The sequence below is a fragment of the Lycium barbarum genome, chromosome 1 (assembly GCF_019175385.1).
Source record: "Lycium barbarum isolate Lr01 chromosome 1, ASM1917538v2, whole genome shotgun sequence".
Classification (NCBI taxonomy): Eukaryota; Viridiplantae; Streptophyta; class Magnoliopsida; order Solanales; family Solanaceae; genus Lycium; species Lycium barbarum.
In genome coordinates this window covers 159,761,890-159,902,049 of record NC_083337.1, presented here as the reverse complement: position 1 = coordinate 159,902,049, position 140,160 = coordinate 159,761,890, and the positions used below count along the sequence as shown (strand labels likewise).

The following is a 140,160-nucleotide window of genomic DNA, read 5'->3' as shown; positions in this document are numbered from 1 at the left end:
ATATAAACCAGCCCAAGAACTGAAACTGATGTATGTTAATGACTCCAAACAGCACATCAATTTTACCTTATGCTAATTTTAAACCAGATTTATTCATCTTATCCACAAATTATCATTCTTATCATAGTACGAACTGGATATGCGCTTTCTCTCTGTTACAATTTCAACCCTCCATATTACTATGTCATTACTAAATTACATTAAACAATCTTGTGTTATAATTAGAAGCAAACAGAAATCCATCACAGACCTAACCATTAGTCATGCCTGACCTAACAACAAACATTCAAACAAGCTCAAAATATCCTACTAACTAATTGTCCAGGTTTATACAACGATATGCAACTTAAACCAACTAGCACGATTAACTCATGCATTTGAATTTACTGAAGCCAATCTATCACACATAATATATGTAATTACACAAGCAGAGCTAAACTCGATGCTTCAAATATCACACAAAAACTAATTAGGTCCGGATTAACATCAACATACATGCGGGGCTTATCAGGCTAATCCAACTAATCAGCATATTTAAAACCTAACAAAGATTAAGAAAGCATAGATTAAGCATAAAATAAAAGAAAAAAGGAAAATTACCTTCTTCAGGTGTAGCGAAGTGAGGCTTCGAATTCTTCGATCTACCTCAAAAACACCACGAATCCCGAATTCGTATACACTCGAACTAAATAAATACCAAGGGCAAAAACAACAGAAAAAATAGTTTAATTTTTTGACTCGATATCCAGAAATATTGCAACTATTGAGGATTAATATATTTTAGGGAATTTTGGGGTTCAAGATCTTGTTTTTCTTTTTATTTCGAGTTTTTGATCTGATTTAAGTAAGAGATCCTTGATTTCCAAATCTCGTTTTAGCAAGGCAATTTTTGGGGGTTCTAAAACCTCTCTAATTTCGGATTCAACGCCGACCATTTATAGGGTTTTGGCTCTTTTGAGTTGAAGAAAAAGGAGAGAGGAGCGGGGGGACAAGACGAAGGTGGGGAACAGAGGGGAGTGGGAGCGGGGTGCAGGCGACGTTGGTGGGGACGAAGAGATGATGGAGAGAAGAGGAGAGAGCGGCGAAAAAGGGGAGAAGAGAGAGAAAGGAGAGAAAGAGGAAGGGTGCGGCGGAGAAGGAGTGAGAAAATGAAAGGGGAAACCCTAAGGTTTCCCTTATTTTGAAATGGAATGGGTCGGATTCGGTAATTTGTGGGCTGGATCAATTTCTTTTGGATTGAGTATTAAATGAATGGGCTAACTTTTATTTTAAGTGATAATGGGCTAATTCGAAAATAATGTTGTTGATTAGGCTTTGACTTGGGTTGGGATGAATTAAAATGGGCTGGTAAATTAAAATGTGGACTGGTTTTGTGAATTGATCCGAAAATAGTATGAGTTGGTTGGGCTACTACATTTTAAATAAAAGACCTATTTAAATAACTTGTTTTAAAATATTACTCGATATAAAATATGCAATTATTAATGCTCAGATAGTAAAAAATGGCATTGTAATAGCCGTGCAATAATATTTCGAAAATCCACAGTAAATAAACACTATTATTTAATTGTGCAAAGATAAATGCGAAACGTGTGCGTAAGCTGGTAAAATGCCGAAATGATAAAAATTGTGAATAATAATAATAATAATAATAATACTAATAATAATGATGGCTAGTAACTGTAATGGATTAATGAAACGCCGGTATTGATAAGAGGCTAATTATAGAAAAAATATAAATATATATTTTTTAATTTTCCAAAAATATTAGAAGCATAAATAGGTATTTCGGAGGAGAGGCGGGACAAAATTGGGTGTCAACATTGAGCCTATTTTATTAATTGTACAAATATAACTAGAGTTCTATATAAAATATTGAAGTTTCGGAGTCTTAAAGCATGATTAATATACGGCTAAACTACGTAAAAAAGATAAAATTACGTAATAAGGGAAGAATGGAAAGGGGGACTTGTGATTTTATGGTCTCCTATAACGCAGTAAAATCATGCGTTATACGTTGGACCGTATTCCGTATAGCGCATTATTTTACTGCGTTATAGGAGTTAACGGGACCGTCTCTGTTAGTGCTATAGCGCATTATTTTACTGCGCTATAGGTACTTTAGTAACTTTTTTTTTTGTTGGGGCATTTTGGTTCAAAATGTTTTTTTTTGAGCCATTTTGGTTTCGGACCCGACGAATTCCCCCTACTGGATTCCTGCCACGGCTAGAATCATAGGACTAGTACTCTCTCCGTTTTAATTTATATGAACTCATTTGACTGGACACGATATTTAAGAAAGAGTGAAGACTTTTGAAACTTGTGATTCAAAATAAGTTTTAAATATTTATGTGGTTGTAAATCATTTCATAAAGTGAATTTGTTTACAAATTAGAAAGAGGTCATTCATTTTGACACGGATTAAAAAGGAAATAGGTTCACATAAATTGAAACAGAGGGAATATTTCTTTTCATGAATTCAGTGCATTTACTCCTAGTTAACAATTAACATTACTTCCTCCGTTTCATTTTATCTAAAGATGTTTGATTTAGCACAAAGTTTAAAAATAAAGAAAAAAAATTAAAATTTGTGATCTAAAACAAAATAGCAAATTGTGTGGCTAAAAATCATTTTATTAAGGGTAAAAAGTTAAATTTAAAGTTAAATTATTACTAGATATAGAAAACTGTTATTTTTTTTAAATTGACTAAAAGGAAAAGAGTGTCATATAAATTGGGAAGAAGGAAGTTTTTAAATATACCCCTATCTTAACAGAAATCCCCAAATCCCCTAAAATAACCCGATTTCATTTTTAAACTGACTCAACTACACAAAACCCATATGCGACCAACTTGTTCCCGAATCTTACATCTGGAGTCACTAGGCACAGGAATGGGTAACCCATTTTTTTTTTTTGCGTGGATTGCCCTTCTTTTGGGGTGGTCTTTAATTTTTGTCCTTCGTCTAGACTACGCTAAGATTTTGGATTCAAACCCCAGCTCAAGCATAAAAATAAAATAAAAAATCGCAAGGCAAGGCTTTTGGAAAGTTTTGCCTTATGCGGCATAGGTTGCCTCAAAGCATAACTAAAGTTCTATCGAATCCGGCATAGGTTGCCTTATAAGGCAGACTTTTAGTTATGCCTTAAGGCAACCTATGCCGGATTCGGTAGAACTTTAGTTATGCTTTGAGGCAACCTATGCCGCATAAGGCAGACTTTTCCAAAAGCCTTGCCTTGCGATTTTTATTTTTATTTTTATGCATGAGCTGGGGTTCGAATCCAAAACCTCAGCGTAGTCTAGACGAAGGACAAAAATTAAAGACCAGCAATTTGAGGGACAAAAATTAAAGACAACCCCGAAAAGGGTCATTCCTGTGAATTGCCCTGGGTAACCTATATGGATTTTTATTTAGTTGAATCGGATTTAAATAGAGCGGGTTTAAAAATGAAAACGAGTTATATTAGAAATTTTGGTTAAGACAGGGGTATATTTGAAAAAACTTTAATGATGAGAGGTATATTTTTAATCTAAATTTGTCATGAAAAATATTTTTAGCCTTTTTTTCAAAATAGAAGACATTTTTGACCCTTTTGAGTATATGAATCCACCTGCTTTATTGGGCCACTTCCAAACATAAATGGGATAAGTGCACAGATAACTGATTGTGGGATTACTATTTAAACCATAGCCTTAATATATGGGAATTTGCAAGTTTAACCATTTCGGGATCAACTTCAGAAATACGCTCTTGAAGTTGCAAAAAGTCGCGGGCAATTAGCAGAATTGCCCTTCTTTTGGGGTGGTCTTTAAATTTTGCCTCTTATATTTGAAATCTTTAAATTTTGCCCTTCACTAAATTTCATGGGTTTCAGGTTCGAACCCCCACACAGTCAAAATTTTAAAAAAGATTCGCAAGACAGAGTTTAAATTTCGCTATGCCCCATCGGCATACACTTGTGAAGGAATTAGCAAAGTTATGTCGGACCCGGCATACTTATGCCTTATGGGCAGACTTGACATAAGTATGCCGGTTCCGGCATAACTTTGATAATTCCTTCACAAGTTTATGCCGGATCCAGCATAAAAGTTTGCCCATTAAAAGTATGCCCCCATCGGCATAAACTTGTTAAGGAATTACCAAACTTATGCCGATGGGGGCATACTTATGCCTTATGGGCAAACTTTGCCTTGAAGCATATATATGTATTTTTTTTTTTAACTTTTCAAGGTAAACCTTTAGTAATGCCTTAACTAAAAGTGTGTCCATAAAACATAACTAAAAGTATGTCCCATAAGGCGTAAGTTTTCCTTAAGGCATAACTAAAAGTTTGCCTTATAAGGCAAAGTTTAAATTTTGTATGCCCCCTCCGGCAGACTTTTAGTTATGTTTAACTAAAAGTCTGCCGGAGGGGGCAGACTTTGCCTTGAGGGGCAGACTTTTAGTTATGCCGGATCCGGCATAACTTTAACTTTTTCTTAAAGATTGTATGTTGGATCCGGCATACATTTCCCCAGTCCTGTCTTGCGAAATTATTTTTTTATTTTATGCTTGAGCGGGGATTCGAACCCAGAACGTCATGTATTCGCCCATCTTTCCAAGCAAAGGGCAAAATTTAAAGACCACAGATATGAAGAGCAAAATTTAAAGACCACCCCAATCGAAGGGCAATCCGCGCAAAAAAATGAAAAGTCGCGGATGAAGTTTGTCAGCAAATTATTGAGATTTTAGCCTGAAGTTTGGCTTGACTTCAAATATGTATGAAGTTTCAGGTATATATGTCTGAAATTCAAAGTAGCTTTCTGAATGGTATAATACATAAATAGGTTGTCAAATTTGATCTTAGCCTGTAAGTATACTATCCAATTTTGAGTGTACATAGTTAAGCACCTTAACTTTTATAAAGTTGAACATGTAAACATAAATAATGACGTGATACTGGCGCAACACATAAATTTTGGATGGATAGATGGTTATTTTGTTAGTTGGAATGTTCAACTGATAAAGTGGAAATAAGTTGAGATGCCTAGTTATGCATATCTAATGTTGAAGGATATACTTGACAGCTGAGTCCAAATTTAAGGGTCTATTTATCTATTATGACTTTTTGAAATTTGAACTAACAATTTTTATTTATGTCAATATTTTCGAACTTTTTCAACGACATCCACTTAATTTTTTTATCCAAAATTCAAGATCAACTCTTCAACCTTACAACAATTACGATTTTAATGTTGAAATCCTTAACCGACTACGAACCTAATTTTTTTTTTTTTTTTTTTAAAAGAAGGTAATTGCGCCTTAAATGAAATTATACAATTAGGCTAGGGGATGAAAATACAAAATTACTCCTGAAAGAGAAACAAAAGATTACAAGAGGATCAAAACGGCGGCAATTAGCCGAACCTACACATTCTCTCTGATAAAAAAAATTGAGTTTAAGGTACACTTATCTTGCTGTTTTTGGTGTTTCTTCTTGCATAATTGTGATTAATACTTCCATAAATGGCCTTAAATCTTACTGAAAGAGGAACCCATGAATCTGAAAACCCAATTGAATTGTCTCTTAGAGAAGCTTTTGAGTTTCTTAAACCCCAATTAAACCCCCCATTTACCTTAAAAGTCCTAACACAAGAGGAATATTCAAACCTGAATAAAGCTATAATCTTTGGCATTTTAACCCAACCCCATTTGGCTAAAGTTCATATTAAGCACCTACATGCAATTAATACTGATGGGTATTGTTTCTTTACTTGTATGCTTATCAAGATTGTTGATGAAATTTATGTAAAGTTGGTTGATTCAGTGAAAATTCAGCTTATGTGGGTTACTAAAGAGATGTTGAATGTATTGGCTATAGGGTTTGATAAATTGCTAGTGGCTCTTTTAAGGCAAATTATTAGTGGGGATTTTAGTGAGGGTAATTTGTGGTTGTGTTTAGAGATGGTTACAATTTTTTTAGCCAATTGGGATTGTTTATTAGAGGAAGAACCATCGGTTTTGAATAAGGGTTTATATGTGTTCCTTCGGTTATTGACCGATCATTATAGAGTACAAAGTAATCCAATGATGGATGCATTGAAGAGAATGGAGGTTCAGTTTTGTGTTCGACTTTTGAGGGAACAATTTTCATTGTGTTTGAAGATAGGGAGGGACTTAATTAGGCTTTTGCAAGACTTGGTTCATATACCTGAGTTTAAAATGATATGGAAAGAGTTGTTATTGCATCCAGGACAGTTTAGAGCGGAGGGATTTGAAGATATTTCACAAATTTACCGCACAAAAACTCCAAGTTCGTACTTTTTGCTTCGAATAACTCCTGAAATGGAAACCAAATTGAGGTTTTTGCTTACACACGTCAAGTTTGGTAGTCAAAAGAGGTACCAGGTTTGGTTCGCGAAGAAGTTCCTTGGAGTACCTGAGAGAGAAACTGTCTTAATTGACATTGTTAGGTTTATATGCTGTTCAGTTCATGCATCCAGTGAAATTACGCAACCAGACATCTTACCTAGATGGGCTGTGATTGGTTGGCTGTTGAAGTCGTGCAGGAAGAGTTATGTCGAAGCAAACTTAAAGCTTGCATTGTTTTATGATTGGCTTTTCTTTGATGAAACGACTGATAATGTTATGAACATTGAACCTGCAATTCTTTTGATGGTGAACTCTATACCCAAGTATATTGACGTGACCCATACTCTTCTCGAGTTCCTACTAATTGTGGTTGACAACTATGATATTGAGAGGAAGGAGATGATCTCCAAAGGGGTGTCAACAGCTCTTTCTACACTTGTTAAAAAAGGAATTGTTGGTTCACTTGATGTTTTGACTCGATGCGACTTGATAGCAACAGTCCTTAGGGAAATGCTTGGCAAATTGGTATTGGTCATGCAAGGTACCCATTCCAAAAATTTAGGACCATCCAGTATCATCCATGATATGTCACCACCACCTTTCCATTTTCTCTCGTCAAGCTCAGGATCCCAACACCCTAAGAGGGTAAACTGAAATTAACTGTGTGTCATCGCAGGCATATTTAGGGCAGATTTAATGCATCTCTTTCGCCTCCCGGAGAATTGCTTGTGGTCTTTTTTTTCCAATTAGGCTATAAAGTTTCACTCAAGTGGATGAAAGTTTCAAGGAGAAGTTTGAAATCAAGGTGATAGGGAAAACTTCTTTTTCTCTCCCTGAAGAATTGCTTATGAGCTTTTTGCTCCAACAGGCTGAAGTTGCACTCAAGTGGATGAAAGTTTATAAGGAAAAGTTTAAAATCAAGGTGATAGGAAGTTTCTCAAGGTAATACTTGAATACCTGAAGATAAATGTTCACCGTCATGTTGCTATAAGTTTCTTTAGGTCTTGAGTAATGCACATTCCTCTCGTTGTTATGCTTTTATCAGGTATTCTCTATTCCCAGAGTAGCCCGGTTTTGTTAATAGTTCTGCATTCTGCAGTTCTCGAATTGCTTAAACGGGGATACACATGATACATCTTCAACAACGCTTCGTTCATATACAATTTTAAGTTAAGCGATTTGGTTATCTCATCCGTGTGAGAGTTGATCACGAATATTAAGTTGCAAAATCTATGCCTTTGTACCCTTACTATATAACCCTTATATGTACTCTCCACAAACTCTTTTTCCCCATTTTTTTCAGGGAAGTCCTTCTAATCCTGTCGACACTCTATTTTTACCTGCATCAGCAGTGGAGAACTTGAGTTAAGAAAGCTACATTTCTTGGCTTATTCTTTCTTTGCAAGCAAAGGGGCCATGAAACAGGGATGAAAGTGACACCTCCTTAGATGAACATGTTCTCTCAAGCCTCTACCTCGTCTATAGTTAGTGATGTTTTGCAGAATGGGAAGTGGAGATGGCAATTGGCACATAGAAGAATAAAATAGAAGTTATACTACTTTGTGAAATTCGCTTGTTAACATGTGCCTAAAGCTAGTTGTATGGATTCAGTAAGATGGAAGTTTGAAGGAGAAGGTTGTTCTACTATCTGAAGTGTGTGTAACATTTTCAGGCATAATGAATTAGCAGGTGTATTGACAATCCCTAGGCAAGTGGTCGGTGGAAATCTTGCTGCTGACCAGCAAGAGGTACTTCTTTCTACTAGTAAGCTTCTTCAAGCAATACTTGATGTAATATCAAGTAATGGATGGCTGAATCTAGCACTTCTAGCAATGGAAACGAGCCAGATGATCACTCAAGGAGTGTGGGAGCGTGATTCTAGGCTTCTCCAACTCCCACACTTCACAAAAGAATTGGCTAAGAGGTGCCAAGGGAATCCAGGAAAGAGTATAGAGACTGTGTTCGATTTAGTGGAGATGGAAGAAAACGAGAGGCGTGAGCTCTTGCAAATGTCAGAATCACTGCTTATGGACATTTATGGTTTCTGTAACCAGTATCCAGACATTGATTTGACATATGATGTGCTGGATGGTGGTAAGGTGAGAGCAGGAGATGATGTGACTTTACAGGTAACTCTTGAACGAAATCTTGAGGGTAGAACTGAGGTTGGACCTGTGTTTGCGCCTAGATATCCTAAAGACAAGGAAGAAGGATGGTGGCTTGTTGTTGGCGATCCTAAAAGCAACCAATTATTAGCTATTAAGAGGGTTACTCTCCAGAGAAAGTCAAGGATCAAGCTTAATTTCACCACCCCTGCTGAAGCTGGAACGAGGGAGTACACTCTCTATTTCATGTGTGATTCTTATCTGGGTTGTGATGAGGAACATACTTTTGCACTTGATGTGAAAGAGGCAATGGCTGAAGACAACAGTTGAAGAGCGTGAGTTAGCTTTTACTTTTCGGTAATTTGCCCAGCTGCTTGATGTATTGCTTATAGACAATCTACTGAGACTAAGTGCTGTTTTATCCTATTTTAAATTGTTTCATTAACTAGTTTTTTCACGATATTATGCAGTTTATTTTTAGCTTTAATAATGTGATCTGAAATGCTGCTTGGTAGGGTCTGGTAATTACTTGTTTATTTGGGATTATTGGTGATCACTTGCCTCATATGCTATAGTTTTCTGTCTTTTCTTCTACTCATCTGAAGGCATTATATTTGTTTCAATGACTAAAAGCTACTCATGTTATTATGCTTACATTAGGATTCGCCTGTTTACGTTATGCCTACAGCCAGTTGTAGGATTCACATTCAGTATAGCTGTATAGGTATTACCTTTTCTTTTTCTTGTCCCCCCCTTTACACAATTCTGTAGAGATAAGGAATCAACATAGATAGTTCTTTGAGCAGTTAACACTATGGACGATCTTTCCACCATAGTTGACCCTAACTCGTTAATTCCTGCTACATAAAATAGGAGAAATTGTATAATATGCCCTGAATATGATCATTGAAATAATATTTGAATAACAGTTTGTGCTTATAGCAATAGAACCATTTTCTACCAAAAATCGAGATAAACTTATACATACACTGCATATTTCACACATCTTAACACCAAGAATTTTTCACAAATCGAATCAGCTATTATGTACGCCAACCTTTTCATGCATATTTCATCTGTTCGTTAGTTTATCAAGCACTTGTTTCTGCTGTAACATTTTGCATTATTCAGACAACCTAATTCCAGTTCCTGTATCACTTGGTTCATCAGTCAGAGGAGATGAAGTTGGCACTACTTGAGCCACTATGTTGGTTTTTGGAAGCAGTGTCTTTTTCTTTTGACTTCTCGGGAACCAGAGAGGAGAGAACTGATTCATTTTCATTGCTGAGGAGGTGGTGTAAGGGGATAGAGATCCACCACAAGGATGTGTACCGCCGTTACTTGTGAGCCAATGTGGCGTTCTGTCAGGGAACTCCATGAATGGCCTAACTGAGAAATGGGGTTTTGTTTGTCGGCTGAAGACCACAGAGGAATGTCGCATCTGATAGCCACCATCCATTTTTTCAAGGTTCACAAACCTGAGATCTGTTTCTGTTATTTCCTGTCTGTCTTTTTCATGCTGCACGGTGCCCTGAACCTGCACAAATAAGATCATTCACATTTCTTCTCTACTCTTGGAAAATTCACGTAGACCCCTTAGATTGAGAAATGAGCCTCATTTTAGAGCCATGAGTCAATTGTCAATCTAAGTAAAAGACAGTTTAAACTGCCAATCATGTTTTTAGTGACAAATTAACTACCTTATGGAAAATATAATGACAACAGATCCTTCTACCTTTAGTTTCTACTTCCCTTCCCCGATCAACTAAAAGGAGCTTCTAACCTGCTAGCTCACATAACAAAGCTACAATGTTGCCTTTGGATAAGTTCCAAAAGCAAAAGTAGTAGAATAAAATCTTGACGATATTTAGCTACTTGGTCATGTTGGAATGAACATAATAACATAGAAATGTACAAAAGATACGTCTTGCAGAACATTTTCCGGTTGCTCAGCTTTCATCTGTTTTCCCGTGATTGTATTCAGTGGAGACCCTTAAACCACTTTAGACTCCTTTTTTTTTAAGAGAAAATAATGTAGAGCAGGCAGCAGCCAAACTGTCTGAATAACTAAAAGGAATGAGAACATCGCTGATCCATTAATAACGAGACTTACTAAATGCAGCATTTGAAACAACTTATGGGAAAAATATGGGAAAAACTGCTCCAACATAGCAAAAGAATTTCCAAGCTTGCATTTCCCAGTTAACACCTATATAACTTGTCTTTTATTTGATTATGACAATCCAATCTCATGGGAAAAATAAACAGTTATATACTGTTTAACGACCTGAAAATGTTAGCGCTGAAGTAGCTTTGGGCTAAATGGTCCTTGCTCAGTCACTCTCTAAATTACTTGCTATAGTTCTATTGTTAAGGATCCTTATGATGTTAGGGTTGATGAGTTTAGTGTTCTTCTTGCTAAATCGTACACGGTCTCTTGTTTCTCTCCCTCCAATGCTATTGTCGTTGGTTGAAAATGGGTATGTCAGGTTAAGCGGAAAGTTGATGGCCTTCTTGATTGATGCAAGGCTCATATGGTAGCTAAGGGTTATACATAGTCATTATTTTGGATAAGGAAGGGTTAAACATACTCTTATGGTGTGTGTTATACCCTATTTTAACCTAAGTCAAAATAGTTTACAACATCAGGGTAATTCCGGGGTTAATTAAAGTTAAGAGTCGCCACCTAATTATTTACGGTGAATTAGGACACCTAAGATTAATTAAAGTAATTATCTAAAGTCAACTCTATTTTAAAGTCTACGAAACCAAAAGGTTTTAGGCACGGGTTCAACTAACCTAGAGGGAAGGTATTAGGCATCCTCTAAATTCCATTAATAATGGTTAATCCGACCGAACTCAAATTTAATTAGGCTAAGTGTAAGTTGCAAAAAATTAAGGCGTAAAATTAATTCCACAAACACTCAACTGATTTTGGGATATTTAAAGTGAATTAGAGAGTGAAACCAAACACGTAAATTAACTAAAGTTCTAAAAGGGGAAGTTAGTAGATTGCTGTGAATCAAAATATAAAGAATGAAGTAGTTTTCCTCTTGAAAACAGAAGAGTGGCCAAAGCTAAATTTATTCAACTCTTTTGAGCCAAGTCATGCGTTGTTCCTTCTTTTAGATAGAAAGTATAGGACTTAGGAGATTTGATAATAATTCTTTATAGCTCACGACTCTGATCCTTAATTAAGCCTTTCTGAAATTACTTCTTCTCAAAGCTCAGCTAACTTAAAATGTGTCTTAACTCATGAAACTTCCAATAGTTTAATATGATTTCCAATGTTCTAGTTGCTGCTATATACTACCATCTATGATAAAAAAAAGTCACTCTTTAATTACTAGTTATAGATGAAACTCGTTATGACTAAATAAACCGATTGTTAGTCCTATGGTTCACCGAATACCACAAGCAAACAGAGGCAAACAAACCAAATAAGATACTAGTTGCACAATACAAATTAAGATGCACAAAATAAAATAAAGAAAATAAATAGATTGAATGGGCTCAGCCCATTTTATGAGACTGCTGCGACTATTTGCTGTTGGGTTTCGGCCCGACGAAATTGTTTAGCAGACTGCTGCGGATGGGCTGATGAGCTGTTTGGAGCATGGGCTGGACGTTTGGGCCATTAATTGGCTCAATTTGTTCCGAATTGCCTGCCCTTTTTCTTCCCTTAATTTAATTCTTTTTTGGGCTTCTCAGTAGTTAACTTCTACAACTTCTACGTGATTAAATTATATATTATGTGATGACAATTAGTGATTAGTACGTAGAAAATAACGATTTAATAAAATGTTGACTTATAATTAATTTAACGAGTATAAAAATCTGAAAATAATGATGGCGGACCATTTTGAAATTTGTAATAAAGTAATGCTAGTAATGTCGATATTAAGAATAGTTGCAATAAAAATAATAGTGAAAATAAAGTGTTTAACTCGTTAATAAATTTAGAAGCCCGCAGAAATAAAAATAGAAATAAAGGAGAGACGAAATTGAGTGTGTCTAACAGTGTGGACTGTGGGGAGACATTCGTCAAGTGATTCGTCCTACAGTCTTGTATTTTCCATTATTATCTTGTCCCGTGGATGGCTTATTCGTTGGTTTGACGTTAAAAATGTTTTTGTTGATGGTTTATTGACTGAGACTGTTTATATGGAGCAACCACAAGGCTTTCAGGAATCTCACTATCCCCATTAAAATATCAGAAGAAGATGTAGATATCGATTTCCATATTTATAAACAAATAAGGAGCTATCAGCGCTATTATGAACTTCATGAGAGATGAGAAAGGAAAGCAGCAAAAGGCGCCTGATTACATTATGCTTATACGTTTGTACAGAGGATAACTTATAAATACAAAACTCATTCATCTAAATCTTACCTTGTTTAGGGGTAAGCACAAGGTTTACCCAATTTTGCAGAACTCTATGAATTTATTGGTTAAAAATCCTATATCCGCATATTGTTAACCTTTGTCAGCAATTGTGTCTTTGGAAGTTTTATTCATTTCATCGATTACGGCAGTAATTGCATGACTTACCGCTCCTCGTGGAGTATATTCTGCACCCAACCAAGTCTTTGACCAGGAAACTGGAGAATTCCCATTAACACTAGCAGGACAGTTGGGCAACAGGCTTCCCAAGAAGCCAGGTTGGGCAGGGGTCAGCATAGAATGAAGGGGACGGCCCTAATCTTGTATTGGCTTTGCCAACTTATTGGGTTGTGGGTGAAGAAAAACCAACAAGGGACCTAGGTTGGAGCACAGCGTAACTTCCGTTCCATTTAGGGGGAGACAAAATGGGCGAGCACGGATGATTTGGTGTCCAAGCCGATTGGTTAGACTATTACTACTATCAACTTGATGCATTTTGTTGGAGTAATGAGTGTAGGACCTAGTTAGAGGTGGTCAGCACCTATATACCCATTTGAAACGCTCTTTATTTGGTTTCTCACCATTCTTAAATTTTTCTTTTTGAAATTTGTCACTTCCCGTTTTTCTTCACATCTTGGGAAAATTTTATTTTCATACTATGGAACTTCAGGAAGTCTCCTTTTCTTTGATTGAAGAACTCAAAAAGAATAGTGGTAATTCTCCACTAGCTAAATTGACTTTAAAGCATGGTCGAGCGTGTTTCATTGTCAAATCACCAAAAGAAAAATGATAAAAGTAGTTTAGGGTAATACATATCGATTAGTATTAAAAGTGTCTGAAGGAGATTGGAAAAAGAATGATTGGGTTTTGAAATTTAATAAGGGAAATGTACATCAATGACTACATTTTGAGGGTTAAAACTTTGGCGTAGCTACAAAATGTAGCTACACTTTAGCTATTTACATTTTGTAAAATTCAGCTGAGTCAGATTTCGCTGTATTCAATTAAGTTGTATTCAAGTCAAATGTATTCAACTCAACTGTATTCATTTGTAGCTATTTTTTTACTGTATTCATGAAATGACTATCTGTATTCATAAACGGGCTCACTGTATTCATGAATAAAAGGAGTAAAAACTGAAGACATAAAAACATAGATACACCAAAAATTAACAAATACGCCCTAAAAAATAATACAATCTAAAAATTTAAACAAAAAAAAGCTCAAAAAAGTGAATACAATCGTTGTATTCGTGAATACAACAACACCAAACACTAGTTCCGGCCAGATCTGCCGACGATTTCCGGCTACATCTGCCGACGATTTCCGGCTACATCTGCCGGAAATTTCACAAAAACAACAACAACCCTTATGCTAACAAAATACACTCTAAAAAAATGAATACAATCTAAAAATCAGCTACGAGATTTTTTCAAGAGGCAACGCCAGAAAATGACCGGATCTTGGGAGGAGACGCCTGAAAACGACCGGATCTAGATATCGGAGTTGATGGCGGAGTTGTAGGGTTTGACCAGAGGGTAACGACGGCGTCAACGGAGCTTCGGTGGCGATTCCGAAGGTGATTATGTGGTGGTCAGCAACGGCGGAGAGAGAAAAAGCATCTCAAAGCTATCCTAAAATTTTCAGTGAAAATATAAAATAATAAAAATAAAGTATTCTACTTATAAATATACATGTAGTTATTAATTGTATTTAATATATTACTCTTAGCTATAAGATGTAATTAATCTAAACTATAGCTACTAAATGTAAATATGTACCAGAGTTAATTATGCCATGTAGTTATCCCATTTAATAATGTGAATGATTTCCACTAACTTTACATTTGATCATACATACTTGTTTTTTCCTCCACCAACGAGCATTTTAATCCAAATTGAAGGAATCATTAAGTCTACAGCTTACAGAGTACTTAATAATTTTGGGATGGCACTTCCCATACCTTTCCTTACTTTTGCTCATTATTTTTCTTTGTTCGTTTTTTTTTTTTTTTTTAATTTTCATCCGGTATTCGATAGCTGTATTAGGCTCCAACTAATCCGAATTCATGCCGTGTGAGACCCATTTAAGGGAAACGCTTCTTGACAAGATTGTTTCCATATGCAAAGCTCGATATTTTATTCGTTCATTACCTTCACATGAATCAAGTTATTACCTCAAAGCATTTCAAAACCGTTTTAGAAGAGTGGTTTGCTTTTGATATGTTTACTTGAATACTGAAAATATGATTTGTAGTTCCAAAGAATAATTAGTTAATTAGGTTTCATTATGAGTACATATAATTCGCCTTTTGTGCCCAATTAATAATGCCTGTCAAATCAAACATATAAGCACTTTGGTAACTAATCCTAAATTCCTACCTTTTACCCTTTATTTTCCATCTTTATGGACATGTCATAAACTGAAATAGAAGATCAGGACCACCCAAGAATGGGGTTAACTACACATATGATCTTTCAATTTTTATCTTATTGAATTAAAGGTTTTAAATTTTTATTATTTTTTGTAATGCAAAAGTCATTCAACTTTATGTAAGTAACATAGAAGTAAATATTTATTTTTTAACAAAAAAAAGTCACTCAAGTATTTCTAAATATCATAGAAGTCACTAAACTATATGAGAGATTTTCCGGTTTTTAGGTATAGGCATTGTGGGTTTAATGATATAGTGACTTTATGTGAGTAAAGTTGAATGACTTTTAGTACAACAATTAGCTTAGTGATTAAATGTGATACCGCAAAGTAGAATGATTCTTTCGTAGTAAAAAATAATTTATTGGCTTTGGTGCCATAAAAAAACAAAAAAGTTGAATGACTATCGTGAAATTTACCCTAAGGAATATGATGGGATGAATGAGATCTCTCCACCCTTATTTAGAGATTTCGAGTTCGAATTTTGGGAATGAAAAGAAAATTTGATAGAGCTTAGATGGATTCCAAGTTGCGTGAATCGGACTAGCCAACATAGTGAGTTTTAGATGCATATGATTAAATAAAAAAGAGAAAGCAATGAAAGAAGAGGGAAGATCACATGTGAAAATTACAAAGATCAGTGTCTCCAAAACTTGAAGCAGTATGAGAGCTGTTTACCAATTAGGGTGCTCATGGGACCAAAGTGCATAGCCAGTTCACAACTCCATTTTAGAGGAGTCAACCTCAATGTTCTTTTCTAGTCTTTCAATTCTACAGCATTTGCCATCATTCCTCATACTGAAGGATGAATGAAACTAAGTAAATTTGCAAAACAAGAAAAACAAAAATGGGGCCTCTTAACGATAAAAGATTATTTGTGAATGGCACGCTTTGCACTTTTGTCCCAGAAGTTGAAATTTTCCATATTTTTTTGTCTTCTACTATTTCTCATCATCAGTATTTGTTTTTTTTTTCTTTTTTTCTTACTTCCCCCCCCCCCCCCCCCCCCCCCCACACACACACACACACACACAAATTGTAATTATTTTGTTCATAATATTTCTTGGTTCGTCGGGCAATCAGTTATCTCTAGTTTATCTAATGTTCACGTGTGAGATGCACTGTGAATCTACTTGATAACAAACCCCATTTCCTAAGTTTTTTCTCATGTTAGGGACAAACTTATTTGAGTACATTTATGGTGTTAATGTATATCTAGATTTTACTTGAATTAGTAAGATGTTTAATCAGAATGTAATTAGGAAATTATCATATTTACTTCATTCTTAATGTTCTTAATTCACAAGATATTTAAAAGGAAGAGCTATACGATAATTCCAACAACTAATGAAAAACATCTCCATAGACACGACGCATTCACTACAATATGCCTAATTAATTGGATTTGGGCTAATCAATGAATGGTAGACATTAAGCTGAAATAGACCTGACAAAATTGTGCGACATTTATTTGAAACTTGTTTCCATGACCAAGATGTCAATTTCTTGTCAATGCTGTGACCATCGAAGGTTCTAACAAATGAAAAAAAAATGTCAAAATATAAGCGAGATGCTATTAATTCTTTACCTTTTCTTGCCTTTTCCCCTTTCTTTTCTGGGGTTTACTCCCTCCTGTCAATTTACTTATCATATTTGCATCTTGCAACTATCTTAAGAAAATATTAACTAAAATAATACTAAATTAACCTTATTTATTTCTTTGATCTCAATTTAGTATTACTCTTCCCTTCACCACATTTAATGGACTTTGGTATTACTTTAATGAAAAAAATGTCAAAATATAAGCGGTATTACCAATTGTCAGGGGTTGAGTTAGAAGCTGGTTTGGCCGAACCCAGTAACTTTAGTTTAAACTTTGAATTTGTATTAAAAAAATTCGCTACATAAGCACAAAAATTAAATTTAGAACCCAATTACTAACAGGTAATGTTGCTAGCATAGACTTTAGAATCCATAAAGCTCAAATTCTGGTCTTGCCTCTACAATGATAGTAAAAAGTTATATAATGGACCGGTCATTTTTATATATTATAGCCGATAATCATCCTTATTTTCAAGAATACAAATCTCATAGTTTTAGAAGATTCACCTGTAAATATCATTTATGTAGCGTAATAGTGTAAAAAAAAATTTACATTGATAGTAAATACTGTATCTTAAACTCGACAAAAAGAAAAGAGAAAAGGGTAAAAAATGTACCTCAACTATTGAAAATAGATTAAATTTACCCTGCGTTTGCAAATGGACTCAAATATACTCCAGCCATTAATGAAATGGGTCATGTATACCCTTTAAAACTAACAGACCTCCATGCCATAATTTTATCCATTTTTAATCCTGCCACTTTGTAATAAAAATACCCCACCCTGTTTCTAAACTTAATTTTTTTTTCTTCATCTTTGAAGAATTTTTTGCTGGGTCCTTTAATCTATTCTCACTCTGCTTCTGTCCTTTCTTGTCAAGGAAGTAATGAGCATTTCTTTAATTGGAATTTCACCTTCAAATTTTCTTACTTCCAGTATTTATTCCTGGATTCATCGACATTACTCCAACTTGACGAAACATATTATCAAACTGAACTCCTTTTTTAAAAAAAAAAAAAAAAAAAAAACCGAGAACGCAATTCAAGCATTCCAAATTTTCATCTCATTCAAAGAAAAAACATAAAAAGCAAACATAAAACTATAAACAAATTTAATGAAATTGCCACAACAGGAATTATCCATTTTCAACAAAAATGCAGTCTTAGTAGGCGTTTGGCCATGAAAACCAAATATTTTTCATTTTATTGGTATTCTGGAGTTGGAGTTAAAGTTGAAGTTGAAGATGGAGTTGTGTTTAGTTATAGTTTTTTGTAAAGAATATTTGGTTGTTTGAATGTATTGAAAGTGAAAACAAGTTTTTTGGCGTTTTTCAAATTCCAAATACAACTTTCATGGCCAAACGTTGATTTTCAGATAAAGTAAAAACATTTTTCTGAAAAAAGTGGAAAAAAAAATTCATGGTCAAACGGGCCCTTAGACTCCAAGCTCATCTGGGTCAAGTTGACAACTTTCTCTCTCTAGTATACTATATTGCTTTGCTTTACTCCTTATGTCAGTCATCCTCAATTCCTTTCTAATCGAATGTATGTATGCATTTCAATTTGAATACCGAAGCAAATGATCCTAAAATAATTTTTCCATCAAAATCAACATTTTCACACATCAATATGAAATTGTTTCCTTGAATTTCTCTCTCGCTCTCATCCCGGTATTCCGTTCATTGTATACAATATTCAGAGAAATTTTGCTTCCGAAGGTAACAACAGAACTACAATATTGTTGTGGTGCACGGACGTTTCCCAGTAAAGCTGAAATTCAGCCATTGAAAGATAAGAAGTCTCCAAAGATAAAGAAAAAGAATTAAGTTTAGAAAAAAGTTGGGGTATGTTTTATTATACACAGTGGCAGCCCATGTCAGCAAATAAATAAATAAATAATGGGTAAAATTATGACATGGAGGTCTGTTATTTTTTAAAATATATATGACCCATTTCATTAACGGCAGGGGTATATTCGAGCCCATTTATAAATGGAGGGTAAAATTGCTCCATTTCCAATAGTTGAGGGGCAATTTTGACCCTTTTCCCCAAAGAAAAACACCAAAGAAGAGAAAAACATTGTTGGAAGCAGCAGAAAAAGTATGTGCCCTGAGACAACAAAAATTTTAACCTTTTTCCCAAGGACGAAGAAACATGGTAGGAAAAAGAAAAAGTAAGGTAAGACTAATGAGGTAGACAGCATTATTCAAAGCAAGAAAGAAAATTTTCACATAATTGCGTGCGTGTGCTATATGACATATCATCAGCCAATAGTCAAACTAAAACACCACAACTTTTTATGCCTCAGCCGAAATATTCTAGCATTATACACTACAATATTATAGGGATCGGTTCTAATTAGAGTATTTTTCTTGCATGGAGCTCTATAAGGTTTACAGGGCTTTTATATATACGGGGATTTCAACAATAGGTGCAATCTTGCAGTTCAAAATTCCAAGTTGTGACCTCATGAAGGCTACTCTTAAGTATTTGGTAGGCATTGCTGGTCCAAGTGGTTATGGTTCTAAAACAACTGCAGAACAAGTTACTCAAAATTGCTCTACCTCCCTTGCTTCTCAGCTTACCGCAATTATCACTGGTTAGTCATCTTCAAAATCTCTATCTTAAAATTAAAATTGTCTCTTCATCCTTTCCCCTTGATCTCGTTACTATAATGCCATTTATCATGAAAAATTGTGGAAATAAACCATTTTCTTTTTTCATCCGATACTAATATATGGAGCCAAAATTTTCACTAGGAGGACTCAAAATAAAATATAAAGAAATAAACACATAAAGAAGTCAAAGAATAATTTTGACCTCATATATCTACGGGATAATTTCCGGACAAAAGGGGTTCAGGTGAACCCCTTGAGCCCCCTATATCCACCCTTGCATGCCATAGTTGCTACTCTGTAAAGCCTGACATATTGTGTTCATTTTGTTTTCTGAAATCTGATATTGAGAAACCGTTATCCTAACTGAATTCTCTCTTTCTATATCTGTAGAAGAATTTGAGTTCTACAAGATGGAACAAGAAGTCTTCTCTATCTATTCCCTTTTACTGAGTATTTTCAGCTGTTCTTTCTTTTTGGTACGCATGACAATACAACCTCTGAAAAACTGGCTCCATTGATCTTTGGTTGGATCATTTGGAAGAAATTATATTGGAGTATTATACATGGATTTTTTTCATTATACATAGGAGTATATGTTTTATTTCTCTAACAAATTTTTTTAGTAGCCATGGCCCGTGTTTTCAATGGTATTCCTCAGGTCTTCACTCATCATTTTGTCTCCTGAGACTTGATAATAGTTATACTCTGTACTCTCTAGCACATTTCAAGAAAACCATTCAAATAATAGCTCTCTTACTGTCCGTCTTCCAACTAGTGGCGTACTTAAAATTTTCCACATAGTGTAATGTCGACCTATTGTGTATATACATAGTACTCCATATACTATTATTTGCAGAAATATATTATAACCAAAAAAAAAAAAAAAAAAACAGTTAAGCAGTATTGAATGACACTACTTGATTCAGTGTGCCTCCAAGAAAAGAGGAAAACAGGGTCTAAGTGGCTTTTTTGTTTAAGGTATAGTTTTGTCTCTACTGAGTAGTACTCCCTCATTGATTAATGTTTAAATATATATATATATATATATATTGTATATAGTTTCCATCTGAACAGTACTGAGAACTAATCATGCTATATGTATCTTTAACAACAAAAAGTTCAATATCTACATATTTAAGTCACAATCCACCCTTTCATAGATTACAATTAATTTTAATCACCATGCATTAGTGCTCTATCCAATAGAGTCAATTTGTCATGTAAAGTTTAGACAAAGCATGATATAGATTTCTTCCTTTTTTTGTAATTTGATTTAAGTTATACAACATAAAAGAACTTTAAACAACTAAAATATTTTAACATGTGATAGTAGGTTAGTTAGAGATTTTACCAATATGTAAAGTTTAGACAAAGCATGATATAGATTTCTTCCCTTTTTTTATTTAAGTTATATACACAAGCAACATAAAAGAACTTTAAACAACTAAAATATTTTAACATGTGATAGTAGGTGAGATTTTACCGGTTTACAAATAATACTTACTACCTTACAAGTGACTAGATTGTGTAAATAGTTTTCATAGACAGTGCATAGAACAAAAAAAAGATCGTTCCAATTTCCTTTTTGGATTTTGATGACTGAAAAATGACAGGTGCAACATCTGGAATCGGAGTAGAAACAGCAAGGGTGCTGGCAAAGAGGGGTGTAAGATTAATAATTCCAGCAAGGGACTTGAAGAAGGCAGCCATGTTAAAGGAAGCCATTCAAAAACAGAGTCCCTGGGCTGACATTATTTTATTGGAGATAGACTTGAGTTCATTTGCTTCCATTCAAAAATTTTGTGCACACTTCTTGTCTTTAGGACTGCCTCTTCACATTCTCATGTATGTCTGATGTCTCTGGTTTGTATTTTCTTCTATATGACTGCCTTTTGCAACTGTCTCCCTGTTGGACTAACTGATGGTATCATGCAGAAATAATGCAGGGAAATTTTCACAGAAGTTGAAGTTTTCTGAAGACAAATTTGAGCTCTCATTTGCCACAAACTACTTAGGTAATTACTGTTCTAGAGTCTTCAGGACCACCTTGGCGCGATGATTATGATAACAATCTTTTATTAATTAAAATTGGATTCTTATCTACTCTGAATTAATAAAGAATTTTCACACTATAGGTTAAAAATATTTTACAGTGTACTTAACCTGTTATGACATGTAACATGACATATTTTTCAGGTTACGAATTCCACTTTTTACGTACCTGTAATTATCTTCCAGTATGTAGATATTAAACTCCCAAATACTAAATACTTTAACTTTGTATAGGATTGAACTTAAATTGGGTATATATGGTGTTGTACAGGTCATTTCCTGCTGACAGAAATGCTATTAGATAAGATGGTAGAGACAGCAGAGCAGACAGGGATTGAAGGAAGGATTGTAAATGTTAGTTCCGTGGTTCACAACTGGGTCAAAAGAGATCATTTTTGCTTCAGCCAAATGCTCAATCCTAAGAAGTATATCTATTACACTCCTAACTCGTTAGTAATACACTAACAGCAGTATATCACAGATTCCATTACTTAGTTTTACTAGTACAAATCTAATTTATTTTGAATTGCTTGCATACAGTTATAATGGCACTCGTGCATATGCTCAGTCAAAATTGGCCAACATTTTACATGCCAAGGAATTGTCAAGACAGCTAAAGGTGAATATTATGTCCTTAATTCCTTTTACACTAGGGGTCGCTTTGAACAAGTTCCAACGAGATTTGGGCCATGAAAAGTCTATTGTGGTGACATTTTAGCATTCTGTGATAATCACCACGAAAAGTCTCATTTCTCGTAGTCTCAAAAAATACACAAATATATTGGCAAATTATAGTGCCGATTCTCTAGTTGTTTTGCCCAACAGCAGCTATGTGGCTTTGTATATTTGGACTGTTTGGATACTGAAAATTTATTTGTTGGAATGTGATCAGGCAAGAAATGCAAATGTAGCTATCAATGCTGTCCATCCAGGTATTGTGAAAACAGGAATAACAAGGGATCATAAAGGCTTTATCACAGGCATGCATTCCCCTTTTTACATTTTCGAGCTTATCTTTTTCTTGTTTCCTTTGCTTTTCACGAAAATTTTGCTGCAGAAAGAAGTAAAGAAACTAACTTTTCTCATAAATTTACGCAGATTCTCTCTATTTTATGGCATCAAAACTTCTAAAGTCAACATCACAGGTTCGTCCAATATATGCCTGTCTTTTTCTACTCAATGGAATATCCTGTCACATCTCATACAATTCTTGTTCTTTTGTTAACACTTGCTATATTTTAAAAGAGAGTAAGACATTTGAGGTTAATTTTTGGTATGGCAGGGTTCGGCAAGTACATGCTATTTAGCACTGAACGAACAAACAAGGGGAGTAAGTGGAAAATACTATGCAGATTGCAATGAATGTCATTGCTCAGCTTTAGCTAATGATCAAATTGAAGCTCATAAACTTTGGAAGCACACTCGTGCTCTAATTCATCGAAGTTGCTTTCACCTGTGAAATGATAATCCTTTTTTAAAAACAAATTTAAAAAATTGGGAGTGGTAGACCTGTAAATATATAGATATACACTTTGTACATCCATGAAGTCAGAAAAGAAGATCACACTATAAAATCATATGAGTGAAAAAATTTCATTGGAATACATAAAGACTTTATATCTTTTCGGTGGTCCTAAACAATTATTATGTACTATATCACGCTTCCCCTTTTCTTTTTGCACTTTGAATATTCAAACAAGCAATTTGCTACGTTCAAAAAACACCATTAATACACCTTTACCACCTATGTTTCCACGTAGAAATTAACTTTCGGATTATACAAATACCTGTAAAATGGATGCCTATGAGCTTTTTCAGGCATTACATAACTGATTTTGTTACTGCTTTCTTTTGTAATTGCCTTCGTATCAACATTACAAGTAACTTTAATCCCAAAAGAAACAATATTGTAATCAATTGACATGAAAAGCACAATGGAAAAAAAAGTTTGGTTGTGCTCCTAATATCAACTGCTGCATTGTAATCAATCAATAAACCAAGCCTCAAACACGAACAAATAGGGGCAGCTATAAGACCAATTGTTACTCATATGTGTGGTCTTCTCTTTCTTGTTATTAAAGTGTTAAACCGATATGCTGGAACCCAGAAATGAGATAAAGATTAGAAGCAGAACAGAAAAAATAACTCCAGCAGTCACTGTTCTACAATAAATACAAGATTGAAATGTCCAGAAGTAAAAACGATAAGTCCTTGCGGAGACCACAAACCAAATATACTATAAGGAGAATGGAATGGATAATTTGAAAACTATGGCAATATATGTTAGCAAAATCAACAAGTTTTTTGACCTAGGAAACAAAGCCAGCTAAGTCAAACCCCTAGGAAGAGGCAGCTAGGCTCCAGCATCCGCTTAGGTATTCACTGGCTCGTTAATTTCCACTCTTTAGGTACAAGAAAATCAGAATGTAAAGAAGACTTAAATCTTACTGTCTTAAACAAAGTTAGCTAAGTTAAACCTTAATTTGACTGATTCTGAAGAATGTAAAGAAGACTTAAATCTTATGGTCTTAAACTAAAGTTGTATATACATCACACTGAAAGTATCCTTGAATCTTGTGGTCAGTCATCCTATAAGGGAGTGTCATTAAGGGTAAAACAAGAATGTTGGAATTAAAAATTTACAAAATATAGAAAGGTGATATTTTTTTCTAAATAGATTAACAAGGAAAGTAATACACATAAAATTAAAGAGGGAGTATTTGCTAGTCAATGCTAGCCAACTGAGTATATGATGGCTGATCAAATTCAGATGAAAAAAAATGGCTGATTATTATCATTTCTTGACCTGCCAAAGAAGAAAATTTGTTCATTAGAGTCTCATGTTATATGAAGTGCTTATTCAAATTCAATCTAATTGACTTTATTGACATTAAGAGATGATTCTTTAAGCAACGTTGTTGCTCAGTAGATATTTCTGGTCAAAAACTATTCACGACAAGGCGTAATGAATAAGATTGTTTGATATTAAATCACTTCTTTAATCATTCATCTAATGCTGTAAAATTAGTTATTCGTTATTACAGTTATCATTCAGATAATGTTATCAAATTACTGAATCTTTCTTATTTGGTAAAATGTTGATGAATGTCAATGGGGAACATGGTCAATGAGGATTCATATAGCCATACATGGTCTCTTTTTTCAGATCAGTTTTCCAGTCATATGTGATCTCTTTTTCCAGATCAGTTTTCTAGCCATAGGTGGTTTCACATCATAGTGTTAATGAACACAAACAACAATAAATGGATGACTTATTTGGTATCTATTCAACATTATCCAAGGAAAAATAGAAACAAACACTGAAATTGATTTGAGTGAATTGTCAAAATATGTTCGAAGTTAACAGAAAGATACCTTAAAACGAGGAGAACGGCGAAAAGATGATGCAGATATAGGGGAGAGAACGTCTGACCTAACCCTTTTACCACGGGCAAGCTTCATGGAACTTCTCTTATATTCATCAGGTTGAGGCTCCGCTTTTTGGGGTGAAGATTCATCTCTACTATTAGTTGAAATGGACGAAATCAGGGGAGGTATAGAGATCATAGAAGTATCTTGATCTTGAGACGTTAATCCTGGAAGGAACCACATAAAAACATTCCCTTAATAGTAGCTTATCAAATATATCCAAATTCAGAAACAATAACAGCATTTGCATGAAAGGTGAAAACACTCCTACCATACTTGTGAGTCTGCAAACTATACCAATTACTCTTGAATGTCTAGCAAAAAATACTCATAATGGGGAGAAGAACAAAGAAACAGGCAAGACACAGGTCATACCACGTGCTACAGCTTCTACAAATTTCTCTCTCATAGTCCTGACGAACTTGAATAGTCCATTGCTTTTGTTTAACTCAATGAGCAGTTCTTTTGCGTCAGTCAGCTGTGGATCACAATCAATCACTAACAATCCAAGCAAAGGAAAGAATTATAATTCAGAACTACCTTCAATTTATTAAAGTTGATTAAGATTCCAGACTTACAAGTATGTACATCATTCTCACGACGGACAGTAAAAGAGTACTTGTCATCTGGATTGTTGACATCTATATTGGTAAAGATGAATTTCACTCCTGCAGTGAATATAGGCCATCAATGTCAAATAATTGTATCTGTATTAGAGTTAACTGAATAGAAATCTGTCCTTTAGTATAAAACATGTTCAGCAAGAAAAGATTTGCTCTTCTAGTATGCTAAAATGTGTCTAGCAGAGAAGATTCGACATACCTTGGTCACATTCAATACGTAAACCAAGCACCTTATTGTACCACACAGTAGCCTCCTCTATTGCATCTCTATGCTCAGTGTTCTGGTTAAGCTCTTCTTCAAGTGCTTGCAGAGCTTTCACCCCAACAGAAAAGAAATGCACAGCTCAATTACCATGTAATATCAAGCACTTAATGGAAACAGCGTAAATTGATAAGAAATATGTGCACAAAAGCAGCACCGACATGATCAATGCTAACTTCAATAAAAGGAGCATTGTCGAAGGACAGATAAAAAGGACGAAATTGTACATTTTGATGTCCAATATTATTTTAAAGCTTGAGATATCACAGAGGAACAAGAGACAGCTATTGTAATTTCTTCATACTCCTTCCCACCGAGTCATACACCTTTATTTGACCAGGCATAAGCATTTAGAGAAAAGTTAAGACTTCTTTTTAACCAGAAGCTGATTTAGAAGCAAAGGCAAAAATTAACTTTTTGACGAACTATATATTAAAGAGAGTCTCTTTTAACTTCTGATGGTATAACATACCAAATGCTTTTGAATGCTCTAAGGAAGTATCATTTTAGGATAGGTGGCATGAGTTTGTGACAGCACTTGAGACAGAGATCAAGTGATAGGATGACATATGCAACATTGGATGATAATCAACTTGCACAACGAATATACCAGAAAACTAGATCCTTCTTTACCTAAGCAGTACTAGTAAAAATAATACAGAAAATTCTGAAACTAGGACTTAGGAGGTCTCAATTGAACTAGTTATGCCTAACAGAACAAATTAAGAAAGTATACAATACAACAACATACAACATACCCAGTTGAATCCCACAATGTGGGGTCTGGGGAGGGTAAAGTGTACGCAGACCATACCCCCACCTTGGAAGGGAGGGAGGTTGTTTCCGAAAGACCCTCGGCTCAAAAGAAAACAAGGAAAAACAAGGGAAAAGAGTCAGATACGGACATCTAAATCATAGCAATGCAAAAATGAGAAATAACAAGACCAAAGAAGTCATGATAAAACAGCATGGATAGACAAGACCCAATACATAAAAGCAGGATAATAATACTCCTAATACGGGAAAGAAATCCTCGCACCCCCCACTAGCCCTCTACCCTGATACTCGACCTCCACCCCCTCCTATCCCCGGTCATGTCCTCGGTAAGCTGAAGAAGCGCCATATCCTACTGAATCACCTCTCCTCAGGCCTTTTTTGGCCTACCCCTCCCTCTCTTCAAGCCCACCACTGCCAGCCTCTCACACCTCCTCACTGCACATCAACGCATCTTCGCTACAGATGGCCGAACCATCTCAATCTTCCTTCCCGCATCTTATCCACCACAGGGGCCACACCAACCTTGTCCCGAACCACTTAATTCTGAATCCTATCTCTCCTGGTATGCCCGCACATCCGCATCTCTACTACCTTCATCTTCTGGACATGAGCTTTCTTAACTGGCCAGCATTCCGTCCCATACAACATAATCGGTCTAACCACCGCTTTGTAGAACTTTTCCTGGTATAGGCGGCACCTTTTTATCACACAACACCCCCGATGCGAGCTTCCATTTCATTCATCCCGCTCCAATATGATGTGTAACATCGTCATCAATCTCGCCATTCCCTGGGATGATCGACCCCAGGTACTTGAAACTTTATTTCTTCGGGATGACCTGAATATCCAGCTGCACGTCCTCGTCCTCTACCTGACTCACATCACTGAACTTGCACTCTAAGTACTCTGTCCTAATCCTGCTCAACTTGGAACCCTTCGACTCCAGAGTCTGTCGCCAAACCTCCAGTTTCGCGTTAACAGCACTCCGCGACTCGTCAATAAGCACAATATCATCTGCAAACAACATGCACCAAGGCACCTCTCCTTGAATGTGGCTTGTCAGTGCGTCCATTGCCAAAGCAAACAAAAACGGGCTAAGAGCGGACCCCTGGTGTAGGCCCATCGTGACTGGGAAGTGTTCTGAGTCACCTCCAAGGCTCCAACCGTCCTCACCCAGGTCTTGGCTCCATCATACATGTCCTTAATCGCTCTAATGCATGCTACAGAAACACCTCTAGCTTCCAAACATCTCCACAGCACCTACCTAGGGACTTTGTCGTAAGCCTTCTCTAGGTCAACAAACACCATGTGCAAGTCAGTCTTCTTATCCCTATACTGCTCCACCAGCCTCCTCACAAGGTGAATGGCTTCTGTAGTCGAACGCCCCGGCATGAATCCGAACTGGTTCTCTGAAATAGACATTATCTTCCTCATCCTCACTTCCACCACTCTTCCAAACTTTCATCATATGGCTCAACAGCTTGATACCCCTATAGTTGTTGCAGTTCTGGATATTCCCCTTGTTTTTATATAACGGAATCATGGTGCTCCATCTCCACTCTTCGGGCATCTTCGCCGTCCTAAAAATAACATTCAACAACCTCGTAATCCACTCCAAGCCTCCCCTAACCGCAGCCTTCCAAAATTCTACCGGTATTTCATCTGGCCCGGTCGCTCTCCCCTTGCTCATCTTCCGCATAACCCCCTCGACCTCTTCAACCTTGACCCGCCTACAGTACCCAAAATCGGCGACTTTGTGCGAGGTCCAATTCGCCTAATACGATGTTCTGGTCCCCCTCTTCGTTCAAGAGTTTATGAAAGTAAGTCTGCCATCTTCGTCTAATATGGGCATCCTCCACCAAAATTTCCCCTCCCTCGTCTTTGATACACTTCACTTGATCCAGGTCCCGAGCCTTCCTCTCCCTCGCTTTGGCTAGCCTGTACAACTTCTTGTCCCCGCCTTTTTCCCCCAATTCTTCATACAAGCGTCCAAATGCAGCCGTCTTAGCCGCCGTAACTGCTAACTTCGCCTCCTTCCTCGCCTTCTTATACTGCTCCCTGTTAGTCATCTTCTCCTCCTCGCTTGTGCTCTCTACTAGCTTTAAATACGCTGTTTTCTTAGCTTCCACTTTACCTTGTACCTCTCTGTTCCACCACTAGTCCCCTTTGTGTCTGCCAGAGTAATCCTTCGAGACCCCTAGCATCTCTCTTGCCGCTTCCCTGATGTTAGCAACCGTCGTAGTCCACATACTACTCGCATCCCGCTACTCCTCCAGGCTCCCAACGCCCTCAACCGCTCCCCCAGCTCCTAGGCATTGTCCTTGTTCAAAGCGTCCCACCTAATCTTTGGCTGACCAGATACAACCCTCTTTCTCCTCTTCCTTTTTATCTCCAGATCCATAACTAAGAGCCTATGTTGGGTCGTGAGGTTCTCGCTCGGGATAACCTTGCAATCCGTTCATAAACATCTATCGCACTTTCGGGAGAGTAGGTAATCAATTTGTGTCTTGGCCCTCGTACTCCGAAAGGTGACTAAGTGCTCTTCCCTCTTCTGAAAACTAGAGTTTGCTATCACCAAATCGAAAGCTCTCGCGAAATCCAACAGCGACGTACCCCTCTCATTCCTATCCCCAAACCCGAAGCCTCCACGCACATCATCTTAACCCCTAGCCAATGTCCCGATGTGGCCATTGAAATCACCACCAAGAAAAAGCTTCTCTGAGTGCGAAATACCCCGCACAACCTCGTCCAAATCCTCCCAGAATCACCTTTTGATACCTATCCTAAAATGATACTTCCTTAGAGCATTCAAAAGCATTTGAAATGTTATACCATAAGAAGTTAAAAGAGACTCTCTTTAATATATAGTTCGCCAAATAATTAATGGGTTGGAGAAGAGAGCACTAATTAACTTACTAGGACAATGCTAAAAGATCTCCTCAATCCGAGGTAAATTAACCAACTAATAGGCAATTACATTCAGGAACAGGGAAAGAAGAGGAAATAAACCTATAAATGTACAACAACGATGTGTGCAATACTGTTATTTAGGCTTTATTTTTATAACATGGTGTTTGGACCAGCTTGTGCAAAGTTCAACAAATCTATTGGTACCTAATACCTCCTATTAACACAAGTTAAGGGTAATTCAAAGTATCGGAAAAAAAAAAATTAATTGTCAAAGAAAATATCTTTACTCTCCAAATAGTAACTAAGACACATCAATTGAAACAGAGGGAGTATTTTATTTCAAGGGAAATTCTTTGTCAAATTTTTTTTTTATTCACCAACAGCTCACAGAACCCATGGACACTGCAATGGGATTAATGACGTTGAAGTAGGTATTTGATATGGAAAGAAAGCATTCATATTGTCAACTTGTGTTATCATAATTAGTACCAAAAAAACATAATTGACCAGATACTTCTCGAAACATTGCCACTTCCTATTTGTTTAACTAAAAGACTCGAAACATGACTCCTTTTTCCGAATGGAATGAGAGAATAATAACTTTTTTTGAAGAAGAAGAAGAATGTAACATATGAGAGAAGAATGACTTTTACAAAAAATGAAATTTACCATCAGCTTGTTGAGATAGTAGGGTGGAATATTCATGTTTCCTCGCCCTTTGATCTTCCACCGCGCCTCTAAGTTCTTCCACTCTAACATTGGTAGCAGATATTAAGTCTGCCATTTCTGTCCTCTTTGCCTCTTTTCGGGTCTTTACTGAAAATAAGATAACTTGATAAAGCTATTAACAGAAAAAAAGGAATGAAAAGAAGACGATGTGAGAATATAAAATGAACAGTGAGTATCCAATTTTCCTGCTAAAGAATACATATATGTGACGATTAATTCATTAACCTCTTAAACTATTCACTATGAAGAGTTGATTAACTTGAGAGCAAAAACAATAGCATATGGTAACATCGTGAATGAGAAGTAATAGAAAAAGAAAAGAATCCCAAGAATTCACCCTGTCATAGCTACTTTTAATGTGAATCTTCATACTCTTCTTGTTTACATCAAATACAAACGGAATTCAATATAACTCCAAAAGATTAGAATCCTTGTTTCACATACTCTCTAAGCCTTGAAGGTATTGTTACTTTGAGGTTTCAACTTCCAACAGTCAATCATTCTCATCCTTTCTACAATGAGAATGCGAAAGGATAATGTATTATCATACTTTTTTGGTGTTTACAAATTTAATTATTTAAGTATATGTATTATCATACTTGTCACCTTAAGTCATTTGCAGAAATGCTGGTTTATCAATCAAACCAAAAGTACTAATGAGAATTCCACCAACAGCATCCTCAAACTTAAGAATTAACATAAATTCAGATACAGTTCATCTAACCTAATAATTTGTAATGTGAGAGTAAGTTCCATGGCTACATAGAAGGGAACGAGATCATTCGATATTTTCAGCTTATTGAGTTCAGGTATTCCTCTTTTAATATCATTAATCTAAATGAACCATCAGTTTGGGTAATGCCAAATAGGATTACTCATCTACTCCATAGCTGGGAGGAGGCAGGAACAGGAGCCTCAGACAGAGATAGATGGAGGATTGTCCCAGCTTGCATTTGGTGGACAATATGAAAAGAGAGAAATTCAAGGTGCTTGAAGACAGTAGCAGTGAAGTACTGAAGAACAAGCTGAATTGCATTAAACTTTTTTGTTTTTGGTGCAAGCAGATTTACCTACAGGAGACTGAATCCATAATAGAAATCCTAGGTTCTTGTTAGATTATCAGAATTTTGGACCAGTTTTCTCCCTTTTGCTGTAAATATGGTTTCAGTGCAATCTATGCACTGACTTAGTCAAATACATATAATTGTCACCTTCCCAAAAAAAATGAACCATCAGATCTTGTTCTTTTATAAAACAATTTCCTCAAATTTCCTTATCATGTCTCCGAAACACTAGTCTTTATAAAAGAAGCATATTATTTTCTTCATTTATGTCTCCCTCCACTAAAACATCCACTTAATTGCACTTTGCGGTTAAAGCCCCATAAGTTACTCTATGTTTTTCGCCTTTGTCAACATTGACTAGTATGAAGAAGTGAAAACAAAAGATTAACTCAACTGATTTCCATCTTCTGATGTGGAAAGCATTCACATAAATAGTCAAATTTGGACAAGTACTAGGACAGCACTGTCAATAGGGTGAGTAATACAAAATTTAAAACCCTCCTCAACCTAGACGCCCCATTTTCTTCATAATTTGATCCAGAGATCAAATCCAAATAGAAATGCACATAAAGATTAAACACTAATATACCTTATCGACAGAAAAGATTAAACACTCCTATAATACAGAACGAAAAAGATAGATAGCGGGAGATTGATATACCTGCAAGTGCTTTTACTAAATTAACTTCTGCCTCTCTAAGCTCAGTTTTCAATTTCCCAAGTTTTTCTGCCGAGACAAAAATATCAAAGCAACAAGATAATTGGTCAACTAACAGTGAGAAAGTTTAAAACTGTATATATTTTGACTTAACTGAAAATGCACACCCAAAAACATTGATTTGTTTTTTTACAACGACCCGAAAAGATGGAATTTAATGCAATCCCAGGTAACAAATACCTTTCCAAGACTGATACTTTTGGAGTGAACTTAAACCAAAAAGTTTGACAAACTAAAGCAAAGGCAAATCCATCATATAGACAATGGGTGCAAGTCTACTGGTGTCTATTATCAGTAACTATAGATGTGGCTGCTAATAAAACCCAGACAAAATCATTAGAAAAAGAGAACCCTGAGGGTATTAGACAAAATTGGTGTCCATTAAAAATATTTTTTCCTAAAAAATTTGTGCTGCTAGAGAAATCATTTCGTGTATCATAAAAAGTACTACTCCATCCGTCTCACGTCTCACGTGACACTCTTTCCTTTTTAATCAGTCTAACAAGAATGCATATTTTTATATATCCACGCGATTATCTATGACTCTTTCTGGACCATAATTTCAAAAGTATTTCTTTTATTTTTTTAAACTTTGTGCTCAGTCTAACACCTTCACATAAATTGGAATGGAACGGGGAAGTATGTGAGATAGGTCATAGGAAATCGTAAATGTAGCATTTTAAAGGAGGGGAAAGTTTACCCTGGAATTGAAGGGTTTCTTGAGTTTGGGTGTTGATTGAATCCAATGATTCAGAAAAGGAGATAACACCAGCATCAATATTCTGTTGTTGAATGAGTAAATCTCTGTCACATGTTAATCTAAGTTGCTCCATTTTTGTTCTTATAGTTGCCGCTACTCCTTCTTGCATCTCTTCTCAAACCCTTTTTTGGTCTCTCCACTGTGACAGAAATATTACACTCTTCTTTTTGAATAGTGGTGGGAGATAAAGCTTTGCAAAAGCCCGCGATTTTTTCCTTTCTTGAAAAATGGAGGGGGGCAATTTGCGTTTCCTTAAAAAAAGAAAAACGGTAAAAGGATGATGGCTGACAATGGTTGAAAACTAGAAAGTTAATAAATTAAACGTGGTTAGTACAAGGTGGTTCAATGGTTTCACAAGTTGATTTTGACGACGAAAATAACATAAAAGGTCCCTTCTGTTTGCGCCTACGTTCAAAGTGATTCCTTAAATATATTCATGACCAGTTTTTATCCTTTAAATATTTTAAAATAAAGGGTAAAGGGTCAAAAATGCCCCTCTACTTTGAAAAAATGACTAAAAATATCTTCCATTAAAAATTTGGATAAAAAATACCCCTCCCATCATCAAAGTTTTCAAATATACCTCTGTCTGAGCGGAAATCCCCAACATAATCTGATTTCAGTTTTTAAACCCGACCCAATTACGTAAAAAAATCATATGTGACCAACTTGTTCTCAAATACTACATCTGGAGCCACTAGGCACAGGAACGGATAACGCATATGCATTTTTTATTTAGTTGGATTGTGTTTAAATGGAGTGGGTTTAAAAATGAAATCAGGCTATGTTGGGAATTTCCGTTAAGACAGTGATATATTTAAAAACTTTAATGATGGGAGGGGTATTTTTAAGCCAAATTTGTAATGGAATATATTTTTAGCTTTTTTTCCAAAATAGATGGGTATTTTTGACTCCGTAGTATTTCTTTTGTCTCCTTTAAATATTTAACAAACTTTGTCATATAAGGTTGACAGGAACTGTGAAAAGAAACTACGCAATAATTTTGTCTTGCTAACAGTTTTGTCTTTGACTTTTGTAATTAATACTTAACTAAATTTATTTCTTGATAAAAGTCATGTTCTTGATTAAGACCATGCATGTGTGTGTTCAATTATTGGATTATTTTTTTTTAAGTCGTAGGGGCCTTGATAGCTTCTCCAATCATAACAATCGGAGTTTTATTAGTTTAGAGACTTTATTAATACTGATATATGTGAATCTATCAAAAGTATAAATATACATTAGTCTTGCCGATTCGAGCAATAAGGCCCTTGATGTGCCGTAAAATTACGGCAAGCAAGTTTGTGTTGTTTTTATGTATTTGTGTTGTGTTTCAGGTAAGTAGGACCAAAAAGCCAAAAACAAGCAAAAATGTCAAAGTGCAGCTGAACAAGGGATAAAATGCGTCGTAGATGGGGTGTGCGAACGCAGTGGCAAACGCAGATAAAAAAACAGAAACATCATAAAATTTGGCAGTTGAAATGTGAAAGAGAATGCGACGCATACGAGGAAATGTGTCGCATATGTGCTCACCAAGACCCGTATTCTAACTGCAATCTACGTCGGGAAAAGGGTGAAACACGTCGCATATCACCAAATGCGGTGGCATATGCGACGTAGACATGCCGCGGGGGTATTTTTGTCCAGTTTTTGTGCACGACTTTTGGAGGCTTTAAATACACCTTTTAGGGTTTTTATTTCATTATTATTGATTGTCAGACTTTATTCCTTGACTTCATAACATTGAATATTCTATTTTGTGGAAGCTTTTGGAGAACAAGACAACCACTTTTCATCTTCTTTATTCAATCGTAAGCATTAACGATTTCTTCAATACTCCGTTTTGCATTAAATACTGTGAGTAGCTAAATTTCATACTAAGGTTGTGAACGCAATGATGGGTGTTATGTGATTGGGTGTTTGTGATTGATATATGCATAATGGGTTGTTAGGGTTTACTTCTTCTTTATTCTTCAATGTTAGTTGATGGTTGCAAACATTAATTTAAGCCATAAAACCTTACTTTACTTGGGAAAGTGAGTTAGGGTTTGGTAAGGATAAGTATGTTACACCCCGTACTTTCTTTAAGCTTCTTCATGAGTTGGTTGTTATAGATTCGGCAAGCGGAATTTACTTTCGAGGATACGTGAGATTCGACGTGTTCATATTGAGTAAATGAAGGTTTACGTTCATGTTTGGCAAGTGTTGGAAGGATTAGAGGATGAACGAATCAAAGAGAATACGTTTCGTCGAAAGTTGATATTGGCAAGAAAAATATGGACCGTATATGGGAAATAATGTCCATACTTCCTTATACAGAGTAGATGATTTTCATGTTGATAATTACGGCCAAGAAATACAGTATGTACTTTTGGCCTTATTTTTATATCAGCTGCAGTTTATAATTTTTATATATTTCGTGTATCCCTTCATTTTATATCATTTTCTCCACTTCCCCTAATCTCTAAACCTCTAGCAAGGTCTCCCCAACATATCTATTAAACCCCTAAGTAAAATCAAAGATCAAAAGCGAATATCAAATGTTTAAAGGTTCTAAAATGATTATGGAAGTTTGTTTCTCCTCTTAGTAGTGGTTTTGAAGGATACTTCAAGGTGAAGCATTCTTGGAATTGATGTGTCCTTGAGTTTTGAGTTAAGATTCTATCTTAACTCCATATTTATGAGTTTATATAATGGTTATGTTAGGTTTGGAGGGAGAGGAGTTGGAGGAAAGGTTCAAATGTAATCTAACTTGAGTTATGTTGTAAATATGTTTTAAGTTAAAACCTTGTTGTAAGGATAGTAGTTAGTGTTGAGATTGTATTGAGGATGTTATACTTGGTATAATTGGAAGAAGAAAGTGTATAAGTGTCGTATACAAAACATATATTGGACTGTTTTGATGTAAATCTTGGGTTGAGTAGTGATGTAGAGTTAAAGAGACTTATATGAGGTTGTTGTTATGTTGTTGGCTGCTAGGTGTACTGTAGTGACTAAGTAGATTTGAATACTAGCTGACAGTTTCATTGTGGGATCTTTGTTGACGATTTGAGGTATGTTAAGGCTAACTTTCCTTCTTTTGGCATGATCCTTACGAACGAAACGTAAACGTAACGTTACTCCATAATGATTCTACTCTTAGTAGCTAGGAATTTCCATGTTGATTCATGTTCTAGAATGTTGTTTTCAGTAAGTCTTTCTTTAGATTAAGTATGATTCATAGAGTCACTTGTTGATGAAAATGTTATCTCATAACGATGTTCGGAGGTGTAACGACCTTATGCCACTCCGACAGATTCAGGATGTACTCTTATCATATTCACACACACACACACACACACACACACACATATATATATATATATAACCCCTCGGGCGTTATATACACGTATATTATGTATTTATATATATGGGGTATGGGGAAGGTGACGACGTTATATACGCACTACCACCTTATTAGCTAGTCACATGATAATAATGATGATGATGATGCCCACGGAGGCTTGACAGGCGTTATATACACATATATATGTATGACCCCACAGGCGTTACATATGCATATATGCATGCATGCACAGTATTTATGCATATCATTAGCCCTCGGAGGCAGTTCAGACATACAAGTTGCATTCACTTCATCCTATGTACTTTTATGTCTCTTTCATGTTACTTTCATGCCTTACATACTCAGTACTTTGTCCGTACTGACGTCCCTATTCTGGAGGCGCTGCGTTTCATGTCCGCAGGTTCAGGTAGACAGGTTGACAATCCACCCCTGTAGGTTGTTGTTCAGCTGATGTTGGAGCACTCCTCTTGTTTCAGAGTTGTTGTTGTGTTTTTTGTACGTTATACTTTTGTGTACATATGGTTATGGCAGGGCCCTGTCCGACCTTGTTACGTCATATACTCCAGTAGAGGTTTGTAGACAGTTATGGTATAGTTAGACGTTGTATGGCCCCCTCGGCCTATATTTTTGTTGTATAGTATTTCATGATGGCCTTGTCGGCTTGCACAGTTTTTGTCCAGCATAGTTATATAGTATGTCTCTTTGGGCTCATCCCTTTTTCAGCATATTTCTCTTATGATCTAGCAGATTTCCACTGATGATCCTTGAGGTCCACTCTTGTTTATGATTATGATATGAAAGTATGTTTAGCGGTGCTCGGCAGGTAGGGTCCCGGTGCCCGTTATGGCCCTCTGATTTGGGTCGTGACAAAGTAACAAGAACTCAAGACGTTAACTCTCGTTTAATAAATTCACTTAGAAATAAGAGAAATTTACTTGGCACATATTAACCGTTCTTCACATCAACTCTTTTATATTTGGGAAAATCATAAAGAGAAATACTTTCTAATTATTGGGAAATATTAGAGGTTAAGTGCGTTCGTACAACAATCCATTAGAAGTATATCATATCAACACCTATAGCATTACACTTCATCTAAAGGGGTCACAACCTTGGTTTCTTTATTCCAATTAATTACAACCAAAACAAAATAGCTAGTAAACAAAACACTCTTTTACCAACTCACCGAAATATGAAATTAGACCACAAGTACTCCACTACATTAGTAACCTTTTCACACCCTATTCCTTGTGAGATTAGATCCCAACCTAGTTGGGTTACTATATTTGACAATGTCCGCTTTACGCTAGTTAGTAGGTGTAATTTGAGCATATCGGCCCTGGATAAGCTCGGGTTAGCCAGTCAGGGTGAATTAAAGAAACCATTTTATTTTGTATACTATCAACTTGTTACAAAGAATTACATGGTTATAGATATATTAATACTGAGTGAACTAATTATGAGCAAAGCCAAAGACATGAAGCAGAAATAATATAGGATATATACTTTGCAAGGCCAAGAACATGTAATGGTATTGTTTTTATGGACAATTTGAATTCCTTCCAGGACCACCATAGTAAAAATAATCACCCCAAACATTATTTTTTCCAGCTTTAATGTCATAGCAATTGGGCTTGTCAGCTAAAAGATGAAGGTTTGCTAAAGGGATCAAGTTATTGTCCCAGTCAACTACTTGCAAATTTCTGAAATAGGATGCCTTGCCATAGCCTTCATCTGCAAAATGACCACTTCCCATTTGTGTTGAAGTGTGAAATCCCTCCATCGATGATCTTGAATTGACTATTTCTCCTCCAAATTGGATCATGCTTGCATGTTCTTGCAAATGGCTGAACAAGAATGATGGCCAGTAGCCTACTAATTGCCCCGACCCTAATTCAAGCCACCAATCTCCATGCTTGGGGTCCTACACAAGCCAAATTGTGCTCCGTGAGTGTGGCTATTATCTCAAAGATTTAAGTTATATGCAATGATAATATGAAGATTGTTTACACTATTAGTGTAATTTAGTTTGTGACAACAATTTGTTACATATATATGTATTGGTCTATTGATCATGAAAATTTGCTTGTAATTACCTTACGAGTAACTTGCTTATGTAAATATTTTTTACAATATTAGTGCATAAAATTTAGAGTATTATCTTAAAGTTAAAACCCCGTTAGCTAAAGAAAAAAATTGCTCTTCTTTTAGATCACCACCATATTCAAGAGTGTGAAGAAAAAGATAAGTGAAAGCAATGAACCAATTGGAAAAGACTAAATCAGAGTGGAAAGGACAAAAACAATGGCTCCAAATTGTTACTAGTCTAAAAGATGTTTGCTGTTAGATTGTAAGAAAATGAAAATATTTAGTGGAATTGGAAAGTTGACTCAGTGGATGCTCCTCTAGCAAAGTAGAGAATCTTGCAATTTAATACAAAGAGAGGAAAAGCTAAACGAATAAAATACTATTGCATTTTTGTCAATTCATAAATATGTCCTATCACATGCCTAGCTCAACCATGGTTCAGTTTCAGTCCACATCAGTCCCCACTCTCTTAAAATAAAAAATCAAATACTGGACATAAAATAAATAAAAAAGAAGTAGATTGAACTGAAGATATGTATTTGTCTTGTGATTAATGCTATCAAATATCTTTTGTAACGGATGTACAAAGATTTTAAAGACAGTTAAAATATGAACGGAAAGAAATACACTCCGGAAGAAAAGTAAAGCTAGGGATGTTTATGAAGGGCTTAAACATGTATACCTTCCATATCATTATGCCAATATCCAACTGACTACCATCAGGTGATGAAGTTGGAGATATTGCAGCACCCATAGCAATCCTATTGTTTGTTTGGACAAAACCTGAGCACAGTAAATTGTAGCATCCAGTAGTTTGGTATGCATCACTCTGCATTTACAATTTGTAGTAATAGTTTCAGCCTAAAGCAAAGTAGGATGAAGAAAAAGAATGTATTATCTAACGTAACCATTCTGAGATCAAAAGGAAATTTAATTTGGATTATCTTGCGTAACTAATTCTTACCGTCCAATATGTGAAGAACCTAGGATAGATGTCCCCGTACAGTTGTGGGCTGACCTGACAATATGACATGGCACTTAATCAATTTAATGTACTAAATCTCTGTTCACTCTGAAGGGACTAGGAGTCCAATTTTATATTACTATAACTATATTAGCTGTCATTATGATATATGGTTAGTTTGTTATGAGTTATGACAACTAAAATTCAAATATACTCCTACTATTTTATTTTCAAACGAAGCCATCTACTTAGGATGTTACAGCTAGTAGCAAACTAGCAATCATTTCCTCAGCTAAAACAAGAAAAACAACTACTCCGTACTAAGTTGGTAATCGAAATTGGACTTGAAGGAAACGTGTTTTTGGTGAGATAGAGAGTGAGATAGAGTTTAGAAGGAATATACTTCATCCGATCTTTTACCTGTTATTTTAGCTAAAAAAATTAATCCAAGATACTGGTCACTTTAGAAAACCAAGAAGACATTAATTATCTTTTTTGCGTCAGTAATACTTCAAGAAGAATTATATCATTAATTAATCATTTGAGGAAAAGATAAGGTAATTTCATCAAGTATGACTGCATATTTTTCTTACTGAGGTGATCAAAATTTTAACCAACAGATGAAGAAGGGCCGAACGGAGTAATATAATTAAGTAAAGGACTACTTAGGACAACAAATTTATGCCTTGAATTTGCAAAATACCTGCCAGCCAGCTTCAATGGTATTAAGATCTTCACCAAAAGTGCCAGAGATAACCCATAGCTGTGACAGACTGAATTCATATTGGTCTGTTACTCTTGGTGTCCATACACTTATACTCGCCTTTGCTCCATAATATTCTTCACCATTGACAAATGCTACTGCATGCTGCCATGACAAACATTTTCATTAGCTGTGTTGTAATTATAAATTAAACAGATCATGTACATTCTTCTTTTAAATTTACATATACAAACCTCATGATCGTCGCTCATTGTGTCGCGCCTTACACCTCTTATAACTTTTCTTCCAAATCTTTGTAAAGTGCTAGCTCGCCTAACATCTTTCTCTGTAGTTCTTCTAATTGGAATTGTCCCTTCTGGGCATGATTCTCCTGAAACTCTCCACAGCTGAAAGCTGCTAATTTCTCCCATTGCATCTGTCGATTCGTTTGCTTTAGGCCTCTTTGCAGGTTCCTGCATCCAATCGTAAATTAGAGGCAGTGATTTCTGCTCTTTATATGTCGTATGTCCACTTCTCTCACACATACAGTCAGACTTTTAACAGCCATCCCTGTAACAACATTTCACTGTAACAACCAATTTTTCTTTTGAATCGATTTTTCATGTTATTTTCTATAAGAACATTTTATTATAGCAGCCAAAAAATTTTCGGACAAACGACACCATTATAAAGAGGTTTTGACTGTATTTATTTCTGCTGAATCCATGCTTCCTGCATTACATGGAATAAATCAATGCAATATAAAATAGATCTCTTTGAGGATTTCATAGAAAAAATACCAATGGTTTCATCCCTTTGAGGTGAGGATGGTCAAAAGCTGGTTGAAGATGAGATAGAACGCAATCTATTAGATCTCCATCTGGACTCTGCAATAAATAAAATGGCACAGTTATTCTCAATATCTTGATTTATGAAGAAAAATTCAAACTTTAATAATATTGGAAAGAAGAAAACAGAGAAAATTATGTATATTACCTGAACTGTCTTGACTGCAGGCTTGTTGATCTTCTTGAGATAAGTCCTTAATCTCTTAAATTTAAGCAACTCTTGCTTTGGTCTGAAAGTTTGGTTTGTCAGCAAGTGATGCTTTGAATCATGCACAGTTGGATCTGAGATGACAGTACCAAATATAGAAGCAAGAAGCAAGAAAGAAACAAAGGAGAAAATAATTGAAAATGGCTTAGAATTACTAGTCATGATGATTAGTTTTGGAATGTTATTGTCTTGGTGTGGCTGTTTCTTTCTGTTAACTTAGGCTTTGTATTTGTATGTGTTCTGGTTGTCTACTGACTGTAATGAGCAGTAAGACTAAGAAGAGGCCAACAGAATTTATTCCAAAATTTTGTCCATGGGAACACTTCCTCTAGCTATCTACAAATCCATACAAAAAAGCTTTAAGGAAAAGTCCAAAGAGTAAAAGTTAAAACAAGGTCACTCCCTCACCATTTTCAAAACCTTTTGTTTTTTTTAAAGAAATAACTTATAAAAACAACTGTGTGTGTGTGTGTTGGTTTTGGGTTCTGACACACAGAAAACCTCAGCTCAGTTTATATATTAAAGACGAGTCCTGATAAGTAAGGGGATATACAACATAATATGGTCAAAATTAATTGGACCTGTTTTTTTAGTTAGTTTAACTTCTATATATTAATAGTGTTTGCAGAATCAGGTTTCTTGAAAAATAATTAGCAGCCATAAATAATAAGGTACGGGATCAACTGAACCCAAGATGTAACCTAAGATTAAATTTATTGGTAGTTCCTAGAAATTCCACTATAGCACATGGTATGGCACTATATTTGCTTAGCACATTTCAGAGAGGCATAGGCAATTAGGTTCTCCTTTTAATTACCTTTATGAGATTTTGTTTGCAGCTGCCTCGCACTTCCTCTTCTTCCTTTAGTTCTTAATAATCTTCCTTCCGTCTCAAAGAGACTGTCTTAATTACTATTTGGATTGTTAAAGAATATTTTCTTTGATCATTATTTTTTTTAAATATTTTCTACATATTTTGAATCGTTAACTATTGTGACTTATAATACTTTTTATATAGTTTCTAAATATGTAATTTTTATTTCAAAAAAATTAAATTCTATACCCTAATTCACTCCGAACATTAGCTCGTTTGACCCTACTAGTAATTCGAATCAAGACAGTCTTTTTGGGACCGAGGGAGTGGTATATTATTTTCATCTCCTCGTTTACACAGAGAATGAAAGGGAATGTTTGCCCATAAGTTTTCGCTCTCAAATTCGAGCAACAAGCTGAGAAATCTTCAATAATTTTTTTCTTTTATTTCAAATCTTATCGAATATTATGTTCATGAGCACTAGACCTTACTTTTCTAAAGTTGGTCTGCGGTAGATTCCCCACTCACTGCCTTGAAATTATAAATTATTGTTTTTCTTTTGAATATTCTCATCATATTTTATGGGCATATATTAGTATCTTTTTAAAAACTTGTGCTGCAACCTGTACCTACAAATCCTATAAATGGTGCGATGCGAATTTGAGTTTGTGAGTGAAGCATGCTCAAACTACAAATTACTAGCTAGGCTACACTACAATACAATGTGTGAACTAGCATATATACCAGAGAATAGTCACCGCTAGAAATAAAGAGTTTTGAGAAATATACATTTAGCGAGAAATAGTCATTAAACATCTTTCAGTGGAAAATTTACTGGGAAAATAGAAATTTTTAGTAATGACTTGTATTCAGGGGAAAGATGTATCAAGTATTTGAATTTTATGAGTTTTGAATTCAAAATTATTGGATTGCAACGTTTATTATATGTACATATTTAGTGGATATCTCACAAAATATACAAAAATTTGACTAAAGTTATTGGATTCTGCCGAATTCGTACCTTATGCTAGTTTTGCTTCTGTTTAGGGGTAAATTTCACACATGGTAACCTAATTATAACTTTTTTGCACTGAAGTTACCCAACTTCATTTTGTCACTTAAATATCACAACACTATCGTCTTGTAATTTCCAAATGATCACAAGCCGGAAAAGTAACTTCCTCTTGATTCTTTTTGTATTTTTCCACCGTATTCACCTAGCAATAGGACTACCATTTTTATTTTTGGTTGTACTAGATAGAAAATAGGAGTAACCACATACGTAATTAAGTTTCATCAGATTTTACTGATAGAGGTATCAGGAAGACAAGCCATCCAGGATTCTCATTCAGGATTTGAAAAAAACAACAAAAGCTAAATATAAAAAATAAAATTGTCAATGGAAATCGAACAATTTTGAACACTCTAAATTACTTGAGCTAACTTTTTGCATTTGTTCAGGGTATTCAAAAAATTAATATATGTACATAAATACAGAAAATCTCCCCTATATATACACTATAATATTTACCGAGGATGTTCGGGTGAACACCCCGACACCCTCTAAATCCGCCCCAGCACATAAGGGCCATTAAAACAAACTAAGACAAGTGTGGTAGAAGTTTGTTCAATTAATTCAGTTTGCTAATTAATTCTAAAAAAAAAGACACTTGGCCCTCAGCAGTTCCAAATCACGCGTATCTAATTTTGAGTGGAGAAGAAGAATGTGGAGACCATGTGATCATTGATCTTTGGAAAAATATGACTAGTTGTCCGCCCAATCCAAACTAATTATCCGTAAAAACATCACTAATTGCCCCCCAACTCAAACTAATTATTCATTCATGCGCCCTCCCAAACTATTTTCGCTTCTGTTAAGCCCAGCCCAAATTAATTACCCGACGTGCTCCTCTCGCCCAAATTCCTTCCTCCATGATATCATCGCAGTATATTTATATATCATGATGGTATCATGAATGACTAAGAGAAAAACAGAAGCAGTCCTTCATGATACCGTCTCAATATATTTATATACTATGATGATATCATAAGTGGGGCATCTCGGGTAAGTGCTTTTGATTTATTTTTTTTGGGTACGAAAGTAATGATGATATGAGCGAGTAATTATTTTGATTTGAGGAGGCATGTGTGATCTTTCCCCTTTTATCTTTTTGATATGTAAAGCTGCACTATTTTCATCACCAATAATATGCTGATATGATTTTACGAACTTTGCAAATTATGTCCCACTCAAAAGCTTCCAACAGAGAAATTAGAATGTACTACTCGACAGAAAATTAGAACTTTACAAATTAATAATTTTTCTTCTATTAGTCCTTTCAAATTTCCTCAACGTTCTCTATTTTTGTACGCCAATGGTCAAAATTTTCCTTGATCACCCCAAATCCCAATAATCACTTGCTGCTGGTCGTTCAGTCTAATTATTACAAGCTCAACAAAATTTACGACCTTCCATTTTATTTTCCCTTTATTTTTCTCCCATTCCTCGGTCACACATCCAAATATATGCGGCCAGTAAACAACTCACATCCAATTTAAGCACCAAATTAATAACTTGTGACTCTTTACAAAAATTATTTATAAGATTTGACTTTGATTAGCTTACCAGTACATCAACTTATTATTCGGATTATTTTTTATAAAATTTACTTGGCATAGGTTCCATTATTACCTATTTATCGAATATAACTAAACTTTTCAATAATTATATTTAGTAGCTAAAATATATCATATTTACTTCACATATCTACCATGTTTTTACCACTCATCTGATAACTTCCCACTCCCCTAAATTTAAGCAAAAAAAAACGTGTCTCTCTCCTACCTCCTAAATACACGCCATTATTCACTATATCCATTACTTTCCTCCAATTTCAAATCAGTTTTTCAACTTCCTTTTTTATCTCTAATTAACTATTCATTGATTTCTCTCACGTTTCAAATCTAATTCCCAAAATAAAGTAAGATTCTATACAGATTTTTATTTTTTACCGTGTATTTAACCTATATTTTGGGTATTTTTTTTTTTCGTTTGAATCAGGAATGCAAGTCTAAGTAATTAACTATCAGTGTTTGTTCTTGGTTGTTTTTTCTTAGATTCAATTGGAATGACTAAGAAAGCTGCTACTCCGATGAGAAATACAGGTATAGAACCCGAATGTGCGATTCCTAATTTTTCTTTGTGAATTTCTCAACATGAAACTGCCATTGCAGGCTCTTATGCTGAGAATCGTTCAAAAAGAATTAACGATCCTAGGCGTTCTAAGGAATATGTTGATTCGAAGAGTAAACAACAAGAAAAATTGAAAAATGTTTCTCAAATGGAGAAACAAAAGAAGAGAAAGGCTGGTGACAATGTTGTTAATGTTAGGGGCAAAAAAATTGCTAAAGCCAAACGTAATGTGGATGAGGATGATGATGAAGAGGTATTTTTTGTTGTATTTTCAGTATTTTTTTTTTTTTTTTTAGTTCAGTTATTACAGATCTGTGAATTAACCAGATCTATATTATATGTGCATTTTAAGTATATTTCTGTGTTTTTTTTACACATGTTTCTTCAGTTATTTTGTGTGTATTTTTCTTCACCATAACTGTGATTTTTAAGATTTTTAAGTACATTCAGTTATTTTTGTGTATATTTTGTTGACAGTTATTACAGTGATTTTTAAGATTTTTAAGTACATTCAGTTATTATTTTGTTGACAGTTATTTTGTGTATATTTTTAAGTACATTCAGTCGATATAAGGACTCCTCAGAATGTGGACAATAACCCGGTAACCATCTCTCAGTGGATGATTCCTGATTCTCAGATACCAATCCAACTTGGAGTACAACCAACAACCGGACAAAGTTCAACTAATGAAACTGAACAACAAGTTGGAGTACAACCGATAGTTGGCCACGGTTCAAGCGATGAAACTGGACAACAAGTTCCCGTACAACCAAATGCGGGCCAAAGCTCAAGTGGTGAGACTGCACAGTTTTCAAACTCTGAAAAACAGATCATTGTCCATCCAGGTGCTGCCCGAGAAAGGAAACCAAGCAAATATAACCTGTCCCCTTATTGTCCCAATTTCAGCTCAGCGGGTTCTTCTGCCAAAAATATCGGTCCTTGCATTTATCAGAAAAAACACCCATTTGTTGACCACCCTATAAATGCCCCGTTAGATACTTCGTTTCTTCAAGAATATCAAAAGTGGCTTGAGATGGATCTGTTGAAATCGCATGACAAAAGGTACTTATTGTCACAACTTGTTTTTTTAGTTTTCTAGAATTCAATTATCAATAAACTTAACGTATGTTCTTTCCATTGTTGATATACAGGAAGCCAAATGAAAATCATTACAGAAAGAACAAGGAAGGACTCGATCCTGCGGATGCCGAACTTTGGTTGCATTTAGGCATTACAGCCGTAGCCGACAAAAACTGGTTCTACTTGTTATCTATGGATGGGCAACTTTGGACTGATGAGGTTTTGATATCTTTCTGCTTGTTATCTAATTTTTTTATGTTTTATAATAGAATTATAATGTGATGTATCTAGAGTATATTTTTTACTATATTTGACATATATAGTAAAAAATATATTTCAGGCATATTTACCATATATTTTCTCTATATTTAACTGAATCTTTTAACTTTTAAAGCAGTACTATATATGTGTATATGTGTATCTGTTTTGCTGATGTCTTTAAATTCATTTGAACCATGTTTTTATTGTTTTAGGTTGAGGGAGTTGGGTTGCCAATTAATGATCCGGTTTCTGTTGTTGAAAATATATTTCAGGCATATTTACCATATATTTTCTCTATATTTAACTGAAACTTTTAACTTTTAAAGCAGTACTATATATGTGTATATGTGTATCTGTTTTGCTGATGCCTTTAAATTCATTTGAACCATGTTTTTATTGTTTTAGGTTGATGGAGTAGGTTTAGGTACTTATTGTCACAACTTGTATTTTTAGAATATTGTCATCATTATACTTGCACTATATTTAATATACAGACATTAATTTACTAGTTGAGCACAGTACTGTCCAGGTATACAAAATTGTATTTTTACTATGTTTAAGAGTATATTTCACTATATTTACTATATATACAACAATATTTTTTTTGAACATAGTGTTGATTATAGTCACTGAATTGATGTTTTTACAGCATATTGATGTTATTTTCTACTACCTACGCAAGAAGGGGAAGTATCACAATAACAGCAACTATAGATTCACCACTGCCAGCTGTATTTTTCACACTTTAGTTGCTGAAATTTACAAATCTTGGGAAAACCCTGATTCATCCACATGTGTCGCCAGTAAGGAAGATGAACTGTGTGAGTACATTAACGGGCACAGGCTGTTGGCTAATGTACCATGGTATACTGTTGACAACGTACTAATTCCTGTCAACATAAAAGAGGAAAATCACTGGATTTTGGTTGTGATATCATTCACTGACAGGTCTGCTCTCATCCAATGAAAAGATCATTCATTTTTCTACAAATTTTATATGTTTGTTTTTTTCTTATATTTTCTTTTTACAAACAGGTCCATCTACGTATACAACTCATACCGAGCTGCAGGGCATGATGCTGTCGTTAGAGTCGGAGTGAAAATGTTGGCTACTCTAGTGACACATAGTCTACAAATGACTGATTTCTATGAGAAGAAGGCGGATATAGATTTTGTCACACATCCTTCTTACAGAAATAGAGAACAGACCGACAACTTTGACATTGTGAATGTAGACAATCTCCCGCAACAAGCTCCCTCTAGCATGTAAGAATCTATTCCAATAAAAACACAATAAATACATCTTTTTTTTTCGTGGGTTTTGATAAGTAAATATTTTGATCATTTTTGTTCCAGGGATTGTGGTGTGTATGTGGCAGCCTTCGCTGAATACTTGAGCTCAAGTGCAGTCATCCCAACCGAATTCGATGCAAAGTTACTCCGTATGAGATATGGTGCCCTTTTATGCGACTATGCATGGGATAAGTCAAACAACAATGCATCAAGTGATAACGAGCAGCCTCCAAGACCAATTAGACCGGCAGTTGATTACGATGCAGTTGATAAAGAGGATCTTGATTAGGCCACCAATTCATTTGTGTTTTTTATTTTCATGTTAAACAATAGCATAGTTGGTTGCGACTTTTGTTGCTGTTTTTTCATTTTGGATATATTGTTTCATGTGTAGTAATCTTTTTTAGGATGATTAATATTGAACACCACCTTATGGTTTTTATATTGTTGTTTCTTTCAAGTATGTTATTTTTTCAATGCATAAATTCCATTTTTCATTATCTGTGAAATGTATTCATTTAACAAAGTAGTATATATAACCATTTAAATACAGTCGATATATACAGAAAATATAACTCAGATATATTCCATAAGTCCATTTTTAAAATTACAGTTTGTTACAAAATTTAAAATTTCATCTAAATACACTTCAAATATATGTAAAATATATATCAAATATAGTTAACAGTAAACCAGAATAAGTATTATCTACCAGATCAGACAAAATGCAACTAAAATATAGCCAAAATATATACGAAATACAACTATTAAATCATAAATCCAAAACAAAAGGTCAAATCAGTTAACATAGAGTAGACTTTCCAAATACCATTTAACCACCAATATAGCATTACATTGAAAAACATCGGATGTTCAACCATGTGAAATACAATCATACTAGAATAATATGAATTCAAGATGAATTCATTTTTTATTTTTAACTGAAATTTAAAGTAGAATTGTCTTAACAAATAAAATCAAAATGGACTTATTTATTCTTCTTATTGAGCGGCGGATTATCACACGAACGCCTATTATGACCAAGACGTCCACATTTACCGCAGGAATTTCTGCGTTTACCAATCATCAACTCCTGTAATGGCTTGTCCCTCTTCTTTTTTGGCCTCCCAGGGGGTCTCTTATAGATCAGTGGCATAACAACTTCATCTAATATACTTTTAGGAACATTCCACTCGGTCTCATCGGGAAGAGGATCAACTGGCACATCATATGTGTTCACAACTGTTTCCGGCTTGAATAAATCCGAACAATATACATCAGCAGTCAAATTTTTATTCTTCAATACTGCCCATGCATGAGAACACGGTATCTCGTCCAGTTGGAACATCCTGCAGCTGCAAGTTTTCTTCTTCAAATCTATTATGAAACGCCTCGGTCCATCATTCACTGTGTAAACATATTCAGTTGACGCTTCAACCTGAGAACCATTTAACAAATAAACAAGCATTACCTGAGCAGTTTTACCATATTGGGAATATATATAAATATACATTACATATAGTAAAAATATAGATTAAATTTTTGTGTTGCAAACAAAGATACCCTCATTCGTATTGATTTGTACTCGTTGATCGACAACATCTCTTGATACCGCCTCATCAGTGTTGTGAATGTGTAGGTACCATTTTTTTTATTTGTCCAATTCCATCTACCAAACATCTTCCTCACTTCTTCAAGGAAATCAAAAATATGTAACTCTCTTGGAGCAACCAGTTTTCCATTAATACATTCGGCTATATTCGAAGTCATTGTCCATCCTCTATTAACAGGTGAATAAAGCCTAGACCATTTATCTCTTCCAGCATCTTCTAGGTATCATTTTACCCGAATATCAACATTCCCAATCTTCTCCATCAATTTATCGAACTCATCTTGGCTGTATGCTTTCGCTAGTGAATAAAATATAGGACTCAACACCTCACTGTTTGTTGTGTATTGCTTTGTCACATTTTTCCACAAATGCCATATACAAGCCAAATGAGGAACAGTAGGATACACCTTAGAAACTGCGTGTATTATGCTTTCATGTCTGTCGGACACGACACACATATTTTGCCTAACACCATAAGCTTGCTTGAACAGTTCAAAGAACAACGTCCACGACTTATTATTCTCATAATCTATCACACCATACGCTAGTGGTAGGATATTACCTACAAAAATCAGTATATATTTATAATATATTCAACACATATTTCAACTGAATTTGATCTCACACTGTATTTTTAGCACCATCATTTATAAAACAATAATATATATATTTACAATATATTTACCTCATATTTACAGTGTATTTCAACATATAATATTCACAAATTTACACCAGCAATACATTCAGAGTATGTTTTTAGCAGCTTTATTTGCAAATCAATAAGCATAATGTTGTATTTATAAAAAAACATTCATAGAATAGAATTACACATACCTGCTCCATCCAAAGTACTTGCCGACACAAATGTACCATTATACGTTGATTTAAGATGTGCACCATCCACTACAACTATTGGTCTACAACACTCGAATCCCTTTATGAATGCTTTGAGTGTTACAAACAAATACATAAACTCATTTTCTGGTGATTTATGCATTTTAACGAGCGATCCAGGATACGTTTTATCAAGTATGTATATATATGCCGGCAACTTCTTGTATGAATGAGCTGGATCACCTCTGAAATCTTTTATAGCCTTCTCTCTAGCTCTCCATGCCATCATATAAGAAACATCTACGCCAAATTCATTCTTAACATTATCTATTATATCCCTAGGTGTGACCTTCCTTCTATGGTTAGTTATTTTCGCCTTCACAACCGCTTCTCCAATAAACCAACTTGTTGCCTGCCTTTGTGAATACACCTTGTCCTTCAACGGACATGTATGTTTGTCATCGAAAGCTCTAACCCTGAACATTTCAGAATCCCCAATTCTCGACGCTCTGAATTTCCATTTACATTCTGGCGACCAACATGCCAGAGTGTAGCTACATAATACAATGCAAATAGTACATATTGAATCAATTAAATACAGTATAAATATACAAAAAATATATCAGAATATATTGCATCAAACATTTTTAAAATTAACAGTGTGCTAAAAAGTTAACAAATCATCTCAATACAGTACAAATATAACAAAAATACATCTGCACTTTCTGTTACCAGAATACATTTAGAAAATCATACCTTATAGCATTCGATCTCTCTGTTTTGAAATTGAATCTTTCACGAATTGCGTATTTCGTCATCACAATTTTCAAAGTTTCCTTATCCTGGTAAATTTGATCGACAAAAACTCCTTTCGCTTCCGGTTTCGAAATTACCAAATTGTTATCATTCCCAAACAAAACAACAGCGTTTACAGTAGAATCACAAACTTTCATACCATCCCGATTCTCGCTATATCCAATTTGCAGCACATCATCTCCAATAATACGATTACCAGTTACACCATCCTCAACATCCAAATCATGAATACTAACGCACATTGGATACATCCCCAAAACTCTGTTTTCTCTCTTAAGCTCAACGTACACACGAACTCCCATATCGTTGTGTATTTCAATTGGTTGAAAATCGCCTTCAACAGTATATTTTATTGAAATAGTTTTCCTAACAGTATCCACGCCTAATTGATTTGTAATCGTACAAACTAACTCATCGTAATTGCAATTATCAATGAATACAACAACATCAATTTTGTAATTCACAAAACAGTTCTGATCGTTCCAAAAACCAGAATGACGGATCAACGCAGTTACGCTTGTCATTATCCTGTTGTTTTCGAATACAGCAATGTGTTATATTCAATTTAGCTGAAACAATTTCAGAAAAGACGAACAAAAAAAAAAAAGTTTGCAGTGAAAAAATCGTTACCTCAATTATGAACTCAACTTGATGAAATCAAATATATATTCGTCGTGATAATCAAGCTATGTTCACTGGTTTGATATTGTTATTTTTCAAAGGTTTTTCAACCTTTTTATTTTTGGTTAAAAATATGATTGTAAGGTTTGAATTCAATTTTTTTTTTGAATTTGTTAGCTGTTTGAATGAGATATGGAATCAGATATGTAATGGGAGGATATTTGCGTGAATCAGGGAACAATATAACTGATTCTAATTAAAATTGGAACAGATTTTGTTTCCATAAATATAACACTGTCAGTTAAACTCACGTCTGTATTTCCGCTATATTTATGCTATATTTTGGTATACCCGACTACTAGATAAATATAGGGTCATCTAGTTATAGGTTGTTAGAAAGAGTTAAAATGTAGCTATTTGTGAAAATTTTACTTATTTTTTTCCTATGTAGACCTGTTATGGTTTTGCTGCGATTGTATGGAGAAAGATTGTTGGCCCACTAGTAAAGCCCAAAGGCTGTAAGTCCAGAACCTTTTACTTGGGCCTGGACTTCATTCACCAGGAGATTTTGGGACCCTACTTAAGACATAGCCAAAGTTTTATAATTTTTTGTAAGTTTAGTCACCTTAAGGATCAATATCAGTTATACGCTTACGTGGGTACCTATTTTGTTGCCTCATTTACTATTCTTATTTTTATCCTTTTTATTCCCCTTTCACTATTCTTATTATTAATATCTTGAGGTCTCCACATTCCCAAAGCAAAACTTACTATGTTAGCTTACAAAAGATCAAGATTCGTCTTTAACACCATTTCGATATTAAAATCAACTTATCAAATTCTTGAGCCAGATTTAATTCTAACTTATATTATAGTTTTTCATTGAAAATCTGTGATTGTTGATATTTTTATTACATAAGTATATATTCTTGTTTTAGTTATCATTAGAATTTATTCAAATTAAATATGTTAAACTAGAAAATATGAATCTGGTTATGCAGCAAGAGAAGGAAACTTTTTGAAGAACTAATTAATTTGTATTAACTACATCATCAATTAAAAGGAAATTTTTAGACAAAATTGATTATAAAATGAGATCTCTTATCGTCTTACAAATTGAATAGAAGAAAAAAGACATTTTCAAATCACTTATCTGTTTTTTTAAATCTTTTATATGTTAAAAAAAAAAAATCACATAAAAAATTCAAGCGGTAGATTTGTAGGAAAATGACATTTATACTACTCCATTTTTAATTCCTCATTTTACTACTAGTGAGAAAATCATAAACGTTGAGGTAAATTTAAGATTCATAATAAATTAATTAAACTCCATATCAAATTAAACTACCTCACATAAATTAATAAAGGATGAAAAATGTCTGCTCAATGAATCTAGGAAGGTTAAACTTATTAATAAAGTTAAACCTTTTAGATCCAAAAGGTAAGCACACCATGAGGCGGCTCACCTATTTAAGAGCATTTTTTGTCACTTTGCGCAAAAGATGGCCGCTGTTGCCCATTATTATTTTGCAAGCGGATGGAAGATTTTGCACATTATTAAAATCTATAAATAGAAACCAACCTAATTATAATGATTTTCTACTTTTGCTAAAAATGGTAGATACCAAAACTAGGATAGTGCAGTTAAAAATTCGAAAGTTTTACAAGAGTTAAATTTTTATTTTTTATAACAACCGTATTCGAATCAATTTGTGTACAAATGTCCTTTGCACGTAAGGATGATGCTTGTACATATGAAAAGAAATTACTTTAACGCTTTTTGTTATTGGAATCCTAATATCTAATTTTTTATCCAATTCCATTGACACTAGACTAGAGAAAAGTTGACTATACCATTATGGGGAAAAAGAAAAAGATGTGATTTTACTAAAGAAAGTTTATGAAAATGACTTATACTACATATTGTGAGAGATTTGGAATTGCAAAGACAACCTTGAAGTGAAACCTAAACTATTCTACAAAAGGAAAAGAAGAGAGAATTAAAAAAAAAAGAAGAGGAGGAGGCAAACAATGAAAAGATGTGTATCTTTAGGGTTTGTTGATGCTTTTTATAGAATGGTCCAAGTTGTTAGAATATGCTGTATCCTTGGTGTCAAGGGCAACTTGGGCAGGCAAGTTGGTCACTTGGTCTGCCGACCATTAAATAATTCCTATAATTTCTGGATTCATGCATTTTGGTTGCAACGGAACAAAATTAAAGGTGCTTTCTGAGGTCACAAATAAATGTAATGAAAAAAGAGTTTGGATTTTTCTGCTAGAGTTTGAACCGTAACAAAGCTTAGGAGAAAAAAAATCTTTTGAAACTTGTCGGAATATACATGTTATAACATTGTTTTAGCTGTAAAACTTTAGTGTTTGAACATTTAATAATATTTTTGTGGTTATAAAAACTTCTTATTAAGCGTAAAAGGAAAAATTTAAATACAATTATTTTAAAATTTAAGGAGTATCCTTTTTGTATGAATTAAAAAGAAAATATTTTCATGTAACGTGAAACGGAATTAACAAGTAGTAAACAGTATCACATTTCACTTGCCCAACTAAGAAGAGAGCAAACTTCAAAGCTTATAGTACAACAACGACATATCCATTATAATTACAACAAATGATATCTGGAGAAGGTAGAGTGTACGCAGATCTTTTGACGGGTAGGAACAAGAAAACACTATAGTATGAATGCGAACAACAACAATTTAAATTCATATCAATGGCATAAAATTTTATTTTGTCATTTCCTTCTTCGAAATACTAAAAGTTTTATTATCTCCTCCTTTTACTTTGATGATGATGATACTCCTTATACTTCTTTTTTTTTTTTTGCGCGGATTGGCCTTCATTTGAGGTGATCTTTAATTTTTGCCCTTCAAATGGGTGGTCTTTAAGTTTTGCCCTTCGCCTAATACCCTGAAGTTGTGAATTTGAACCCCAGCTCAGTTAAAGAAAAAAAAAACAAATTGTAAGGCCCAAGGCAGAATTTGCAAATTGCATAGGTAGAATTTTGCAAATTCTACTCATGTGCAAATTCTGCCTTTAAGATCCAAATTCTACCTAGCAAAAGTCTGTCTGAAAAGCAAAAGTTATATATCACCATTTTGAGGGACAAAATTAAAGACCACCGGCAGCGAAGGCCAATCCTGCAAATTGCCCCTTATACTTTGTAACGAAATCCAATTCCGACACTTGTACTGAATGAATAGTAGTAAAATTCTTGTTTCACTTTGCCAGATAAAGTTAGCCAGCTTACCACATGACTTCTAAGATCACGAAATTTCTTGAACAACCGTTAAAGTTAATGCAGGAAGAAGCGCAATAACATAATGACTAAATTTTAAACACGTTATAAATTGTGGCTATGTTTTAAATAGCACCAGTAAAGTGGTTACCAAATATCATTTCTTCTACATTAAGGTAATAACAAACATAGAATAAAACGTTGAGACGAGACTTTGTTTGTTATGATAACCCTCTGCTGATTTAACCGTAGCAACTGCTTCGCAAAAATAATTACAAGTTCAGAAAAAGAGAACAAAAGCGTAATATTTTGGCATTCTTGATTTTGGGGCTATAGCTCGCATAATTTGTTTTCCTTTTCTTATCAAACACATGAACACAACAACTAAAGAGTTGCCTGGTGTAGTAAACCCTCGCTATGCACAGGACCGGAGAAGAGCCAAATCATATTGAGTGTTCTACTGTACACAACTTCAGCTTACGTTTGTACAAAAAAGTTGTTTCTATGGTTTGGAGTTTGAACCATGACGTTCCGGTCACATGGCTACAACTTTACTATTGCACCAAGACTTCCCTTTAGGACAAATCTTCCTAATCCCATTCTGGTCAAAACAGAAATACTTTCCCTAGCGGAAGTTGAAAAGAGGCAACAAGGGGAGCATTAGCTCCCTATCATGGGATTTTTTAACCAAAAATACAAATATACAAAAGACATTTACAAGGACTATAACAAGCTTATCTATAGAATTATAATCGTATTTTCCCTCTTGGGGTTCTCCAGCAATCCTGATTGGACTAGCAAGCGGCGGTATTCGCGCTGTGCTTCTTTCAGTTGCTTCCTTAGCGAAGTTACCTACATATTGCCCAATTGAGCTCCCATAATATACTAGAGAAAAATTGAAACTAGATGCTGCTGTAAAACTGCTACTACTGATATAGCATGTGTCTTCCAAACATCAAAACATTAACAGGTAAAGCAAATTCTATTAAAATTACCTTGGCATTATATTCCTCTTCCTTCTTCTCATTTTCCAAGCATCTGATACACATGAAAGGGAACTTCAGAAAAGAGAATCTGAGAAGGCTAGTATGAAACAAATTACAACTCCACGAGGTTCTTCACATGGGAGAATGCAAACTGCTGGCAATTATGAACTAAACTACATTTACCTTTCTAAACATGAACTTCCCTAATGTACGTCTGCATTGGAATTTTTTCATGCTACTACTTCGATTCCATTTTATATAGATTATTCCCTAATTCCCTTTGTTCCAATCTATGTATCTTACTTCCCTTTTTGGTCTGCTTTTTTTTTTTAGAAAAGAATGTCACTTTTTGTATTTAGTAACTCTTTCTCACATGTTTCAGACCACAAAATTCAAAGGACATATTAGTATATTATTTGTATCTTAGCTTAAGACCGCAAAATTCAAAAGATTCCCTTCTTAAGTTCCGTGCGGAAAAAAAGAAGAGAAGTTCCACAAAAATGAAACGGTGAGAGTAACATTATTCATTTTCGTGACACCTTTTTTATATTTGCTCAGTCTTTTACTTTTAACATTCTCACTGTTCACGTAATGACATGACGTAAAAAACTACAAACTGCTTGTATGTTATTTATCTTGTGCCAAAAGTTTTTCGCTCGTTCTTAAAACTCCTCGTTCAATTTAACACCATCATGGTGGTAGTAATTAGGACAGAGACGCAGTCAATCGACACATTTTGAACTCACCTTGCATGGAGCCTTTTATTCTCTCTAAGGAGGAGGACCATCTCTTGATCTTCCAAGTCACTTGCGGTAGTGGTCGCAGGCTATGTTCATTTAAACACAAAAAGGGATTAAAACAGTAAGCAGAAAATGCGACATCAAATGCATGATAGGACGAGAAAGATGGTGGAAAAACATAATGCTAAGTTTCACAGCCAATTAATGAAATCAAAGTAGGAGGAGGAAAGTTCATAGAAACAAACCGGATTTTGAATGGACTCAGGATCAGGTAGATTTACCCTTAATCCAGCCTTTTGTTTCAGAATTTCAGGTTCAATTTGACGATCATAGTCTTTCCTTTTCGTGCTTGCTGTGAGTCACAAGCGATAGTAAAGATATTTAACATCACTTATGAGGGAAAACCAAAAAACTGAGAAAGCTAGCATGTATAGTGCAAACTCAAGAATAAGGTTTTGTTAAATGGCCAAGTGCTAGACCTATTTTGATAGCAAATGGAGGTAAAATGCAAGTTGAACAAACCTCAGGGGATAATAGTGAAATCTCTTCATTATTACTGTGTGTTGAATGGATATAATCATACAAGTACATGAAAATGGGATCTCCAAAACGTGCAAGACAGGAGACAGCAACAGGTTCCCAAACATACATCAAATATGAATTAATACTTTCTTTCCGTCTCCTTCTGTCCCCCTAATTTGATCAAATATTAAAAAATGTCCAATGGGACACATCACAATACTTCAGTTTTTAAGCCCTGGGTCAGAATAGACACTTTTAAATTCAGCTTGCACATATTCCAATTGTGGATGTATGGTATATATTATGTGCCAGGAGCACTATACATTAGAGAAGATTAGGGCACAACAAAATCATCTTTTCAGACTATATCAGTTTGTGAGCTGTGCTTTTGCTTCATACGGCGTTTGCAAATTAAGAGAGTTCACTTCTGGGACAAGTTACTAAACCAGAAGACATATCCAGGTATAGTCATATCAGATTCTCCGACAGTTCACCTACTTCTATTTGTTTCCCCAAACTGCTACAAGATTTTCCCTGAAATGAGGTATCATCCAAACCCCACCGAAATAGGCAGATAATTACAACAGATTCTATTCATGTGCTCAATCACGACATTTTTGGTCCGTTAACATCTTGACTGTTAGTTAGGAAGGATGGTGTAGCTGTTCTCAGTTTAGAAACTTTGGCACCAGTAGCAGCAGAGGATATTTTGCTCAATGGAATGGGGTGATACATACCATGTTTCTTTCTAGATTCCAATGAATCCTGGGAAGGTGCATGATGCCGTTTAGTTGTATGATAACCAATTAATCCACAGTGATAGTCCCTGTAAAAAACAAATATAAATACATGGAAACATTCAACCATCAGAGAAAAACTCAATTACCAAGAGTCGAACAAAAAAACAAGCGAATAGAGCATCGAGAATGACAAGCAACAGTAATCAATTTGAGAAGCTACATGGGCAGTTTCCATTTCCTTGCTGAAAACAGAAATCCACACAGAGAATATGAAATGGCTGTCCAAGAACAGTAGGAATTCAGCTCAGTGCCTAAGCGGCAGAATTCAGATGTATAATCCATGTGCAGAAGTTAGATAAACTAGCTCTCAAATAATAGGAGCAATTCAGCTCAGTGCTAAACAGAAATTTGTAGGCCTAGATCTCTTTCAAATAATAGCCTACCAGTACTCCAATGTCATCTCCTTTAATCGGTTCTCAAGCTTTTGAAAGAGGGGAGTTTTCTCAAAGTCCTGTTTATTATGAGTTGGCTTAATAAAGTTTGCTTCTAGAACACCTATAAAAGGCAAGGAAATTAGTTAGCACCTTTTCCAGCAAGTAATTGACCAAAAGCTAAACCACCACACAAGTAGAAAAGAAATGTCCAAAGTAATGCTCCATAGGCTTCTTACCTACTACTCCTCTGCTTCTATTGACAGAAGAGCCTACTACCACGTGCCAAAATGGCTGCAAAGAAATAAATGGAAAATTTTAAGAGAAAAGATATAGGGTCCGAAGATCATTTATCTGTAACATCTGTTCTAGCAAAGGATGATTAATCAATGGGATATATACACAGTGCATAAACCGTACACTTGTCCCGAAACCAGGGTAAGTGCAGAATATACATTTCACATTAGTTGATAAGGACAAGACTTCAGAAAAGGGAGGAGCAAAGAGATGGAAGGACTTTGAGAAGGGCTACAAAAGGAATGTTCAAAGAAAGCTTAGGTTCTATATGGAGGAATACATAACTAAGAGCGTAATAGAACTAAGAACTGAAACATTTTTTCAGAGCCACAGCAAACAGTTCATCCTTAGAAATCCTTTTCCTTCTATCCTGCATATTAATTAGGTCCAGAGGATGCGAGTATATCAGCACTAATGCACCGGATCCCATCAGAACTCGGAAGTTAAATTAGGTCCAGATGAAGAAACTGTCTCATCCTCATCCATTTTTTCTTCTTTTCCTTTTTTTGCTTTCATAATTATTGGGTCCGTATAGGCTGTGAAGGTCAGAACATCTAGCTTTATAACTATGCAAAATAAATTGTAGGAACACAGGTGGAATTTTTACAATCTTACAGGTTTACTCATATCAAATTCAGTCATAATCAAGTCCTAGAAGTCGGCCTCAAAATCTCTGTCTTTAAAAAGCGTGAACCGGCTTGTGATACACAAGTCAAAGCACCATTAACAAAATTAAAACATTGGATAAAGCAACTAACCAGTATCAAACGATTCTTGTGGTAGACATTGAAACCATGAATATTCACTAGTGGAGCTTCCTTTAGGAAACCAATGGAAGTAATGACAGAACCCTAAGAACAAAGAAAAATGACAGTTGAGAATCTTAAAAAGGAGGGAGAAGAAGCAGCTGATGTTACTGAAGCTTTATAGCAAAAAAATGCACCATGCAACTCTCAAATAATACCACCACTTCTATGGTATTATTATGTCCTCCATTTAATAAGTCTGACTCAAACTAGCTGTTTCATCCTTTATATGAACGGAAAAGTTTCATTAATGCTTTAACTCAAACTACCCTTTTACACATTTATACATTTTGTTTCAAAAAATCAATATGAAAGGCCTCAGCCTCTTTTCAAAAATAAGCAGATTAAAAGAAGAAATGAAACTATACTGTTCCTAAGTTTTTTTATAACCGAGAAATCAGCGATGGCCAGCCGGCGCATGGTTCTGACAAATAAAATAGAGGAAAAGAGCATATACTGTTCTGACAAATAAAAAAAGAGAAGGAACAGGCTCTGATCAATGTTGTCAATGATTTGCTTTACAGTATGTACTAGTGGAAACCTCTTCGCATCCACCATTCTGAGGTTTGTACAAGATAAATTCTGGATACTTGAGATCATTAGCAATGTTATGATACTCTACAATCTGCCCGCGCAACCATATGCAAAAGTTTTCAGGGATTCGCAAATACAAGATAGATAAATACGCCTGTTAGAAGAAAATACAACATAGTTAGAAATCAGGGATCTCCCTGAATGAAGAAACTTCAAGTGCATCTTGTTCATTAAAGAACTTACACGGAGTGAACAACGAAGAGTGTTGGCAAGATGCAGGTCACTTACTGACGTGAGGGAGCCACTTTTATCACTTTCTGCATCACAAGAGATACGAATATCCTGCTTATTGTAATAGAGGTAGTCATATTATGGTAAGTGACAATGCAAGAAACTCCAAATGGGAAAATTAAATTGGAAAAGAGAAATCAAACCTCAGGATCTGACTGAAAATTAAGCTCCATTTGGCCTTCATCATTTAGCCACAAATTGTAGATTATGATCTTCGTGCCATGATCACCAATGTCATCAAACTGTTATGGGAAAAGAATAGTTGGTTGAAAAAGGTTATAACAACATTAATAACACCACGAAAAAGAATCAGATAGCCATAGTTCAGGAAATTAAGGATCCAGAACGACTTTTGCCCTCAAAATTTAAAGGATCTCCAAGTTATGCATGAGAGATTCCCCGCTCACATGCCCTTCCAGGACTTGGGGGGGGGGGGGGGGGGGGATTCTTCCACTTGAGCTCTTTTTCTAACATGTCAAACTCCGATGTTATGCATTTCACTTACCTCCTTTTGAGCAAATTTTCGTGTTTTATTAATTATCACAAGACACTAATGTAGGAAATTAACCTCTTAAAATTTGGTAGAGATGTGAACGAAATATAAACTTTTATAGAACAGTAAACCCCAACTCACCTACAAAATTAAGACAGATAAAGCAAATTAATATTTAAAAGGAGAAAAAACTATTAGCAAATCAGGTGAAGAAATCAATTGAAGACAATTCTGGGTGTTTAAGCCTTGAAACAACTGTAAATGAAGTTGATCTGCCCCCACATACAAAATTCAACGCAAGTTCGAGCCTAACATGGAATTGTGGATCACTATCACAGAAAATAATTCTGAATGGGCTGCAACATTAAGCATTATGAGGAACATAATTTTTCTTTTATCCTTTTTGGGGGAGAAGAGGCAAATTTGATGGAGGTTTAGACTCACTTGCTTTAGAAGCTCTTCCTCTGTTGAAAATGGAGACCACTGCAACAACAGTGAGAGATTATTCACAAAATGTTGTTCACGGCATATTGACGTCCATTTTCTAGTTGTTGACCTGAACTCGTATTCAATCTGTATCATATGAATAAAGAAGTTAAATACTAAAATAGTTAAGAACAAGAGAGGGAGAGAGTGTTGGATGGTTAGAAATTAGAATCATTTGCCCCTAAAACTTTGAAATTTAATAATTTCTTTCCCCGTACAAATATTGGCTGGCACTTAAACTAGCCGCTGAAAAATTCTTCAACTTCCAACAGTCCAAAATCATTTCCACCTCAATTTCATCAAATCTCAAATTATACCTATAATAAATTTTGGTTTCACCCAATTTGATTCTAAATACTGAACTAATCTAATTGTTTGAACTTTTATTTTTGTGTTATTTTTGTTTATCACACTCTACTGTCATATCAAACTTTATATTGACTCCCATCAACATCAATTCCATCTCCCTCTTGAATATATCATCACTTATATTATCACGCAATTAATATAAGAACTGTGCAAAACTCAAAAACCCATAGGATATTAGTTGCACATAAACATTTTAACTTTTAGGGCATAAGGCAATGGCTTCACTTGCCTTTCCCTTGAACCGCCCCTACATGGCAAGGTTAGTCTATGAGAAATAACATCCCAAACAATTTAAAAGGATATGGACAATATAAAACTTGCATCTACGTTCTAAAGGTGAGGTTTATACATTCAACAAGCACAGATACACAAGTACCAATTCTCATGTTGTCGGAGGCATATGAGAACTTAAAAAAGAAAGGGATTGTCTTGAGAGAAAAAAGGGACTGAACGGGATTGTCAGAGTAAATAAATGAAGCCTTGTAGATTACAGTGAATGCTTAGAAAGGCAACTGAAAAGGCTCACCATAGGAACCACTATTCTGTCAAGGCCTGCTCGTGTCAAAAATGTAAAAGAGAGAAGACCGACACTTTGCATCAATTTCCTGCTCACAGTAGCAATGTAAAGAGATCAAAGGATTAATGACCAATAGAGCAACTACATTAAGCAAATTGTTGGACCAAAAAAAAATGCTGCTTTCATTCACCATAAGAATGATTGTTTGTAGTATCTTCTTTAAACTGACCATTCAGGAAATAGAAAAGAAAACAATGTGTTGGTATTCCAAAGAAGAAGTAGCCTAAAGTAGAGTGGTATCCCCTAGCTCTTCAAAGGAAAAGAAGAGAGATTGATCCAAGAAAAAGAGATTGATCCAAGAAAAAGAAGGGAGATCGATCCTTCCTGCTTTTTACATGCTACTAGTCGCAAGAAGAGATATTACTCCCTCCACCTCAAAGATTTTATTTTACAAAAAAGAAAAATTCTTGAGATGGAGGGATAATCTGTCTCCTTCGGACTAGGCCATCTCAAAGTGAACATTCACCTTGTTTAATATGGAAATTTCTTTCCAATGCTGAATTATCCTAAAGTAAAACAAACAAACTTTGACAGTGAAACTCATTTCCTCTTCTACTCCATAAAGTGCAAGAAAAAAATAAGCACTCTTGTCTTTTTTTACAACAGGAGATTAAGATCTGCCCCAGTTGTCTTTAAACAATCCTCTCTTTGTTTCAATTTAAGTGTCTCACTACCTTTTTTTCTATCTGTTGTCTCTTGTACTTCGATTATCGTATTAGTTTGCTGTCGTAACTGTTTTTTTTTTTACATTATGCTTTGTTATGCTTTTTATTGTATTCTGCAATGACTTCTTTACTCCTGTTAATTCTTATCTGACCTTCTTTGAAATGCCTTTTCTTGAGCCGAGGGTCTATTGGAAACAACCTCTCTACCTCCCAAGGTAGGGGCCCTCCTTAGACCTCCTTGTTAGAATATACTGGGTATGTTGTTGTTGTTGTTTCCTTTTTAGTTAGTTCAAAAAAGATTTTTTATTTTTTATTTTTTATATTGGGTAACTCTCTAATTCCAACATTTTTTTTTTTTTTTTTTTAAGACCAAAAAAAAAGGGGGAAGAATTCTATGTGGCTTGTTTAACAAGATTCAAATGGCCTTTTGGTACATTGTACACATCTTTAGTTTAAGACCACAAGATTCAAAAGTCTCCCTTATTTTTTTTAATAAACTCCATGCCTAGTCAAACTAAGACACTTCTTCACCCTAACACCAACACAAGCTCATAGCCTCACCATCGCCCTCTAACCACCACCTTAACAAAGAACACTGCCAAAATAAACATATCCACAGCAGGGATGGAGAGACGAGGAAGAGGGAGGTTGCTTTTGGAAGAAGAAGAGGGGGCGGGGAGGAAGGAGGAGCAACGGGGAGAGGGCTATCTTGGAAGAAGAAAAAGAGGGGGACGAGGAGGTGGAAGGGAAGGGGGCTAATCTTGGAAGAAGAAGAAGAAGAGAGGGGACGGGGCGGGTAGTTTTTTCTATTTTGTTTAATTGCTCTTGTTATATTTTTTAAAAAGGTACCAATAAAAGTTACAATTACTTTTTTTAATTACATGAGGCATTCACTGATTTGTCTATTTGACAAGTCAGCGGAGTTTTCACTTCACGCACATGATCTGCTGGTTTCGGGTGTTTTAAGAGATACTTCTTCCAAGAAGAGGTGTCTATCTGGACACTGACAAAACTAAGGTATCTAACTAAATCTTGGTGTCAACTTTGAGTTCACCTATGTATTTCGCCAAAAGAATATCAAAAATAGCTTTTTTAGTACTATAATGATCAACTAAGATAACTACAATTTAAGGAATGGATTGCCATCTTGTTGAGATCATTACTATCACCCAAGAAGGGATAGCTCCTCGCTTCACATTACTTCATCACTTTAAGCGACGAAAACGGTGGCTTTAATAACAATGCTTAAATCAGTAACAGACCAACCAAAACTAACAGTAGTTGCAAGCAAAACATTACCCCGAATTTTCAATTGCCTCAAGGTATATAGGTAGGAAGCTTCTTCCTTCACTTCCAACAACTCAGAAATCAAGTTTATTATGTTGAAATACAAAACTATAAACCCCTATTATAAAGTGTTGTAATCCTGTAAAGATACATCAGCATCTCTCCAACTAAGTGCATATCCTAAGGCAAAGAACCCATTTTGACTGCTCAATAGTGTAAAGTTCTCTCAGGGCAAAAAAGGAAAAGGTAAACAGCTCTTGCAATTATAATCCACTGGTGTCAAACCTGTTCTTCATACAGCGGCTGAAGACAACAACATCAGCCCCAAGTCTCATCGAACTTGTCTTGAAGCCGTTTCCGTCTGAAAAGGAGGTGTATAGTAGATTAAAAAAAAATGGGAGAAAAAGGAACAATAATTATTTAATTTCCATACACTGTCCAATAGCTGATTCGGACTTCTTATCAGAAAATCCAAAACTCAGACAGCAATGCATGGCTTCTTGGTCCATTCCACCACCATTATCTAGTAAAATATTAGAAACTGTCACAATCTCGAAGTTGTTCAACCAGAAGAACAACAAACTTCACAGTCAGAGTTAAAACAAAAACCAGAAGGAAGTGGAATACCTTGAATTAATAAAGCTGAAGTTCCATCCTTCGGATTTAATGTTTTATCTACAATGGCGTGGGTGGCCCCATTTTGTATCTGCCAAATTAATGAAACATAGAATGCAAACAATAAAAAAGTAAGTACATTACCCAACTGCATGAGATGGATGAGTTACAGTTTCATCACATATTTGACTGATTATAGACCCTGAGATTGCCATCCATATGTGAGAAGATTAAAAAGAACAACACCAACACGACGATTTCTTTCCCCTTTCCTCTCTTTTCACATATACCAACCGGAATACTGCAATATGCTGATGTATGAAATTATTTATGAGCTACTATCTTTGTCACAAATTGTAGGCCTAAAAATGACAACCTTTCTTTTTTCTTTTTTCTACAGCTAAAACAACACCCACTTCGCCAAAAATGAAGGTTAACCACATACTATAAAACAAAAACAACATACCCAAGATAATCCCACAAAGTGGGGTATTTTTTGGGATAATGGGTCAGCCTCTCTACCCTTCTCCACTTAGATGCTAGGCTTTTGTCCAGAGCAGGGTTTGAACTCGTGACGTGCGTCTAACCCACACATCACGCGATGCGCTCTTACCACTAGACCAAAGCCCTAGGGGCCCAAAAGTTACTATTCCACAAAAAGTTATGTTATTTTTATACTTCAACACACTTCTTCTCCCGTTGAATTCTCAAATACCGAATGCTAAGAAATGGCCTTCATTTCCCCTATGCAGACTTATGGAGCAGTATAGGGAGAGGAAGAGGGACCTGCATATAGTATTCATCGATGTAGAAAAGGCATACGACAAAGTCCCAAGGGAGGTTCTATGGAGATACTTGAAGGCTAGAGGTGTACCGGTAGCGTACATTAGGGCGATCAAGGACATGTACGATGGAGCCGAGACCAGGGTTAGGACTGTTGGAGGAGACTCGGAGCACTTCCCAGTGATGATGGGGTTACACTAGGGATCAATTCTTAGCCCATTTCTATTTGCCTTGGTGATGGATGGACTGACGCGGCAAATTCAAGGTGTGGTGTCATGGTGTATGTTATTCGCAGATGACATTGTTTCGATTGAAGAGACCTACAGCGGAGTTAGCGCTAAGTTGGAGGTTTGGGAGACAGACTTTGGAGTCTAAAGGGTTCAGGTTGAGTAGGACCAAGACAGACAAGTTCAGTAACGTGACGCACGCGGCTAGTGTGGAAGCGAGGCTTGGAACCCAAGTCATTCAACAGAAAAAGAGTTTCAAGTATCTTGGATCTATTATCCAAGATAATGGAGATATCGACGATGATGTTGGAGCAGGGTGCTTGAAATGGAGACTCGCATCCGGAGTCTTATGCGATAAGAATGTGCCACCAAAACTTAAAGGTAAGTTGTAAAGAGTGGTAGTTAGACCTACTATGATGTATGAGTGGATTGTTGGCCAGTCAAGAACTCTCACATCCAGAGGATGAAAGTTGCGAAAATAAGGATGTTACGATGGATGTGTGGGCATGCTAGGAGTGATAGGATAAGGAATGAAGATATCCGGGACAAGGTGGGAGTGGCTTCGGTGGAGGACAAGATGGGGGAATCGAGGCTGAGATGGTTCAGACATGTGCAGAAGAGATGTACGGACGGCCCAGTGCGGAGGTGTGAGAGGTTGGCTATGGACTGTTTCCGAAAAGACAGAGGTAAGCCGAAGAAGTACTGGGGAGAGGTGATTCGACACGAGAGGGTGCTTGTCCAGCTTACCGAGGACATGACTTTAGATAGGAGATTATGGAGGGCACGAATTAGGGTAGAAGTTTAATAAGTAGTTGAGTGTTGTCTTGTTTATCATTTCATACTAATCGTTGTAGTATTATCCTTGTAGGTCCTTTGTCTTTCGATTCCTAATACTATTTGTTGTTGCTTGTACTTCGATTATCAAATTGTTTTATTTTCTACAGTAGTTCACCATGCCTTTTATACTGCTTTAAATTGCTTGTTCTTGTCGCTAGTACTATTTGATTGCTTCTTTTACTATGTTATTTATCATATTATCTTGCTGCTATTACTGCTTATTATTATTACTGTTTATTATCCATGATGCTTTTTCATCTCTCTTTGAGCCGGGGTTCTATCAGAAACAAACTCTCTATCCGTCAAAAGATTGAGGTAAGATCTGCGTACGCTCTATCCTCCCCAGATCCCACCTAGTGAGATTATACTGGGCTTGTTATTGTTGGCCTTCATTTTCCCCTATATTAACACTAAACAATCTGTCATCTTCTTGATGCCATTCTAATACATTTTAATTACTTCACCAAAAAAAAAACAATCTACGCGTTGAAATCTAGCATTGTTACTCATGTCAACAGTTAGAATGCCCACATGGTTGAGCTAAATAGGTTGTTGTCTCCTCTCATATGACAATGGGAAAACCTCACTTCATTAGCTAGGTTTTGGGGGCTGAGTTAGACCCTAGATCCATTTTATTTACTCATCCCTATTCTTAGTTTACCCAATGTTTGGGCCACATATTATATTGTTGGGATTTTTAGAATGTCCCAAATGGTTAAGAGAATAGGTTATTGTCTCCTTATATGATATAGGGCAATTCTCACCTCATGAGCTAGCTTTTGGGGTTCCATTACGCCCTATGTCCGATTTCTCTACATCAACAAACTTTAAATTCCAGACAAATGGAGTGACAATATAGTTTAAACATAGATGTTTCAACTTTCAACGTGTCACTTACTTTTAGGGGCTTTCCAATAAAAGAGTAGGTCAAAGACATCATAATTAGGACTTCTAAAAAAACAGGGGTTCAGTAGATAAGAGCATGAAGACTTCACAATAAGAATAGCATCCATAAACTAAGTATGTTGGCAATTTTTCCCCAGTTCAGCAGAAAATGGGAAGCGGCTTTTATGATTTCCTGACCAAAAAGGAAACAAAACAGAGAAAAAAGTAAAAGCAGCAATTTACCTCATCAATAGCGTTATCAAGCAGTTCAGCTATGGCTACAAAATAGAACACAAGGTAAGCAAGTGAAAGTTAGAACTTCTGCTGGGCATCTACTTGTGATATGTCTAAGCTCTTCGAGAAATGTAGGCTAGGAGATTGACAAGAATGCATACCCCCAAATGCCCATTTATGTGAAGTGGCATTTGAGTGAAGAAACTTTGGGTGAATACGCAGGAAACTGGCCCCATCTTCCAAAAGAGACCACAAGTCAGATAACAGATAATGGAGATATAAATGCATACTTGACCAGGAATCAGCTGGTGAGTGATATTTGGCACAAAGCAACAGTGAGTTAAGGACATGAAGCCTCACATATATATTTTAACTGGCAGGAAAAAGGAAGAAAATAGGTTAAAGTATCACTTCAAAAAATTTAAAAGCAATAGGCAATCACTGCCTGACTCATCATTAATAGAATTTTCAAAGCATCAAATTTATATGGGACAAAGACTGGTATCGAGTATTTGAAAGAAGAATACTTTTAGAAGACGACTTGGAAATAAGGCCTGAATCATAGTTTCCAGCTCTCCAAAACTGGCGACAAAGAGGTGCTGGACATATTGGTGACATAGACTCCAGGCTTGAGGCATCAATTGGAGAGGGTTCTTTATCCAATACAGTGGCTCCACTATGTCTGGTACTTTCGATGTCTTGCATTCGACTAGGGGCTTGGAATTCCGGTTGCATGATAGTTCAGTTTCTTGTTATTCCTTCAGTTGCGTGCCCTACGAAACCAACTGCCAAATTTAATAGCCTTCACATCCACCCCTACAGGATCATTGCTGAACAAGTCAATAATGTTTGTCAAACTCACCTTAAGGATTGAAAAAGAATTAAATATCTGAAAATGATTATATTCAATAAATAAAAGTCAGGAATAAGGATTTTAAAGCTAGAAGGTGACCTGGTATAGGACTTTAAAGACCAGATTATAGCGAACAAAAATTTCAGAACTGATCAAAGAACAAAACAGACAAAAGGAGCATGGGGTTTCAAAAGACCATGTTAGACTAAAACTCTCAAGAGATGCATATACTATTCTTATTTTCAAAAAGTCCTCTAAGTTAAAGCCTAACTGCCTAAGTATACTAGACCAGGGACTAATCTGAGTATTTTCGGCTCCATCTCCAATTCACCTGAATGCAAAAATTTAAACTTGTTTAATATTTAAGCAAGGTATAGAGAGACAAGATGGGAGTTACAATTTGTATCTAGAATTTCACTCAGAGAGACAAGATGAACTAAATACTATTTTTTCAACTAGTAATGAGCATTATATAGGGTCTAAAGCACGGAAAAACAACAATAACCAGTTCAGCTAACCAATTGGTGGAGCCAGAAATCCGAACAAAGGGATTCAAGAAATGCAAACATATTACACCTAGAAGCTTCTTTTATGGTGAGGAATTGAACAATTTATATATACAAAAGAACATATATCTTTTAACATACTTCCACATTGTAATTTCCGGATGAAGGGGATTCAACTGAAATCCCTTCCTTACCTTTAGCTCCACCACTGCAGCCAGCCTTCCAATTCAACAGGCATTAATACTTACTTTATTTACTTTCACAAAGTCCATCCAATTATAGTTAAGCCAACTAGCAAAATAAACAAAACTGGCTACGCTAGCGACGAAATGAATCTTTTCAGGTTGACCAGTCATTCAAAAATCGTTCATTCAAAAGTCCAAACAACAAATTAAGACAACAATATGCCTGATGTACATCATGAAGAAATCTTTATCACTGTCTTCTATTTCTTATGTTATTTTTTCTTTATCTTACTGAAGAAACAGTCTCTCTCTCTTTTTTTTTTTTTTTTTTTGAAACCGGTAAAGTTTACTGAAGACACAATCTATTAGTTTAGAGATAATCATATATTTTCAAAAGAAAAAGTTTCCATTAATCTTACCTCCTTCATTTTATTTGATATGACTTTGACTGACACGGAGTTTAATAAAGAAATAAAGTTTGGCGACATCAAAAGTACCCTTAGAACTTACGGTCTTAATTGACATTTCTATAGCTATAAGAGCATGTCGTTAAGAGTAAAATGGAAGTTTAAAAATTAAAGACTTTTCAAATATAAAAAGGTGTCGTTCTTTTGGAATAGACTAAAAAGCAGAGTGTCATTTAATATCATATAAAAAGCTTTCATTCTTTTCAAATAGACTAAAAGGGAAAGTTTTAAGTGTTCTAACTTGTTCAGAACTCATCCTATTATAAATAAGACCCCCATATGCTTTGTTTGCAAAGCACTGTTTAACACTTTATGCAACAATGCTTTAATTTTATTTATCCCCTTTTTTCCCCATTGCAGTAGACAACGCGCTACAAAATCCAAATCCCCCCTTAGGGCCAACAGATTTTATACTTCCTCCCTTGGTGACTTGAACTTTCAACCTCTTAGTTGGAGACAAAGCTCTCAAAGGAACCTTCTCTTGGTTGGAAGTAGAGCACCCAAAGAAAACCTCCCTTATTCTTCTCTCTCGTTCTTCATTTTTCCTCTATTATTCTCCCTTTCTTTGTACTTCATCAATATCACCGTAAAGTACATGCATGGTATATATTTCTATATAAGGAAATGATCTTTACATGGAAATGAAAGAATCTTGACTGATTAATGAAGAAAATATTGCAGAATCAAAAGTGGCCCTAATTTACGGTCAAATGAATGAACTGTCGGGAGCTTCTATGAGAGTTGGTTTGACTACTCTAACTATGGCGGAATATTTCCGAGATGTTAATGAGCAAGGTGTATTTCTATTTATTGACAATATCTTCTGTTTCGTTCAAGCAGGATTCGACGTATCGACCTTATCGGGTAGAATGCCTTCTGCTAAGTCATACAAGTAAAGAGATCTATTCATTGATAAGAAAAAAAATGTGAACGGGGATTGAATTAATGATAAAATAGAATCTTGGGTCGCGATCAGTGATTCGATTGATGATGAAGAAAGAGTTTTTCTGGTTCACTCCAGCATTCCCCACTTGTCCAATGGTTGCTGAGCAATTTTTGAATATCAAACCAACCTCCCTAGAAGGTAATTTTAATGTGGCCAATTTCCCTCTTTTGCAACATATATATACATACACATACAAAAGAAAAACCTTAATGTTAGCAACTATAGACCTTCCAAGCACCTATACTTTTCTCCAATCACTTCCCTTCACCTACTCATGAGGCTTCTCACTAAGCTCACATAACAACCTACTTTTTTCTTGATTAAGGTTAGTGTATTGCATTGAATACTTGATACCTTCCACCAATATAAATATTAAGTAACTCTAGCTACCAAGTAGATCACAAAGAAGCATACTTCTCAATTAGATGTGAAATTAGGGCAAGTTCAACAATCCAAAAATCTAAAGTGGAACCAAACATGAAAACAAAAAAACAAAAAAGAATAAGGAAAACTCACATTCCAAGAGATCAATGTCCAGTCATACCTTTCTAGTATGTGCCCAATCACCAAGTATTGAGAAGATTGGGCTAAATTTCAGCCCTAATTTGACATTGTATGAAGATTAGGGAAAAAAGTAATTTTCTAATTTAAGCCAACAATGAAGGGTAAAATGGAGAAATAAAAGATGGGTGACAACTCCAAAGCTAATGAGCTTTATAAGACAAATGGGTAAAAAGGAAAAATAAAAGTGGGTGAAAATTCCATGCAAATGGGCTTTTATAAGGCACATGTGTGGCTTAATAGAGAAGCAACTCCAAGTAGAAAATACATTTATACCCTTACTGCAGATAAGACTCCTACTCTGACAGTGTGAGTAATATCAGCACCAAACTTGACATTTCAAGAAGCATCCTCATCATGATTGATGGACGCCCAAGTACAAGCGTGAACGGAACAGGTGATGAGCGTCCATCCAGTTCACGGTGACAGCGAGTGCGGCGCGTGGCTGTGAATTCCCACAATCTTTTAGCTTAAAAATCAAACACATCCCTCAGATTTGAATAAATGACATCTTAATCCCCATCTCAACTTCTGGCCATTGACGGGTAAGTGTCGGATAATTGACCGGTCATTAAAAGGCTAAAATTTAATTTTTTAATTTAATAAATTTCCTTAATTAATTATATACACTTTTTTTCATAAATATAATTTCTAATTTATGAGCTCACATTAACTATTTATGTTTGAAGAAAAAAAGAGCTCATGTTGACTATTGTCATTCGTAGGATTTGCCATAAAGTATTTATATTTTTCCAGAATAATTTTTCAAAACCAGTGTTTAGTTATAAAATAATTCATTTTCGCCAAATCCAATTTGAAGTTGCATTCTAAATTTGAAAAAAAAAATCAAGTTGTTTGTGGAATTACATTGGTATATTATTGTTGTTGTTCCAACCCAAACACTGATTTGAAAAAGTTAGTCTTCCGTTTTAATTTATGTGAACCTTTTCGAAATATGATGGTCGAATTAACTTATTTCCGATGTGAATTTAGACATTTAATCTCTAACATTTTAAAAATAAAATTTACATATTTAAAAAATTACTATAAAAGTCATAATAGTTAATAATCAAAATATAAAAAAGAATATTGTAAAAACATGGTCAAACAAAAGGTCGTTTGACTCTCCACATAGTAAAATGGTCACATAAATTGAAACAAAAAGTTGTTTGACTCTCAAAATAGTCATTTGGGTTGGAAATTTTTTCAAATTTAGAATCCAACTTCAAAATGAATTTGGCAAAAATGGATTATTTTAGAACCAAACACTGATTTGAAAAAAAAATTGAAAAAAATATTATTCATGACCAAAGCGTACAAACAACATTAGTCAACGTGAACTCATTTTGTTTTTTAAACATGAGTAGTCAACGTGAGCTCATGAACTAGAAATGACAATTATGAAAAGAATGTATATGCTTAATTAAGGGCATTTATTAAATTGAAATATTTGTAAATTACATTTTAGCTCTTTAATGATTGGTCAACTTACTGGTCAATGGTCGAAAGTTAAGATGGGAATGAAAATGTCAATTGTTCAAACATGAGGGATGTGTTTGATTTTTAAGCTAAATTTGGGGGATGAAAATGATTTTCACCCATTAATTATTCAGTCAACGTGAAATTTAGTGTGAGTGAGAAAACCAATTACAGTCTTCAATTTTCAAGAAACGAGAAAACCTAATGGTGATATAATTATTAGATGACTTTTCAAATTCTTTTTTTTTTTGAATTTCCTTATGTATACGTGTATTTATCAGACATTGAAACTATCAAATTGATTTTGTGGTCCTTTGCAGATTTGTTTTTAGTTTTATACTCTTTCTACAAGAGATTTTTCTTTTTACATATAAGCGATCTGAAAAAATTATTTTCTAATACACAAGTTTCTATCCTCAAAATTTATTTACATATTCGTCTATAAAGGAGTTATTTAATTTTTATAATTAGTTTTTGTTTAAAATATAAAAAATCAAACTGTACAATTATACTTGTGCAATCAAATATATCATTAATGAAATCGGGGAAAATTAGGTGGTAAATTTGACGGGGATTGAGAAGAAAATATAAGAGAATGAAAGGAAGAAAATTTGCCGTGGATGAAAAACATAGCAAAGAGATGCTCAGTTTGAACTTTGAAGGAAAGAATCGTGATTTTGGGGAGACTATTGAGTGTGTGTGAAATGCATCCCACATGGAAAGTTGAAAAATGAAAAGAAAGGAAGCTATTTATTCGATGTTGAATACTTTTAATGTTGTAAGGCATTTTGGGAAAAACGGTGTGAGCGTCGTCAAAACAACATCACTTCTTTGAGTTGTTTTATCAAACAACTGGTAACGAAGCTAAGGATTTGGCGAGACGAGTCTGGAGATAGCAGAGTAATGGCATGATGCTCTACTTATTGTCTTTAGTATGGGGCTACCTTTACACGTAGGTTTGAAAACATGGACACAAAGAAGAAGCCAATGAGCTTTGATCCATAAAAGCTCGGTTAATGTATGTGACGCCAATTAATCTCCAAATTAGCTCATGAATGGTAAGAGTCGTGTGAAACTATGTTGAAGGGGGAGATTGTTGGGTTTGTATGAACAAAGCCTCGCATGGAAGTATTAAAGAAAAAGAAAGGTACGTATAAGGTGTCAGATATTTCTTAATGTTGTGAGACATTTTGGGGAAACCCGTGCAGACTTAACCTAAAGCGAACAATATCACACTATGCTAGGAGTATCTTGTAAAAATTACGCGGATGGCCAGTTTTTTAGCTGACAATTAAAGTTTAACCACCATTTGAAATGTAATTAGAAAGTAGCCACTTTTTAATACGTAAATAATATCTGACAAAAGTACAACTAGTTAAAATAAAGAACAACTCCAACTCACGATGCTAGAGTTTGCCATTTGGACAAGTAGAATTCTTGAACAGTGTGTTGCGACAATATAATAACCCGTACACTTGAGGTAAGATTAGGAGCGCTTCTATGTTAAGCATGCGTTGTTGTGAAGTATTTGAGTCCTATGGTATTCATACGTCAAGGTTGGAAGTATATTGGGTTGCGATAGAGAAGTCGACTAAGGTTCATCAAATGTTAAGATTTCAAATCCATTAGTATTTGGGTCATTTTCCTTGAAGCTTTTCTCCCTGTGTACTTGGAGTTAATGGCTATCTCGTATTCGTCTCCTTTGACATGAGTTTTTATCATGTCTCCCTTCCTAAATGAGAATCTATAGAATGAAATACCGTGACTCTTCTATTCACATACTTGACGTTCATTTGTTTCTTTCATCATCAACTCATGTCAAAGGAGACAAGTCCAAACCCCAGAACATTGCTACATACAACAATCTAAAAGTATTATTAGAAAGATTCAAAAGAGTCAAAGAATGTTCAGAATGACCTAAGTATTGTAAGACTTAATATTTGATCCTATAGGGTGTTTCTTAGCCAAATGAGGTACTCATTTAGTTGTGTTTCATCTGTCTCTTATATGAGCTTCGGTATTTGCATATGTTATCATGTCCGCCTTGCATACGAGCAGAGGCGAATCTAGGATTTCTGGAACATGGGTTCACCACTAAAAAAATGAAGAAAAAATGTATTAAGTGGGATTTGATCCCTAAACCTCTAGGTATATAACTCAACCTTCAACCAAGTGCACCATTTAATTTTTTTTAAGCATGTGTTCCAGCAGATAGTATTATACTAATTTTAGAAAATATATACATAAAATACCTAGTTTTACAGAGAGACCATGTGTTCACATGCCCCATTTTTTGCACCTAAAATCGCCCATGCATACGAGTACAATTCTTGGGCTCTTTGTTCATATTGCAAGTCCAAATGCACAGGTTGGCACACTTCCTTGCTAGGTATTTGTGGACATCCGGTTGTTGAGTGGTGAGCTCCATTTTTATCTAGATCCGAGTCGAGTCTAGTATTCTTATTGATGAATAGAGACTACGGGTAGCTCGAGGCCCTGTCCTGATAGTACGACAATTGTTCAGTTCTAGTCATCTTAGAGGCTTCATAGACGTATGTTGTCACTTCTAGTTATGTACAAGTGTGATATTCCAGTCTCTGTTATATGCTTATAGTTGGTTTCAAAGTATCTTGTTATCTTCTCTTCACAAATATCTCAGGTTTATATGATGTGAGATGTTATAGGTTGGTTCGCTCGGTCAAGTTAAGGCACCGGGCATCAGTCCGCCTCACCTAGGTTTGGGCCGTGACAAACAATTCTTGGTTTGAACTTATAAAGGTTCAAACTCTTGGAGTTTGACTTATAAAAATTCAAACTCCAAGAACTTGAAATTTGTTCCGATGATAAAATTTTAAAATAGGCACCATGCGTGAAATAATGATAAAAGATATAAGTATTTAAATTAGTTTGATGGGTGAAATAAGTAAATGTAATAATGTAATAAAGATTGATTCACTCATGGTACCTCTTTTGAACTCAAGGACAAAGACAATGTCTTGGAGTTTCAACTTCTACTCCATGATTGTTTATGATGTAACCGACCAAGTGAGCTTCAACAATGTCAAGCAATGGTTGAGTGAAATAGACCGATATGCAAGTGATAATGTGAACAAACTTCTTGTTGGAAATAAGTGTGATCTCACAGCACAGAAGGTAGTTTCCACAGAGACAGCTCAGGCTTTTGCTGATGAGATTGGCATACCTTTCATGGAAACAAGTGCAAAAAGTGCCACTAATGTAGAACAGGCTTTCATGGCTATGGCTGCTTCAATCAAAAACAGAATGGCAAGCCAAAAAGAGCGGTTGTTGTTCATCTTGAAAGGACGAAGCTCTGTTGCCTTGATGATGATTCTGATGTGGAGTTGTGGTGAAGCTGATACGCAACAACACAAAGTACCACTTAACAAGCCTAGCCACAACAGACAAGAATGAACATGATGAAAAAGAGAAAAAGGGAACAAAAGATAGTGCATGGTGCACTCACAAAGCATAACTTCTTTTTAGAATATTTAGCATGTGTTTGCATTATAGTGGACATGCAGGCACCAGTATAGCACGCCTGCCTTTCACTTTCCAACTCAAAAAAAAAAAAAAAAAAAAACAAGTAATGTATTCCAATTCATGATTGTTCAATAAAAAAAATAAAAAAAACTTTAGCTAAAAAAAAAAAAATAGTGAGTGGAATAATGTGAAAAAAATTATCACCGAGTACATCTTTTGAACTTATGGACAATAGCTTGGAATTTCAACTTCCAGAAATTGAAACTCCATTATTGTGTCCTCCAGTTCCAACAAACCTTATTATAAAAATTGAAGCAAGGATTAAAAAAAATTGGGATGGAATCCTGGCATAGTGGGCTGGAGTTTCACGTTTAATCGTTCCGAATTATGTTATATGGTGTCGGATTTTCACCTGAAGGAAATTTTCGAACTCTAGCATAGTATGCTGGAGTTCCACTTGTCAAAACTTTGAAATTCAATACCAATTGCTGAGATGTTTCTTCTTTTTGTTGATGACATATTAGTCAAAAACTTTTTTCAGGTCAAAAGAGTGACTAAATATTAAAATTGTGGCTAATATTTGATAACAGGTATTAAAAAAAGTAGTTATTTACCAATTTTGAGTTGTTTTAGCCCACCAGAGAGAAAAATTGAACCTGACTGTTGGATTGGAAGGAGAAGGGTAGCGGGTTTAATTGACAGAGCAAACGGAGGACAGAATTAAGGGATTTAGTGGGGTGGAGATTTCCAGGGAAAAGGAAAAGAGGAAAATAAAGGGTACTAAATGAAAAAGAGATAAAATTGAATCATCTACGCTGTTGTCTACAATTGATAATTTTATCAGGATCTTCACTATTTTGCAGCATGAAGCTAATACAACACATAAAATCTTCATTAAGGAGGCTTGAAATTGACCAATTGTGTTTGGTAAAATGTTTCTCTGTTCATTCTTCTTGAAGGGCACCATGCCATGATGGAACCGTTTGTTAATTGCTATAGAGTAGAAGGCGGAGCCAAGATACGAAGCTTGTGGGTTCGGGGTTTTAATTTTTTAAAATTACAGGGTTCTACATTAATAATACGGAAAAGGGTTAAATATACCCCTGTACTATTAGAAAAGGGTCCAAATATACCCCTTGTTATACTTTGGGTCCAAATATACCCTTTTCGTTATACTTTAGGTTCAAATATATCCCTCAATTATACATTGGTCCATATATGCCCCTCCTCCGTTATAATTGTCCATAGTGAACATGAGATATGATGTGGCAACTGACAACTCGGTGAGGTAAACACCACGTGACATGCCACCTCACCACCCCAACCCATTTACTCCTCTCTTCCCCTTCTTCTTCCACCACTATCATCTCCTTCCCTCCACTTCCTTTGCCTCCATTAGCACACCATCTCCTTAAAAAACACTCCTAATTCAAAATTGTAACTTTAAAAAAATTCTCCTTAAATTGCCTACAATTTGAAGTGACTAAACCATTAATTCAAAATTGAATTTAAAAAAAACAACCAATGCAAACTTATTTGGTAGAATTTGAAACGTTAATATTCTAAACGGCAAAACTAATAAATGAAAACCCAAAACTTTTCATTAATCCAATGGCAATTAACAACTGTTTCCACACCCAAACATTTTGGTTACAAATACCATCCAATAATATTCACCGCTTAACTCGTCGAAATCTACCCGATAGATAATCGCCTGAGATAGTCGAAACCACTGAAAAGGATAAATAAGTTATATTATTAAAAGAGATAATTCAAATGGGGAAGAAAATGAAGTCAGTAGCATCACGACTAGATGGTGGTGTGGTGGTGCTCATGGAGGCAAAGGTTGTGGAGGGAGGAGATGATAGTGGTGGAAGAAGAAGGGAAAGAGAGGGGTAAATGGGTTGGTGTGGTGAGGTGGCATGCCATGTGGTGTCCACCTCACCGGGTTGTCAGTTGCCACGTCATATTTCATGTCCACCATGAATAATTTTAACGAAGGAAGGGCATATATGGACCAAAGTATAACAGAGGGTATATTTGAACCTAAAGTATAACGAAAAAAGGTATATTTTGACCTAAAGTATAACAAGGGGTATACTTAAACCTTTTCTGATAGTGCAGGGGTATATTTGACCCTTCTCCGTTAATAATATGTACATTTTCGATAAAAAATTTAATACAAATATATGGTTCGGAATAAAGCTACTGGGTTCAGCCGAATCCACGCCCGAAGGGCTAGTTCCGCAGAATGAAACTGAGCAAAATATTTGGTCCTTTATCTCCCAGAAATAAAGCCAATAGATCACCGATGACTTAAGAGTCCATTTGGTTTAACTAATTGAAAGTAGCCGACAAGCATTAACTGTTGAAAATATCTTTTAAGTGCTAAAACCGATTTTATAAATAAGCACACGTCGTTTTATAGAAATGCCGAAACTCATACCAAACAGTATTGCAATCCTTTAAACCGTCGTAGGTCTAGTCTATGGCAACCATCACATTCAAGGAAAAATAGGAAAGAACAATAAAGTAACAGTATCAAGCAAAAATTTGTCACCTTTCTCCTTCACATGTGAACAAAATGTATTTATGAAAGTGTCAACTTTCTGTATATGCCATCTTGTAATGCAATTCCTTTTTTTTTTTTTTTTAAGGAATTGTTTGTTTTGATTGCTAACGTTGAGATCAGATAAAGCTGACTACCCAACCTCAAATGCGGTATATTGACAGGGACAAAAGATCATTTTTACAGGAAGGTTACGACTCTCAGTCCTTTTCATAGCACTTTATGCATGGTACATGAACACGCTGCTTCCAACGGAGCAAGCGATCAAATTTTGCGTTGGATGCCAAGCCAGATGCAGCAATTTGGACTTGAGGTTACACGTAATCTCATTTTCTGAGCTGAGATCTTGTCCTGAAATCGCCAACAAAAAGCAATACAAATAAGATGAAAACTAAGTCAGGGGGTTAGATCTGCTACCATTTGATGAATTATGGGCCCTGCACAAGCACATGCGTGTTTGTTACTAACTACCTTGGCGATAAAATCCTCGTGCCAAGTTGCTCAATGACGACCTTCGAGGCCTTGATGTAGCTTGAGAGGTAGGTTTTCTACAAATCAAGGTGTAATGAAGTGTCAATTATTCAACAACAGAAGAAAGACAATAGATCATCTTAGTACAAGGGTTACCTATTTGGATCTTTTTTGACTTCCAGTGTGATGCCATCTTCATTCCCAGTTCCACAAGAAAATACACGAAGACGATCGCTAAATCACAAAAGATTACCCGAATTCATCATACTTACAGAAGGTACAACAAAATGAAAGTACACAGATAGACAACCCATAGAACTATTCATATGTTGGCATAGGTAGAACTGTCATTGAAGGACAAACCTGTAAGATCCAGATGCAAATTGAAGTCCGTCTACATTGAGGCAGCAATCAAACTTATCAAAGATGGCATCATTTGTATACAACTTAGGAAGCTGCCACACAGCATGCATCAAAATCAGAAAATGCTATCAAGCTATTTGATTAAATATCTTTTTCACTCATTACATCATATCACTAACTGTTTATATCTTAGTAAACCTCTGAAAAAAATTTGTCGTGAAGACAGACCTTAGGGCGGAGGTGTTCATGAATCTTATATGTTGCAACTGGGGAAGTCTCCATGTGAGTGTCCCATAGCTATCAAATAATAAACAAATAAGACATAGTTACAGATCCAACAATGACAGCCAATGTAAAAGGTAAAAGAAGGCAATGAGCACTGTAAAATATGAAACACACAAAGTCACAGCTTATTTGTAATGTCACCAAGATTAAGAGAACAAAAAAGATTCCACTAATAAAAGATGAAAGAATCAAAATGAGGTGGCAGTTATAAAGGCAAAAAAGAAAAACAGAAGAGGAAAAGCACAAATCAACAAGCTGAATACACTTTTAAGGAGCCAAAAGATGAATTAAGGAAAATGCTGGACACACAGAATTCCCCAGAATAGATAGTGCAGCACATATTAATACTAACTCTATCCTGTGGATTACTCAGTTTAGTTCTTGAGTATTTAATTGAAATGTTTATATTCGGAATTCATTTCTTTGATGAACGTAATTAGAGATCAATAAACTGCACAGGAAATTTAGTTACGAACTAAAGCTCAGTGTACATATATAGTAAAAGGATTATCGAAATTGAGAAAACCTTCAGAGTCATGTAATCCCGAGTTAAAATATGCCTTCCATCCATTGCATACTTCAAGTCAGATATAGAAGCAATGATCTCACTGAATAATGTTTTAGAGCCACGGCTCCCCCCATCTTGCAGTCTGTAAAAAGTAGTACCATAAGCTGCGGCTCGTTAGAAGTACTGTAAGCAGATTAGAAGCCGCACTGCGTCATACAGATGAGAGAAATAAAACGGAGATGGGTGTAAAACTCACATTTTCACATTGTGATCACATAGTGCGGACTTCCTCATGTCAACAAGCCGGATGAATCCCCGTGAACTACTATAGGCCAACAAATTGCAGTGAAATGGATGGAATTCTGCTGATGTAATCACCTCTACATTGAAAATCGCGCAATGTTCATTCTCATCCTTTATCAGATGGCAGTCTGGTCAAACTTTTGATGCAGAATAAAAGCATATGGTGATGAAACTAAATTAACCTAATGGCATTATTCTATCCATGTCATAAAGTAGATCATCATCTTCAAATTACAGGTCTAAGTCCTTTTCAGGGGGAGGAGCAAGGGCAGCTTCTGATCTCTTTCAAACATTTATAGAGTTCCTTTCTTTCTTTTCTTTTATTCTATTTTTCCCGGAGATGATAGGAGCCATTCTCCTTATATCACAGGAGAACAAGATGTCAGAATGAATGCACTTGAAGAATAAAAAATAATGCTTCTACAAATTCTTGAAGTGTTCTGGCATCATATCATTAGCAGTTCATATTTATAGATTACACCTCCATACTTTTAGAGAATATAAACTGGAGACTTCAAATAATGGTTAACAGAGAGTAGCACCGATGCATGAGATAAGATCCAGTAGGTTATAGAATACAAAATGCTTCGAGAAGAGATCCAGAATCACCTGTAAGATCTTCCATATCTTTTGGCTTCATGTCAACGATATTGAAACACTGATCTCTGACCTCAAGGTTCCACACGTTTATCCTAAGGTCATCTCCAGAGAGGAATGTTTCACCATCACTGTAAAAGTATTAAAATCAGAGTATTATCTAATGCCTACTGTTGAGTTTTTCTGGTACTGATACTTAAAGAAGGATAATCTAGTCTGAACGATCAAGCTCAATCAGAAACACAAACAACAGGTGTTGGTCAAATTTCATTCCAAGTGAGCAAGTTTAAAATTCATAATATTTGCAAGAACACAAGAATACCTATTGTTTGAAATGGAATTGATGTTGAAATCATGAGCATTTGCATACACTCTTCGGGATCTTGTAGAAGCCACATCTGTGATATCTGCAAGCTAGTTACAACAGAAGCTGGAATTACATGATATGACAGCATGACAAATGCATATAATTTAGGGAGAAGTGAAAGTAACAAAGAATGAGAGAACATTTCAGGTTACAAGTAGAATGATTAACACTCTTCCCATGTCATACATGTGATGGCAATGTGTCGTTCACTTTGTTAGTCCATTCTAGACTGCGACCATTAGCAGGAGACAGTTCACTTTGTCCGCTCATGTAACTTCTATCAGCTAAAAGAGAATTCTCTGAAGTCACGGATGAATTGACGTCCATTTGTTTAACTTTCTTTACCTTCTGTTCCTTGATCTGCAAAAGAAACAAATGAAGAAAACAGTAAATTGATATGTACAACTTAGTAAGATTACAGTAAATAGGAACTTAAAAGTGTATCTAAGTTCATCCAGAAAGAACACCCATCTAGCTTTTTTTCGTAATGCACAGACAAAAGTTCCATCTAGACAGACTCTAAACAGGCAATGCAACTAATATTTATATTTCACCAAACAAAGTTATGTACAGAGGAACTGTGTGAAGGCAGAAAACTGTTCTCAAGGTTTTTTTTTTTTTTTTTTTAACTGGTAACTGTATTTTTTCTCAAGGTACATTTTTAGTATCAAATCACATAACATAACAGATGGATAACTTAATCCCCTAAAAGGACTTATCCAAATTTCCAGAAACCTATAAGCCAGAACCCTTTCTTTCTTCAATTTGAACTCGTCTGAAGATTCATTGATACCACAGGAATTTCATACCTTCCAAAGTTTTATCGTTCTGTCATTTGCTGTAAGAAGAAATAATGATCTGTTGAGTTTCGTACACCATCTGATTTTATTAATCTTCTCTTCAATTTCCACACTCTTCAAATAATCAAACTGAAGAAGATGTAACATGATCAGCACCCATAGTTCATAAAGATCACCAATAGTCTATATATGCAGAATTTTAAGTAGCCTTAGGGATGTACTTGAAGGTAGATAAAATAAATATCTAATCATACCTCGGGTTCATGACTCTGGAATTCCGTCATATATTGAAATTCAGGAGGCTGCCTTTGTGGAACATTGAACTGACCAGAGTCAGTTCGAGAACTGTACTCAAGGAGATCCTAGAAGACCATAAAGGTGAACAGATTATGTGATGTGAAGTTTGAATATGGCACTGAAGAAAGTACATAATCTTTTGTGGCTGGACTCATATTTACACAAATGATATTTCCGAAAATTTTGTCCGCACTTCTTTACCAGCATGACGCTCAAAAATCATGACACGTCCACCTTGATCTCCAACAGCCAGATGATCTCCATTCTTGTCAAACTCCATTGCAGATAAAATATCGCCTAACATAAAATGCTTTTTATGTGTAGGTCATCGAGAAATATAAAGGCAGAAATAAAAGTGACACCTTCTTTGGTTCATAATTCCTCTCTTCTTCTTTTTTCAAGTGAGAGGGTAAAATAAGGAAATAAGAACTAGACATTACTTTGCTGCTTTCATTTCTATATAACTGATATGCAAAAAAAGGTCTAGAAGTATAAAGTTGGGCACCAGAAGTCACATGCGAAGGTACCAAAAGTTCATAGGCCACCCAAATTTCTTTTTCAGGGTACATGAGAATTTCAAGATAGATCTATTATTAGATGACGAATAAAATGCGTGTGGATGTAGTCGAACATGCTCAACGAACTGAAAAAATTATTTTCCATTACGTAATCAGTATTGGCTTCAACAACCCCATGCCAACTTTCTGTTGTTTAACAATCCTCATACCCCGCTCTACCCCCTTCTCATTCAAAGGATGCAAAGATCCGTGCCAGTTCTTCCCCTTCCACACATTCGATGTGTTGCTTTTAATGGATTGGTTTGCGAAAAATGTTCCTTCTTTTAGATTCTATGCTAGTGATTCTCCTCACATTATCTGTCAGTTTCGTATACCAACATAGCAAACATGGCTGACAGAAAAGAGTAAACCATAATATCCCTACTATTGTGAGAGTCTCATAACCTTAAGTCCCCAATTGAATTTCCAAAGCAACACCTTATGGAAGTTTAAGATTGATCTATACATATTAAAGGAATAAGAATTAGTTCCGGGACAAGTGGCTTTTTCTCAACTTCATATTCAAAAAAACCGGCTCCTCCTACTTCTACTAGCATTAACCACTCTCTTCTCTCGATTCAATATTGCACGTTCCAAAATTAAGCAATATCCTTTATTCCAGAATTAACAACTGCAACTATTACAATAACAACAACAACAAGTCAAGAACTACTGCTACTGAGCCTCAGTCTCGAGCTAGTTGGGATCAGCTAAAATGTCACCTGCCAGAACTAAACCCGCATCCCAGTTTCTAAATTATCCCTGTATTATCTTTTGTTAATTACAAATAACACGTGTCACTTTCTGTGTGCAACCAAATCAGACAAGTTTACCCAATTAGGCTTCAAGATTTCATGTATAAATCTACAACATCCAAATAAGGGCAGAAAAATTACTTCTGGCCCAATACTTGCCTTCCAATATTTCTTAAAAAGACAGGACAGTTCAAATAAGAATACTACCATTCACCACTTATAATATTCTTTTACTTTTTTTTCCAAATGGCTCCATATTTCTGATATTTCAGAAACAAATATTACACATTTCATTCCAAAGCAAATTGATAAAGCCAAAAAATTGGACCAAAGGAAGGAAACAATTTATAGCAGACCCCCCCCCCCCCCCCCAGCACCCACACCAACACACACACAAAACCCCAAAGAACTACAACAACCCAGTAAAATCCCATCAGGTGGGGGTCTGGGGAGGCAGAGTATACGCAGGCCTTACCTCTACCGTGTGACAAATAGAGAGGTTGTTTCAGATAGACCCCGATTCAAGGAGAGAAGAAAAGAGAGATGAAAAAGCATGAGTAATAATAATCAATAATAACAGCCAAATAATAAGATGATAGAGGGAAAAAAACAACTAGATAAGAAAAATACAAATCAAATAGTAGCATATTACTGGAATTCATTCACGTAAAACGTTTAGTGGTGAAGAAAAGAGAAAGAAATATACAATCTTGAATATATTCACCGGGAGTTTGTTCACCAAAGACTTGAGAGAATTTCCATTCAGTCATAGCTCCTTACTCAAGAAACTAAGACACCCAAGATTTGAGTTTGAACGTATTTACTATTTCTAACAGTTAAAGATTGAATATTGGAGACAAAGAATAAGGGAGAATCTTGAAAATGTTAAGTACTTATAATTTTTATTTCTATTTGGCTAGTGAAGTTCAAGAGTATATTGGGGGACTTTATTCTTGTTATCCACTCGATGTTTCCCGGGTAAAAGAGTTTGTGCAATAACTGTTTTTTGTCTTTTTCTATGAGTAACCAATGGATACACGTACGGTAGTTGATAATAACAGTACACGCAGGGTATGCCATGTGATGGGTAACAGCCCATCTTAAATATTTCTCCCTCTCAAATTATTTGAAATAATTTAACTAGACTCGAAACTTAAGAAAAAAGTGATTTTTAAAATTTATGATTTAAAATAAGTCATACCTATTTATATGGTTGTAAATAATTTCATTAAGAATAAAATGAAATGTTTTATATTAAATAATTTCTAAATATAGAGATGTATCATTCTTTTTAAAATATACTAAGAAGAAAAATAGAAGGAATAGTGTTTATTTGTAGGCGTTTGGCCATGATTTCAAATATTTTTATTTTATTTACTTTCTCCGTCCCAATTTATGTGTTTTACTTTTTTTTTTTTTTGGTATGTCCAAAAAAGAGTCTCTTTCTATATTTTAGAAAGTTGATAATTCGAACATCCTACTGTACATGACAAGTTTATAACCACAAGATTCAAAGGATATTTTAGTACATAAGACACATATTTTATTTAGGACCCAAAAATTCAAAAGCCTCTTTTAATTTCTTATCGTGTCTAGTCAAACTAAGACATTTAAATTGAGACGGGAAAAGTAAAATTTATGAAATTGGAGTTGAAGATAGAGTTGTGTATGATTATATTTTTTGCAAAGGAGAGAAGATAACTCTTTATTTGGAGTTTATGAAGATGGAGTTGAAAAACAGATTTGGAGCACTCTTTCGAATTTAAAATCCAATTCCTAAGTCGGACCTGAAAATTTTATAACCAAACACCTATTTTGCATTATAGTGACAATTTACTCAAAAAAATAAAAGTGAATAATTTTCACGGCCAAATGACTCCAAACCCACTTTTTCTTCATGTCTTCAAGAAATTTATGTAACACACAAGTTGGGACCCGGAGAGTAGTCATTAAAGGAATTGCAAGTATACACTTAATAATTACTAAATTAATTAGTACATGGATTAAGAAATAAAAAAAATCAAATCAAGATTAGTTTGATCTTTTAAATGTTTTATCCATGTAAGGAAAAACCAACCATCTATGCTCAAGCCTTATTAGAACTTAGAAGGCTGACTGGTAAAAAACAAGTCATCCGAGAAGACTTCACTACACTATAGATGGATAAATATCATCCCATGAAATGAAACCAACTAATTTGACTCAGATTTTCAGAACTTCAAACAAAAGGACCCCAAAGATCTTGAAGGTGTACGAAACTAGGGGTCCACAGACCATATCTTTGTGCCATTTTTTAAAATCGTTCTTCAAGAAATGATACAAATGGGTGTCATATATTTTTTCTTCTTTTTTATCCTCAGAGAAATTTACTGTCAGCAAAGGAGCCACTTGCTTTGCTTGGTTATTGTCACTAGTGAGTATTAGAAACAATGCTTTCCACAGAAATCTACAGCTGCCTTCCAAATTTCACAAGCCAAAGGAACATTTATTTTTATTCTCTTCTTAACCCCTTCTTTTGATCCTTCTCCAAGCCAAAATTGCAAGTTGTGTAGTGTCTTCCATTCTTTCTTTGATTTGAATCTTTTAAACGATCGATTAGCAGGGAAAGCTGTTGACAGTGAGAATATTCTCAATCTCGCTAACCGTACTTAACATGGTCAGTTCATGCAGAAACTTGAGTGACCTGAGGTACTGCTTCCTTCACCTTCTGTTAGTAACCAAGACATAGCATGAGTTTAAGTGATCAAGTTTCTAGCCCACAAATACTGAGAAATTCTACTTACATTGGAAACTTCAATCCATAGATCAAGTGTCTTCACCGCTTTGCCAGATTGTAGTGTCTCACGAGCTAAGGACACTCCTTCAGCCAGATTATTAACACGTCCACTAACCAGGAGAGCAGCTGATGCATTTAGTGCCTGTGAATTTATTTGATAGATAAAGTAAGAACTTTGAAGGTGAAAGGAAGTTATTGAAAGTGGAAACAAGCCCTGTTAAGTTTTTAAGAGAAAGGTTCGTACATCTGTCAACAAGCTACGTTCATCAGATCATTTTACAGGGATATTTCAGCATTACAGACCAATAAACTTACAAATGCATCAGCAATCGACCCTTTTTCTCCTGACAGCACACGTCTGAGCATCTCAGCGTTGTACTCTGGACCTCCACCTCGCAAGCTTTCCAGAGTGCAGCGAGGGATGCCAAAGTCCACTATTGAAGGATAATCTTGTCAGACTTTTTTTCAGAAAGACAAAGTTAAATGACTAGTGAAAAACACATTGATCATAATGCATCATTCTTTACTGCAGAGTTCTGCAATGCATATTTAGAGAGACATTCACTGGTTATCCGTGCGAATTGCACAAACCAAAAAAAAAAAAAAGTTTTAACTGGACCTGATATTAACAGGCCACTTACATGGATCAAAGGAGAACTTCTCAATATTGTCTGGTGTGACGTCAAGGACTAACCCAGGGCCTGTAAAATGAATTGTCATAAATAATAGGATGGAAACGTCCAGATCTAATTGCTCAAAAAATAGACAAGCAAAGTCAAAAGCAAAAAACAGCATGAATACCAAACACAATAGATTTACTAATGTCATGAAAAGGGACCATACCAAGAGGACTCATCTCATCTAGGCCTTCTGAGTGAACAACCAATGCTCTTTTCATGCCAAACCTCTGCACTGCTTTAGCCATTTTGTGGACCTATAACAAGAGATTGCTTCATACACCAAATAAATGTAGAAAACACTAAGAAGAATATTGAAACGGGTCAGGAAGCTATGAACCAACAGACAGAATGGAGATAAATATACCAGGTCTTCTTTGTAAACTCCTACTACAGCAAACGGAACTCTTGCTGGGTTCAACATTGGTCCCAAGATATTGAATACTGTCTTTACTTTCAGCTTTTTTCTGATAGGTCTGACAATCTTCATCGCCGGATGGTAGATTGGAGACATCATGAAACCAATTCCAGCTCGATTTACACACTCTTTCACCCCCTGATGCCAGTAACAATGAGATACACCAGCATCAGCCAAGTTGATATCATATATAATGCCAGTTATCCCCAAAGCATCATGCATTTTTCTGTAATACTCTTAACACCATTTATTATAGAAACTTGCTCTTAACACCATTAACCATTGTCCCAAAAGTAAGAGAAAGATATAGCATATCTTTGTCGTCTCTTGGTGGCAGTTAGCAAGAGCAAATAAAATGAGCACATGATGCAGGCAACTTAGATCTAGAATAAGCTCCAGATGAAAGAAAACAGGTACTGCTATTGCCATCATACTACTTGGAAAGTTTCTTATAGTGGATAAGTTAGTGTCAAGAAAGGACAACAGTTGCTTTAGGGGTTATCATCAAGTACAAATGGAATGGGCAATGTGCTGGATTTAGCTCACCGCCTGTTAAAAATGGTGGGTCGCTTGACAACTCATAAATTAGTTTGATAATTGATTTGGTGAATGTCACAACTAATCTTTCTCCTTACAAAGCAACTAACTACATAAACAACAGTAAAAAAAATCATTCTTAAACCTTCGATTTTTAGAACTGCCACATGATGTTAAATGTCCTTAAATCTACAGTTCTGAGCCAATAACAGGAATTTCACCAACCTCAGGGTCCAGCTCAATCACAACGCCCAGTTCTTCCAATACATCTGCGCTCCCACAAGCGGATGAACTTGACCTATTGCCTTGCTACAATTCAATTTCACGAACTTTAAGCCCAAAATGTTCACAATTTTAACGAAATGAAATATGCAGTAAAACGGAAGAACTCTGTCAACCTTGGCTACTTTTGCACCACAAGCAGCAGCAAGTATTGAAGCACCTGTTGAGATATTCACCGTGTTTGCTCCATCCCCTCCTGTCCCAACAATATCAACCGCATCGCCTAAGCCTTCCACTTGTCTGCAATGCTTTATCATTGCCCTTGCCAATCCCACTACCTAACAATCACCATTAGCTCAATGATGTTAACAGATCAGAAAGTAGTGACAAATTCATGTTTGATTTCCAGCTCTCAATAATGACAGATTCTGTGAAATCAGATTCCTAAGCAGAGGATTATACCCCTTAAGGTGTAGGATTGTACATTGAAATGGAGCTTTCACACATTTTCAATTAGGAGCTGTGAATTCAAAAAGCATAGATCTTTTTATAAGGATTGAAGAAAGCAGAATGGGGTGTTGGGAGAAGCATAGAATTCAAAAAGCATAGAGTTTTCTGAAATTTTTTCCTCAGAAAGGAAATACAAAAAGAGGTAACATATTCATTTCAGCTACATTATGCTTTCAAGAGTATAGATAAACCTTTTAGTTACATGTCAATAAGTTGAGGAAGGAACTTACTTCTTCAAAGGTTTCACCTTTAGCTCTCAAAAGAACAAGAAAAGCACTAATTAAAGCTTCATCAGCACCATCCAACAAATAATCAAGAGAATCTTCTGCTTCACATTCCGTCAAATCTTTCCCACTAATTAAAGCATCAATCAACTAAATAAAACAAAAACAAGAACAATCACAAAATTTAAATCAAATTAACAAATACCCAATTCACAATTATATTCAACAAACTTTTTTTTCTTCTTTCTTTACAAAAAAAGTCAAACTTTTACCTCACTAAAGGTGGATATGGATGAATGCTTATTATTGGAATTGTTCAAAGAATAATGAATGGTTGAAAATTTCTTTTGGGTGGTTTTAGCAAGTGGGTTCTTGCCAAGAAACAATTTTGTAACTTCCATTCTTGAAAATGGCCTGTTTGCAGTTACTGATACCGCTGAAAATGGAATGTGGCATTGAAACAAAGCCATTATTTTTTCACTGTGTCAAATAAAAAAAAAAAAAAAGCTGATTCAGTTACACAATTTAATGAAGTGAACCTGAAGAAGGGTTTGTTTTTTGGTGGGTTGTTGTAATAAATATAGAGAAGGAGATCTAGTCCATGTGCACTAGTTTGGTGAAGGGTAACAGAAGGAATATCAATCATATGGAATTATTAAAAATGGTGGACATGTTGGAGTAGTAGTATAATTTTTTTAATGGGGGTGTTTTTTTATTTTTTTAAATTTTGTATTATTATTATTACAATCAATTTGAAGGAGGGCCTAGATTCATATATTAGGGTTACTTTCCAGAAAACCTAAGACCTATGTGCCATAGCCCATAAATATGATTAAGATTTAAGAAAGCAACACGTTACTAAGCATATTAACTGGTCAATTTAATTTATAATTTTTTAAATTTATTATCCTATTGATAAATATTTAAAGCATTTATAAACTAAGTTGCTCGGACTCTCCAAAATTGCCGCCGCACCTGTGTCGGATCCGACATGCACTCGTTGATATTTTTGAAGAGTCTGAGCAACACAGTTTATAAGCCTAAGCACTTCTATGTTTGATATGCAGTTAAATATATTTATTAGCTCATTTTAATTTGTAGATCAAGTTATTTTATTTGATGTAAATGTTGAGTGCATAAATAATTTGTCAAACGCAAGTATAGAAAGCGATAATAACGTGCGGATAAGTTCAACTAATATCGAATCATCGATATTACTGTACATTGTAGGTCATTGCTTCATTTTTGTTCATTTAATTATGCATAAATGCTCATGAACTCCATCCATATTTTCAAAACCATTAGTTTTATCGATCTTTTTTTTTTATCCTTCACGGAACTACATTATGCGGAATAATATCTAGTGCACCTAGAGATTTCATCGTTTTTTTTTTTTTAATTTGTTCGGTGAAGCAATAAGGGAAATGGAAAACAATCTAGTGGTTGATAACCAATTTCACTACTTAAAACAGATATTACATTAAAAAGGTTTGATAACAAAAACACAAATTGATCCCGTTTGGACATGGTTTGGATATTTTAAGGAATATTTTCTCTTATAAACATAAAAACCGTACAAGTTGTAAAAACTATCAAAACATTCTCAGTTCTTAGACAATCTTACCAAATGAGCAAGTCATATGTCACGACCCAACCCCGTAGGCCGTGACTAGTGCCCGAACTGGGCACCCGAACACACTCATCAATTCTGAATCACATACAAATAGCGTATACGGACACAAATATCACACGCTGCCACAAATCATATCAAACTCAGAAGGGACGGCGGAATACACATCGTCGAATATATACACACATATACAAACATACAGACCATTTAGGCCGCATCAAAATCTGATAGATTGGCGGAATGTACATCGCCAGATCTGTCTCAGACACATTTCAAACACAACCATATATGTACATATATATCAGAAGCCGACTAGGCTATCAAATGGCACAACGGCCCAAAACATATACAAATGCACGCCGACGAGACTGCCATGGCCAGTGGGATCATACAAACACACCTGAACAGAAGTAGGCACAACCCACATATACGTCTACAGACCTCTAAACAGACCAACCGAATCATATGGTGGGACAGGGCCCCGTCGTACCCCTGAACAAATACATACATATGTAGCGAACGAAGATATATACCAAAATGTAGGCTCCGGAATAAGAGGAGCACTCCAAATAGCAAAAGAGGGTGTCCTAAACTGGTGGATCACCAAACTGTGCGTCTGTACCTACGGGCATGAAACGCAGCCCCCCCCCCGAAGAAAGGGGGTCAGTACGAAATATGTACTGAGTATGCAAAACAGAAGATACAGAAAATAAATTTGAGGCATAAACGAAATAGTAGTACAGAACATAAGTGCAAACCCAAAATATCAAAATGTTTACTCTCAAAATATAAGTCATGCATAGGGCACAGAGAATATGGTCGCCCGCCCGTCGATGGCGCCATAACACAGCATAACACCAGAAGGTTTCAAATCTCCGTATCCCCGTCACACATCATCACAACATATCATAAGCCATATCACAGCATAACTCCATAAACAGAACCCGGCCCTATGGCGAGGTCTCGGGAACCGTAACACAGTATACTGCCGAATATATCATAGTGCGCACGATCACAAAATCGGCCCGGGAACCGGCGAACGATATCATAATAATGGGCACGAGCAGAGTAGTGCGGAAACTAATGCAATTTACATATCAAAACATTTATGAAACTGGACATAATCATATGACAACCCGTTAGGCAAACTAGTCCGGACAACTGATCAATACGGAGTTTATCTCACAAAAGTACTTCTGAAATCGTATTCATAGTTCAAAATGTAAATCAGAATATCATGGAGTAATCAAAACATTATTCTTTAATAGCTAAAGTCATAAGCAAAAGTCTCTTTTCGATATCGAACAAAGTTAAGTCAATTAGGGCAACGAAGGAGACTCGGGGCTAGAGGGCCCACCTCGGTCCAAGTCGAGGCGGCGTACAAATTTTACAGACCTTTGACCTTATGGAATCAACCATGAAAGCTTAGGGGTGATTCGATCATGTTTACGAAAGTTACGAATGTTTGAACGTTTCTTTTCAATAAAGCATAAGTTTCTAATTCAATTTCACTGAATAGAATAGTGCTAAAAGTAAACTCGGATTTCTATGAATAGAATGATCCCCGAGGTTCAAACTCAAACCTAGTACATCTAGGACATGCCAAGAGAAGAAAAGCAAAGCTTTACATATCTTATTCGCTCCTTACGCCTCTCCAAATTCAAATCCCGTTTCGTCCAAAATCTACATTTGGTCACATTTACCAAATATTAATCATAAGGTTTAAAAGTTCAATCTTAACCAATACTTGTCTACAGAAATTTGGGCAGCATCTCCCCTATACATACAACATCCCCGAGATTTAACTCGGCTCAAATATCAACAACCATACCAACAACACTACCAATAATCATCAACAATCGATTAAAAACGCATTCTAACATAAATAGTCTTCTTTTCCAAACAATGCAACAACTTCCAATCCAACTTACACTTTCAAGTCAATATCAATATTTCCATATTCATACACTAATTTAAGATCATTCAAACATAGGCCAAGAATATTCCAAGCCATATATCCAATATTCAACAATTCCATCAATTCCATATTCCATCCAAAATTCTTACATATACAACAAAACCATCACAACACATTTTCTACTTTCAAATTCATAATCAACAACAACAATCCACACTTTAACAACTTCATTTTCACAATAGCATAAAATCACACTAAGATGGCATAATCTTCTATAATCAATTTCAATGCCAACTTAAACCATTTAACCTTCATTTACATTATAAGGATCACAACAACACAACCAACATATTAAACAAAATTAGTTCATTTCCATTTTTCTCTTCCACACCACACGGCTCCATACCCATTTTACAACTTCAACCAAATTCATTCAACTTCCATTTCCAATATAAATTCCACCATAACCACAACTAGAATACAACATAAAATTCAACTCATCTTGCTTATACAACATTACACACACACACACGGCCACATGTATATTTGCACACCCACTTTGTAAACTTCCATATTTTCATAATTTCTACTCATTTCTACATACTACAACATAAACAAACCTTCATAACATAATAAAAAGGAATTGATTCTTACCTTTTTCTCCAATCTTCTTCACTTGACCAAGTTGTCAACTTGATGAAACAAGTGCCCTTTCTTCCAAAATAACTACACCAAGTTGTAAAGGACCCTTGAATTAGTGGAAATACCACAAGAAAATAATTTTTGGAGGAAGATTTTAAGGAGCTAAAATTCCATGGTCATGGCCGAATACCTTGCTTCTTTAGCTCTTGTTGTTCTCCTTTCTAATTTTCTTGAAGTTTCTAGGTGTTTAATGACCATTAAATGATCCCTTATATTAATTATCACATGGATAATTTCCCATGGGCTTGGGCCATTATACCATGGCCGGCCACCCCTTGCAAATTTGGGCCTCATATTTTTTTTTGGCCTAACCCGGTTGGTCCCGAGTTGGGCCTAGCCCACTGACCTTTCGACCTTAAAACGTCCATATCTCCTTGTACCGACGTCACCTGGGAACCCACGACCTATGGTTGGAAAGCTAATTCAATTATCTACAACTTCTATTTCTTGGTAATTTTCCAAATTCCAAACTTATAATACCGTTTTTGCCCCTCGAAATCAGGTCACCCGAAAACGTTTTCTTAAAAATATTCGTTTCGAGGGCTTCCACTTTGATTTGGCCCAAGGGTCCTTCATGAGTTGTGTTTAACTTTACATATGTGATTCATATGACTTTTCAGATGTTTCAAAAAAATCTCGATGTGTGGGCCCCACCTCAGCGAATAATCCGACGTTCAAAAATACGGGATATAACATCATAGTTCATAACAAAATTAATAGTTAATTCATAACAACCGGCTCAAAATTAATACTAGAAGACCTTTCTAAAAATACAACATCAATTGATCAAATTTTAGTTCAATAAATAAAATTAAACTATGGGTCTTTGTTTACAAAATTAAAAGGTTGGTAGACATAAATAAAATTTGGTGGAAGTTAATGAGATTGGTAAATGATTGATGAGGTTAATTGTTAAAAATATCTATCAACTTATGGGTCTTTTTTTACAAAATATAAATTTATGGATTAAATTTTATATTTAAAAAAATTGAAACCATGATTTCAAATCTCAAATCATGTCTTTTTGAATAATTTGGGGTTTGAAATCATGATTTCAAAACTCATGGCCAAACGCCTACTTAAGAAATGTACTGGCTCAGCATCTTCCTTCATTGGTGATAGGGTTGTACAGTAACTATTATAGAGTTTTTAATTCTAAATTAAGGTATGTGGGCGTATGGTGACAAATCGTCAAAAGAAGGATGTTAGGCTGTTGGCAACAACCCTAGGACATTTATGTCATATGCTTTTCAATAATATAGGAATTAATAGGCAACTTTGAATAGCACATATTGTTATTGCATCCACTCTAGGATTTCATGAGAATGGGTTCACCATTGCTTTAAGATAAGATATAAAATTTTATAGTGACATCGATTTCTCGTCGTAGATTATCCCATGGAGTTTTTTTTTTTTGTTTTTTTTTGCTTTTGAGACTTGGTATAATTAGAAAGAAAGGAAAGAAAGTCATCTGATGCAATATAAAATAAAAACACGTTTTTTACTTGGTTAATAATATAAAAAGGAAGGTCAAAAGGCAGCTTTAGAAAATAATAGCAAAAAAGTGCAAGAGCTAGGGATTGAATCCGTGACCTTGAGGATGTAAACACAGCTTCTACCCAGTGCTCCACTCAGCCTATTTTGACCATGTGTTCCTTTAGTTAATATTAGATATATTTTCAGAATTATACACATAATATATCGAGTTTAGTCGAGTGACCATGTGTTCACGTGATCCAAAATTTATGCATAAATTCGCCCCTGATTGCATCCATTAACCCATATTTTTCCTATCCATTGATCACATTTGAAGAAAACGGAAGAAACGATCACTAATGCAAAGCCTGATATTTAAGTGGAGCTGGATATAGGGACGGGCTTATATATACTTCCCTAAGCTTTGAACCTGTGATATTCTTTTCATTTCTCAACCAAACTCCTAATAATGGTGAGTGTGACGGTACATGGTAAGTGTTCTTCTCAAACTGATAGCTGCAAGATATGTGTCTTTCATACATACATTTATCACTTAAGCACGGTGTAATAAGTATTCTTAATTTAATTTTGTAGCTACTCCGATGAACTTATTTGATTTGGTGTAAAAAACAGGTTCAAGTGCATTAAGCTTCCTAATTTAACCTGGTGTGTCATGTTTTAAACATCACCACCGGGATTGTTGAGCTAGGCCCATGAAGACCGCTCTATTTAACTAGGAAGACGCAGTGCTCATTAGCGAGTGGCCCACAATTCTGGATTGGGACTTGGGAGCTATGGACTCAAATCCAATCCTTTTAAACAGAAATTTAGAGTGCTACCTTTTGTGGATTAAAAGGGCAAATTTGAACCAGTTAAAACATAAAAGCCAAGGGACAATCTTTATGATATAATCATATAAAAATAATGAATCACACCCTTTAACCAGCTTTTGACTGGGATTGAGTTTCTTTCTTTTCCAGTATACCTAGGCATTGCCCCCACCAAAAGTTATTTGAGATCTCAACTGTACTGTTGGCCTCTATTTAGATGGCTTTTGTTACTGTAGATATTGTTTTTTTAAGGCATGTTTCAAATAATCATACCATATTCTCTTTTTGAACCAGTAAATTTAAGTTAACAAAGCACCACATAGAGCTTTACCAAATTCCAATCTTAAAGATGGATGAACATTATCAAGTAGATAAGTGAACAAACGAGGGAAAAGAAATGCTTATAATTCAAATTGAATACTATATTTTCAATCATCTGTACACATTGCAAGTAAGAGCTCAACAATAAGTTAAATGACCAACAAATCTCTGTTTAAATAGTAACCCAAGATGGACATCTAGCAAACCAGAAGTTCAAGTCCCTATATTTTCTTGTCTAACTTCTAAAGATTCACAGCTACTTTGCTACATAAAATTTTTTGTTTTTCCATTCAGTCGTTCCTTCCAGAAAAAGGACCAAAGATCCAAGTTTGGTGTTCAAAACACGAACTTCTGTCATATCCTCTGCCATATTTAGAATTGTTTTTCCTTAGTATTGCCGTCTTGAAAGCTGAAAATCCTTATTTGGCCTTGGATAGTGAGGATTCATATAGCGGATCCCGACTTTGTCAGGATTGAGGCGTGGATGTTGTTGTATCATCTTGCACACTGATACGACTGAGGAAACCACTTCGTGAACAAATGGTGTTTCAGCTTTATAACCAAAACAAAAATACCATAACACGGTATGTGCATAAATGCCACCAACAAATACCTGAAAATAGAAACAGGGTTGTTCAGTTTCTTGATTAAGGATATCAACAGTAGATCTGGTAGTTTATTTGCTTAAACAAATTCATGAACTTTATCGTAGAGTTTAGGACTAGATAGGAAGGACATACCACAAAGGTGATAATGCAGATGATAGATCAAGGAATGGATAAGGCCACCTGTTTAACAAAATAACATCGGTGCTAATTAATCGATTAAACAAGAGTGAAAAATGTAACAACACAGGAATATAGCATTATCATTACCAGATTGAGATGCAAGCATGAACAGCCCATTGGAAAATAACATAAATTCCTGTCCACAGGAAGAAGTATCCAATCCGAAACCACGGGAATCGCTGTAATAGCATAACAATAGGAAACTGATGGTCAGTTACTGTATTAAATCTATGAACACTACATTTGGTATCAATGGAACTAGGCAACTCACCAAGCAATTCAGAGCAGTATCACCAAGTAGAAATATAACATTGACTGAATGCATATTAATAATCCACTGCAAGATAGATGACAAAACATTTATTAGAAACAAAGATAGATTTCCAAACAGTAATGTGCGGAACTTCACTGAGGTAATGTAGTCTACTTACAAAATTTAACTTGTAGCCTTTAACGGTCAGATACGGGACAAGTAGGAACCAGAAAACACAATCTGTAAGCGTTACAGCCCCTGCAATCATCTATAACAATAAAAAGGAACAAACTTTATTTGAAAAACAGTCTAAAGTTGTTTACTTTGCATCTGAAATTTCATTGACTGAATCGTGATATACCTGGAAGATTATTTGAAAGGCATATTCCCAAAACTCAGCAGTTTGGCGAGAAGGCTGTTCTGCATTTTCCACCATATGTTTTGCAGCAATTGTACTTTGTGAACCATACTCAGTATCTAACCTCTCAATATCAGTTCCATCAATACCAACTTTGTTGTGAGACTTGTAACATCCATACATTGACAGAACAGACCCGATCTACATAAATAAACATTATAACACAATAACATAAGCAACATAATAGATGAAAAATGTACCTATTGACCATGAAACATTTTGCTTCACTTACCGCGAAATAAATAGTAATTAGTGTGAATGTCCACCTGTCCACAGCAAATATCAAATGTTAAAATTGTTTAAAGGCATGAGTTTAGTTAAGAAATTGAACTACAGATAGACCTCTCTATAACAAGATTTCACTATGACAACCAAGTTTTCTATAACAACAAAAAAAGTATCCAGACAAAACAATGCCTTTATAAAGAAGTTTGGCTTTACTTACTGAGTGTAATAGTAAAAAATTTCGCCTCCATCAACGGTAACATTAAGGATTAGCAACAAGAGAAGAATCAAGAAGGCAAAGACTCTGAATGCAAGAAGCCAAGCAGGGTGTATAGTTTTGAGACATGGCCTCCAAACTTCATCTTGATACAATAAGCCAGGGGACTCTTTTTTAGGTTCACTGCTTCCATTTTTTCGAATTCGAGGACCTTCATACTTAGTTATAAGGATTGCTGCAAACACCATTGAAGCTAAAACCCAAATGCAACATAGCAAAAACCTCCAATTAAGCCAGTAACTAGAAACTGTTGTACTAACAGTCATTACTGGCTGCCAAGAATTCTTTGGGGCTCTTGTTAAAATACTCATTATAACATTGGTATAATTTCTTACTAATTTTTTTGAAAATAATTGAAACCCCAAAGGCCTGAAATTAATATCAAGGTGAAAAAGAATATGAAAATAGAGAGAGTGGAGGTTGTGATATGATCTGTAAATGTGGTGGGGAATATGTAAGTAAAAAAGATAAAGCAAGGCTAAGGCCAAAGCTGAAGTGTATAAAGCAAGTTTGTCATGCAAATACCAAGAATGTACATAAGAGAGAGAGAGGGGAATTGTGGACAATGTATATAACAAGAATATTTGTACAGTTTAGAACGACTTATTGGGTTGTCAGAAAATGCAAAACAAATGGCAAGAAATTGACCAACATTGATGTCTGAAAGTAAGCAAAGATTCCAAACTTTTCAGCATATATTTGTACAGTAAGATATACAAAAGTTTGTGTTAATATCACTTTTGGTCCCTTAATTTTTGATAAATTTTAATTATAGTCATTGCAATATTTGAGAAAGCATATTTGACCTTCAATTAATTGAAACGTGCACTTTTCGTCCCTTTTCTTGTGAATATACACAAATTTATCATGATTATCAATTGTTCCACCACTTAATTGTCCATTTGTTATGTTAAGCTTGTATTTTTATTCTATATTTGACAGTAATTTTCTTCTAAACTAGTCTAAATATAATATATTACCTACATAAAAGGGATAAAAAAAACACATCCAATTAATTAAAGTTAAATATTCGTAGTCAGGTAGCACAAAGACAAAGACTGATGTGGTTTGCTTTTTTTTTTTTTTTTGCCGAACTGATGCGGTTGCTTTTCTTTGAGCCGAGTGTCTTTCAAAAACAGTCTCTCTACCTTCATGATAGAGATAAGATATGCGTATACTCTACCCTAGGTATGTTGTTGTCATAGTCAGGTAGCACAAAGACTAAAATGAGAATTTCCAAATAATTGAGGGACCTAAATGCTATTTCCCCTAAAAGTTTAATAATTTAATGCAATTTTTTCGTATAAAAGCTGGGAATTAGATGGTAAGTACTTAATTGTAAGCCAAGGAAAGCTATTGGGATGCTTACTGAGGAAAGAAAGACAAGGCGGTGGGGGTGTACGATATTGGGATGCTTACTGGGAAAAAAAAGACAAGGCGGTGGGGTGTAAGAGATGCTCTGCTTCTTTGCTTTTAAGGATTTTCTTTTTTAATTATTAAAAAAAAAAAAAAAAAAGAGAAAAAAAATTGATAAAGAGAAAGAAAAAGGATGATGTTCTTTGAGGACAAGGTTTTTATTTATTATCCCAATAAGATCTGCTAATAAGGGTATAGTCTACAAGCTAAAGTCACCATTTCTATTACTCTATATGCCCATGCAAATATAAAATTGCAAGAACATCGTAGATAGTATTATTTTATTCTGGTATAGTTTTGTTGCACTCTTTTAGTCTTTTGAATTTTAAAATGGCATAGAAAGGTGGCAAGCAGAAGGACCCACCTCCTCTGTGTTTGTGGATTTTGTGTTTGATTGCTTATCGAGTTTTCTTGTTTAACACAAAAAAGAAATATAGTACTCCCCTGTTCCAATTTATGTGTAATTTTTTTTTTTAGTTTGTTCCAAAAAAATATTATTTTTATATGTAAAAATAATTTAATTTTATGACATAATTTATCGCCGTATAAATTTTTAAAACTTATTTTAAATCACAATTTAAAAAGTTTTTTTTTTAAACTTTGTGTTTAGTCAAATCGAGTCACATAAATTGGACGGAGAGAGTAGTTGTGTAGCACTATCGACTATGTAAAGCTTTGTGAGTTACCAAAAAAGAAACAATGCACTTTGCATAGATTTAGGTAGTTGAAATGGTACTAATGGCAAGTCTTCGACATATATCATAAGCTCAACGAAGATTGTATTGACTCAAGAAAGAAATGTCTTCTTTTTGTTAGTTTCTTGTTATGCGAGATCAGTATTAAATTGCCATACATATAAAGGCTCGAATGCTAATGGAATGGTTTTTTTCTTCAATGAGACCTGCACTATGTTGTATAAAGATATAAAATATGTACCAATGAATGTAAGATAGGTGTCTTTTATATATATATATACACTCCTGTTTATCAGTAGACTATAATTAAGTGGTGGAGTTTATATTTTTACTTTAATTTTTAACTGCTAGACTTTAAGGCTCCGTTTGGATATGGTTTGAAATTATGTTTGGACATGTAATTTGGATATTTTAAGAAGTATTTTCTCTTATAGACATAAAACCCCCATAAGTTTGTGAAAACTATCAAAACATTCTCAATTCTTATACAATCTTACCAAACGAGCAAGTCATAGTTCATAACAAAATTAATACACTAATTCATAACAACCGGCTCAAAATTAATACTAGAAGACCTTTCTAAAAATACAACATCAATTGAACAAATTTTAGTTCAATAAATATAATTAAACTATGGGTCTTTTTTTACAAAATTAAAAGGTTGATAGACATAAATAAACTTTGGTGGAAGTTAATGAGATTGGTAAATGATTGTTGGGAGTAATTGTTAAAAATATCTACCAACTTATGGGTCCTTTTTTACAAAATATAAACTTATGGGTTAAATTTTATATTTTAAAAAGTTGAAACCATGGTTTCAAATCCAAATCATGCCTTTTTGGATGATTTGGGGTTTGAAACCATGGTTTCAAACGCATGTCCAAACGCTGATTTGAAACCATGATTTCAAAACTCATGGCCAAACGCCTACTAACTTTATTGGCTTGGTATAAATACTTAATGCGGGTAAATGTCAAGCCTTTCTCAATCCATTGCGTTTCTTCTTTTCCTCGTTACTTCATCAGTGCATTAATTAATGTAGCAACAGAAAAAACCTTACCGCTCTTAAAAAAAAAAAAAATACAAGAAAAACTATTTTTGAGTAAAACTCTTTAACTGTATTCAGTGGCGAAGCCAGGATTTTTCACTAAGGGGTTAAAAAATATAAAAGACTAAGAAACGAGGAAACTAAGGGGGTTCAACATCTACTATTTATACATAAAAAAAATAAGTTAACCTTGTGTATACATGGTAATTGTTTGCCGAAAGGGGTTCGGGTGAACATCCAGGCCACCCCTTGGCTCCGTCCCTGACTCTATTAGTACACATTAGTTCACATTAAGGGGTCGTTTGGTAGATAGTCGAAATTATCCCGGGATTATAATCCCGGGACTAATTTATCCCATCTATTGGGATTATTTTATACCATCTTTTAGATGGTATAAAATAATCCCAGTATAAGTGGGATAAGAAGGTATAAGCTGGGATATCCCAGCACTAATTTTTGTACCATGTTTGGTACAAGGTATAAATTTATCTCGGGATTAATTTATACCTTCTACCAAATATGGTATAAAAATTAATCTTGGGATATCCCAGCTTATACGTTCTGCCAAACGACAAGGGTATTAGATGTATTTATAACTGCTGACAAAATGTGGAGTCGACCATACAAAAATAAGAAATCAACACATAATAATTTTGGAGGTAGAGTTTAAGCCCTAATCCGTTTTATTCCGTAATCATTGCATATACTATTCAGGAGTCTACTTCAATCAAAAAAAATTCAAAAGAAAAGAAAAAACATCTTGTATTATTCACGGGTTTAGTCTCTAACCCAAAAAGTTTAAAACGAAAGGAAAAAAGAAAATAATCATAAGGAAAGTATTGGGTGATGTGGACAAGTCGGGTGGGGGGTCACATACATAGAGCATGAGAAAGCAGACGGTTAAACTGTTAACGCGTATAGAATAGCGTACACGCCATACTCCATAATGAAAGAAAAAACAAAAAACGCATATTAGTCTTTGTTTCTTTGATTAAGAAGTGGACTCTAGTCGGTGAAGGGTCCACATTCTAACACCCCTTTATGTATGTCCCACAAATTACTTCATCCCCTTTGTTTTTGGGATGAAAAGATGGTCAAACTTGATCAACAAGCAACGTAATATCCCTCCACCTCTTTTCCCTCTTTTTAAGGTTTTAGTTTCCCAAATTAATTTGGAGGTAAAATTAGAATTTTTATTTTTATTAAAGATTAAAAGTACACAAGACTGTTCAGTTGCACATCCCATCATTTTTCCTTATCTCTATGCAGTCTAAGGGTCGTTGATACAAAGACTTTGAACCTAAGAGTTTTTGAGAATATTATTATAACTGAAAATTTTCGGGGCTACTCATACCTTTTTAATTGAAAATAAATAAATAAATGCCTATCTATAAAGAGCCGAGTTGCAAAGAGAAAGTTCTCACAGAGAAATAATAAGTGGGAGAAAAAGTGAAATTACAATCCACTGACTACGAGATTGTAGCCTAACACCTATAAGTCCCTTCCCTTTTAACATGATGAATTTGAACTCAACGTATATTGAGAAATATTTTATCAGGCGTAGGCACCAAGTCTCTTGATTATGAATATCAAGAGGCTCCCACTTAAAATATTTTATCTATAACACTAGTTTTCCTGTTATGTGATTTGTAAACATTCTATATTTCAAAGCTTTGCTATACACACTACAAATGTACGTCTATGAACACTTAATTGTTTCTTGCAGCACATGTTAACAGGAGAGTTAAAGTGAACCCTGCAAACTGTCGGCACAAATCTTATTTTAGAAACGCTTTTTTCAACCAAAGTTTACTTTTTCTTGGCAAGAAAGTTTTTACTTTTTCTTAGCAACAAAGTTTTGAAGTTTTAAAATATCATACTTGGACAAACAAATTCAGACAGGTAAGGCTGAAGAATACTTTCACAAGCAAATCCCTAGCCCTTAATGGCGGTTGGAATTTGGTGTCTCAAACTTGTTGGAAGATTCCAAACCAACGAAACCAGCTGCTCATGAGAGATTTATCATTTTCAATGACTTTTGCGACATCATTCTCCCACCGATCAAGACCTTAAAATGAACATTACATTACTATATCCTCTATAAATATAATGAAATACCTTATGAAAATTCAAAAAAAATATTAATATTTAATAAAATAAAAATATAATAGTTATTTGCTGTAAATTTTATGAATTTTCACAACGAATTTCATTATATTTATAGAGGATATAGTAATGTAATGTTCAATTTGAGGATATAGTAATGTAATGTTCATTATATTTCATTATATTTGAAGAGTAGAGTAACAAAAGATACTCGCATATTGAGGATCATAACAATGATACGTCCTGCTAGGAGAAAGAGGAAATACACATTATGAGATTTAAATGACCCAATAAGAATAGCTAGACCTGCCACCAGGCTCCTAAACTGCCTCTGACCAAGACAAAAAAACACTAGGCTTTGAGGTTATATGTACAGACACTATGCAGGAGTGAATGTTTCAGGTTGATTGAGAAAATGAGCTATTGATCCTTACATGATCATTGCACAACCCTTACTCCATCAATCATAGCTTTGAGGTTGAGTTAAAGGACATGTTTCGATATAAAGACTACTTTGGAGAAGCAAAACATACGAATTTATGCAGCCAAGGACAATGCAGCCAATGCTTAAGCATCATTCCATCAACAAGAAAATATAAAAACTGCTAAATCAAAAACTTGAAGTATTCATTTCATCTCCTGATAAGATTATCACTGACAGAACACATAATTAATCATGAGTCGATAACAGAACTCCTGAACTACATTCAATATAACAAAAATATCTGAAGTGTAACAGAACAGAAGAGAAAGATCAAATTCTGCTTCACAGGCAATCTAGAAAAGAGAGGTTCCTTTTCCTTTCTTGTCCCCACCAATCTCAAAATGCTTGCACCTCTGCACAACACCAAGCACAGTGAATATTTTTTTATAATAATGAATAATGCAACTGCAGAGTAAAAATCTATCAGTTAACCGACCTTGATTGGGTGCTGCGACACGTGTTTGCAACCTTGGCATTGCAATCTCAAGACAATCTTCTTGGTGGTCTTTGCCTGGTTTCGAATGGTGATAAAGAAAGACAATGCAAATCAATGATGAGAAAACTAGCCTTGAAAGTCAAAAACCAATGCCACATACTTAATCATAGGCAATCTCCTTACTTCTCTCCCTCTTTCGCGTTTTATTCAATAACAAATATTCCATATTTCTACAAAAATAAATTAAGCCAACCACCATCCAAAGTTCATCGATTATTGGATTGAGACGATCCAGAGCCTGTTTGGCTTGGCTGGACTGATGCAACTCTTAAGCACTACATGTTGAACAACCACCTTTAAGGAAAAACATTATTATGTGTCTAACACGATTGACACTAGTTGTGTGAGGCTTCTTTTTGTCTCACAAAAAAGTGGACCAAGTGTAAAAAGAAGTCTCACACAACTAGTGTCAGTTGTGTGATGCAGATAATAACTTTTTCCCTTTTAAATGTTGAAGCTGGTTTATTTATGAACAAGCAGTTGCGTGTTTGGATAGAAGTGCTATAACTGAATATAAGCAATTAATACATTTGGCAAAAATGCTGATAAAATCTTCTTTTGATAAGCTAACTTAATGTCTTTAGAGCTGTTAACACTAAAAGTGAGCTGATTCTTTCAATGAGAGTAGATTTAAGATTATTAGTGTAGTAAAGGTTATTGTGGAATTATAAGAAAATATGATGGATAACAAAGTAAAATTCTGGGTCAAACCCCAAAAACATTTAAGCCAAAAACTATAAGTGGTTGACTCGTTTTGACTTAGAAGCAGTTTGATCTTTATCAAAGACCGAAATAAGCCAAGAATTACATAGAAGCTAGCTTGACAAGCTTGTAAAGACTTGCCAAACAACTTTGTATCCTGGTGTTTGGTAAACATCAAAAGTGGCTTTAAGTCAAGTGCTTTGAAGCCAAAACTTATGATTTTTTAGCTTAAAGCTATTTTGGTTTGACCAAGCATTTTACTCTATTATCTTTCACATTTTTTATAACCCCCTAAATACCCTTTGATGCCCTTTTCTTGCTCTCTAACGACTCCCAATATGCGATCATCTTTAGCAAAATACACTTTTCTTAGATTCCGTGCAACAGCCAATTATTTTGTGGGATAACCTTATTTGATGTCCTGGATCAACAAACCTTGCTTTATGTATTAGCATTCCGCTATATCTTTAGCTTCTTTTTCTGGACATTCTAATATGCATATTTTGTATCATCAATAAGTTTCTTGGTTTTTCTTTAGTCCCTTCCCAACTACAAATTGTCACTAAATCAGAACCTACAACTCCGGAAAAGCTTATGTTCTTTTTCTTATTATTTCTAGGTCATTTCAGGCATCTATGCAAACTCCTTTTTTTAAGAGGATGATGCACGTCCACAGAACTCTGGAAAAGCTAATGTTCTTTTTCTTAATATTTAAAGGTCATTTCAAGCATCTATGCAAACTCCTTTTCTTTAACAGGATGATGTATACAGTTGCTGTGAGATTCTTATTTATTGTGTTTGAGTTCTTTTTTTTTTCAATAAGGATTCTTATTTATTGTGTTTGAGTTCTTTAATTTTGGTATAATTAGTCATGTATGGTTAAATTGATACTCAATATTGCATAATCCTTTTCTTATGTACTTTGGAATTTCATAAATTTGCAGGGGTTTACTATTGTTGGATCAACAATATTTTATGTAAACTGTTCAAATTTTAGCAAATTTAGTAATATGTAGTTATGCTACTTTCAATTAAGAATATCCAAATCTTTATTGAATTTCTTAGAAGCAACATCCTCTCAAATGAATATCATATTTCTTAAAGTTAATAAGAGTGGTATTCTATAAACTTATATTTATTAGAAAAACCTTATCCAATCAGTTTAGTTCTTAAAGTAAATTCAGACATCCTATATTAATTAGTATCTGAATCGATTTAGAACTAAAAAACTTGCAATGATCACCTTTATTTTAGTTCTTAACAAATTTAAAGGCATTTAAGTTACTTTAACCAAAAAAAGTTCTTGTCCAAACACATCAAAAGCTTAGTTTCAGCTTTCCCCAAACAGGTAACTGCTTATTCATAGAATTAGCTACAGCACTTAAAAAATGTCTTTCAACTCTTTCATCATAAAGCCTACTTTTATTAAACTCTATCAAATGCCAATGCAAGTAGAAATTATAGAAAACTTCTAATGAGAAAACTAAGAGCCTGTTTGGATCGGCTTATGCCTATAAGCTGCAAACAGCTTATAAGCTAAAAAAAATAAGTTGGGGTAGTCTAACTTATTTTTTTTTGGCTTATAAGCTGTTTTAGATAAGATAAGTCAAATGGGCCCAATTATTTTTTTGAGCTTATTTTAAGCACAAAATGACTTTAAGCTGGCCAGCCAAACACTCAAAAAAGCTGAAAACAACTTATAAGCCAATCCAAACGGGCTCTAAGTTATTGATTATTGGATTGAGATCAGCCAAAATGGATCTTATAGATAGTGACTACATATATAGGCAGCCAATACGGACTAGGTTGAAGGGAATGGTTCTCACCTTTTTATGGAAGACGGGTTTTGTTTGTCCACCATAACCAGACTGCTTGCGATCATAACGACGCTTTCCCTGAGCAGCTAAGCTATCTTTCCCCTTCTTGTATTGTGTGACCTTATGCAAGGTGTGCTTCTTGCAGTCCTTGGACTTGCAGTAGGTCTTCTTTGTCTTAGGAACGTTCACCTTCAAGAGTTAAACATTCAAAAGCCAAAACTCAGTTAATCCAACAATAATAACACATCAAATCATTACTAAACACGATGAAACATATACATAATTAAACTAGCAGCACGCTTCTATAAAGAGTACAATATTTTTAATAAACCACTTAATGCTAAGCATGATCCAGAAAAAAAAAAATCAAAATACATTGCAGGAATAGTATTCTAGATTCATATTTTACGAGAAAAATAAAACAACATTATTGGATATGAAAAGATATACTCTGCCGGTCCCAATTTATGTGGCGCAATTGAAATTTTGAGATTCAAACTTTTACATTTTGACCGAGAATTCGGACATAAAAGCTCAAGTTTTTTTAAAAATAAAATTCATATATATCTGGAAAGTACGTAAAAAATAATATAAATCACAACGATTAACAACTTAAAACATTTAAAAGACATATAAACAAAATCCAGTCAAGGAAAAACTTAGTTGACTCTCGAAATTCAAAAGGTGTCACATAAATTGGGACGGAGGAAGTTACAATAACACCGTTAACCCAACAATAAAACATCATAACATTACAATATGCAATGAAACATATACATAATTAAATGCTACATAAGTTCTGCTCATTTTTATTTTTCAGCTTCTATAAATGCTACTCCAAGTTTTTGAATATGTCTCACATAATCCTAAGCAGGCTCGAGAAAAAATTAAAATCCATTTAGGAATAGTACATCAGACACAAGGTATTGTAAATTCGTATTTTAGGAGAAAAATGTAACAAGTATATTACCATTGTCGCCGTTGAATAATAACCCTGAGATGTGTGAAGAGACTGTTTTGTATTGCAGCTTAGGGTTTAGTAAGAACGCTGGGCTATTACTGGACTTGGGCCAGAAAAGGGTAATTTGCACGATTGGCCTTATTTGGAGGTGGTCTTTAATTTTTATCCCTCCCCTAAAATATCCCGAGATTCTGGGTTCGAACACCGGTTTAGTCAAAAGAATAAAAAAAAATTGCAACGCAGAATTTTGTAGCAAAATTAGGCCTGTTTGGCCAAAAGTTAGGCCTTAACGCAAATTCTAGCAGAGTTAAAAAAAAAATTGTCTTGCAAAACTTCGCAAGTAAGGCAAACTTTTGCTTTAAGGCAGAATTTTCGCAAAATGTTATCTTGCAATTTTTTTTTAACTGGGCGGGGGTTTGAACCCGGAACCTTGGATATTTTCAGTCATTTTTTCAAGTAAATGGCAAAAATTAAAGACCAAAAATTAGATACCGGCGCCTGTGAAGTTTGTCGTGCGAAAAAATGGCCAAAAAGATATGTTCCTGGGCCATTTTTTTGCGCGGATTGCCCTTCTTTTGGGGTGGTCTTTAAATTTTGCCCATCATATTTGTGGTCTTTAAATTATGCCCCTCATATTGCTGGTTTTTAATTTTTGCCCTTCGCATTGCAACTTTGAGCGTTCACGCAAAAATCATGAGGTTCTGAGTTCGAACCCCCGCTCAAGCATAAATTAAAAAAAAAAATTGCAAGGCAAGGTTTGGGTCGCGTGTATGCCGGACCCGACACACTTTTGTTAAGGAATTACCAAATTTATGTCGGACCCGGCATACTTATGCCTTATGGGCAGACTTGGCATAAGTATGCCGGGTCTGGCATAACTTTGGTAATTCCTTCACAAGCGTATGCCGGTGGGGGCATAGCGAAATTTAAACTCTGCCTTGCGAATTTTTTTAAAAATTTTGACTGTCGGGGGTTCGAACTTGGAACCCATGGTTTTTAACCGAAGGGCAAAATTTAAAGATTTCAAATATAAGGGGCAAAATTTAAAGACCACCCCAAAAGAAGGGCAATTCTGCGAATTGCCCTTCCTGGGCCACGCCTAACTGCCGGGGGATCATTTGCACTTTTGTCCCTATTTTGTGAAGTTATTTAATAGTTGGCCCTCAAGACAAGTAACTTTTCGCGGAGCATGAGTTTATGTTTTTGCATCATAATATTCACAAGTTATGTCGGACCCTTAAAGAATTTATACCCCGCTAGGAATAAGTTCGATTTTGAAAGGTAAAAATTAAAGACCAACCCATTTGAAGGACAAACCACGCAATTTCTTCACTGTCGAGTCAGAATTATTTCTTCGGCTCTTAACACATTTGGCTGCTCGGTTGAAATAATAACAACCGCCGGGTATGTTGTTGTTGTTGCCTAGCCAAGTATATATTGATTGTGTTTTAAATATGTATATTATATACAAAAACAAGTAGAGTTTTCGTTTATTATTTTGATATACAACTACACAATGTGAAAATCCCTTTTTTTAATGTAGATTCAGTTCGGGCTTTATTTGATGGATACAATAATTTTTGGGAAAATGACCTAATAATACTACTTAAGACTCTATATTACAAAACATAAGGATACTTTTCCTTATTTACAAAACATACCAATAAAATTACAAAGTATACCAGATTTTAGTTTGATGGGATCCCACGATTTTAGGCTTTTTTTTAAGGAAAAGAATCTGATTTTAAATGTGAGCTTAATTTTAGAATAGTTACCAATCAACTTCTTCTACTTTTTTAAAAGATTTCTCTTTCTCTCCCTCTCCCTCTATGCAGACACCATTTCCAGAACTAAAATTCATATTCTCTCTTAGAATACATTTTCAAACCAATATCACAAAGTATTTTTTTATTACTGACCTGTGTATTAATTGTATATAAAAATTGGTTTGTATCGTTTTGAGATATGTGTGATCATTGTGGGTTTGGAATCTTTATATATTATGTAAACTGTAGTTTTCAAAAATGTTGAAAACTAATATATGTATGAAATGTTTATGAAATTTGCTATATATCATTTAGATATATACGGTACAATGTGTATGAAATGCGAATAAATTCGATATGAATTCGTATATGAAATGTGTATGGAATCTGGTTTGTTTCAATTAGAAAACTTATTATACATATTTACTTTCTCATAATCTATACATACTTTGATTAGATTTTATACAATTTATATGTACTTTATCATAATCAAAATATACATACAACTTTTTCACATATTTCATACATAAAAATTATGAAGAATTTATACACTTATACATATTGCATACAAAAATTTATACATATTTATTTTCTGGTATATGAACTTTGTATGGAATTTGGTTTGTATCAATGAAAAATTTATTATACATACTTTGATTATATTTTATACAATTTAAATGTACTTTATCATAATCAAAATACACATACGATTTTTATACATGTTTCATATATAAAAATTATAACGAATTTATACAGTTATACATATTGCATACAAAAATTATACATATATGTTTTCTGGTGTATGAACTTTGTGGATAAAAATTACAGATTAGAATTGACTTTTTGAGTAAAAGTTGGAGAAAATTAGAGAACAATATCTCTTATTTTGAATGGGGAGAGAAAAGTGGATAAAATAAGGAAAATAGTTTATTTAATGTGTTTAATTTACTTCTTTTTAATTTACCTGATTCGTATAGATTTTGTAACAAATCTATTAATATATTTTGTAAACTGAAACGTATCGTCACGTTCTTTAAATATACCCACTTACTATGTACATATATGTTTTTTGCCCATAATTTTTAAGAAACGAAGTGTAAGTATTATTATTGATTTGCAAATGTTTTCTTGATGGAATGTTTTGAATGTACTCAAAAACATATAAGATGCATTATTTCTGTTGATATCCTTGCTCACTGGAATGGAACATTTAGAAACTATTTACGAACGTTTTGGATCACTTCACTCATTAGCTTAATGGTTTAAATTAGACGTTCACACTTTTTACGTGGTATAGAAAAACATATGATAAGTTCATGTTAATGTTACACTACTAATTCCGCATTAAAATCCAAGTGTAAAAATATTATAATGTTAGCCTTAAGATTTTAAGTTAGATATTCGATTTCTTTGACAAAATTTGTTAGATAATGACCTGTCTCATTCTTATACTCGTTAGTTAGTAATAAAGTTCAAAATGTAAAACACAAAATACAAAAAAGTGCTAATTTATAAAATATCTCAAACTGCATATATAAAAGTGCATTTAAAAAGTTTGCGCGTGAGAATATAGTGGGTATGTTGTTGTTGTTGTTGGGTGGATGATCAACTAAGGTGGTAGATATTTCTTTTCCAGTGTTGCCACTTCTGCTTGGTTAGCATGAATGTATTTTTAGTGTTATTTGGAGTGTACAATAACAAAGTTGGTTCCATGGTCTACTGGTCAGGACATTGGACTCTGAAACCAGTAACCCGAGTTCAAGTCTCGGTGGAACCTTACTTATTTTTGATTTTCTTTTTCCCTCACAAAGCAGTAAAAAAAAAAAAAAAAAAAAAAGGATACGCATATGTACACAAATACAGGCAGATATAATCATATAACCTACCACTTTAGATGCAAGGTCTAACCCAAGAAATACATAACGTACTAGACAAAGTGTATCACTACATAAAATTGGTACAACTAGCATAAAACAAAAGGAAATCAAACAATACTCAACATATAACTGTACTTTTTTTTTTCATACTTAATTTCCAACTAGACGCATGTTTTCTTGACGAGAAAAAACACGTATAAATGTATCTATATTTTTCTTGATCAGGAATATACTTATTTAAGTGTTGTAAAACACTACATATATCTATGGATTAACTCTCGAAATCATCTCCATCAAATCAATCTCCTTATTGACTTCACCTTGCATCAATGTAGGCATTTCATAACAAGGCATAATCTCCATTCCCATGCATTTCTCATAATTCTGATCCATAATGGAAGGACCAACATGAGGAATATCTTCAAAAAATTTATCATCCAATGCAAATTCTGGAGCTTCACTCATGAAATCATAATCACCAATATTATTGCCTTGGCAAAATTCAATGGCTTCTGTCTTAGGTGATACCTTCATGACTTTGGCACTAGAATTTGTGTCATTGATTTGAGAATTTTTTTTGCTGCTTCCTTTTTCCAAGTTCAAACTTTTGATATAATTCTGGAGGAGAGAACTAGGCCTTGGCCATTTGGTACGGCATTTTCTTCTTGAAAATTGCCTTCTTTTTGTTGCATTCCAATGGTTCTTAATTGAATTTTCAGTTCTTCCAGGAAGTCTTTTTGCAATTTCTGCCCATTTATTTCCCACTTCACCATGAGCTTCGATTAAGATCCTGTCTTCCTCCTCCGTCCACAAATCCTTCTGGACAACACAAATGTAGAAAAAATGTTAAGTTCTATGCACGGACGGTCTACACAATTAGGTTATTTGTAAGGTAACTACGTGTAAAAAATATTTATACAATAAGGTTATTTGTAAAGTAATTAAATATAAATTAGTCCTCATAATAAACATTAGTAATTGTAAATAACCTGCTATCTAAGTAAACCAAAGTGATAGTCTGAAAAAGCTTTGCCCTTCTCCGTGGGCTGATTTATTTAGATGTCTGTTTTTAGACACCATTTAGATTTTGTCCATATTTTTAGAAGGTATGCAAATACTACTCTTGAAAAATATCCTCCCGGAAACGTTAGACTCTAGATTAAACGACAATGATAGTGTGAAAAAATATTTATACTTGTCCGTGGGTTGATTTATGCAAGTGTCCCTTTTTTAGATCATCATTTAAATTTTGTCCATATTTTTCAATATTGTGCAAATATAGCTCTTTGAAAAATATTCTTTCGGAGAGCATTAGACTCTGATAGAATATTTGCATATATATATATATATATCCTCAAAGCTTACGGACCAAATCCTTATAGACAACACAAATATAGAAACAATTGAAATTTTATGCATCCACGATCGGCACAATCAGGTCATTTGTAAGGTAATTACATGCAGAGAATATTTGCACAACCAAATCACATCAGTATATAGTTATTATAATTAATCTTTATAGTAAACATTAGTGATCGCTAACCTAATAAAAATGGTAACTAATCTACTGTATAGGTTAAACTATTGATAGTGTGAGTTTTTTTTTTATACTTGGTGGATTGTTTATGCAAATCCTCCTTTTTAAATCACCATTTAGATTTGTCCATATTTTTATAAGTTGTGCAAACAAGGGCGATTTTAGGCCCTATTTTTGGAGCACGTGAACACGTGGTCTCGCCGTAAAATTAGGTATTTTATGTATATATTTTCTAAAATTAGTATAATACTACCTACTGGAACACATGCTATAAAAGACCAAATGACGCACTTGGTTGAAAGTTGAGTTATTTACCTAGAGGACTAGGGATCAATTCCCGCTTAATATATTTTTTCTTTTTTTTAGTTCTGAACCCCTGCTTGAGAAATCCTAGATTAACCTCTGTGTGCAAATATAACTCTTGAAAAGTATCCTTTCGGAGAATGTCAGATTCTAGTCTAATGTTTGCTCATGTATACATCTCAAACCTTACAAACAAAATATTATACTATTGTCTAAGATTTGTAATAATTAGCTTAAAAAGTTTTAGATCATCCTCTAATCTTTTTTATAAGATTTTCAGTTTGCTCAAAAGAGATATTTAAATCGTGGTTTAAAAAATTCACAAGTAATATAAAAGAAAAAGAGTCATTTACTAAATAATGATTTCAACGAGCGAAAATTTCCGTGTATATATTACTTGAATCAATAGAGAAGTTGTTAACAAAATTCACCACATGAACATAAATAGAAAGAACAATCACAAAGAAAGAAAAAGAACCTTTACAAGGGATGTGATTAACTTGCATTTAACAAAAAGATGATACAATATTAAGGGAAGATCCTAAACAGAAGCAAGATTAATAATTTAATAGTATTTGCAAAGAAAGAAATAAGAAAAAAAGAACATACTTACTTTTATATCAGGTCTGAGATGGTTGTGCCACCTCTCCCTACATTGCTTGCCTATCCTCCCTTTGAGCATTTGAGCTATTTGAGACCATTTTCTAATTCCAAATTTCTCTACCAAATGGATCAAAAGCCTGCACATATAAGCTATTTAGTACTATTTTATAAGAATATCAAGTTTTTTAATAGAAATTAACCCGAGCCATTTATTTAAGGGAAAAAAAAAGAGACGTAAAAATCTAGGTACTGTCTCTGATAAAGGCTTAGTGAAATAGGCATGTGGTTAACTCGGTGCTTTCACATTTGTTTTCCATTATCGAGAAAAAATAACAAAGATAGAATACAAGCCTGTTTTATAGCTAGAGTATTTAATCGTTGTTGTTTCAAAGTCAATCTAGTTATCCACTCGATGAAAACACTTAGAATTGAAAAAAGTTGATCAATTTCAAGAAATCATATATAAATAAAGATGTTATAACATAATTAACCAATTAGAAGTATGTCCAATGAGATAGTCATATAACTCAACACACGATATGGTTAATTACCTGTCTTCTTCAATTGTCCATTGTCCTTTAGCGGATTTAGACTTCCTCCTCCCTCTACCACCTAGATTTCTACTCACCTTCTTAATATTAGTCTTTCCTCCACCAATTTCTAATTTGCAAGAACCATTATGATCACCAGTGACACATGAACTTTGATCATCAGGCACAACAAAGTTCAAAGGTTTCACAAATTCATCACCATCAGCATCATGAAAATTATTCTTCATGTCTTTGCTGCTACCACTCTCTCCATTTTCCTGATCAAATGGATTAAGCTCAGAACTAAAGTTAAAATCCCCTAACGAAGAAAAATTGTCCTCAATATTGGAAAATGGATCAAATGGGTCATAATAACCATTGGTTTCAATCATAACATTTTCAGGGTTGTTGAAGGTATTGTAAGAAAAATTAAGATCAAGGTGCTGAAAATCTTGAAGATAATCTTTAGAGTGTATGCAAAAATCATCATCTATTTCTGGTTTCAACATGTTGTTGGACATAAAAAATGGCTGAATTGAAATGTTTTGGTTGTTACTTGGATCAAGTTCCATTGGAAGGAAATTAGATTGAGGCAAATGGAGGAATTAGAGGGGAAAATATGGAGCTATCTAGCTATACATCTCATTCCCTCATCTTTAATTTAATTACCTTCTCTCTTTGTTATCTTTATGGTAGTAGTAAAGGAGTGAGATTTAATGCAATGTGAAATGTGAATGTATCTGGACCTTTTGGAGTTTAATCTATATACTATGATATTATTAAAAAAAAAAGGAATTTTAATTAAGATTTTAGTTATTTCTATGTAAATATATGTTTATGTGTAACAGTAATCAAATTATGTAAATATTTTTATGATGTCAATGCATATATAGGAACTCTATTAACTATTAGGTCATTTATAAGGTAATTGCAGATTCGCGGGTAAATTAAAATAATAAATTAGTATCTGAAAAAAAAATGATATATGACCTGCTAACAGACAAAATTGTGTTAGCAGTGTAGAAAATAATAGTTAAAATATATAAGTTATATCCGACCTTTTGTATCATATCTCTAATGGTAAATGTTCCAAAAGACCAGACTTGTTTTGGTTAGGACTTAAGCAAAGTACTTACCAAATTGAGGTAATTTTACATAATGATTGGATTTCCAAGTTAGATATCTCTTTTTGTTGAATTTTACAGATTGACTAATAAAATCTGATTTCTCTGTGATTCTTTACTTTTTTTTTTTTTTGGCCAAATTTTCCTCATCTTTTCTTGAGTATGTATCATTAAGTAAGTATACTATCTTTCCCATGGGTGGATATACATAGAAGAAAAGACAATTTTATATGTATCTAATATTAGATCCAAACTTAATTGTCACAAAGAATTAGTAGCTGCTATGAGTTTCCAGATCGGTATAAAATATTTTATTCATCTTTTCTTTCTTTTTTCTTTTCCATCCATAAGAGTTTACTATTTGCTTAATTGACATAGTAAATGTACCATTAAATATTTGTTTCAATTGCTAAACTCACACAATACGAAATTTATCGTTCTTAGATTAACATTTTGACTTAATTTAAATTGCTTTGCACAAAGATTACGGAAGAATAAGTCAATGCCATTTCTTCAATTAAAGCAGTAGTCAATAGTAGCAATTCCTTGTTAAATTTTAGTTTAAATGAATGTAATAAAAGGTTATTGCCATTTAATAAAATTTTGACTCTGCATTATAAAGTTTCTTTGCGAATTCTCCTATAGCCATATTTTCAAAATCACAATTTTTATTAACAACATACCTAGTGTAATCCCACAAGTAGGGTCTGGAGAGAGTAAGATGTACGCAAACCTTATCTTTATCTTTATGAGATAGAAAGGTTGTTCTCAATAGAACCTCGGCTCAAAAGAAAATCACATTTTTTATCATTCTTCAATTTTAGTTTTGGCCCTTTGCATTAGTTAAAAATGACCAGGTGTTTTTATCCTAAAGGGAGTGACATGATAAGGTTTCAAAAATGGAACTTTGTTTAGCAAAATATTTATGTAGTGATATGTGAGAATTTATGTTGAAAACCAACTTTAATTTTTGGAAAGGATAACTTACCATTTGTAAACAAAAACATGTTCGTGTTGTAGTTCAGTATTATATTCTAGTCTTTAATTGTCATAAAGATTTTTTACCATTATAGTTCACTCATAAATTCTTTGACCATGTAAATTGGACAACTAAAATGTTCGTCTTAGTACCTTTGCAAAAACTTTTTGCACAAAAGTATTCTACATGAGACAGGTGCCTCAAAAAATAATTAAACCTTAGTATATAGACTATAGTAGTACAGTAGATGAATAATTCGATTTGTAAACTGAAGAGCCCTCTCTCTCTCTCTCTCCATTGTGACATTAAATTCTGAATTTACTACTTGTCACATTAAAGTGGTATTAATAGTTAGTAAATTATCATAGATGACATAGTAAAACTTAGTAAACGTAATGTTGAATCCTATTATAATAGTTTAATTTAGCAGCCACCTATCGTATTTTGTTCTCTCTTTCCTCGAAAAAATTATTTTATAGGCTTATTGGTCTAAATTTACTAATAGATGAAAAAAATATATAAAGCGCTCTCACATCACTAAGTAAAATATATTGGAAACAAAGGTGAGATGAACGAGCTCTTTTTGAACAAAATGTTCTCTCTTAGCATATTAAATTCACTTTTTAGATTGTCAGGGATGTAATAGGTCGCCTTAATAGTTTGAGTGTAATATCGAAATTTTGAGTATAGTTCTGGGGTCAATCTATGTCTTTTGCCTAGTTTTTTTTTTTGTTACATAGGGGGCTGGGGAAGAAAAAATGGGGGAGGGGATTCGAACCTTCACTAACAAGGTGAAAGTTCATGTAGTCAACCAATTGAACTACTAGATTCCTACATGTCTTTTGCCTAGTTTGTTTTAAAACCTTAGAACTTTTATGTATCTAAAAGCTATTTAGCCTTATCTGGATTTTACCCTGTCACAATTTGTTGCGCTCATCCTCCAATTTACCCTGTCAAAATTTGTTGCACCCACTTGATATGAAGGCTGATTTTTTTTTTTACTTTTTTTATCATACGAAATAAAAAGATGCACGGACATGTGCAGCTCTTAAATCCTGTTTGGACATGATTTGAAATCATGATATGAAATCATTATATGATATCAGGTTGGTTGGAAGTTAAAGTTTTATTTGAACAAACAATTTGGATTTCTTAAGTTGTATTTTTTCTCATAAACCTCACAAGTTGTGAAAACTATCAAAATTTCCCCAACTCTTATACAATCTTACCAAATAAGCAAATCATAGTTTATAACAAAGTTAATATACTACCAAAAAAGCCTTTCTAAAAAATACAACATCTATTGATCGATCTTTAGTTCAATAAAAAGGAAAATTGAACATGAGTTGCAGTATAACTATTCTTTTGATATAATCTTCCCATATGGTACAGACATTCTCTTCACATCAAGCAAGCATTTCCAATTAGATGACTGAGAAGACGAACCAACATTGTTATTTTGAGTCGAGTTTTACATTTAAAAAATATTTATACCAACATATAGATCTTTTTTTACAAAATATAAACTTACGAGTCAAGTTTTACATTTTTAAAAAATAAATTTAAATCATGATTTGAAATCCCAAATCCTACTTTTAGGAGAATTTGGGATCTGAAATCATGATATGAAGTTGAAGTTAAAATTTTGTGCAACTTTCACAAACAAACGCTGATTTGAAATCAAAATATGAATTCATGATTTCAAATAGCATGGCCAAACGACTACTTGGCATCTCTGACCTCATTTTTGGTAGTAAAAGCAATTGTGGTACTACAAAACATTAGCTAAGCTTTCTACTCCGTTGCATTTCAAACCTGTAGATATTATTGAAGGCATAACATTTCAGACCACAATGTTGAGGAGGTTGTATACACAATCCAAAACGTCTATGTTCATCAAGGCACAGAGAATTTTCTGTATATAAATCAATTCGAATAGGATTCTTTTATAGATTATTCAACTGTCATCTGTCTTAAAATCAATTGCTGATGAAAGCGTCTCTATATACCCCTGAAACCAATTGCTACTCTTGAATGCTGGTTTTTCGTTGATACATAAAGGACAGAATATAGGGTTAGATAGCAGGGCATTGTAGCTTGAAGGCCTTCTCGGGGTTTTGCCCATCGATTTCTGAATGGTGAGGGACATCAGAAGACATCTTCGTGGCAGAGAGACTTGTTTCATTGAGCACTTTAACGACTTCTTGGTAAACGATGGCATTGCCTTCTGGTGTAAGATGTAAGCCATCACTATAGCAAAATAAAACAGAATAAATAAGAATTTTCACATTTCACCACTAAGAATATCAACATAAGTATTGAGTTCAGAGTAACTGCCAAGACGCATATATATTGATGATGTCATGACAAGAATGCAACTGTTTGCTACTAACTGAGGCCATCAGCGTATCTCCACACCAATCACCCCCTCCCCTTCCCCCTAACCCCCAATCATTCTTATTAAACATACATAGGCATGATCTTTCCTCTAAACACCATATAGCACCAAGAACTTCAAATATTAATGGAACTACGCAGTTTGTACTTAAAAGCACGTGGTGATGTTGTCACTTACCTGAGGAATTTTATTTGCCAACCCTCTGTTTCCTGCATTTTAGACCATAGATTGATGGAAGGGAGACCTAGCTCCCTTGCCAATTCAACACACTGTTTTGCATACTCTCCAGCCACTTCGTTTGTCCTTTCTGGCAATTGCATTGCCTTGTCTCCATACATAGACCTGTTTTTAAATTGAAAATTAACACACCCTAGCACAATAATATTTGATTCAGTGGAAAAAGAAAACTTGGTTTCACTGATAGATTTGATCCACTTGGAACTTTTAAAAACAGAACTGTTTTGTTTTTAGAGGAAAAAAATGGCTAAAAGGAAAAATGACCAAAGAATATGAAATGATGTTCCTGGAGTAAATCATAAAAGGCACGGGTCATACTGCTAGAAGGCCATGGGGTCTTGAAACATTCATCTATACTTAGAAAGATCATTTGCTTTACTGTTGCTGTAAGAGTTGTAGAAAGAAATGTACTCTGATGTGGGGACACTAGTGGCGGTTTGGTCTCTTTGTGACAACTGCATATGGGGCTGCTACATTGGGTATTGTCTGATAGCCATGATCAAGGGACAATGCCTAATGATGCCGAAGCTGTCTTTGCAGCAATAGTTGTAGTCTATCATTCATATTGCCTTCTCTTTTTTGGGGTTTCCCTGAGAAGTTTTCTTATTCTCTCCAGTTCATATTTTGAGAGGTTGGTTTATCTCTCCGGATCCCATTGCTAAAAGGAGCTCCCGGGCGTGTCAAGAAGATTCTCGAACATCTCAGACACCATAGAGTTTTTTAAAAGAGCAATTGGTTGCCTCATTATTTCTATGTACCAATAGGAGAGAAAGTGGATTGTACCTTGCATGTCCAAACCGTCCTGCTTCATCAACTGGTGGTGGAGTTATCAGCAATAGCAGCATTGACGGGGAGCATTTCTGTGTCATAAATAAGATGAATGAGATATATGAAAGAGAGCAAAGCTCAAACCAGAATTTTGTTTATATATATATATATATATATATATATATATATTAAGAGTATTGTACTTTTGCTCATTATTTATGGTAATAAATAGTTGGTAAAGTTAGACATTCCTGCAAATCTAAATGATCTCTTTTTCTTTCGCAAATCTTTTGGGTTTTAAGTGAAGTCATTCACTTATGCTAGAAATCTATCATTTTAGCGAGAGTATGAACCAACTATTGGGCAGAATCTGCATGTCTTTCAACTCGCATAGCAACTAAGTTTTCTTGAGAGGTTGCACCCCATTATGGGCTACCATTAGACAACTTACATAGGACTTCCAAACTTTGTTTAATAGATATTTCATTCTTTCTGATATTACTGACGAATATGTGTTCCTCTATGTTACACAGACTCTTAACTCTTTCTGATGTTACTGACGAATATGTGTCCCTCTATGCTACACTGACTCTTATCTTTGCCAAGATGTAATTGTGTCAAACAGGTTTGACATGTATATCTGTACTTTGTATTAGCCTTGAAAATACAATTCAAACACGCTAAAAATAGCATATACCCTGTCAAATTCATATCTGAATTCTCTACTCGTACCTAATTCCATGTAATATAGGTGGTCCTTTTCTAAAGGGAGCAATGAGAAGAAGAAAAGGTACAGATAAGAGGCAGATAACGCTATCAACCTTCAAGAATATATTAGCCTATAATACTATAAGTTATTTGATTAACACATGATACTCGAAATCAAAGTGGGAAGTGAAGCTTCATAAATTTGCTACTAAGATCTATAAAGTGTTCATTTACTTTAGTTATTCCACAATTTACAAAATCGCCGGGACACGGTACTCCCAGAGACAGAAATGATTATGAACCTGACCTCAAAAATATTGTTCACAAATTGTCAAGCTTTAAATAATAGCTCAGCCTAGGAGGCTCAATTTGATTCTTCAGTACCCTGGTCATACGACAGAAAGCTTCTACTGGCTTCTATATCTAATTATGCGGAAAAACTACCTATAAATTTTACAATCTTTTTCGTTTTATGGGGGATAGTAACTCTGTGTTTCACTTATTCCTCATACCATATAACACTTATTGCTTTGCTGCATTGGCTTAATATTACTAATATTTCCCATTGCCACTATTAACGCTATCCTTTTAACCTTCTAGATCCTGTGATTTTTTATTACAGGAGAAGTCTTCCACAGACAAACATATTTAGGAGGAAAATTTTAGCACATTTGAGAGACAACATTTAGCAACAAACAGGCATGATTGAGTTGGGAAAATTCTAAACCTTAAAATGTTGTATAATTCTTCTTAGGTTTTCCTTATATTCCTCAAGTGGTACATGTTGTCTTTCACTGGTTCTTCCCAAAAGAGCAGCATCATTGGCTCCAAAAAATATAGTGGCAGCAACAGGAGGCATTGGAGCATCCTGCAATATTAACAAAAGATACACTAATCAGAAGATTTGGCAATAAGAAACAGTGCAGCTCATGACCACGACAGACCTTTGTATATATCAAATTCAAAACTATCAAAATTTGTGTTTTGTATTAATAACCTCAAATCTGAGGCAGCTGGATCTAACAAATAGCCCCATAATTTAGCTTGATTGAATAGGATCCTGAACAAACTTACTCACTAGGAAATTGGAAAAAGCAAGGTTGAAAAGAAGGAGCATCTTTATTGCAGCATAGACAGTAAAAGACAGTACTGTTTTTATACTTGTAAACTGCCAAAGCAAGCAACAAAAACTCAGCTTGTTGATGAGGCTAGTCACAGAAGTCGGTTGCTCCATGACCAGTTTCATCTTTTGTTCTCTATAAAATTCTGAATTACTTGAAAATTCCAGAACAAGAAACTAACTATTTTTGGGTCTCTCACGAAACTGTGACCTTAAGGAAATTTACATTGACTTCATTCCTTGTACCCTCCGTTAGAACATCACAGATGTCTTTTTTACCTTCTAAAATAAAATTTGTGAGAGGAAAAGTGGGTATTCACAGCTGTACCATTGTCGAATCCCACTGATGGACAACAAAGTGAACAGTGCCTCTCCTCTTGTCCCTCACTACTAACCTTGTTGACTGCATTCAATACAACAACAACACCATAACCAGTATAGTCCCACCAGGTGGGGTCTGGGGAGGGTAGAATATACGCAGACCTTACCCCTACCTTGTAAAGGTAGAGAGGCTGTTTCCGATAGACCCTCAGCTCAAGAAAAGATGAAAAGGCATCAGAAAGAAAAGACAATAATAGCAGCAAGATAATAAGAATAACAGAATGCAAATGAACAAGCAGGTAACCTAGAGATCTAAGAACAATATTGAAGGTTGATTGCATTCAATATTGTCCCTTTTTCCATAAGTCTTTCTTGATTCCATTGTTCAATGAAACTCAAAGTAAGCATAAAGCCATCGACTCCATTAAAAATAGATTTCAAAAAAAATAAAAATAAGGCGCTACCGAGCGAGCTACAAGAAAGTTACACAAAAGCCTTCTTCATAAGGATCAAAACTCATGCCTATATAATTGAAACAATTCCCTCCCTATATTGTAATATAAGTTTCACCCCAACTGCAGACTACAGACTACAGACAACAAATCCCTCCTTTCCTTCATCCCTATTGATTTTGCAAATACATAAAACTCTTGATCTTACCCTTTACCTAACTGTGAAATAGCAGTGAACTACAAATTAGTTCCCAAATGGGAAATTAAAATAGCATCCCAAAGCACACACTTAAAAATCATTACAACACTCAAATGTCCTATCCTCAACTACAATCAACAAGCTGGGATCGGCTATATGAATCCTCCGTATCGATCTTGCTCTATTCAAGCCCATTTCATTAAGGCACATATCAACGAATTCAGTAGATTTCCAACTACAGATCACAAAAACAAAAATCTTTCTTTCTCTTAGTACTCATTGATTTACGCAAATTCAGTAAAATTCCTGATCTCACTCTTCATCAAAACTATAAAATTTAGCATTGTACTCCAACAAAATATCCTAAATCATTACAACCCAACAAACATTCTACCTCCAACTATAATGATGAGGTACTAACATCCAAAATAAGTTGTGGTCGGCTATGTGAATCCTCAATAACCATCCTGCTCTATTCAAGCCCATTTCATTAAGACACATATCATTGAATTCAGTAGATTTCCAACTACAGATTACAAATTACAAAAAAAAAAAAAAACTTTATTTTTCTTAGTGCCCTTTGAGTTGCCAATTCAGTAAAATTCCTGATCCTACCCTTTATCAAAACTATAAATTTTAGCAATGTACCAAACAAAATACACAAAATCAATCCAACCCCACAAATATTCTACCTCCAATTATAATCATAAGGTAATAATAAGATCAAAAACAAAGTTATAAAAAATGTAGCAAGAATTGAAAATGCTTACATACATACCAGTGGAAATAGGTGATGGAGCAAGAACAATGCCCATCTAGTGTTGTATCCACCATACCCACGATTCAATATATCAACCTTTATAATAATACATCAAATCCAATTAGTACTTTATATAATTAGAAGCGTATTATCATTAAAAAGATCAACTTGATGAAAGAAAAAGAAGAAACCTTGCGAGAATAAGTATCAGCAAGAGAAGCACCCCAACCACCTAATCTGAAAGATTGTTCAGTGATTGAGTCCCCAAATAATACTATTTGTGGCCTCATTTTCTACACACTCTTTCACTTCAATCTTTCTCACTCAATATTTATACATATGCATACAAATAAAAATTCAAACCAAATTCTTTGATTCTTTTTTCTTTCCTATTGCACAACAAGACAAGGGAAAAATGGAAGAACCCAATTTAAAGGTGAAAAGAATACATTATCAAAGACCAATGTATTTAAAAACTAAAAACGTAGTAATATTTCCGTAAAGTTTATTTTTCATCTGACTTCTATGCACCAGATTTTCAACCAGCTCAAATATGCTAGTGAACTGTCGAAAATGACTCATTTATGTCATTCGTCGATAGTTTGGCTCATTTATGTCTATCACTGTTACCAAAATGACTCATTTATACCATCACCCTTCCCAAAATGGCTTATTCATGCCATTTTTTATTAACACGGGTTTTACAATACCAGATATGACACGTGGCCAGATCTGTGTTGTTTAATTAAACTAACCCAATTTTAAATCCCAAATTAATTAAAAAATCCGAACCAAATTAATGAAAAATGGCATGAATGAGCCATTTTGGTAACGACAATGGCATAAATGAGCCAATCTATTGACGAGTGACATAAATGAGTCATTTCCGATAGTTCGATGACATATTTGAGCCTTTTTCGGTGTTAAAAACTAGAACCAAAAAGCAAATGCCATTTTAGTGGATATCTTCTTATAGTGTACTATTGGATATTCTCAATATTTGTTTCTTGCCTTTAATTTTAATTTTCTTTTGATAGATGAAAGCTAGGACTAGACAATGGTACTACTCTTAGTTGAAGGTAATGTGTACCAAAGTTTCACTCAGGTTATTTGAATAATTGAATCCAAGTCTTGTTTTGCTCTTATTAATTTGTTCTTCTTTCATAGTTGATGTTACTCATAGAATCGAATCGTTTTGTAATGGGTAAGTTGTGCATTCACAAGCACACATTTACTAAATTACTAGAGAAAACTACAATGTATAATCGTCCATCCAAATAATAGGTGACAAATGTATTTTTTTTATACTAAAATATAGCAACTCATCAAAATGATAGTCGATAACTGTATATTTTTTTTTATACCAAAAATATACATATTTTAGCTAGCGAATGTAATTATTTTTAACCGTCCGGCCAAATATGTAACTTTTTATTCACAAGAATCAAGATAACAACATTTTATTGCAAGGATTGTCCTTCAAAGGTGCTGGTCTTTAATTTTGTCGTTCGCTTTAAAAAGTAGTCAAAAATATTCTAAGGTTCTGGATTCGAATCCCGCTCCGTAAAAAAAAATCGCAAGGCAAGACTTCCCGAAAAGTCTACCTTAAAATTCTACCTTGCGATTTTTTTTTTTCATTGAGTCACTATTCGAACCCAAAATCTCGAAATATTTTAGACAAAAGACAAAAATTAAATACTAGCAATTTGAGGGCCAAAAATTAAAGACCACCCCCAAATAAGACAATCGTGCAAATTGCCCAGTGGACAGGAAACACTAGCCTGTTGGCCATGTAAATGTATAACCAATTGTTCCGTGAACGGGTCGATGGCCATTGGGTTCTTGAGTTCATCTTATCTTTGACATATCTGCTATACAAGCCCTACTAGCCACCGGTGTTGAAATTTCAATTACTACTCTTAGTAGTAGTGTACTACTTTTCCCCTTCTCATTATTTTTCAAGAGGGATCTTTATACAAATAGTCGATGAATATCACTGTTTATTTTTTTGTTCAGTTTATATAAGTTGTACACCAATTATGCACGGCTATAAATAAACTGTATTATACGTGGATTATATAGCTATGATATATTCATTGACTATTTTTAGTCGAAGAAGTTGAGTGGTCGGTTATTTAGGTTAATACTTTTTCTTTTCTTAAATAACATGCTTTAGGTTTGTTTTAGAGTTTTTTTTTTTTTTTTTGATATCTGAGGGAAACTTGCAGCTCCCCTTCGGGTGGGCACTGGGTAACCTGTTCAATGTGCAATAACTCGCAAACCACACATGAAATGTAAGACTTTTTCTTTTCTTAAATAACATGCTTTAGGTTTGTTTCAAAGTTTTTTTTTTTTTTTTTGGAAATTCCATGGAAATCCGCGACGTCTGCCCTTCGAGTGCGCACTGGGTAACCTGCACACTGTGCCACAGGAGATGTAAACCGCATTAGGTAGGCCTGGTGCGACGAGCTTTGATTGACAAGGCTGCTGGTGAGGAGAATCGATCCTAGGTCTCCCATATAGGAAACCACCCACCCAACCCTTGCGGGTCAATTTTTGTTTGTTTCAAAGCTAGTAAAATAAGTTCTTCGGAAAAAATTCGACCAATTGTAATTAAGTATAAAAGTTCAGCTTTTATAATTAAACTTTTATCTATGGTTGTTTGATAAGAAAAGAAAAAAACTTGAAAGTTTTTGAACTTTTTCCCTACACTTTTTTCGATACAAATGCATGGTAAATTTTATGAATGGTCACTTAACTATCATATTTTTTCACCAAAGTCACTTAACTATGTTTTCTAACACAAAAGTCACATAACTATCATTTTTTTCACCAAAGTCACTTAACTATGTTTTCTAACACAAAAGTCACATAACTGTCACTTTTTTTCACCAAATTCACTTAATTATGTTTTCTAACACAAAAATCACACCTACAAAAAAATTCAACTTCCAATTGGTAATATTTTTATATTTTTAATCTAACAGATACAATCAATTAAAAAGAATCAAACCGATGCAAACTCATGCAAATATTAGAATATTAAAGAAACAAAACCAATCCTTCACCAAATATATGATCCATTCTCTGTAGGGGCTCTCAAGTAAAAAATGTGTGAATTTTATTGGCCCTTTTCTCCAATATCATTAAAAAGTGTTACATGTTGTTGGATAGTAGGAAAATGAATTATATGACGTAATAGTTATTACTATTTGCATTGGAAGTATAATCTTGTGATAATTTTTTTTCAAGTTTTCACCCTTTTGGTATTTTAATATCTGCATGAGTTTTGGACCGGGTAGATTCTTTTTAACGAGTTTGTATCTATTAGATTAAAAATAAAAAAGAATATAAAAATATTATTTTTTCAGTAGGTGTGACTTTTGTGTCAGAAAATATAGTTAAGTGACTTTGGTGAAAAAAAGTGATAATTATGTGACTTTTGTGTTAGAAAAAATAGTTAAGTGACTTTGGTGAAAAAAGTGATAGTTATACGACTTTTATGTTAGAAAATATAATTAAATGGCTTTGGTGAAAAAAAGTGATAGTTAAGTTACCATTCATGAAATTTACCCTACAAATGCATCAACGTTTTTTCAATATGAGTTTAACTTCTATAAATTTTATATTATTAGTTCAATATAAAAATAATTATAGGTAATCGCCGTATATATAGAATGAATAAGTAATTTGAAAAAAGGTAGCTTACCAATTATAACGTTAAATTACGTTGACAGTATATAAGATTCTTTACACTGTCAGAGTATATAAGTATAATCCTGGTTTAATCCTTCTTTTGAGTTATATTTATTCTTCTAATTTTTCTTTTTCAGTCTTAGAGAAACTGTGATCAATTGTGTGCCGCCCGTGCACGAACAACAATTTTTTAAGGATGCTTTCATTTTCGATAGTACTAATTCAGTATAAATTATTTCATACTTTTTGCGTTAAAGTAGAGGTCTGTAATGACAGTTAAGATTAGATATAGTAACACATTTTTACACTTTCGTTATTTTTTAATTTACAACACATCACGTCCTAATTTATCAAGATCATGACTCGTAGTTGCTCTATGTGTTAATTTAGTGGCATTCATTATATACTAGCAAAATATGCCCGTGCGATACACGGGCCGAAGATGTTTATTCACTTTAATTAGCCAGTCTTTAAGGTTTGTATTTTGTAAATAACTTTTAAAAACATTCTAATTGTTATTATATTTAGCAACATATACAAAATGTACTTTATGTACCATCATTTTAGTTATAATTAAAAAAATGGAGTTTAAAAATTTAAAACATATGATGGAATTAAGTCTTTGAGATGGAAAGAGTCGGACTTTTTTCTCATTGTCATGACAATGAAAGTTGTTCATCGATGTGAAAAAGAAAATTAGTAAGAATATGAGGGAAAATTAATATTTTGATTCTAGATTTTTTTTTTTAAATTCTTTAATATCTTATATACGGACAGGTTGATATCCATCTCAATTAACTAACTGTTCAGATCTAAACATAAGACCATTGTTGTATATATTGGATTTTTTAACAGCAAAACTAATGAAATATTTTTATTAAATTAATTAAAAAAAATATGATAATAAGGGGTAAATTAGTTACATTATAATTTTTTATATTAACAATTATAGATAAAAAGAATTGCTACAAAGAAATAAAAATTAGAAAGATATATGTTATATTGTAAATCACCAAATTTTAATTTCGAAATGAAAATATAAAGTAATACATTTTATAAATGCAAAGATACAATAATCAGAGAATGCAAAGAGAGTAAAATAAGTAAAGTATTGACAAAGAAGGAAAACGGGGATAAAAGTCACTCCCTCCCTTCGCTTTTACTTGTTTACGTTAACATATCAAGGGGAAAAAAATTCTTCTTTTTATTGAAAGAAATTTTTCTTCTTCTTATTTTACCCTTCACATTAATTACTCATTTTCAAATCATTTTCTAAGGCTATTGATACTATACACCGATAAATATGGATATTATGATAAAATATATACTTCATTTATTAATTCTTAAAGAATGTGAAAAGTTAAAAGTGGATAAGTAAAAGTGCACGGAGGGAATAAATATGTGTAGGAGAATTAAAATTGAAGTGCATACGTGTATACATGAGAAGAGAATAAATACTCAGTACTATAGCATATGTCCAAGTGGGATAAAAAAGTAATTGGTTAAAGTGTACAATTTATATAACTTTTGGTACAAATTTGCATTGCTATTGTTCGTCCTCTCTTCATGTTTAAAGTATTGACAAAGAAGGAAAACGGGGATAAAAGTAACTCCCTCTGTCCACGTTAACATATCAAGAGAAAGAATGTTTTCTTCTTATTATTAATTTTACCTTTCACATTAATTACTCGTTTTCAAATCATTTCCAAGGCTATTGAGACTTACACCAATAAATATGAATATTATGGTAAAGTATATACTCCCTCTGTCCCATATTACTTGTCACTTTCCCTTTTGCAAGCCCCTTAAGAAATCATAAATAAAATATGTATTTTACTATCTTACCCCTATCTCTCTCCAATAAATACATTCTAATCAAAATTGACTATTTTCAAGAACATTTATTACTAAGGATAAGATGAAAAAGATTTAATTAATTTTATCTTGGTTTTGTAAATGAACAAGTAATTTGGACATATATTTTTAGAAATGTGGCCAAGTAATATGGGACAAAGAGGGTAAGATGGGAAAGATTTAATTAATTTTATCTTGATTTTGTAAATGAACAAGTAATGTGGACATATATTTTTAGTAATGTGGCCAAGTAATATGGGACGGAGGGAGTACTTCATTTATTAATTCTTAAAGAACGTGAAAAGTCAAAAGTGAACAAGTAAAAGTGCACGGAGGAAATAAATATGTGTCAGAGAATTAAAATAGAAGTGCATACATGTATACATGAGAAGAGAATAAATATTCAGTACTATGACATATGTCCACGTGGAATAAAAAAGTAGTTTAGTAATGTGGCCAAGGTATATGGGACGGCGGGAGTACTTCATTTATTAATTTTTAAAGGACGTGAAAAGTGAACAAGTAAAAGTGCACGGAGGAAATAAATGTTTCGGAGAATTAAAATTGAAGTGCATGCGTGTATACATGAGAAGAGAATAAATATTCAGTAGCCAAGTAATATGGGACGGAGAGGGTAAGATGGGAAAGATTTAATTAATTTTAAAGAACTTGAAAAGTCAAAAGTGAACAAGTAAAAGTACACAGAGGAAATAAATGTGTCAGAGAATTAAAATTGAAGTGCATACGTGTATACATGAGAAGAGAATAAATATTCAGTATTATGACATATATCCACATGGGATAAAAAAGTAGTTGGTTAAAGTGTATAATCTATATAGCTTTTGATATAAGTATTCATTGTTGTGTTAGTCTCTCTTGGACACTTATATATAATAGAAATAGAAAAATGTGCCTAATTTGTTTTCTGTCACAGGAAAACTTGGGGAAGGTTACAGGCCACAGATTGAAGTAGTGTTGTGAGTTCGAAACCCTGCGACCTCAAGGTCATTGTTGTCATATTGGACCTTTTATCTTTTGAAAAAACTTACCTGTATCCCGTATTTGCTCAAATAATATTAACTTATCATGGTTAATAATTAAATGAGATGAGAATGTCTATTAATAAATAACGATTAAGTGATAAAGTTTATATCAAACGCTTGTCATGTATCCTGGCATAAAAATTGGAACAATAGGTAAGTATTGTTTCTTGTTTTTCTCTTCGAACTCGGTGTTTTGATTATCCGATTTGTCCTATGTAACAGTGTAAGGCTCATTAAAGGTGGAAGTTATCAGGAGAGTTTGCATTCGTAACTCCAAAGACTTGAACTCGAAACTTCTGGTTAAGGGTGAAACAATCATGTTGATCCTACCACAATCTTTAGTGGTAGTATGTTTTTGCATTATAGTAACAATAATAATGCTTTAGTTCCAAATAAGTTGGAAAAAAAATGTTCACTAAGCTTTTTGACATCATAATGATTGGTAAAGGGAAAAAAAGGAGAAACAGCTTAATATTGAATGCATAGTTTAATCGTTTGCCCAATCAACTCCAGCAACAACAACAATATACCCACCGAAGAGTAGAGTATATGCAGACCTTACCCCTACCTTCCAAGGTAGGAGGTTGTTTTCTTTTGTCCAATCAACTGATATTTTCTTTATTAATAGTCTAAGAGTAAGTAAACCTAATATAATCTCTAAGTGGTATCTAAATCATGCGCATGCTGATTTTGACATCAAATTGGAATGCTCAGTATTTTGACATTCATCAATTTTAAGCATGTTAATTTTATATTCTTGCATTCCTAACTCCAAAGACTTGAACTCAAAACTTCTGGTTAAGGGTGAAACAGTCATGTTGATCCTACCACAATCTTTAATGGTAGTATTTTTTGCATTATAGTAACGATAATAATGCTTCAGTTTCAAATAAGTTGCAAAAAAAATGTTCACTAAGCTTTTTGACATCATAATGATTGGTAAAGGGAAAGAAAAGGAGAAGCAACTTAATATTGAATGCATAGTTTAATCTTTTGCCCAATCAACTGCAGCAACAACAACAATATACCCACTGAAGGGTAGAGTGTATGGAGACCTTACCCCTACCTTCCTAGAGGCTGTTTCCTTTTGTCCAGTCAACTGAATTTTTCTTTATTAATAGTCTAAGAGTAAGTAAACCTAATATAATCTCTAAGTGGTATCTAAATCATGCGCATGCTGATTTTGACATCAAATTGGAATGCTCAGTATTTTGACATTCATCAATTTTAAGCATGTTAATTTTATATTCTTGGAGTTTAAAAATCCTGTAATTGCTTTAATTGACAGAGAGATAAAGAGAAGAATAAAGTATCAATGCAGACCAGTCTCCAGACTGCTATTTTGGCACTTAAGACTAAAAAATCTGGTAATGAAAGGGCTAATTACAAAATCAGTTTCAAGAGATCTTTTCTAAGACCGAAGGGGGTCCAGAAGTGGTCATAAAATCTTTATCTCCCCAAAGTGTTATATGGGGCTGGGTAGGCAAGATACTTTGATGCTTTTTTTAATTTTACTTTTTAATAAAGGGTGTTCGGATCAACTTGCACTTTGTTGAACTAATTTATAGAGTAATGTTATCTGTAATCTTGTCGACCAAAATTTAGGCAGATACAAAGACATCATCCAATATTTCATATATACATATATTTTGTCTATGTCGACATTTGAAAAGATAATTGGATGCTTTTAACAGACTAGACTAATAAATAATTCAGGCAAGGTACAAGCTGTAGATATGGTGGAAGGACTAGTATGCATTCCACTAGGTTGTGCACCCGATGGCCAATTGGCCAAGTTACATAAAGTGATGCCTAGCTTGTCAGCTTGTCATTATTATAATTATCTGATAAACCTTTATTTCTTATCCTCCTGAAGTTAAAGCAGCTAGCTTTAGGCATATTCAATGTAACAGAAGAACTAGATGTTGATGAAAAGGTTGCCGAGGTTGCCATGGCTCTTAGAGGAGACACACGTAGAGAAAAAAACCTAAGCAATCTGATACCATGTTACAGAGTATGATTCTTAATAATATTGTGAACAGCGTACAAGATATATATAGGGTGTACAATGATGTGTAAAGACTACTCTACCCTTAATTACAAACAATTTATACAAATATATTTATCATTCAAAACACAAGGGCTATTTATGTTGGTGATACATGCAAAAAGTGACGTGACCCTGTTGTGTGAAGGACAAGCATTAGCAAATGTTGAGAGTTAATTTTGTTATGCACTAGTACACTGCTTTCTTATACATTAGTGCAGATGAAACACAATGCAGTAACAGAAGAACTGTTAAAAGCTAGTGGTAGTTGATAAGCTTTGACAGGCTGTTGTACTTTAGAAAATTCACTGTTATTTTTTGATATAATTTGTCCTCTGCCCAGAGTAGTTGGATTGCATACAAGAATAACACAATAAAAAGGTATACATTGTTAAAGACAAGTAAGACACACAAACAGCGAAACAGATGCCTAAGTGACGGTTAATCACATACTTAGACTACCACTCAAGCACTGTTAACAACATAAAAAGACCTCTCGAGAACCACTAGAGACTCTAAATTCACCACAATATTTGTTAATACTAGGTAGACGACGGACTACGAACATTTTGACCAAGTTTAGATGGCTGAGGGCTAGGAGTTTGCTTTATTTCAAGTCCCTTGCCATTCAATCTGGGGCTCCTTTCTCCTCTTAGTATATTTACTCTTGGACTGTAAGCCCTTTGACCTAGCTGTGGGCTGTGCATTGACTTGATTTCCTCAAGTGGGGTGGGGGTTGAACTATTTACTCTTGGGCTGCAGGAACGCCGGATCTCCCCACGGCTTCTTGTGATTATATCATCAAGAATTTCACTACTATCCATGCAGGCAGGTCTTCCCTGAGGATCTTGATCCTGCAAGTGCATAGATCATAGGATTAAGCATCTAAAACTTTTTTCATTCACCGCTTTTCTGGGAAAATCTATTATTATGATGCATGCATACTACTGATAATAAATGCTAACTTACTCCATAGGCCATGTTGTATGCTATTGCAGGGGCTTCTTCGAATTCTGCAGCGTCTAGATCTTGTAAATGTGCTCCTTTGAAAAACTTGGGAAGCAAATACTGGCGCACTGGGACTAGAAGCATGATCAACAATGGGAAAAGAACTCCAGCTATTGGTATCCACGTTATGCCGAAGCATAGGAGCAAATAAACTGTCTGAAACAAGGTGAACCAGGCAATTGTCTTGAAAGGTACCGTCTCGACAAATGTTGCATGATTATCTTCCAAGACCCTGATAAATATGCAGATTAGGAAAGATATACACAGAATCTATTTCAGAGACAAAGCTGACTACATTCTTTTTGTGCAATGTAAGAACCTAGAGGAGAAATGTAAGAGGTCATGGTGAAAATGAGGGTAGATTTAACTCTTTACGGTCTTTCAGAAAAAGAATAAAAGAATCGACATGTATCATTGATCCTTCAATATTATTCTAATCCAAAGTCATCTCTCTTTTAAGAATTTTAATCGGTCTAAATCTTGGATGTGATCCTACATGCACACCTACAACTTATGAAACAATATTAGAACGGAAATATGTGGGAGGTAGAGGTAGGGACTGATATATGATCCTAGCATTGGTCAGTGACTCACTTGTATCTTCTACCAGGTGCAGTGAAAAGCAATAATATCCTCTCCCAAAACTGATTTCCCGGCAAGCTCTCGATTGCCATGAAAGCAAAGTATCCCCAGAGAACAGAAGAAGGAATCCTTTTCAAGATAGGCATAGCAGCCACACAAGCACCAACCATTAACGCCTGAAGGAGATTACTTAGACGTTGTTCTTTGACTTCTACTGGCAAGAGCTCATCAATATCCTTCTCCACATCAAAGACTGTCTCATCGACTGGTGCATCTATGTACCCGGTACTTGATGCCCGTTGAACTGTGGTCTCTTTTAGCTCTTTCAACCCCTGTTTGAATGAACACTGTAATAATAAGCATTTTAATTTACCTTAATCATAGCCATTTGGAAATTACTCACTATTTACCAGGCCAGAAGGAGTTTGATAGACAAGGGGAGTCTGCATCTCATTGTAAGCTTCCTGCATGCTCCTATATAATTGGCCAAGATTTGCATTTTGATCAATGCTTTTTCTCGCTGTTGATGCAAGTTTATTCCGTAAAAGCTGTTTCAAATAGAAATAAGAAAATTAGAATAATCTCATCGTAAATATACCCCTAATCAAGAAATGGTTTCAGAAATGAACTGAAACCTTTGGAAAACCACGAAAGCAGGAGAAAACAAATACTTAGGAACTAAAGTTCTTTTTCCATTCTGGGCCATCATGTGGTTTTGATTACATGATCCTTATTTCCCTACTACTCAATAAAATATAAGAATAATTAAGATTTCGCATGTACCTAGGAAGCTGTGTTTGGACTTGCATTATTCAACTAGAGAGTAGCAGTGTACACATGAAAGATAATGCAGGTTGGCAATAAATTTCTATATTCCAGGTTAGAAACTTCTATAGTAAGAGATAATTTTAGTACCTGATGTTTCAGAGTGGCCAAGCTTTTTGTATGCATTGGAGATTGTGGAATGACTCCATTTGAAGGAGGAATGCCAAGAAGACCACATATGATGACCTAAGTGAATATAGAAGTACTAAAGTGAGGAGAAAAAAGGTGCATCAACTAATATGTGACAATTAATGTACTCTTACAGCGTAAACTTGATGTTAAAAACAAGAAAGCTAGAGCAAACAGCATACCAAGAAGCCCAAAAGAAGGAGATCATAATGATACGAGGAAGGTTTCTTTAGATTGAACTCTTTTTGTTGGGAAAGTTGAGATGCAACGCTGTGATCGAAATAGTAAAGGACCGCAATCATTGTGGCTGGGATAAATGCTCCGACAATATATAGAGGAGGAACATCCATCATTTCCTGTAAAACCCATCACCTTGAGTTTCAAAATACGCAAAGACCAAACGGACATCAACTATCTCAAATATTAAGTCCATGATCTTGAGATTGATCAAATATTATGGAAAAACAAAATATGAAAGCACCTTGATAACTGTCCAATTTGAGTAAGCTCCAGGTGACCATGGATTGGGGCTGAAAAGCCTCCGTGGTATCCCTCGTGGAACATCACGGGCTGGTATGTATGATACAGCCGTCCAAACAAGCACCATTAGTGGGACACCATAGTCAGCAATAAATCCTCGAAGCCAACCTTTGAACAACATTTAAGTGTCAGCACATTAATAAAATACCTTTTCAGTTTCAACAGGAACTGATCATTCTAAATTGATGACTATTAGCATGTGGCTGACCTACAGACTATATTAGATTTTAACAATAAAAAGAAAGTTTCATTCTGTTATCAGCAATATTCACGCAGTTATACTGAAATTATAACCTGTTCCATAGCGCCAGGATCTAGCTTTACGGCTCCTCAATGCAGTAAGAAGAAGGCCGAAAGATAAAACTAGTGCAAACATTCCATTTCCAAAGCGCCAAGAAGGTGAGAATGCAGCCTCACGAGGATTTTCTCTCTCAGGTATGCCAAACTCCTCCACCAAACCCTGTGTTTTTAGGATAAGCATTGAAATTTAGAAAAGCATTATGCTTATTCTAAGAATTTTGTCCCGATATGTTATGACAATTGTACAAATTGGTGAAAACCCTGTCTTCTGGTGCAAGGCAGGCAATTGTGAAAAATCTCAAGAAATGGTCAAAAATAGGCTTTGCTAATTTCATAAGACAATTTGGTTATTTAGCTAAGAGCTTCACGAAGACAAAACTTCCATAATAGTTCAATGAAGCCGCCTGATACTTTCTGAGAAAAAACTCAGCAGAACTAGATCGTGTTTTTTATGTTCGTCATGATTATATTGGTTTGGTATGCTCTGTTCTGCTTTCAATTTGGCTTTCCCGATCTGGAGATTGACAGAAAACTAGGATCATTTAACATATTTAAGTTTGATTACCTTAATAGCCTCCTGCATAAAGAGCATTGCGATGAGCATGCCAAATAATTCACCAGCCAGGCGTGTAAATCTGTTTATTATGGAGCACGCGCCCAGAACTGCTAGCAAGAAAAGCAGAAAGGCGGTCCAAACACAAACCCTGGAAGCATAACCATGTTAGAAAGGGTGATGATGAAGCTAGAAAGATTTTGAGAGTGCTCAGAAGTTACCATCCTGTCCAGGCTAGAAAGAGATTCGGACCCAAATCCTTCCGATCTTTTGCAAAGTTGAACATGAAAGTGTACATCAAGACAGTTGGCTCAGCGACTCCTAGTATAAGGAGTGGTTGTCCACCTAAAATGGAATGGATCACACCACAAAGTGCTGTTGAAGCAAGAGACTGCACCGCAGTTATACGTCCATCTGAGATAACATTTTACAGGAACAGCATATCAGCAACTAACCATCAATAAGAGGAAACTAATACAGGAAAAATCAAATCTTACCGGTGCTTCTTTCCAGTTGCTCCCCAAAAGAAATAACAGGAATTGCTGATGCAAAGAAAATGTAGGTCGTTGGAGCCAGGATCCTGCAATAGAACATGAAAGATAATCGTCAGGCATCCATTAAAAGGTATAAGAGAACACAATTTACTACATATACACTTCAAGAAAGTTATTCCAAGTGCAAATCATTGATATTAATTCGTTCAACTTACCTGATACCAGCATGGAGACCACCACTCCAGTCTTGCTTGTAGCATAACAGTCTTCCCTTGAGATCATTCTTAATTCCACGGAGGGGAACAAACGTTTCTTCCATGGTCACTCAAAATTTGTCCAAAATGAAGGGTGGAAATTTTTGTTCTTTTTTTGTTTCGTTTGACAGATAAGAAAACTTGGACAACAAACCAGCACAGAATTGAAGGACAACAAAATAGCACAGAATCAAAGGGACTCGAGAGGCCAGTACCAAATTCAACTAGACTTGCATAGGCAAAGGAAAAAAACTTTGGGCAGGAAGACAACACCTACTTGATCATGACTAGAGTATTTAGGATAAAAATGAAACTTGGTTGATTCATTTCTGTTAACTGTATACTGACCTTCATTGAGGTCCACAAAATAAGATGTTATTTATCTAACTCTACATATTAACAGATTTACAAAGAATACAAGTTAGGAAGAACAAAAGAATCAGTTAGCAATGAATAATTATATGTCTAGGATGTGTCTAAGACTTGCAAGTAATTGTCTGCCTATTTGAATTCCATAGGACCACAAGTCAAATGAATTAACGGAGTAAAGCCATAACTGATATCAAAATCAAGACTTTAAGGACAGGAAGAGCAGTACTCCATCTAATGAGATCTCAATTAACGGTTGACTCCAAAAAGCTCTAGATCCATTACACCAATAAAACCTTTCTTACATATATGAAGTTATAAGTTGCCACCAAAATGCACTCAAACAAGAACAAAGGAGGACAGGGATCTAATTTTCAGTTACATGTCAGAACTTTATTACTATCTGACAAAAACTGTATTTATCTGAGCAAAAAGAGCAGAGAGGGACAAAGTACCAAGTATCAAGAATTTAGCGACACCCCATTTTTAGATAAGTGATTCTTAGTGCTTTAAAGCAAGTTCAACCAAATGGGTATAACAAGAAAGCAATAACAACCAAGAATCAGACTTAACGAGAACCCATTATCAAGAACTTGGAGAGGAATGATTATGACAAGTGAGACAAAATGGGCTTGAATTAAGCAAAGGAAGGTAACAAAGAAAGTGGTTTTTCACTCTTACATTACTTAGAAGTAGAACCCTTGCAGTACAATAAGGCAAGAAAGTTACTGTTTGAGCAGAGCAACCTGTTTTACATCAGTCAAGAGAACAAAGTAGACTTGAAGAAATTGAATATGAAGTTTGCAAAATGTACCCTGGAAACTCAATGCAGATATGAAAGAGGAATGCAACACAGTGAGAGAGAGAAAAGGAGGGGGCAAATTGCTGATGGAAGTTCTAACGGAAGTAAGCTCTTCGGTCGAGGGATTATTGGCTTGAAGAAAGTGAGATATGAGTCACTATAAATAATTCTCAGCTTTCTGCAAAAAACAAACAAAACAAAGTGGAGTAATTGATAAATACTATTACCTCCGTCCCAAAATAAGTATCGCTTTATGAAATAAAAAGGACTTCAAAACAAAAAATAGAATTATTTTCAACTATACTCTTATATTAAAGAATCATTTCTTCTTAATAGTGTTCAATTCTCAAGAAATATCTAATAAATTGGGTAACTTCGTAAACAATACCTTATACCCCCTCTGTCTCATATTACTTGTCTACTTTCCCCTTTACACTAAGCCCGTCAATCGGTCCGGTTTAACCGGTTCAAACCGGTAACCGGATCGGTAAAACCGAAACTGGTAGAACCGGTTCAAACCGATAACCGGATCGGTAAAACTGGAACCGGTAGAACCGGTTAACCATCTATTTCTTACCGGTCCGATTTTGATTTTTTTGAAACCGGTAAAACCGAAACCGGACCGGTTAAACCGGTGTTTTTTTTTTTTTTTTAATATAGCCGTTGGGGCTGGGCTCAGCTGTCCGTTATTGGACCGTTGGCAACGGTCCATTTGCAAAAATGGTCGTTGCCAAACGGCCATAAACTCATTCCCCCCCCCCCCCCCGCCCCCAACCCCCAAACTTTTTTTTTAACACTTTAACCCATCCCCCACCCGTATATAAACCCTTGTTCATTTTCATTTTAATCCACACCAATTCACTCTTCTCTTTCTCTCAAATCTCAATCTCTCAATTATAGTTACTTTGCAATAATTAGCCACTTTAAATTTCTCTCAAATAAATATTATAAAGTCTTATTATAGTTTCAATTATTAATTTTGCAATTATAATATTATTGGTGGAGTTAGTGATTTTGCAACAATCCGAAGTAGCTTTGGTGGATTTGCAATTCTAGCCGCCTTCACTTTGTTGGAAATTAATCCGGCAATTTGGTACCTTCGTTCCAACTCTATCTTTATTTTTCGCAATTTAATTTTAGCAATTTAATTTGTTGCAATTTATTTTCTTGTGATTTATTTGATTGTGATTTAAATTAATTCTATTTAATAATGGCAAAGCGATTTAGACGTGGTGCCGGTAGTAATAGTGGTATCGTTAGGGGTGGACTTAATGGGAAAACATTTGTGGAAGAAACACCTAATTTAGGTATTGATGTTGGTGAAAATAATCCACTTTTAGGTCATGAGGCAATGCAACAACATTTTACCGACACTTTTAATGAAATTGATGATGATGATGATGAAACACAACCCCCCGAAAATCACATAGGAGATACATGTCCTGCACAATCACATACACAAGACAAACCGCCTAGAACTCGTAAGCCAACCACTAAAATTTGAAAATTTATGACTAAGGATAGGGAAAACCAATCAGTTACATGTACCCTATGTGGACAAGTATTTGCTTTTAGGCAAGGAACTAGTAAGGATGGTGGAACGGGTACACTAAATGGTCATATGAGAAAAAAACATATGGATGTTTGGGGAGAGCAAACGGGTTCAAATGTGGGGGTATTCAAATGATGATAGACCCACGAACCGGTAGAAATTTTAAGTATGACAAGAAAAAAGAGCGTGTACAAATAGCTAAAATGGTAGCTTATGATTGTTTACCATTTTCCTTTCCCTCGGTTTTGGGGTTTGTTACTTACATTCAACGTTATTATAATCCGTTATTTGAGGGTCTTCCTAGAAGTACTTGTAGAGCGGATGTTATAGATTTGTATAAAAAATATAGATTTTATTTGCGCCATGTATTTAATTCTTTAAATTATAATGTTTCTCTTACCGCTGATTTGGGTCTTAGTCTTAACAAGTTAGATTTTTTTGCTATTACATGTCATTGGGTTGATGACAATTGGGTTATGCAAAAAAGAATTATAACTTTTTTATATGATGAAGGAAAAGGTCGTCACGATGGAAAAATTTTAGCGGATTCAATGTCTACTATTATGAGATTTTTT

At 34.6% G+C, this 140,160-nt stretch overlaps 16 protein-coding genes and 1 non-coding gene across 46 annotated transcripts; 5 read left to right on the top strand and 12 right to left on the bottom strand.

Annotated features, from left to right (window-relative positions):
• The first annotated feature begins 5,173 nt into the window (after positions 1–5,173).
• Positions 5,174–10,201, top strand: LOC132601549 (DExH-box ATP-dependent RNA helicase DExH12-like). 9 transcript variants are annotated; one of them, XM_060314638.1, is made up of 2 exons: positions 5,174–8,792; positions 9,589–10,199. In XM_060314638.1, the coding sequence occupies exon 1, from the start codon at positions 5,507–5,509 to the stop codon at positions 7,004–7,006; it is 1,500 nt and encodes a 499-aa protein (XP_060170621.1). In that variant the 5' UTR covers positions 5,174–5,506; the 3' UTR covers positions 7,007–8,792; positions 9,589–10,199. The 9 variants fall into 9 exon arrangements, with proteins under 9 accessions (XP_060170621.1, XP_060170615.1, XP_060170613.1 ...); XM_060314632.1 differs by having other exon boundaries at positions 5,174–8,814; positions 9,628–10,199; XM_060314630.1 differs by having other exon boundaries at positions 9,628–10,198.
• An 8,967-nt stretch (positions 10,202–19,168) lies between these two features.
• On the top strand, positions 19,169–23,287 carry LOC132601542 (short-chain dehydrogenase TIC 32 B, chloroplastic-like). Its single transcript, XM_060314624.1, has 8 exons — positions 19,169–19,475; positions 21,108–21,339; positions 21,430–21,509; positions 21,818–21,971; positions 22,087–22,165; positions 22,439–22,526; positions 22,645–22,691; positions 22,829–23,287. Exons 1-8 carry the CDS (start codon positions 19,253–19,255, stop codon positions 23,003–23,005), a joined length of 1,080 nt encoding a protein of 359 aa, XP_060170607.1. The 5' UTR covers positions 19,169–19,252; the 3' UTR covers positions 23,006–23,287.
• Positions 23,288–23,295: 8 nt separating this feature from the next.
• Positions 23,296–33,151, bottom strand: LOC132601526 (kinetochore protein SPC25 homolog). Of its 4 annotated transcripts, none has more exons than XM_060314608.1 (8): positions 32,759–33,150; positions 32,002–32,067; positions 30,217–30,363; positions 25,798–25,911; positions 25,554–25,643; positions 25,351–25,473; positions 24,922–25,142; positions 23,296–23,642 (listed from the first exon to the last, which is right to left on the bottom strand). In XM_060314608.1, exons 1-8 carry the CDS (start codon positions 32,925–32,927, stop codon positions 23,622–23,624), a joined length of 951 nt encoding a protein of 316 aa, XP_060170591.1. In that variant the 5' UTR covers positions 32,928–33,150; the 3' UTR covers positions 23,296–23,621. The 4 variants fall into 4 exon arrangements, with proteins under 4 accessions (XP_060170591.1, XP_060170601.1, XP_060170598.1 ...); XM_060314618.1 differs by having other exon boundaries at positions 24,980–25,142; XM_060314615.1 differs by lacking the exon at positions 23,296–23,642 and adding an exon at positions 24,067–24,352 and having other exon boundaries at positions 24,980–25,142; positions 32,759–33,151.
• Positions 33,152–37,584: 4,433 nt separating this feature from the next.
• Positions 37,585–41,462, bottom strand: LOC132601520 (protein neprosin-like). The gene is made up of 7 exons (XM_060314603.1): positions 40,916–41,462; positions 40,720–40,806; positions 40,174–40,392; positions 39,920–40,084; positions 39,217–39,270; positions 38,935–39,081; positions 37,585–38,088 (listed from the first exon to the last, which is right to left on the bottom strand). The coding sequence occupies exons 1-7, from the start codon at positions 41,135–41,137 to the stop codon at positions 37,705–37,707; spliced, it is 1,278 nt and encodes a 425-aa protein (XP_060170586.1). The 5' UTR covers positions 41,138–41,462; the 3' UTR covers positions 37,585–37,704.
• A 5,079-nt stretch (positions 41,463–46,541) lies between these two features.
• Positions 46,542–47,907, top strand: LOC132625870 (uncharacterized). The gene is made up of 3 exons (XM_060340469.1): positions 46,542–47,272; positions 47,360–47,590; positions 47,681–47,907. The coding sequence occupies exons 1-3, from the start codon at positions 46,962–46,964 to the stop codon at positions 47,904–47,906; spliced, it is 768 nt and encodes a 255-aa protein (XP_060196452.1). The 5' UTR covers positions 46,542–46,961; the 3' UTR covers position 47,907.
• Positions 47,908–48,451: 544 nt separating this feature from the next.
• Positions 48,452–53,520, bottom strand: LOC132601507 (uncharacterized). Of its 3 annotated transcripts, XR_009567561.1 has the most exons (5): positions 51,510–53,520; positions 50,820–51,407; positions 50,064–50,617; positions 49,181–49,791; positions 48,452–49,055 (listed from the first exon to the last, which is right to left on the bottom strand). XR_009567561.1 is itself a non-coding variant. In XM_060314596.1 (3 exons), exons 1-3 carry the CDS (start codon positions 51,401–51,403, stop codon positions 49,454–49,456), a joined length of 1,476 nt encoding a protein of 491 aa, XP_060170579.1. In that variant the 5' UTR covers positions 51,404–53,520; the 3' UTR covers positions 48,452–49,453. The 3 variants fall into 3 exon arrangements, 1 of the variants encoding a protein (XP_060170579.1); XR_009567560.1 differs by having other exon boundaries at positions 50,820–53,520; XM_060314596.1 differs by having other exon boundaries at positions 48,452–49,791; positions 50,820–53,520.
• On the bottom strand, positions 48,606–49,085 carry LOC132617062 (uncharacterized). The gene has a single exon (XM_060331935.1). The coding sequence runs from the start codon at positions 49,083–49,085 to the stop codon at positions 48,606–48,608; it is 480 nt and encodes a 159-aa protein (XP_060187918.1).
• A 1,522-nt stretch (positions 53,521–55,042) lies between the features above and the next one.
• Positions 55,043–71,758, bottom strand: LOC132601453 (protein MICRORCHIDIA 6-like). Of its 14 annotated transcripts, none has more exons than XM_060314556.1 (21): positions 71,032–71,326; positions 68,511–68,742; positions 68,086–68,374; positions 67,720–67,794; positions 67,568–67,602; positions 64,605–64,683; positions 64,411–64,500; positions 64,263–64,338; positions 61,975–62,053; positions 61,038–61,166; positions 60,244–60,342; positions 60,053–60,151; positions 59,817–59,963; positions 59,228–59,320; positions 58,412–58,466; positions 58,185–58,296; positions 57,739–57,827; positions 56,725–56,831; positions 56,486–56,565; positions 55,749–55,791; positions 55,043–55,605 (listed from the first exon to the last, which is right to left on the bottom strand). In XM_060314556.1, the coding sequence occupies exons 3-21, from the start codon at positions 68,291–68,293 to the stop codon at positions 55,492–55,494; spliced, it is 1,809 nt and encodes a 602-aa protein (XP_060170539.1). In that variant the 5' UTR covers positions 68,294–68,374; positions 68,511–68,742; positions 71,032–71,326; the 3' UTR covers positions 55,043–55,491. The 14 variants fall into 14 exon arrangements, with proteins under 14 accessions (XP_060170539.1, XP_060170548.1, XP_060170533.1 ...); XM_060314565.1 differs by having other exon boundaries at positions 71,060–71,326; XM_060314550.1 differs by lacking the exons at positions 68,511–68,742; positions 71,032–71,326 and adding an exon at positions 71,353–71,758.
• Positions 71,759–75,531: 3,773 nt separating this feature from the next.
• LOC132617052 (GTP-binding protein YPTM2-like) lies at positions 75,532–75,987 on the top strand. Its single transcript, XM_060331927.1, has one exon. It carries the CDS (start codon positions 75,547–75,549, stop codon positions 75,985–75,987), a length of 441 nt encoding a protein of 146 aa, XP_060187910.1. The 5' UTR covers positions 75,532–75,546.
• A 2,610-nt stretch (positions 75,988–78,597) lies between these two features.
• LOC132601443 (serine/threonine protein phosphatase 2A 55 kDa regulatory subunit B beta isoform-like) lies at positions 78,598–84,898 on the bottom strand. Of its 2 annotated transcripts, XM_060314525.1 has the most exons (14): positions 84,635–84,898; positions 82,810–82,913; positions 82,574–82,681; positions 82,329–82,448; positions 81,706–81,879; positions 81,475–81,566; positions 81,165–81,283; positions 80,509–80,632; positions 80,271–80,394; positions 79,688–79,756; positions 79,460–79,551; positions 79,253–79,330; positions 79,097–79,173; positions 78,598–78,976 (listed from the first exon to the last, which is right to left on the bottom strand). In XM_060314525.1, exons 1-14 carry the CDS (start codon positions 84,696–84,698, stop codon positions 78,846–78,848), a joined length of 1,476 nt encoding a protein of 491 aa, XP_060170508.1. In that variant the 5' UTR covers positions 84,699–84,898; the 3' UTR covers positions 78,598–78,845. The 2 variants fall into 2 exon arrangements, with proteins under 2 accessions (XP_060170508.1, XP_060170513.1); XM_060314530.1 differs by lacking the exon at positions 84,635–84,898 and having other exon boundaries at positions 82,818–82,913.
• Positions 84,899–86,179: 1,281 nt separating this feature from the next.
• On the bottom strand, positions 86,180–89,992 carry LOC132601436 (anthranilate phosphoribosyltransferase, chloroplastic-like). The gene is made up of 10 exons (XM_060314518.1): positions 89,565–89,992; positions 89,299–89,442; positions 88,735–88,896; positions 88,562–88,645; positions 87,749–87,937; positions 87,548–87,638; positions 87,346–87,405; positions 87,020–87,138; positions 86,712–86,846; positions 86,180–86,635 (listed from the first exon to the last, which is right to left on the bottom strand). The coding sequence occupies exons 1-10, from the start codon at positions 89,760–89,762 to the stop codon at positions 86,591–86,593; spliced, it is 1,227 nt and encodes a 408-aa protein (XP_060170501.1). The 5' UTR covers positions 89,763–89,992; the 3' UTR covers positions 86,180–86,590.
• Positions 89,993–96,237: 6,245 nt separating this feature from the next.
• On the bottom strand, positions 96,238–98,730 carry LOC132625861 (uncharacterized). The gene is made up of 8 exons (XM_060340459.1): positions 98,074–98,730; positions 97,861–97,894; positions 97,572–97,769; positions 97,389–97,478; positions 97,229–97,294; positions 97,045–97,136; positions 96,910–96,957; positions 96,238–96,782 (listed from the first exon to the last, which is right to left on the bottom strand). Exons 1-8 carry the CDS (start codon positions 98,439–98,441, stop codon positions 96,665–96,667), a joined length of 1,014 nt encoding a protein of 337 aa, XP_060196442.1. The 5' UTR covers positions 98,442–98,730; the 3' UTR covers positions 96,238–96,664.
• Positions 98,731–104,001: 5,271 nt separating this feature from the next.
• Positions 104,002–108,006, bottom strand: LOC132601429 (large ribosomal subunit protein eL42). Of its 2 annotated transcripts, none has more exons than XM_060314512.1 (4): positions 107,865–108,006; positions 106,904–107,083; positions 104,316–104,390; positions 104,002–104,232 (listed from the first exon to the last, which is right to left on the bottom strand). In XM_060314512.1, exons 1-4 carry the CDS (start codon positions 107,865–107,867, stop codon positions 104,173–104,175), a joined length of 318 nt encoding a protein of 105 aa, XP_060170495.1. In that variant the 5' UTR covers positions 107,868–108,006; the 3' UTR covers positions 104,002–104,172. The 2 variants fall into 2 exon arrangements, with proteins under 2 accessions (XP_060170495.1, XP_060170492.1); XM_060314509.1 differs by lacking the exon at positions 107,865–108,006 and adding an exon at positions 107,672–107,716.
• Positions 108,007–111,326: 3,320 nt separating this feature from the next.
• Positions 111,327–111,398, top strand: TRNAQ-CUG (transfer RNA glutamine (anticodon CUG)). Its single transcript has one exon. It is a non-coding gene; the product is annotated as a tRNA-Gln (tRNA).
• On the bottom strand, positions 111,353–115,099 carry LOC132625852 (transcription factor MYB98-like). Its single transcript, XM_060340447.1, has 3 exons — positions 114,493–115,099; positions 113,952–114,078; positions 111,353–112,317 (listed from the first exon to the last, which is right to left on the bottom strand). The coding sequence occupies exons 1-3, from the start codon at positions 115,041–115,043 to the stop codon at positions 111,763–111,765; spliced, it is 1,233 nt and encodes a 410-aa protein (XP_060196430.1). The 5' UTR covers positions 115,044–115,099; the 3' UTR covers positions 111,353–111,762.
• A 3,277-nt stretch (positions 115,100–118,376) lies between these two features.
• On the bottom strand, positions 118,377–124,060 carry LOC132601414 (GDSL esterase/lipase At5g62930). Of its 2 annotated transcripts, XM_060314500.1 has the most exons (7): positions 123,729–124,060; positions 123,556–123,633; positions 122,134–122,208; positions 121,413–121,553; positions 119,993–120,069; positions 119,150–119,314; positions 118,377–118,824 (listed from the first exon to the last, which is right to left on the bottom strand). In XM_060314500.1, exons 1-7 carry the CDS (start codon positions 123,825–123,827, stop codon positions 118,650–118,652), a joined length of 810 nt encoding a protein of 269 aa, XP_060170483.1. In that variant the 5' UTR covers positions 123,828–124,060; the 3' UTR covers positions 118,377–118,649. The 2 variants fall into 2 exon arrangements, with proteins under 2 accessions (XP_060170483.1, XP_060170485.1); XM_060314502.1 differs by lacking the exon at positions 122,134–122,208 and having other exon boundaries at positions 123,729–124,052.
• Positions 124,061–132,466: 8,406 nt separating this feature from the next.
• Positions 132,467–138,189, bottom strand: LOC132601410 (probable boron transporter 2). The gene is made up of 12 exons (XM_060314496.1): positions 136,824–138,189; positions 136,612–136,694; positions 136,336–136,528; positions 136,127–136,265; positions 135,556–135,721; positions 135,203–135,369; positions 134,904–135,077; positions 134,683–134,778; positions 134,178–134,315; positions 133,780–134,099; positions 133,147–133,417; positions 132,467–133,031 (listed from the first exon to the last, which is right to left on the bottom strand). The coding sequence occupies exons 1-12, from the start codon at positions 136,925–136,927 to the stop codon at positions 132,720–132,722; spliced, it is 2,163 nt and encodes a 720-aa protein (XP_060170479.1). The 5' UTR covers positions 136,928–138,189; the 3' UTR covers positions 132,467–132,719.
• Positions 138,190–140,160: the final 1,971 nt, after the last annotated feature.

What these genes read in the sequence shown, in the direction of transcription:
- LOC132601549 (XM_060314638.1), top strand. Translation starts at nt 5,507, where the DNA reads ATGGCCTTAAATCTTACTGAAAGAGGAACCCATGAATCTGAAAACCCA.
- LOC132617062 (XM_060331935.1), bottom strand. Translation starts at nt 49,085, where the DNA reads ATGCTTGTTTATTTGTTAAATGGTTCTCAGGTTGAAGCGTCAACTGAA.
- LOC132617052 (XM_060331927.1), top strand. Translation starts at nt 75,547, where the DNA reads ATGTCTTGGAGTTTCAACTTCTACTCCATGATTGTTTATGATGTAACC.
- LOC132601443 (XM_060314525.1), bottom strand. Translation starts at nt 84,698, where the DNA reads ATGACTGAATGGAAATTCTCTCAAGTCTTTGGTGAACAAACTCCCGGT. An exon ending in GTCAAAAAAGATCCAAATAG is followed by an intron (nt 79,174 to 79,252) that starts GTAACCCTTGTA and finishes CTTGATTTGTAG; the next exon opens with AAAACCTACCTCTCAAGCTA. An exon ending in ACGAGGATTTTATCGCCAAG is followed by an intron (nt 78,977 to 79,096) that starts GTAGTTAGTAAC and finishes TGGCGATTTCAG; the next exon opens with GACAAGATCTCAGCTCAGAA.
- LOC132601526 (XM_060314608.1), bottom strand. Translation starts at nt 32,927, where the DNA reads ATGCAAGAAGGAGTAGCGGCAACTATAAGAACAAAAATGGAGCAACTT. An exon ending in AGAAACCCTTCAATTCCAGG is followed by an intron (nt 32,068 to 32,758) that starts GTAAACTTTCCC and finishes TTGTCTCGGCAG; the next exon opens with AAAAACTTGGGAAATTGAAA. An exon ending in TGAGAATGATGTACATACTT is followed by an intron (nt 25,474 to 25,553) that starts GTAAGTCTGGAA and finishes TTGGATTGTTAG; the next exon opens with TGATTGATTGTGATCCACAG.
- LOC132601453 (XM_060314550.1), bottom strand. Translation starts at nt 68,293, where the DNA reads ATGCAACCGGAATTCCAAGCCCCTAGTCGAATGCAAGACATCGAAAGT. An exon ending in ATTTTCAGTCAGATCCTGAG is followed by an intron (nt 60,152 to 60,243) that starts GTTTGATTTCTC and finishes TACAATAAGCAG; the next exon opens with GATATTCGTATCTCTTGTGA. An exon ending in GAGATGACATTGGAGTACTG is followed by an intron (nt 57,828 to 58,184) that starts GTAGGCTATTAT and finishes TGTTTTTTACAG; the next exon opens with GGACTATCACTGTGGATTAA.
- LOC132601429 (XM_060314509.1), bottom strand. Translation starts at nt 107,701, where the DNA reads ATGAGCAGAACTTATGTAGCATTTAATTAT. An exon ending in CTTATGTAGCATTTAATTAT is followed by an intron (nt 107,084 to 107,671) that starts GTATATGTTTCA and finishes TAACTCTTGAAG; the next exon opens with GTGAACGTTCCTAAGACAAA. An exon ending in AACCCGTCTTCCATAAAAAG is followed by an intron (nt 104,391 to 106,903) that starts GTGAGAACCATT and finishes ATTCGAAACCAG; the next exon opens with GCAAAGACCACCAAGAAGAT.
- LOC132625861 (XM_060340459.1), bottom strand. Translation starts at nt 98,441, where the DNA reads ATGAGTATTTTAACAAGAGCCCCAAAGAATTCTTGGCAGCCAGTAATG. An exon ending in CCTTTCAAATAATCTTCCAG is followed by an intron (nt 97,479 to 97,571) that starts GTATATCACGAT and finishes TTATTGTTATAG; the next exon opens with ATGATTGCAGGGGCTGTAAC. An exon ending in CATGCTTGCATCTCAATCTG is followed by an intron (nt 96,958 to 97,044) that starts GTAATGATAATG and finishes TTTGTTAAACAG; the next exon opens with GTGGCCTTATCCATTCCTTG.
- LOC132601507 (XM_060314596.1), bottom strand. Translation starts at nt 51,403, where the DNA reads ATGACAAGCGTAACTGCGTTGATCCGTCATTCTGGTTTTTGGAACGAT. An exon ending in GAGAGATCGAATGCTATAAG is followed by an intron (nt 50,618 to 50,819) that starts GTATGATTTTCT and finishes TGTATTATGTAG; the next exon opens with CTACACTCTGGCATGTTGGT. An exon ending in AAGTACTTTGGATGGAGCAG is followed by an intron (nt 49,792 to 50,063) that starts GTATGTGTAATT and finishes TGATTTTTGTAG; the next exon opens with GTAATATCCTACCACTAGCG.
- LOC132601414 (XM_060314500.1), bottom strand. Translation starts at nt 123,827, where the DNA reads ATGAGGCCACAAATAGTATTATTTGGGGACTCAATCACTGAACAATCT. An exon ending in CTGATACTTATTCTCGCAAG is followed by an intron (nt 123,634 to 123,728) that starts GTTTCTTCTTTT and finishes ATTATTATAAAG; the next exon opens with GTTGATATATTGAATCGTGG. An exon ending in ATCAGTGGGATTCGACAATG is followed by an intron (nt 121,554 to 122,133) that starts GTACAGCTGTGA and finishes TTAATATTGCAG; the next exon opens with GATGCTCCAATGCCTCCTGT.
- LOC132601436 (XM_060314518.1), bottom strand. Translation starts at nt 89,762, where the DNA reads ATGGCTTTGTTTCAATGCCACATTCCATTTTCAGCGGTATCAGTAACT. An exon ending in GAGTTTACAAAGAAGACCTG is followed by an intron (nt 87,639 to 87,748) that starts GTATATTTATCT and finishes CTCTTGTTATAG; the next exon opens with GTCCACAAAATGGCTAAAGC. An exon ending in GAAGTTCTCCTTTGATCCAT is followed by an intron (nt 87,139 to 87,345) that starts GTAAGTGGCCTG and finishes ATCCTTCAATAG; the next exon opens with TGGACTTTGGCATCCCTCGC.
- LOC132625870 (XM_060340469.1), top strand. Translation starts at nt 46,962, where the DNA reads ATGTTTTTACAGCATATTGATGTTATTTTCTACTACCTACGCAAGAAG. An exon ending in GTGATATCATTCACTGACAG is followed by an intron (nt 47,273 to 47,359) that starts GTCTGCTCTCAT and finishes TTTTACAAACAG; the next exon opens with GTCCATCTACGTATACAACT. An exon ending in CAACAAGCTCCCTCTAGCAT is followed by an intron (nt 47,591 to 47,680) that starts GTAAGAATCTAT and finishes TTTTTGTTCCAG; the next exon opens with GGATTGTGGTGTGTATGTGG.
- LOC132601410 (XM_060314496.1), bottom strand. Translation starts at nt 136,927, where the DNA reads ATGGAAGAAACGTTTGTTCCCCTCCGTGGAATTAAGAATGATCTCAAG. An exon ending in TGGCCACTCTGAAACATCAG is followed by an intron (nt 134,316 to 134,682) that starts GTACTAAAATTA and finishes TATTTGAAACAG; the next exon opens with CTTTTACGGAATAAACTTGC. An exon ending in GCACCTGGTAGAAGATACAA is followed by an intron (nt 133,418 to 133,779) that starts GTGAGTCACTGA and finishes CATATTTATCAG; the next exon opens with GGTCTTGGAAGATAATCATG.
- LOC132601542 (XM_060314624.1), top strand. Translation starts at nt 19,253, where the DNA reads ATGGAGCTCTATAAGGTTTACAGGGCTTTTATATATACGGGGATTTCA. An exon ending in CAAATGCTCAATCCTAAGAA is followed by an intron (nt 21,972 to 22,086) that starts GTATATCTATTA and finishes GCTTGCATACAG; the next exon opens with TTATAATGGCACTCGTGCAT. An exon ending in TCATAAAGGCTTTATCACAG is followed by an intron (nt 22,527 to 22,644) that starts GCATGCATTCCC and finishes AAATTTACGCAG; the next exon opens with ATTCTCTCTATTTTATGGCA.
- LOC132601520 (XM_060314603.1), bottom strand. Translation starts at nt 41,137, where the DNA reads ATGACTAGTAATTCTAAGCCATTTTCAATTATTTTCTCCTTTGTTTCT. An exon ending in CTGCAGTCAAGACAGTTCAG is followed by an intron (nt 40,807 to 40,915) that starts GTAATATACATA and finishes TATTTATTGCAG; the next exon opens with AGTCCAGATGGAGATCTAAT. An exon ending in TCAAAGGGATGAAACCATTG is followed by an intron (nt 40,393 to 40,719) that starts GTATTTTTTCTA and finishes GATTGGATGCAG; the next exon opens with GAACCTGCAAAGAGGCCTAA.
- LOC132625852 (XM_060340447.1), bottom strand. Translation starts at nt 115,043, where the DNA reads ATGGAACTTGATCCAAGTAACAACCAAAACATTTCAATTCAGCCATTT. An exon ending in TGGACAATTGAAGAAGACAG is followed by an intron (nt 114,079 to 114,492) that starts GTAATTAACCAT and finishes TTATATGTGCAG; the next exon opens with GCTTTTGATCCATTTGGTAG. An exon ending in ATCTCAGACCTGATATAAAA is followed by an intron (nt 112,318 to 113,951) that starts GTAAGTATGTTC and finishes TGTGTTGTCCAG; the next exon opens with AAGGATTTGTGGACGGAGGA.